Source organism: Lissotriton vulgaris, chromosome 8, assembly GCF_964263255.1.
Source record: "Lissotriton vulgaris chromosome 8, aLisVul1.2, whole genome shotgun sequence".
NCBI lineage: Eukaryota > Metazoa > Chordata > Amphibia > Caudata > Salamandridae > Lissotriton > Lissotriton vulgaris.
In genome coordinates this window covers 437,043,615-437,187,793 of record NC_141696.1, presented here as the reverse complement: position 1 = coordinate 437,187,793, position 144,179 = coordinate 437,043,615, and positions in this window count along the sequence as shown.

Sequence of the window (144,179 nt, the reverse complement as noted above, 5' to 3'; positions counted from 1 at the left end):
GTGAGTAAGGGGAGGAGAAACGTGCATATCCTCGTCCTGAAGAAGGAGTCACTGTACTCCGAAACATGTCAACGCTTTTCAGAGGTTGATATACCCTAATACGTATATTTGTCAACCTCACTTTGCACCCTTTTAATAATACCAGCCGAGGACATAATAAATAATTTTTTCCTACGAGCCAGGTATTTTTTAATTAACCTTCACTTTTTCACCTCACTACTCACACTCCTTCCCTACCACACACAAACACATAGTTCACTATCAAGTGCTCCTACGTATCCGTGAGTCGTAGCACGCCGCATCCCGTAGAGGGGTGCGAAGGCCCCGATGATGAAGCATGACACCAAGGGTCCTGTTGGTGTGTGAGGGGCATTTAAACAACACTGTGTGCTCCCCATCACTTTAGGGATCACTACCACTTTCTGAGTGGATTCTAATTTGTTTAAATAATTATCTCTTCGCCATGTGGGCACTCCCTGACAAATTCAGGCGGCCAGTCTTGTTCAGCTAGAAGAATGTCATAGCCCCTAGAGAGCTTCTCCCAAAAGAGTGCTCTTATTTTTCTAGTTATGACTCCCTCCATCCGAAGTGTTACTTCACATAACTTGTGGGGCACACTAACCCTGGTGTCTGCAGTTTCAACTTGAATGCATTCATTCAAGTCCACTGTCTCCAGATGATCCTTCAGGATCCTGCGAACTATGGTAACTTCTGCTGCGCTGTCTAGCATGGTTTGAGCCCTCTCCCCGTTCTTGAGTTGTGTTCTCAAGATCCTCTGCATGTCTGATATTTATGCTTGCTACCTTCTTTTTAGGAAATTTAGTTTTTTTGCTTTGGTGAACGGGTTCTTTGTCTTTGGACTTGACACGTTCCTCTTTCTGTTCTGACCGTCCTCCTCTTTCCGATTTCTGCAAGGAAGTCTGAAAATATCTAGAGGGACATGTATCATTATCTTCATATCTGTCAGGTTTTTTCAAATTATCCCTATTCCTAAGGTTATACCTTTTTTCAGAGGGCTCCCGTTGGGGAGACCTATCTCCCCTTTGGGGGGATGTATGACGGTACAACGCGTGGTATTACCACACGTACCGTTACCACGCAGGTTTTACAACGCAAGTCGTTACAACGACTTGCGTAGGGGGGCGCTGGATAGTGGAATCGTTTAATTTACTATTCCGACTCCAGTCCCCGTGGATAGTAGGGAATGTTTTGGATAGTAAATTAAACTATTTCCTATCCTACAGCGCCCTCAAGCGCAAGTCGTTGTTACGACTTTCGTTGTAAAACCTGCGTAGTAACTGTACCGCATTGTAAAAGTTCAGTTGTAAAGGATGTTCCCCCTTTGGGGAGATCTTACTCTGGACTGAGAATGTTTCTCTCTAGGAAGAGTCTGTTTAGTATTTCCCCACTTCTTTTTAGGAGTAGTGAGATTATTTTTAATAAACACCTTTTCAGGATTTTCTGTTAATTCAGGTTTTACTGGTTTCCCACCCAAACTATCTCTTCCTAATACTTCATAAGATTTTTCAATAATTCTAACCAGCTCATATGGTTGATCTGTTATATCTGTTTCTTTTAACTTTTGGCGGATTGCCACGGATGCTGCTTCACCTTTAATGTTAGCTAATAATATAGCTGAGACCTGTTTGAAATCTTTCAGTAATTTCATACCTAGATTTAAGGCCGGTTCTGGACCGTATTCATTTTGAATCTGCCTCAGAACATCCGGTATTACCGCCATGGACGGTACACTAAGTGTTTTTGTGTAGATTGAAGCAAAGACTGTACCCCAAGTGTCACAGTCGTCCACATGTGGTGCGATCCCCATTGGTAGACAGATTGTCAGAATTCTGTGTTTTTCATGAGGGATACTATCAGTGAATACTGCCTCTATCTGAGTAATTTTTTGGGCTAACCGGAACGGAATTCGTTCCCTCTTTGCGGATAATTTACCAATGACTGATTGTATAGTCAGTGGTATTATTTTATTTGTGTTCCCCTGGTGAGGGGTGTGCTGTGGAATCCTTATCGCAGGTTGGACTGTTAAAGTCATCATGACATATTGAACCAATTGTCTGTGTATTTTAATTAACTGTTTCAGCTGAGCTAACAGTTCTGGATCTGTCATTCAGTTAATGTCAGGATGTGGTGTATAGCTGGCTAGTACCGGCCATGTAGCTCCTGGTCTACCTAGTGGACCGAGCCTGGTAATCTGATTTTGATATTGTAGGGCGCTTTTAAACCAGAGCTGATGCTCTTGGTAAGTTAGTGGAATTTCAATGTCCTCGAAAGGAACGTATTCCGCTGGTGGTTCCTCTGCTTTGTAGTAGTGGAACTCCTGTGTTACTGGATTTGCTTGTGGAAAAGTATTCCATGAATAGAATACCTCTGTCTGTTGATATTCATGTGCCTCTATAACAAATATAACTTTACCACCTCTCGATGATACCCCATTTTCTATAAGTTTTATAGTTATGGTTTTCCTTATATTTGCCGGGATGATTATAGCATCATCGTCGTTTTCATTAAAACCTGTAACGTCTAAACCCGGTTGATTCTCATCTACTGCAGCTCCACCAGTTGCGTTGTTGTCGCCGTTAACCGACATTGTTTAATGAAAGTTTGCAGAACAAGTTTCAAGGAAACAAAGATTAGGTGCACAATATTTTGGAACACTGTATCCTTCAACGTTCAATAAACCAAAAAACTAATAAATAGGATTTTTGTCCTACTCAGTTTTGGCGGATATTATCCTTTTACCCACTCCAGACGTCTAGTGGATTATTTTATGGGAAAAAGGGGTCTGTGTGAAAAGCACGACTGAGTTACTCTAGTATCTTGCATTTAGTAGTTCTCTGCTAGGAATCTATTCCAAGAATTCTCTAAGAGGTCTAATCAGCTCCGTACCTTGGTTTTAGAATGAAGAAGGTCTTCTATCTCTCTCTCAGGACTCGATTTCCCAGATACCCGCAAGCGTAAGCCGGAAACACTGGAGCTGGATTTCTCGGCAAGAGTAGAGACAGCGTCTCCCTTAGTGTGTCAGTTGGAGGGTCGGCTTCCTTCGGCACTTGGTGCTGCAGGGAGTCGGGCAAGTAGCTAGTCGATCTGCTCCAAACCACCGTGTCTTTGATTGGGCAAACCTGGGCATATTTGTACTTTGAAGGTGCCAAGTTTGACGCATGTTTGGACCTAATATCGTCACGCAAAGGCTAAATACTTGGAAAACGCCAGGAGTTCTTATAGAACTTAATATTCAAGCAGGGGGAAGTTCCTAGCTGCTGAAGATGAGTTTTTCCAAGAAATCGTTGTTAATTCTCGGAACCTAGTGGAAGTAGCCAGGCTGTATTTGGGCTGTATGGCTTAGACCAAATAGAGTAGTGATTTCTATGCGTATATATAAAGATATGATAAAGTATACCTATATAAGGGCATGATTCAGGAAAATTACACTAGGGGCCTAGATTCAATTACAACAAGACTGTTTGCATGCATTTACGTAGCATGGAGCAGGCTAAGCAGAAAAAGAAATATAAAGACCTTACCTTAAATTCATAATTTCTATTTCAAGGTGAATGTCTTTTGGGTGTGACTTACACAGGGTGGAGTTTTCTTTGTTTCCTCAAAGTATTTGCAGGTGCTGTCACATTTAGTTTTGGGAGAACGAAGAAAGGTGTTTGTTTAGTTGGTATGAACAGAACGGTCTTAGCAGGTACCTGGGTGCGAAGCCATCTAATTATCTGTCCACCAGACAATATACTTTGAAGTTTAAACATTCCTTAATTGAAAGCCAGACTAGTTCCTTTTAGGCATGCCTGATATGGGTGTAATATAGTAAGATCTATTGAGGCTAAAGATAATTTTGTAGTCTCTGCAATTTACTGGTGGATCTGACAGGAAACCCTAGTCAGTCACGTCAACAATCAAGATCCGATTAAGAATTAGTATAATACACTGTAGTAAAGCAGGAATAGGAGAATAGCTCACAGGGTGCATTGGTGGCAGAATACATTCTAGGCAAAGTTTTTGACTTGGGAGATGTATTAAGCTGTACAGTTTGTGTACTCTGAGCTTGTGTGAGATAGTGTACCCCAATGTTGTTCACCGAACTCCAGACTTGTAGAAAAGTTAATTGGTCCAAATAGCATAATTGAGGCAGTTCCAATTGTAGTGCATTTGGAACTAGACTTTCAATAAACAGTCATCAATTTATTGGTGACTTCCAGTTCTGTTTTGCTGCTCGAAATAGACCTATGTGTCATCTGCAAATATATATACGGTATTCTAGGACCCCAATTCTGAGTTGGTTTGAGTTTTCTGACCCCTGTGCAACCACTGTATGTGCAGGGGTTGGAATTCTGAGTTGGGTGGTATTTACTGCACCTGGAAAGTACTCAGGAGTTTTGAATACTTCACCCTTCATTACGTTTCGGCAGGACAAATTGATGGGATGTAACAGTGGAAAACAATACAGCATTTAAAAAGGCATGTGGAGTTTGGTGCAGTAAGCTTGAAATAGGTGGCACTCATTGCACTCAATATATTTTATACCTCAGGTAGTCCGATTTCGTTGGATGTAATACATGGCATGTACTTCTCTCACCGACCCACAATCAGGGCCTATGATCTGGGAGTGTTTTTAAAATCCTTGCATTGAGAACCTCAGAATCAGGGCTTATGACTCTACAAGTCTTTCTAAAATACTTGCAGGCAGAACCAGGTAAGTATTGTAGAAAGTAAGCAATAGGATAGGGTTTGAAATACTACACACTGGAGTACTTCAAATCCCAAAATCAACAAGAGGTTGACCTGATAGGTGTAACCAGTCATGTCCTCTATCAATAGAAGTAAATTCCTCTCTGAATTTTAAGGGAATTATCTCGCTTACACAATGGGGAAAGATGCCTGTCTAGAAAGCACTAAGAGCACTTTGTTTCCAGGTATGAAGGAAGTTATGCAGTGACTACTCTTTTGCGGGCTTTTAAAGGCGATGGATCTGCTAAGTACTAAAAAATCTGTTCCGAGATTGTTTTTTTTCCAAAATGGGTGAAAATGCTTCATTAGAGCTGGTGAGGTAACGTTCAATTTTTAAGCAATACCTTTATGAACTCCATGGCAAGGATTTGGTGTCCCTTTTACCTAACTTTGATATTTGAAAAAACTTCACGAGGAGGTGGATTTAAAATAGTTGCAGATCTTGGATACAACAATCATGGACAATCAGTAGAATTTGTGTATGATTTCAGGGCTCCTGGATCCATTGAGGAATAACAGCAGGGTTGGTTAGGAAGAAGTGGTGGAGTTAGCATAGAGTGTGGCTGTCCTGTTATTGATGAATGCCATCAGATAATCACACAGGCCTGGAGTAGGGCCATGGAAGAGGCTTTCAGTATGACTGTAACTAGCTCCTGGAATATGTAGAAGAGTTATTTCAAGGAGCTGTCCTCTATGGTAGTCATGTCTAAGGCCCTGTTTTTGATATTGAAGCATAATTCAGAACTATATGCAAACATTACTCACCACAGGGATCAAACTCATGAGTTTTGCATTATTTATAACACCCTGATGTCTTGGACTGAAAGCTTTCAAGAGGAAAAACCTGATGAAATCTATCTGGGTAAAAGGCCCGGTGAAATGGCAAAAAAAAGGCTAAATTGGGTGGGTTGTTTTGCATGTACTACATTTCAAAATAACAAACTAGGAACAGGAGGAATTTACAACCTCCAGTAAAAATCTTATCCTTTGGGTGATGGTATTTACTGGGTATGGAAAATACCTCACCATTTTCCGATCTACTCTGCATGATGACCATAGTGTAAGCTCTTTACTACTGAGCTATTACCGATACTGAAGCTGAAAGTAAGAACAATATGGTCAACAGCATGGGGGTGCGTGTTTATTTTTAAGTCCTCATCACCAAACCCACTTGACCTTCTGATTGGTGATAGCCATCCATATGCTTCCTTGCCCACCAGGCTCAGGCAGCAAGGCCATTCCTTACACAGCAGATCTTGGAGTATTGCTCTGATCCACGCTGAAAGGATCGAGAGCACTCAAGTGGTGTTCTTAATCATAGGACCTCACCGTGCCTGTCTCAAAACCATTTTACTACTGGGGACTATAAATAAACTTTGTTCTCACGTTGACGATTTCATGAGTCCATCAAATGCACTTTCTTTATTAGCATTAACCAGTTTTTCAGCTTAGGCAGTCAGAATCCAGCCATTTGCTACAAATAGCATACCTCGCTATTATTATCAAACAAAAAATTAGGATCCTTATTTTCTGATTATTGGGCTCTTCCTTGGGCTCTTGAGGTAGCCAAACAATAGTAGATAAGCACTTACCTTGATACCTTTGTTAGTCATTACCACCATAGATGAACTTACTTTCTCCGAAGAGGACTTCAAACCTGGACACTCCACAAACAGGTGGAGATCATCCGCCCTAGCCTTGCCGCACTTCTTTCAGCACCTCTCAGGTGCGCCCGGAAATTTTGAACATTTCTGTGGAGGGAGGTGGTGTGTTTCAGACACTTCAAGTTAATGGTGTTCTTGAAGTGGGTTAAATACGCCAAGATTGTGCCAAACACATTGCCTCCTGTCAGCCATCTTTTCATCTTTTGCCAGACTGTCTATTTATAATTGTTGAGACCTTCATGACGAGTTGCTTGGTGTTTGATGCAATATTAATTGCACCTGATAAAATCCGACTCATTGGAGGTCGGAATTTATCAGGTCTAATAAAAACACCCGCTACAAGATTTCTCCCTGTAATCGCCAATATCATGAGGGTTTTTGTACCTATCGCACCAAAAGCTTGATGTTCCGGTTATTATTGAGTATTTTTCGGATTCCGTTTTTACGAGCCTGAAATTTAACTTGGGGCTGGTATCACATCTGGTAATTGGTAAATGTGATAAAGTCCACAGTATGTATAATTCTCATTGCAAAGGGGTTTGAACGTTACTAACCTTTTGTAATGGGATAAGTCAATGAGCTTTCCAAGCATTGATGCGGTTTCTGGAAAAATATTATACATGCTGGGTGTTGTTTCCGCATAATTGCAATTGTGTTGTCTTTGCAACAATTGCCCAATACATATTTTCCTGCTGTGTCAGCTATTCATTTTGTTTTGCTGCTATCTTTTCTTTTTATTAATGGCCTCTCTCCTGTTCAACAAGTTTATATGCCATCCTGCTTGTAACCGGCTGTTACCTGCTCCTCTTCCTAGCGTACTATTGATGCTATTGGACATTCCTTATGCTGCTCTTCACACTTTTGGCACACCACGTCTCCTGCACTAAATTACCTGTCTGCTCTTAATTGGCCAAAATGATCCCATTACCCTACACTGACATTGGCTTGTTTTTTTTATCAAGCACAACCTTTAGAGATCTAATAGTTATAGGTTACTAACTAACTGAAGACTTTTAGGCAAAGTTCAAGCTCAGTGAATATACCAATGAGGCATTTTTGCAATTGTTTCATTTGTTGTTATGTACTTAATGGGATTAATTGAAGTTAATCCTACTGTTGGCCGGATATTTTGCTTATGTACACTGTAAGACGTTGTAAGGAATGGTCTACAAAGGGCTCAAATGTTGATCTGTAACAGAATGTGCTATTTTCTTGAAAATGCTAGAATGTGCAGGTCGGTGATGCCCTGTAGCTTCGGGGTAGGAGAGCAATAAGTCACATACAGATGACTGGAAGATGAGTCAGTAAAAAGAGTATTAATTATATACAAATTATCCACAGCAATGTCGAGGCTGCTATGGCCAAAGGCAAAACACCAGCTTCTCCTCACCTAGCAACCTTCAACTCTCAAGATCCTGTAATAGGAACACATGTAAAAACATTCTACCTAATGACATCATATATATTAAAGATATACAGTAAGCATACTACATAATACCACACCACCAATAACAACAGTAGCTGAGATAATAATTCAATAGTTTTACCGGTAACATGATAGCTCTTATGTTACATACAAATTTCTATGGCGAAATCGAATTAAAGAAATTAGGTAGAACAGTCAAATTTCCAGTCATATTGTTAGTTTGTAAGTCATGATCAATATTTCCAGGAAGATTTTCTAGACCATTAGAGAAGGTCAAAGTGTGATAACCAGAAGATTGAGGTGCACCTGTGTTCTCTTTAGAAGTGTCAGTCTCATATAAAATGGAAGCTCCAGCAGGGCTGACCTGCGTACAAATGTAAATCTGAGCTGCCACATCTGTAATGGGAACAAACCTATTCTTGATCCCCCAACCCTTCTCATGTAGTAAAATGGAACTTTTAGAGACTCTATCAATCTTAACAGGTGGTACAAACGTTCACAGGTCTTCTAAAGAGAACCCATTCAATTCAATTCAATTCAAAAGAGTTTTATTCGAATTTCATAAAATTCATAAAAGTACATTTGATATAAACAGTCCCATTCTCTATGCAAATCTATTTACAGTAAATCTATTTACAGTAATCATAATCCTTAAAATTTATTACAGCTCTCATGAATCTAATTTTTCAGGGGTTTTCCATCATTTTGCGTACACGAGTCATCAGTCTCAAGAAAGTGCTAGTGTGAAAAGTTAATTCATCTGCATCCAGAGAAAGCAACATTAAATAAGACTCCCCTTAAGAAAGGGGTCTTCGTTTTCTAAAATATGGAGTTAAAAACCAGTTAATATACTTTAAATAAAATTTACAGAAAAATAGGAAGTGCAAATCATTCTGTGTGCTTATCCTATCACACGGGCATGGGTTGAAATGTGCTGTATGATGATAACCCAAAGGAAAGCCCAATAAAAATTTCACAGAGCCTGCCCTTAGGCAGAATAACAGTGATCTTTCCCAGTTGGTCATAGGGAGTGTAAGATAGGGTGGGAGCGGTTGCCTACACAGTTCATTCTCTATGTATGTCACAACGGTAGATTTGAGTGATTCCCTTCCCATTCTTTCTGAGTTATAAAGTGCATATAGTGCTTGTTTAACCTCATTCTTATCTTTAGGCTCGATCTTGGGTGGGTCGGAGAAAAGATCTCCCCTACCCACGGCACTCAGTGTCTTTAAAACTCCTGCAAGCCAGGGGATAGCTAAGCCCTTTTCACATTTAAGACAGTCGTTTATAATATCCTGTGTTAGGGCAGCTGAGTTATTCCTCCAGATCCTAAGCCAGAATAGAGCTGGCCTTGTCCTAATAAAATCACATGTATAGGGGAGGTTTAATTCCTTGTGACAAATAAACTCAGAGGATGAGATTGGGGCGCCCAGTATTTTTCTACAAAATCGGTTTTCTTCTCGTTGAATACTGGGACTTATCCCCAAACCCCAAACCTCTGCCCCATATGTGGCTACTGGTATGCACTGTAACCTACATTTTTTTTTAAATAGCTCTAGTGGCACCTTTTTTCTTTGGGCGTGGCAAGCTCAAGACAGAATTGGTGGCTTTCGAAAACTTGCACGTGGCGTGGGCCAAATGCCCACTCCACGAGCCGTTCGCAGCGAAAACCAACCTTAGATATGGGAATTTATTCACAGATTCTAATTTATCTGTCCCTATATAAATGGTATTGAGCTTTCGTTTCCCTGGGCCACATGTCATGATAAAAGATTTTTTTAAATTCACACGCAGATCTAGGGCCTCCATATATTGAACAAAAGTTTTAACAAGTAGGCGGAGGGCATTAGGCGTGCGGCCCATAAGGACTGCATCATCTGCGTATAAAAGAACCGGTAATGGTTGCCCCTGGATTATTGGCACATCTGGAGTCACCTGTTTTAAAGATTTAGCTAAACCATTGATGTAGATAATAAAAAGCAGGGGTGCTAGAACGCACCCCTGTCTAACCCCCCTACCTACTTTAATAGGTCCGGAAACTTCCCCGCCCATCCCAATCCTAACTTGTGCCTTGAGGCCAGTATGGAGATAGGCCAGAAAGTTAACAAGAGCCTCATCTAGTCCATAGTCCAAAAGAATGGACCAAAGTTTGGATCTGTTGACTAGATCACAGGCGGATGAAAGATCCATAAATGCAAGATAGATACGGGACGATTGAGCGATGTTATACTTGTCAATTACCAACTTCAAATTCAGATATTGCTCCACCGTGCCCAACCTGCTCCTAAATCCCATCTGACAGGGGTCCAATAATTCGCTATCTTCTGTCCACTCTAACACCCTATTGTAAAGGACTCGCCCCAGAATTTTTATGGAGTAAGATCGGTCGATAATTGGCCGGATCTGACCTATCGCCCTTTTTAAAGTGGACCAGGTATTGGGCATAGGCACTAAAGGCAAACTATTAAAAACGTTAATAAGGATCGGTGCCCATAAATCCGGACTGAACTTAATAACATCTATAGGGAGTCCATCAGGACCAGGAGCCTTGTTGTCAAGGCTCTGTCTGAAGGCTACTTCTACCTCATGGAGACCAATCTGTAAACAACACAGATGACCAGGAACAAAACTTGATGTTTCCTCGGTTGGTGTGGCATATATTTTAGAGAAATGGGCCTCCCAAACACTGCTGGTTATGTTACAGCTAGTCAAAGTTAATTGTTTGCCCATATCTTGCATTTTCCGGACGGCCATCCAGAAGGGGCCACTGCTCTTCTGGTTTGCACTTCCGACCAGTGACTCCCACTGCTCCGTCAGTAATGCAACTTTCCGTTCGGCAATTATAAATTTATAGTGTTTCCTAGCCGCCTGTACCTCTGCTGTGCATCTGGGTTTAGTAGGTAATGCCCTGCGCAGTGCCCTGTTTGCTAATGAACAGGCGGGGTCAAACCACCTTGGGTCTTTCTCTTTCTTTGGCAGCGGGACTGATAAGCAAGTTTTTATAACAAAACATAATTTGCCAAAGTCCGCGATTATCCTGAGACAATTCCCGTCATAGGATAAACAAGAGTTGATCAAGTGGGAATGTTCCTTTTTCACAGTTTCTAATATGGCTCCGCTATCAACTCCCCTCCATTTCAATCGCAGGCCATCTCTCGAGGGTGTGATATCTCTTGCACCATTTAAATTAGCATATACAGGGCTTGGCCCTAAATGTAGGGTGACTGTAAGAGGATTGTGGTCTCCAAATGATGTTTCCAACACTGTGGGCTTTGTTATGCGGTCTATTAAGTGGGGGGGACATAAAAATAAAATCAATGGTTGAAAAGCAGTCAATGCCTCTAAATGTGGGGGCGTAATGAGCACTAGACATGTTACCTGCTTCCAAGGCATTACTAAGAATGTGCTCAGTTAACAAGTTTTCTAGTTCAGTACCCCTTCATTCCGCTTGATCTAATTGAGTTTTTTCCTCAGACCGATGGTTCTTTGTAATTTTTGCGTTGAAATCCCCCCAATGAGGATCCCTGTCTCCTCATCTATATCTGAGTTTAGTTCCAGATTGCGTAAAATCTTAGAGAGCGCTATGAAATTCTTATTGGGGACAGAGTTAAAATCATTATTATAAAATTTTATTAAATAGTCTGTCTCTTGAATTTAAGGACCTGTACATTCGGATTCTCAGTTGGTAAGTCTCTAATAGTGCCGCCGGCCAATATTTTAATCCCAATGAGTAGTCCACCCACTGCGCGGCCAAAGTCAGGTTTTTGTGCTGCCACACTAAAGCAGTGGTAGCCCTCTATATGTAGGTTTTCTGTGGCCCATGTCTCCTGAAACATAATAATATCTTTGCCATCCAATAACTGTACCCATTGCGGGTCTGACAATCTTGATTTTAACCCAGCAACATTCCAGCTAAGGATTGTCAAGTCAAAATTACTAGTGGGGCTTGCTAACGTACTCCTAACACCTTTGTCTATGCTCAGCTTAGTTTTAATCGATGTTGGGTTTACGTCCTCTTGTGTGGCTGTAGGTGAGAGGATATGGTCATACACTGCTGTTCCCTTAGCTTTTTTGACTTTTGTAGATACTAAATGTTCCCTTTTATCATTTGCCTCCTGAAGTTTGGTATTACTTTTCTTGTTCCCCAGTCAATCTTGATCTTCCAGGTTTGAGAAGGCTTGTTCAAACCGGTTGTATGTTGGGATGTTATATATATGCCTCAACTCATTCCGGGCATATTTTGGTTGAACCTTAAATTGCGCCTCTCTCCTGGATTGTACTGAGGGAAATGGGAAAGCATGGGTGGGGCAATGGGTACATTGGGAATATAGCCTGATGACACGATGAGGGATTATTCCTAAGATTAAGATTTCTGTCCTGATGACACAATGAGGGATTATTCATAAAGTTAAAATTTGGGTCCATTAAGTGCCTATAAAAATAACCTAGGGGGAGGAGAGTTGTGTTAAATTCCCAGGTTGAGGGCAGTGGGGCATTGGCAAGTGTGTTCTGGGCCCATTGGGGGGATCTAAAATTTATAATTATACAGTCCCCCTCAAACTTTTTTCTCAACGGGCCCACACATCCCACTCTTTGAGTTAGTATTATCTCATTCAATTCTTCCATTGGAAAGTTACAATTTCCAGATAGCCATTGGAGGGTTCTATTTTTAAGGCTTGCGGGGGTTTCCTCTTGGTCCTTCCTCAATTTAGGGACATTAACTAGGACCACAACATAGGCCCCACATTCTGGGGGTATACTAATGCGGGCCGGGACCTGTCTCACATTAGTTACCAAAGTTTGGCCCAACTTGTCTGCTGGGAGGTTTTGAACATCCTTGTTAACTTGCCCAGCAGGTGCCCTTTTACTTTTGTCAGTGGATGGGATCGTACCTTCTGGACTAATTACCATTTGTCGCATTAGGATCGGGGACCCGTTTGGCTGGAGGTTGGGCACTTACTGAGTTTTTACTCGTGCTTGGTATTGGTATTGTGTGAGGAGCTTTGTTACGGACATCTGTTTTTGTGTTAGCTGCATTATTTTTGGCCTTAATTCCACTAATTGTCCCTAAATTGGTTTTATTTGTTGAATTAAGCCCTGTGCCCAGTTTTGTTACATGTTCATCTATCACTCTCAGCCTCTTTTCAATGGTAGAGATTTGTAGGCTGGTGGGCCCCAATAAAGTAGAAAACAGAGTCTCCATCCTCCCCCATAATCCTTCGTTCCCCAACACTATGCTGGCCTCTGAGGTTTGAGTATCTATGTCATTGGGCTGTCCCTCCCCCTTGTCCCCTCTCTGCCCTGCAGAGCCAAGTGCCCGCCATCGTTGCTTACCCCCACCCTTGCCTCTTTGCTTATTTGTCAGTGGCTCAATGACTATATGTTTCAATTTGCTCTTGGCCTTTTGCCCCCCAGTTAGTACTGGTGTGCTGACGCTCTTTTCCTTATCCGTGTTTGACATAACAATGGTCGGGCACACTTCTATGCCCTCTAGTTGTACCGAGTCATTTACTGAAAGCGGTAAAGAGTCTTGGCTCATGTTCATGTTTGACGTCAGCATGGTGGGAGTTGATGAAAGCCTACTTCCCATATAGAGGTGTTCTGATGGTACTGTGTCCTGAATTATACAGTTCTCATTAGGGTCAGCTCCGGGGAGCCCTGCATATGATGCAGCAAGCAGAGAATCAAATGAATTATCTTGATGCATAAATGGGGGCATGCTTGGTGGGAGTGAAAGGCGTCTTTCAGTGTTCTCTATGGCTATTGCCACGACGCCAATAGTCTTCTGTAACATTTTGTCTATGGCCCTTAGACTTGGCAATGGGGTAGTAGTAGTGGTTATGGCCATTTTCTGCCTGATCTTTGATCCAGGCACTACCGGTGTTCTTTTCCCCATGATGTGTGCTCCCTGCAGGCTACAGATCACAAATTACCGCTAGGATATTGAGTACGAAAACCAGTTTTTGTCACTAACCTGATATGCTGGCGACTATAGGATGTGTCCATAGAATATATACTGCCATGGGGGGGGGCCAGGCCCAGCCACGACCAACCCTGGACGGCCACAGACGGCCCGCCCTTTGCCCGGGCTTAGCCCGGCGCCGCCCGCGCGCGTCCCACGTCGCGAGGGCCCCTGCTGTTTTTAATCTCCTCCGGGTGCGGGCAGGGCATCGGCGGCTTCCTGACGCTTGGGCTTCTGGGACCTGTAGTCCCCCCCGCACAGCGGCCGCGCCAGGTGTCAGGAGGCTTGCGGCGGCGGGGAGGAACCAGGCCGAGTTCAGGAAGCGATGATCGGAGTAAGTGAGCGGTGTCCTCTGGCGTCCCCCACAGAAGAACGCTCCCAAAATATGCCGGGTCAGAGTCCGCAGGTGAGAGCTGCTGCAAAGTATTCCCCGCTCTGTCAAGGGCCCCCGCTGTTTTTAATCTCCTCCGGGCGCGGGCAGGGCATCGGCGGCTTCCTGCCGCTTGGGCTTCTGGAACCTGTAGCCCCCACGCACAGCGGCCGCGCCAGGTGTCAGGAGGCTTGCGGCGGCGGGGGAGAACCAGGCGGAGTGCAGGGAGCGATGGTCGGAGTAAGTGAGCGGTGTCCTCTGGCGTCCCCCACAGAAGAACGCTCCCAAAATATGCCGGGTCAGAGTCCGCAGGTGAGAGCTGCTGCAAAGTATTTCCTGCTCTGTCAAGGGCCCCCGCTGTTTTTAATCTCCTCCGGGCGCGGGCAGGGCGTTGGCGGTTTCCTGCCGCTTGGTCTTCTGGGACCTGTAGCCCCCCCACAGCGGCCGCGCCAGGTGTCAGGAGGCTTGCGGCGGCGGGGGAGGACCAGGCCGAGTGCAGGGAGCGATGGTCGGAGTAAGCGAGCGGTGTCCTCTGGCGTCCCCCACAGAAGAACGCTCCCAAAGTATGTCGGGTCAGAGTCCGCAGGTGAGAGTTGCTGCAAAGTATTCCCTGCTCTGTCAAAGGCCCCTGCTTTTTTTAATCTCCTCCGGGCGCGGGCAGGGCGTCTGTGGCTTCCTGCCGCTTGGGCTTCCGGGACCTGTAGTCCCCCCCACACAGCAGCCATGCCAGGTGTCAGGAGGCTTGCGGTGGCGGGGAGGGACCCGGCCGAGTGCAGAGAGCGATGGTCGGAGTAAGTGAGCGGTGTCCTTTGGCGTCCCCCACAGAAGAACGCTCCCAAAGTATGCCGGGTCAGAGTCCGCAGGTGAGAGCTGCTGCAAAGAGAACCCAAATTCCCACTGCAAAGTCTCTTTCTTTGGTGATTTGTTTATTATAAAAATATTGTTTCTGTTTAGCCTGTTTATCCTTTACTCTCTCCAGCAGAATCGGATACTTGCCTTTATTTTGAAGCTTTGAATCACTTACCGAGTCATCCAACCAATCTGGTAATATTCTAGATCTGCATTTTCTCCTCCTTAGCAATTCAAAGTGAGTTGTTCCCATAGTGGAATGTGGTACAGAATGATATGCTTTGACTTTGTTTTTTAGAAATTGTTTCACATCATCAACGCCTTATTTTAGGAAGTGATTTGCCTTTTCCACCCTGCCAATGGGCAAAAGATTGTACTAGGCAGTTTGAAGATGATTAAAGTTGTGCATAGTTAAAAAAAAGTAATCTCACTACATACAAAATGAGTTGCATTGTCCATTACAATCTATTTCAGAACCCCTTCCAAATAAAACACATCTTCAAGAAATTGTAGGACAACTTGTGTGGAAGCAAATACTTCTAAAGAAAAATAGATCAACTTTTGAGAAATACCATTAAGGGTAATAAAAGAAACGGACCTGAAAAATTGAGTGCAATTTTATACCATGGCTATTCTGCTAAAGGAACAGTATGAAGAGGTTTCTCTACTGTCTTGCAATGTTTATCAGAGACACTACATTGTAGGCATAGGTTGATAATAGATGAAACCTAATCATTCATGGAGGGCCACCAGTAATCTTCTCCTACCTATGTGCCCCTCATGAGCTAAATTTACTAAGTGTTCCCTCAAATTCATGGGTGGTATAAAGTGACCACTCTTAAGACACAAGTCCTTTTCAGATAATAATTTGGTGGAAATCTAAGCTAAATGTATCAATTCATTGGGAAGATTACGAAAAGTTGATCACCCTTTAAATATTTGAAAACCTCTTGAAAAACAGTATCCTGCATGGTAGCTACTAGCTGCAACAACACACTCATATTCTTCCTCTGTTCTATCAGAGGAAAATCTCTCAGACAGTGGCATTCGAGACAGACAGTCTGCACAGAAACTTATGCCACCCTGAACGTACTTAATGCACATGTCGTATTCCTGCACCTTGGAAAGCAACTGTACAAGGCTAGCAGAAGCTTTACCTAGACCATTTCCACTTAAAAGATGTACTAGGGGTTTGTAATTGGTAAAGACTTGAAAGGTTGTTCCCCATAAATATGTCTTGAATTTCTGGACAGCCCAGACACAGTCCTGAGCGTCCCTCTCAATAGTACCATAGTTGGTTTCTGCCTTTTACAGTGTTCTGCAAGCAAAGGCTTTGGTAATATTGTTGCCATACATTTTTTGGCCAAGTACACCACCAACACCCTTCACACTAACATTTACTTTGATGAAATATTTCTCACCAGACTCCTGAGAACCAAAATCTGAGTCATTGACCACCAAATCCTCGATGCTGGAGAAAGCCTCATTCTGTACTGTATCCCACTCAAACTTTGCACCTTTCTTTAGTAATGCTCACAATGGTATGAACAGAGTGTGGTATTCGCACAGGCCTAGGAAGGAACTTGGGGCATCTTTATCTTTGGGAGCATGAACTCTGAGGATGGCTTCAAATTTGCACAATGTAGGTATGTTTCCCTCAGCAAAAATAATATGCCCCAGGTAGTCAACTTGTTGAACTAAAAAGATGCATTTTTCTACATTAACAGTCATGCCTCCATCCTGTAAAATTTCCAGTAGCTTTTCAAGAACATTGAAATGTTCCTCTCTAGTGTTGGTGAAAATGAGAATGTCATCTTGAAAAGCCTGTACATTGCTAATATCTCTAAAAAAATATCCATTGATTTCTGAAACACGCTCACCGCAGTGGTGATACCAAATGGTAGTTCTAAATGCTTGAATGCCCCAAATGGCATTATGAATGTCATGGAATCTTGACAGTCTATAGTTAAAGCTATTTGATGGTAAGCTGAGTGAAGGTCTACAGCTGAAAAATACTTAGCTTCCCCAATATTGGCTACCATCTCCGGTATGTTTGGTAGAGGCTGAAAATCAAACTGGATGTTACTATTTAGTGATCACATATCTATACGCAAGTGGAGATCACCTGTTTTGTCTTGGCATGTATAATAGGCGAAACACATTCTGACTAATTAGTGTGAGTAATCATTCCCTCCTCAGAGAGTTTATCTAAAAGTGGTTTCAACTCCTTACGTATACTAATGGGTATAGGCCACACTTTGTGGATCACAGGTGTAGCATTTTGTAAAAACTGTTCCTACTTCATTTCTAAAGACCTTTGGGAATTTAGACACTATGGTAGGAATCCTACTGGAGTCTCACTCTATGGATAGAATGGACATTTCTCCTAGCACAATAGGAAACCATACGTCCTGGTTTCAACTGAATCCCCAGTTAGACTAAATCTTTCCTGGAAATTATGTTCCTGCCACTTATACCTTGATCCATGCACACCTCCCCAAGCATTATAAATAAGGAATTGAAATAACCAAGTAGATCAATATCTTGATCCCCAAATGTTTTGGGATCAATCTCAAGAGTTTCAAGTTTAAATGTTGGTGGCCAAAGAGAGAAACACATTGTATCTGCTAGTACTGTGATTGATGTCCCAGAATAAGCCATAACATTAAGGGACTTTCACCAATGACTGCTTGACAAATGATACCTTTAATCCTCACATTGTTCTGTTGTCAGAGATTGTGAGAAGTACCTTCTATCAGTGCAATCTTGAACATCTTTCTCATTCGCTCTTATGTTATTTGTGCATTCTTGAACCTCCACATTATTAATTCTCAAATGACTACCACCTGGTTTTTGTCCTCTACATACCAAATGAAAGTTCCCCACCCTGTTACACTTGACATTTTTTCCCCATGGCAGGGCAAGACACTCTGACGCAGCTGTGATTCCTATATCCGCATCTGTAGGAGACAGTCCGATTTCTTCTTTCTCTTTGACCATTATTGTTGATAGCAGATATTTTATTTTCTTCAGAAATATAAGACACTGGATGCTATGCTATGCTATGCTATGCTATGCTATGGGCACTTATAATGCGCACAGATGCTCCAGCAAAGGAGCGTCCCGGCGCACGACAAGGTAGAACACAGCACAGCCAATGCAGAGAGTTAGAAAAGAGGCACAACTAAGGGGCATTAAAATTGGAAAGTTTTTATGGCCTTACGAAACAGAAAAAGGTCCTCCAACAAACGGATCTCTACAGGGAGAGAATTCCAAATAGCCGCTGCTCTCACTCGAAAAGATCGCCCCCAGCTCGGCTAAGCTTGAACCGGGGGACCACCGCGAGAGCTTGGCCAAAGGATCTAAGAGAGCGGGTCGGAGTATAGAGGGACAAGAGGTTGGTAAGGATCTGGGAGCAGAACCTTTCAAAATTTTGAAGGCCAAACATAGGACCTTAAAATGAATTCTCATTTTGACCGGCAGCCAGTGCAAAGATCGTAGGGTGTTAGAAACAGAGCAGAACCTGGGCAAGCCAACTACCGCTCTGGCGGCAGCGTTTTGAACACGCTGCAGGCGAGTGATTTCTGCTTGGTTGGCCCCCAACAGAAGAGAGCTGGCGTAATCAAGCCGGGAAATGACAGTCGCCTGAATCACCAGCTGCCTGGTCGGGGCATCAAAAAATTTGAGGACTGGTCTTAACCCCCCGAAGAACACCAAAACAACCTGCCGCAGTTCCCTTTGTATGGCCAACAAAGCTGAGAGTGGAGTCCAGCCAAACTCCCAAGTTTCTTAATTCCGTGACCGGAGTCGGGGACGGCCCAAGTTCCGGAGGCCACCACCTGTCCCCCCAAAGATCCGCTTTCTTACCGACAATCATGATCTCAGTCTTTTTTGCGTTAAGTTGGAGACAGTTGGCGGTCATCCAACCAGCCACTGCCCTCAGTCCACTCTGAAACCTGGGGGCATCCCGCTCCGCATCCCCGCTGATAGTAACCGCTAGCTGAGTGTCGTCAGCTTATGAGACCATAGTCAAGCCCCACTGCTTGACGACGAATCACTGACAGAATTTCGACTTCAAAAATATCGACCTACAAGAATATCGAGTCAACAATATCGAGGGCAAAAATATCGACATCCTATCTACAACATGGTAAGTACAAAAATATCGAAAAAAAATATCGATGTTAAAAATATTGATGTTAAATATATCGTTTTTTTTTAATATATAAATGTAAAATTAAGTCTATAAGACTAATAAATAAAAGAAACATATTTAAAAGTATCTAATAATATTTAAAAGTAATAAATAAAACATATATTAAGAATACATTAATTAAATATATACAGTAAATATGTAATATATATATATTGAACAATAAGTATTAATAATTATTTTACGAATTTATAAATTAATGAAATATATTGTAATTTACTAACACATTTACAAACATAAAAAAGTAACAAATAAAATGTAAGTAATATAAAAAAATAAAATAAATATTTGATATATTAACAATTAATTAAATAAAACGTTGCATAGCGTAAGGGTAAAAATTTCTATTCCTACTCCAGAGAGTACAACAGTAGGGAAAACTGACCCTGAACTCAAAAAACACCCCTTTACCCAAGAACTGAAACTGACCCTGAACCCTAAAAATACCCCTTTACCCAAAAACTGAAAACTGACCCTGAACTCAAAAAATACCCCTTTACCCAAGAACTGAAAACTGACCCTGAACCCAAAAAATACCCCCTTACACAAAAACTGAAAACTGACCCTGAACCCTAAAAATACCCATTTACCCACGAACTGAAAACTGACACTGAACCAAAAAATACCCCCATACCCAAAAACTGGAAACTGACCCTGAACCCTAAAAATACCCCTTTACCCAAGAACTGAAAACTGACCCTAAACCCAAAAAATACCCCTTTACCCACGAACTGAAAACTGATACTGAACCCAAAAATACCCCCTTACCCATAAACTGAAAACTGGCCCTGAACCCTAAAAATACCCTTTTACCCATAAACTGAAAACTGACCCTGAATCCTAAAAATACCCCTTTACCCAAGAACTGAAAACTGACCCTGAACCCAAAAAATACCCCTTTACCCACGAACTGAAAACTGACACAACCAAAAAATACCCCCTTACCCATAAACTGAAAACTGACCCTGAACCCTAAAAATACCCCTTTACCCATAAACTGAAAACTGACCCTGAACCCTAAAAATACCCCTTTACCCAAGAACTGAAAACTGACCCTGAACCCAAAAAATACCCCTTTACCCACGAACTGAAAACTGACACTGAACCAAAAAATACCCCCTTACCCATAAACTGAAAACTGACCCTGAACACTAAAAATACCCCTTTACCCATAAACAGAAAACTGACCCTGAAACCAAAAAATACCCCTTTACCCAAGAACTGAAAACTGACCCTGAACCAAAAAATACCCCCTTACCCAAAAACTGAAAACTGACCCTAAACACTAAAAATACTCCTTTACCCAAAATTAATGATTATTATTTAATTAGCAATTAAATAATAATGAACAATAACATATAAAGTAAATATATTATCACATTAGCTGTAATTATTATAATGTAATAATTAATATTTTTCCCCAATTAATTAATTAACAGTAATTAAAAATTATATATCAATAAATACCTCTAATTAATGTAACTTATTAATATTATTTAATTACCAATTAATTAATAATGTTAAATATGTACAAAATAATAATAATTAATTAACTAATTAATAATAATTATTTTCCAATAAATTAAATATAAATTTATAAAAACATATATTAATTAATTAATTATTATTAATATACTCCCCACCCCATTCCCCTATAAACCCACATCCCGCTACAGAAAATATATATCAATTAATCAATTAATTTTTTTCCCAATTAATCAATATTAATTAGCAATTAATTATAATTAATTAATTAATCCTACTAATTATTAATCAACTTACCATAATTAAATTACTTCCCACCCTATTCCCCTATAAACCCACAACCCGCTACAGAACATATATATCAATTAATAAATTAATTAAAATTATTTTCCTATTATTTTCACATAATTACCAATTAATTATAATTTATTAATAAATCCTACTAATTACAAAACAATTTACCATAATTAAATTACTTCCCACCCTATTCCCCTATAAACCCACAACCCGCTCCGGTACAAAAATATAAAAGTTACTTATAAAATTATTTATTATTAAATAAAATGTATACACATATAATAGTAATTATTTTAAATAGTTAAATTAAACATATAACACATACATAATAAAAAACTATACAATAATACAAATATCGATATTAGTGTCATCGAAATTAGTAACATCGATATATATGCTATCGATATTACTTACTTCGATATTACTTACATCGATATTAAGTATTTCGATATTACTTACCTTGGGTCGATATTCTGTCCTACGATATTCTTGCCTTCGATATTATGCACCTTCGATATTTCAGACTCGATATTATGGTAGGTCGATATTTACAACTCGATATTTTGACTGTGTACCCTTGACGACATCAGCCAGCGGTCTCACGTATAGATTGAATAACGTGGGACTCAGCGAGGATCCCTGCGGAACCCCCATGGCCAGAGGATGGGATTTGGACTGGCAAGGAGGGATGGCCACGCAAAAAGAACGATTGTCGAGAAAGGAGCGGAACCACTGCAGAGCGAGCCCACCGATGCCAATCTCCTCCAGGCGACGCAGAAGAATACGGTATGAGACGGTGTCAAAGGCGGCGCTCAGATCTAATAGTACAAGCGCCGCCGTCTGACCTGCATCCAACACTGCACGCAAATGCTCCACCATGGCGAGAAGGGCTGTCTCCGTGCTGTGACCAGCATGGAAACTGTTCTGCGTGGGGTCCAGGACATTGACCCGAGTAAGATGGTCTGAAAGGGCCAGATTGACGTGTGCCTTCGCAACTTTCGCCGGCCAGGGGAGTAATGAAATAGGACGGTAGTTCTCCGGTTTTAATGGATCCAACGAAGGCTTCTTCAGGATTGGAGAGACCACCGCCTGCTTCCATTTGGCTGGAACCATGCCTGAGGTCAATGAGAGGTTAATCAGGGAACACATCGTAGAGCGTCCCAGAAAAGACTGGTCTCTAAAAAGGGCAGGTCTTAACGGATCCGAGGGAGAGCCGGACTTGATTTGCTGGGCCAGTTTGTTGAATCCCTCTGGGAGTAACGGGGGAAGAGAGTGCAGAATGATGTGGCCTTGAGTGCGTTCTGGGGCTTCTAGAGATGGTCCAATACTGGGGAAAGCCTGATAAATAGTCTGGACTTTCTCTAGGAAAAAGGATGCCAAGGCCTCAGAATGGGAGGTGGAACACGCTTCCGGAGAGGAAATCCTTTTCGCCAGAAGGTCTTTAAGGACTTTAAAGATGGTTTTAGACGGGTTCAGACTGTTGCGAAATTCCGAAGAATAGAAAGCTGCGCGAGCTCTACAAATGGCTCGATGGTAATGCCTAATAGTGGCCAGATACGCGGCTTTCTTGTCAGCCTCGTAAGTCTTTCGCCATTGTCTTTCCGCCCGTCTACAAGTACCTTTCAAAGCACGTAGGGTACTATTGTACCATGGGCTCGACTCTCTAGAGCTAAATTTGCTCAAGGTAATAGGAATCAGAGAGTCGAGCGCCTTGGTGATCCATCGGCAGAAATGGTCGTAGCCCGTTTCGGCGTTATCTAGTGGGCCAAACGGCTCTTCAGCCAGAATACGATGCAGGTCCTCCATTCTGAGTTTATTCCAATGCCGTCTAGGAATCAATCTGGCTGGTGGAATAGGAGGAGTCTCAGGTAGAGGATACCTAAAGGACACTAAAAAATGATCCGTCCACCCTAATGGGGAAATGGTCAATGTATAGGCTTCAACTAAATTTGTAAAAAAAGGATCCAGGACATGTCCCCCTACATGGGTGGGCTGGGCTACAAGTTGGACCAGCTGAAGGGCCTCCAGATCAGCTAGGATACTGCTAACAGTCGGGATGTTCTGATTGTCAAAATGGAGATTTAAATCTCCCAGGATGGAAAAATTAGCACAGCCCATAGCTAAGGAGCTGACAGCGTCAGGGAAAGCTTCCCTAAACGCAACATCGCTGCCCGGAGGTCGATAGACAACCATCCCAGAAAGCGAGTACTGAGGGCTGATAGAGATCTTAAAAGAAGCACTTTCGCACCCAGCGATGTTAAGTCCCTTCCAACTACAAGTGTAACTGGATCTGACTGCAAGGGCGATACCGCCGCCTCTGGTAGGCCGGTTCAAAGTGTACAAAGAGTACTCAGGGGGGCAGGCCAGATTGATAATAGCCGCATCCGCCTCTTGGAGCCAGGTTTCTGTGATGGCGAATATATCGGAAGACACGTCCATAATTAGATCATAAATAGATTGGTGGTGTTTCACCAAGGACCTGGCATTCAGATTCAACACCCGAAGCGTGCGCGCAGAGCAGTTGCTCCGCGGGGCAGATGTCATAGCCCCTTGACGGATGGTAGCGGGGGAATCAAACGACCATCTTTTGCAGGCACAATGATAAGGGCCGCATAAAGGTTGGAATGGTGCCAGGTCACACCTCGGGACTGTCTGCCCTATAGACCAAAGGGTCTCTCTAGAGTAGGAAATCATCACAGCGCCAGGAGGAGAACTTACCAAGAAGAGAAAAAGCTGCGTTGCCCCGCGCATCCTCAGCGCGGACGGGCGCAGACGGGCAGGACTCTGGCACGACTCCGGCAACGCGACGGCGCCCTTACTTCGCGTCCCCGCTGCGCTGGGGGAGCGATTTTAAGTAGGCGTCCCGCGATGCTGCCAGAGCGCTAGAACGCTCGCAATGGCGCTCGCCGATGGTCCACGTCCTGACCCAAGATGGCACCACAGAACACCAGCCCCGGGACCCGGATCCGCCCAAATGGCGGTGGAGACACAAAATTATGTGCGGTAAGAGGGCTCCCCTACTAAAAACAGGGTCAAAGCAGGAAATTAAGAAAACACAAATAGCAAAATCAGGAAATTTAAAATGAGCGCGAGCGCAGCGGTGATCAGCGCAGCCGCGTGGTACCTTGTCCAGGCTACCAGATGACCAGGGACCGCCTTAAGTAGGCGTCCCGCGATGCTGCCAGAGCGCTAGAACGCTCGCAATGGCGCTCGCCGATGGTCCACGTCCTGACCCAAGATGGCGGCCACAGAACACCAGCCCCGGGACCCAGATCCGCCCAAATGGCGGTGGAGACACAAAATTATGTGCGGTAAGAGGGCTCTCCTATTAAAAACAGGGTCAAAGCAGGAAATTAAGAAAACACAAATAGCAAAATCAGGAAATTTAAAATGAGCGCGAGCGCAGCGGCGATCAGCGCAGCCGCGTGGTACCTTGTCCAGGCTACCGGATGACCAGGGACCGCCTTAAGTAGGCGTCCCGCGATGCTGCCAGAGCGCTAGAACGCTCGCAATGGCGCTCGCCGATGGTCCACGTCCTGACCCAAGATGGCGCCCACAGAACACCAGCCCCGGGACCCGGATCCGCCCAAATGGCGGTGGAGACACAAAATTATGTGCGGTAAGAGGGCTCCCCTATTAAAAACAGGGTCAAAGCAGGAAATTAAGAAAACACAAATAGCAAAATCAGGAAATTTAAAATGAGCGCGAGCGCAGCGGCGATCAGCGCAGCCACATGGTACCTTGTCCAGGCTACCAGATGACCAGGGACCACCTTAAGTAGGCGTCCCGCGATGCTGCAAGAGTGCTAGAACGCTCGCAATGGCGCTCGCCGATGGTCCTTGTACTGACCCAAGATGGCGCCCACAGAACACCAGCCCCGGGACCCGGATCCACCCAAATGGCGGTGGAGACACAAAATTATGTGCGGTAAGAGGGCTCCCCTACTAAACACAGGGTCAAAGCAGGAAATTAAGAAAACACAAATAGCAAAATCAGGAAATTTAAAATGAGCGCGAGCGCAGCGGCGATCAGCGCAGCCGCGTGGTACCTTGTCCAGGCTACCAGATGACCAGGGACCGCCTTAAGTAGGCGTCCCACGATGCTGCCAGAGCGCTAGAACGCTCTAAATGGCGCTCGCCGATGGTCCATGTCCTGACCCAAGATGGCGCCCACAGAACACCAGCCCCGGGACCCGGATCCGCCCAAATGGCGGTGGAGACACAAAATTATGTGCGGTAAGAGGGCTCCCCTACTAAAAACAGGGTCAAAACCTTGGTTGGCTAATGCTTGTGTTAAGGCAATAGATCTTTTGATGCATTTTCACAATGCCTATTACCTCCACAAGGGTTGAGTTTCTGCAAGTCAACAACCTCTCTTGCATTTTATTTGAGAAGCATTTAAAGACAAATTGGTCCCTAATGTATGTGTCAACAGAGTTCTGAAATTCCCATGTGGTGGCCAAAACATGTAATGTTGCAATGAAATCCTCCACTGATTATTGCTACTCTGTTTGCGTTTGAAGAAAATGCGCCTTTCTAGGAGCACACAATCTTCCTCAGAGTATTGTTTCTCCCTCCTCTCTTTTACTTCTATATAAACATCCAAGTTTCCTTCTCCTCCTGGAGCCACAACTAGGGGAAGGTTGTTGAACACATTCTGCCCAGAACATCCTAGGTGATTTAACAATAGTGCTAGCTTTCTAGGTCATTTATACCTTTGAGCATCGATAGCTACTAAGTAGTTCTCGAAGAAGCACACCCACTGCTTCTATTTAATTTCTGGTCTGCCTGGTCCTTTGCAAAACTGGAGATGGTTGTACAACATTATGACTGGTGGTAATAATAAAGAATTAGACATAATTTAAGTAAAACATGAAAATGCAGACAAACAAAATTATAGCCCACCTTATGCTTTAAAGAAGTAAGCAGATAGTTCACAATGCAACTGGCAATTTTGAAAGAACGTTCTCTTGAATTGCAAAAGTGGCACCAGGAAGTAGGAGAATGCAGTGTAGAAGAGACAAAATGCACACAAACAAAATTATAGCACTGTATGCTTCTTGAAAGAGAGATTTCTTGAAATGCCAGAATGTCTCCAGGAAGTGGGAGAAAGCTCCGTAAAGGTGATTCTATGTCAGGACCGGAGGCTCTGATTATGCTTTCTCATTTCTTTATTAGAAATGCTCAGCAACCATTTAGAAATGAGTACTAGGGTATCACATGAAAACCATAGAGTAACCAGTATGAAATGCCCCACAGAGAATACCATATCCTCTTTCTTTGCTGCTCCGCAGCCAGTTAAGTGCTTCTTACCTTAACTGCATTGTGCTTCTTATTTGCTGCATTGCTGTGTTGTTTCATTGCACTGCCTGTTGCATTGTTTGCCCATTGCCTATCTGTGCGCTTGCTTCGCGCTGTGCATGCTGTTTTCTCCATTTGGTTCTGCCGAGCTCTGCACGCTGTGTGCGCCGTATCTGGGCATTTCTCCTTGCCGGCTGTGCTTCATATGCACGCAGCAGTGTTTCACGGTGTCTTTTGTTTCTGCTCGCTCTTCGTCTTGTGGGGAGCGCGCACCCGCCTCCCCGGTTCGGGGGCTGAAGCACCCGCGCCTATTTTAGTGGAGAGGGAGTTGGGGGACAGTGAAAGGCTACGCGATTGTATCACGTAGTCCTTTGTTTGTGTTCTCTTCGCCATGCGACCGTACCGCACATGCGCGGTGGCCATTTTATGTGTTTACTTCGGATTTTCACCGGAGTTGACAGAAAAAGCACCGCAACTTAGTGCATTTGCCCACAAGCCTGCCATAAGTCCCCAATTACGCCCATAAGCTTTAACATACACACTTTTGGGCTGCATCATTTTCATAGGCACTGCTTAGAGTGGCTGTTTGCAAGCAAGCCCTCCCTCCACTTTGTAAACAGCTCTGCTTCCCTCAGGTTTCTTTTCCTTGGTCATTTGGCTTGCTTTTGGGGCCTTTAGCCACTCCCCCTGATTTTTGCCCTTGGCAAACCCTGGTTCTTTCCTCTGGTGGGCATTATTTGATACACATTGTGTAACCATGGGAGACTATTTTGAGGAAGATGAATATTATGATGGGGATGCTTCTGGCTCCATGGAGCAGGATTGAGGTGACGCCCTGGACCAGGGCGTACAGCATTCTGTTAATAAAGCGCTTGTTCTCGCAATTACTCCTTTGAAGTGCCAACTCTCTAAATACGCCATGCAACAGGGTTGGTTGCCTTCCAAATCTGGGCGTGCTTCGTCATCAAAATCTCCCCACAATTTTCATAAATCGGATTTTCAAAAATTGACTAAAGCTTTGTCCACTGACCCTTCGGGTGGTAGCTCTTCCAAAGACACTTTGTCCTCGGAGGTTCCACTGACGGATACTGATACTGACGGATACTGATGACACTTCCTCGTCGTCTTCTTCTTCAGGGATTGATGGTCCTCCACCTTCTAAGAAATCTCGTAAGGAACATTTTGTTGATGCACCAACGCATCCACAGCTTCTCACTTTCGAACCATTGGATATTGTACATCCTAATTACTCCTCTTGGCTTCCGTCCTCAGCTATGGCTGAATATGTTCAGGCACATATTCGTCAGCCCTTTGAGAAGGATGTTCATGCTCGCCTTAGGTCAGAGTGTCCACGTCCTGACTTGGCCGACAAATTGGCCAACACTCCGCAAAGGACCCAAAGAAGGGTATTGACAGGGCATGGCGCTCCTGCCAAGATAAATTGTTGGACTTACTGGGTCCTCTTACAAAAATCTTGGACCTGGGGTTTCAGGCCAGGGAGTCAGCTGCTCTTGTGGACCCGGACGAGTCAGTTGAATGGCCCCAAAGAGCTATTTGTCAATTAGGGAATGCCAATTATGCTATGTCCTGCGAGCGTCGGCGCTTCATTCTCCTAAAATTGGATCCCAAGTTGGCGGAACTGTCTTCGTCCGAATCAGGTCCGTTGGCTCAAGGTTTGTTGTTTGGCCAGCCTTTCCTGAAAGAACTAACAAAGTTTGTTGCTACCTTTAGCGGGCTGGATAAGGCTCAAGCTTCTCTGCGGAGGGCTTTTCGCCCGGTTTTTGCAAGGGCCGGACAACACAGGGGACGATCGTTCGGCCACTGCCATTATCAGAATTACCAGCGAGGATTTCAGTCCCAAAGGGGTGGAGGCCAAGATTCCGGGTGCAATAATAGAGCCAACTTCTATCCCTCTCTTTAAGACAGAGGTCAATACAAGAAAGGATGCTATGGTGGTACCCAAGGAGGACATCATGATTCCAGCGCTTCAGGTGAGATTGATCCCAGCTTCAGAGGTTGTCTTAGGGGGCAGGATTCCATTTTTTCTTCCAAATTGGTGTCTGATCTCCAGCGATGCATGGGTGTTAGAGACTGTCCAGGGATACAAGATAGAGTTCTATAGTTCCCAGCGTCAATCGCACCCTCCTATTCCCATGGTTTTTCTCTTCAAGATCAAGAGTTCATTTTAGCGAAAATCGACTCTCTTCTTCGGAAAGGGGCCATTCTGAGGACTACTCGCCATCCTCAGGGTTTCGCAAGCAATGTTTTTCTGGGCCAGAAAAAAGGAGACGGGTCCCGGTTGGTTCTCAATCTCAAGGCTTTCAACGGAGGGGTGATTTATCTCCACTTCAAGATGGAAGGCATCCATCTTCTGCTAGATATTCTTCGGGAAGGGGACTGGATGGTCTGTCTCGATTTGAAGGATGCGTATCTATCGATTCCCATTTACGGTCCTCATCAGCGGTTTCTGCGGTTATTTGTATTAACCTCCAACTGTCATCCAGCTGGTTAACAGAACTGATGAGGGGTGAAAGTTGTTCCCAGAGCAGAGTCAAAGGCCTGGACATGGGAAGTTGTGTTATTCAAATTCACAAAAAATACTCCAATTACACTTTTTTGTTCGAGATCATTTCTCAATTAGTGTATTTCGTACGGACTGACATCTATTGTGGTATGAAATATGCACCTGACCACTCAGGGAATTGGGATCATGCTAATCATGTCCCTATTGTATAAGGGAAAAAAACTAGTTCTAGTTCTGGTTTCCCTTTATTATTGGGTCAGATAAGGGAAACCAGGGGTCAGATTTAGGTTTCTTATATTTAAGTCCCCCTACCTTCATCTAACAAGAGCTACCCAACACTGTGGTTGAGCCCACCTCGACTTTTAGGGGTCGGGGTGACCCGATGATGAAACATGACACCACTAGGGTGTGTGAGGGTAACTAAAAAAGAGCTCGTTTTTTTCCCTTATACAATAGGGACATGATTAGCATGATCCCAATTCCCTGAGTGGTCAGGTGCATATTCCATACCACAATAGATGTCAGTCCGTACGAAATACACTAATTGAGAAATGATCTCGAACAAAAAAGTGTAATTGGAGTATTTTTTGTGAATTTGATTTCTTGGGAGGACATACTCCAGTCTCCTTCCTCTCAAAACCCCCCTGACCACTGGTGAATTTACCAGCGGTGTTGGACAGGCCACATGAAAGGCTTGCTCCCTCCCCGCACGACCAGGCCCGAACCTGGCTCTTCAGGTGTTACACGCAACAACCATCCGTTTCCCGTCTCATATGAGACCCCTGCCCCTGGACATCTCCCCATCATGGGCCCGATTCCCTACCGGCCCTCTCTCGCCCGGCCTGGGCGCCATCTTGGACACAGCATCACAAGGCCGTGTGGCCTCCGATCGACCCTAACCCTGGGCCCGGCCAGGCCCCGACATCCCGGCACCACCATCCACCCAGGAGGTGAGCGGACTACTTGGCAGGTCAATGGGAGAAAGAGGTGTCGATGGCTCTCCCCCGCCAGGTGCCGATCACCCCAGCTTCCTGAGGCGCTGGCTCCACCCCCCTGCTGGGTGTCTGGACTCCCTCATCCTGGACCTCCCGACCTCCAAGTGCGAGGGTCCGGACATCAAAGGGCGCCAGACCTATAACTGGGGCAGCTCCAGAGCAGGAAGGCAGTTGTATCCTGGAGTCGAGAGACGCAGTGAAGAACTCATCCTTGACGGACTACTGGTGCTGCCGTAGCCCTGCCTTGCGAACTATCGACCTGCCTGCTGGCGCTGCCGCAACCTTCTGTAACCTTCATCGTCGTCGGGACCTGCTGGCGTGGCCGCGGACCGTTTGTAACCACCACCTTCATCGGGACCTGCTGGCTCCGCCGCGGACCGTCGCTACCTTCAACCATCCCGGGACCTGCTGGCTCCGCCGCGGCCCGACCATCTAGAACGCCGAGCTCGAGGATTGTGAGCTATTTCATCTACCAGATTGGTAACGAGACTGTCCCGCTACCCTTTTCCCAACCAAGAGACTAGCATAGAGGGGACCCCTGAGTCCAGACCTCCTTGTACCATTTCACCGTACTTGAAGAATTGCTTATAAAGTAACGTTGAAACCTTATCCTTGTGTGTTGTACATCTGTGGGGGGGAAGTTACTTCTCTTTACGATCGCTGGAGACGGCTCTCCCCGGAGACCTCTCCCCTTGTCCTCGGCCGACCCTCCCGGTCCGTCTAACATTGGTGGCCAGCGGCGCGATCCAAATCGACGCGTAATCATACAGAGAGTAGCTCACCCCACGACAAAACCACAATGCCAACCAAAGAAAGCGGATCCACCGAGAAATTCCAGATGGAGAAATTGGAAGAATACAGCCATCGTGAGTTGAAACAATTCTGCATTGAACTAGGTATCGCTACCACCGGTCTGAGTATTAAAGACGATTTCAAGCACGCCATTGAGTCATGGGCAGAAACCGGGGCCGTCAGACCCCCGGACCAAAATGTCGCAGCAGCAGAGAAAAACACCACGGCTCCCGAGGAGCAAAGAACGGATCTCTCGCAAGATGAGATCCAAGAACGAGAAAGAAACCGACTACACGAGCTAGAAATGGCCCGGCTCAAAATGGAGGGCGAACTCAAATTAGCCGAACAAAAACTGAACCTGGAACACCTGCGGCTCCGAGAAGAACGGGAAGAGAAACAGAGACAAAGAGAGCTCGAAGAGAAGAGACTGGCGTATGAACACGAGCGCAAACTAGCTGAGATAGACTTACGCAAGCAGAACAAAGAATTAGGGGTGCCCGAGCAACCGCGCACCCCGGGGGCAACAGAAAAGAAGGTACACATCCCCAAGGATGTCGTTCGAGAATATTTCCGAGATGACGACATACAGCAGTGCTTCAAGGCCTATGAGATCGCTATGACCTCCCACCGGATCGATCGCAGCAACTGGGGAGCCGGTCTATGGGGGAGGTTCGTCAATGAGGGCCGCGATGCCCTGCTGCAGCTTCCCGACCATCTGATGACCTCCTATGACCACATGAAAGCTACCCTCCACACCCGCTATGGGCTCACACCCGAAATGTACCGCCAGAGGTTCCGAGACTGCACCCGGATCCCGGGTACAACTTGGGTGGAATACGTGAACTATTTCAGCCGAGCCTTCGAGGGTTGGATCAAGGGAAGCAACGTAACGACCTATGAGCAACTATTCAATCTCATGGTATGGGAGCATCTATCAAACAACTGCTTCGTCGAGCTCAGGCAGCACCTCCTCGACAGTAAATTGACTGATCCGCGGCAGCTCGCCGCCGAGGCTGACCGGTGGGAAATTACCCGAGTGGGCCGAAATGGGTCACATGAACAGGTCCGGAACAACCACGGTCAGCACCGTCCCCGAGGAGGAGGAGGGGGCCAGGGACGAGGAAGAGACAACGCCCCGGCCGCTCCCACTACCAGCACCCCACCCCCGGCCAACCGGGGCAACACCCCGGCGCGGCCGGGATACAGAGCCAATGTCACATGTCACCGATGCCAGCGAGTCGGCCACTACGCAAACGACCCGAATTGTCCACAGAGCCAGACTCCGAGACCCCGCCAGATGGCTGCCGCCACCCTGGGGGAAGAACAAATCTCCGAAGAACACGAGGAATGTGAGCAAGAACACCAAGAATGGGAACCCGCCGCCATGGTTCTAGCGTGCCTAGGGGGAAAAGACATGGTCCCGCGGGTCCCCCTACCTGCCAACACCCGGAAGTACAGTCAGTGGGTGAACATTAATGGACGCAGGGCCGAAGCCCTACGTGACACAGGGGCCAGTGTGACAGCCGTCCGCTGTCATCTGGTGACCCCAGAACAGATCCTGCCGAACGTTCTCTGCCCTGTCCGTTCAGCCGACAATTCGGAGAGTCTATGTCGGATGGCCTGCGTCCCCTTCGAGTGGCGAGGAGTCTCCGGCATGTTGAAAGTGACGGTCCGAGATGATGCCCCCATAGACTGTCTCCTGGGAAATGATCTGGAGAGTTCCCCGTGGGCCGCCGTAGAGAGGAGGGAGCACCTGGGGATGTTGGGCATCCCGGACTGGGCGTGCGTAACCACCCGGTCCATGGCTGCCCGTGCCACCCCCGACCCGAAGAACATAAATGGCCGGCACCTCCTCCCCCGGTCGCGCCAGTAGAAGACACCGACCGTGCCGTCCCCCCAGAGCAAACTCCCGAGGGGCTCGTTCAGCCTCAGGACCTTCCCGGCCTGGCTCAGTGGCGTCAGGAGGGGGGGCCCACCAAGGAACAGTTTCGCCACGAGCAGAAGACCTGTCCCTCCCTCGAGGGACTCCGCCAGCCAGCCCTCGCCCAGAGTGCAGGGGATACCTCCGGAACCCATTGGGTCTATTGGGACAATGACCTGTTGTACAGCGAACAGAGAATCGCAGAGTTAGGGGCCAGTCGAGTGCTAGTGGTGCCCCTACGCTTTAGAGACTTCTTGCTAAACCTGGCCCACGATGTCCCCCTGGCTGGCCACCTGGGTCAGGACAAAACCTACAGCCGCCTGGTGACCCACTTTTTCTGGCCCAAGATGAGGAACGACGTACTCCAGCACTGCCGGTCCTGCCCCACGTGCAAGGCCAGCGGGAAGAGCGGCCGCAAGCTTAAAGCACCTCTGCAACCTTTCCCGGTGGTCACCACCCCGTTCGAGAGGGTGGGGATAGACATTGTGGGGCCCCTGGACCCCCGTACAGCACAAGGGCATCGGTTCATCCTGGTACTGGTGGACCACGCCACTCGCTACCCCGAGGCTGTTCCCCTACGAACTGTGACAGCCCCGGTAGTCGGCCGGGCCTTGATGGGGATCTTCTCCCGGGTGGGCTTCCCCCGAGAAGTCGTCAGCGACCGGGGCACAAACTTTATTTCAAAATACATGAAGTCCCTCTGGCAACAGTGTGGGGTCACCTACAGATTCACGACCCCCTACCACCCTCAAGGGAACGGACTGGTTGAGCGGTTCAACCGCACGCTCAAAGGGATGATTGGGGGGTTGGAAGAGCCCCTCCGTCGCCAGTGGGATGTGCTACTGCCGTGCCTCCTCTTTGCCTACCGAGAAGTCCCCCAGAAGTCCCTCGGCTTCAGCCCGTTCGAACTCTTGTATGGACACCCTGTGCGCGGGCCGCTCAGCCTAGTCAAAGAAGGCTGGGAAATGCCCCCTCTAAAGAACCCTCCAGATGTTTTCAAGTACCTCCTAACCCTCCGCAACCAGACCAGACGGTTCCGAGAGATGGCGAAAGCAAACTTGGAGGCCAGTCAGGAAGACATGAAACGGCGGTACGATCAAAATGCCTCCTCCATCGAATTTGAACCCGGCCAACAAGTGTGGGTAATGTCTCCCACCGAACCATGCGCCCTGCAAGACAAATGGACGGGGCCCTTCAAAGTAGTCGAGCGCAAGAGCCCTGTCACCTATCTCATCGATATGGAATCTTCGCGGAACCCTCTCCGGGTCCTTCACGCCAATAGACTGAAACCCCACTTTGTGCGCTCAGAGCTCAGCCTCCTGATGGCGACAGACAGCGGAGCCGAGGAGGACTCCGAACCACTTCCTGACCTCCTACGGACTCGGGAGAAGGACGGCTCCGTGGACGGGGTCCGACTCTCGGAGGCCCTCACCCCGGAACAGCGCCAAGGCTGCCGAGACCTTCTGCTGCAGTTCGCCACCCTGTTCTCCCTCACCCCAGGGGTCACCCCCTGGTGCTTACACGACGTGGACACCAGATCGGGTACGGGCCTGCATCCAAGAGGAGGTGGCCAAGATGCTCACGCTCGGGGTCATCGAGCCCTCAGACAGCCCCTGGGCCAGCCCAGTGGTACTGGTCCCCAAAGCAGCCGCCCCCGGCACCACGCCTGAGCTCCGGTTCTGCGTCGACTACCGGGGCTTGAATGCGGTCACCAGAACAGACGCACACCCCATTCCCCGAGCAGATGAACTAATCGACCGCCTGGGAGCTGCCCGCTACCTCAGCATCTTCGACCTGACAGCGGGCTACTGGCAGATCGGTCTCACACCCCGGGCCCAAGAACGATCTGCCTTCTCCACCCCTGATGGCCACTACCACTTCAAGGTCATGCCATTCGGCATGAAGAATGCCCCAGCAACATTTCAGCGGCTAGTAAACCAGGTCCTGGCGGGACTCGAAGAATTCAGCGCCGCCTACCTGGACGATATCGCTGTGTACAGCCGCCACTGGTCCGACCACCTCCACCACCTCCGAGAGGTGCTACAGGCCCTCCAACGAGCTGGCCTCACGATCAAGGCCAGCAAATGCCAAATTGGCCAGGGGTCCGTGACCTATCTCGGGCACCAGGTGGGAAGCGGTCTGGTGGCCCCTCTGCAACTCAAGATCGCTGCCATCCAGGCTTGGCAGCCCCCCATCACCCAGACCGAGGTCCGCACCTTCTTGGGACTCACAGGCTACTACCGGCGGTTCGTGAGGGACTATGGCAGCATTGTGGGGCCCCGCACGGAACTCACATCCAAAAACCAACCAAAGGAGGTCAACTGGACCCCCGACTGTCAAGCGGCCTTCGAGAAGCTGAAGGCCACCATGTGCTCCGCCCCTGTGCTCCAGGCCCCCGACTACAGTCAAGAATTTATCGTCCAAACGGACGCCTCCGACCATGGCATTGGGGCGGTCCTCTCCCAGCTGAACCCCGAAGGTCTTGACCAGCCGGTGGCTTTCATCAGCAGACGGCTCCTGGCCCGAGAACAACGCTGGAGCACCATCGAAAGGGAGGCCTTCGCCGTGGTGTGGGCCCTCAAAAAGCTCCGGCCTTATCACTTCGGCACCCACTTCCGGGTACAGACCGATCATCGGCCCCTGCAGTGGCTAATGCAGATGCGGGGGGAAAACCCGAAACTCTTGCGTTGGTCCATCTCCCTGCAGGGGATGGACTTCACTGTGGAACATCGACCCGGGCAAGACCACGCCAACGCAGATGGCCTGTCCCGGTTTTTCCGCCTCGACGAAGAGAGTCCCCAAGAGGATGGGTGACTCTCCCCGCCTTCAGCTGGGGGGGACGCATGTTGGACAGGCCACATGAAAGGCTTGCTCCCTCCCCGCACGACCAGGCCCGAACCTGGCTCTTCAGGTGTTACACGCAACAACCATCCATTTCCCGTCTCATATGAGACCCCTGCCCCTGGACATCTCCCCATCATGGGCCCGATTCCCTACCGGCCCTCTCTCGCCCGGCCTGGGCGCCATCTTGGACACAGCACCACGAGGCCGCGTGGCCTCCGATCGACCCTAACCCTCGGCCTGGCCAGGCCCCGACATCCCGGCACCACCATCCACCCAGGAGGTGAGCGGACTACTTGGCAGGTCAATGGGAGAAAGAGGTGTCGATGGCTCTCCCCCGCCAGGTGCCGATCACCCCAGCTTCCCGAGGCGCTGGCTCCACTCCCCTGCTGGGTGTCTGGACTCCCTCATCCTGGACCTCCCGACCTCCAAGTGCGAGGGTCCGGACATCAAAGGGCGCCAGACCTATAACTGGGGCAGCTCCAGAGCAGGAAGGCAGTTGTATCCTGGAGTCGAGAGACGCAGTGAAGAACTCATCCTTGACGGACTACTGGCGCTGCCGTAGCCCTGCCTTGCGAACTATCGACCTGCCTGCTGGCGCTGCCGCAACCTTCTGTAACCTTCATCGTCGTCGGGACCTGCTGGCGTGGCCGCGGACCGTTTGTAACCACCACCTTCATCGGGACCTGCTGGCTCCGCCGCAGACCGTCGCTACCTTCAACCATCCCGGGACCTGCTGGCTCCGCCGCGGCCCGACCATCTAGAACACCGAGCTCGAGGATTGTGAGCTATTTCATCTACCAGATTGGTAACAAGACTGTCCCGCTACCCTTTTCCCAACCAAGAGACTAGCATAGAGGGGACCCCTGAGTCCAGACCTCCTTGTACCATTTCACCGTACTTGAAGAATTGCTTATAAAGTAACGTTGAAACCTTATCCTTGTGTGGTGTACATCTGTGGGGGGGAAGTTACTTGTCTGTACGATCGCTGGAGACGGCTCTCCCCGGAGACCTCTCCCCTTGTCCTCGGCCGACCCCCCCGGTCCGTCTAACAAGCGGTCTTTTGTGTATTTGAAGATGTGTTATTCCTCTGGCAGGAAGAGCAGTTGGACACTGCCCAGGAACATAATTTACTACAAACAGGCCTCTCCTGTGACACACATATAGCTCACACCTGCACATACCCTCTCTTTTGTCCCTCCAGTATGGGGGGCTAGGAAACCAAGTAGGGTGCAAGCTGTCCCCAAAGCTAGTTTGGAGTGACTAAGGAAGAGGCCACTGCCCATTACCATGGTCACACATCTGGGTGGGCATGCTGGAGAAGTGTTTTTCCATCTTGGATTTAGAGAGAGAAGAAGCGCATTGTGGCATAATTTAAAGTGGAGATCACAGGAGCTACTGCAATGTGGGTAGGGTTACCCTAGGGAAGTTTTGGGACTTTTCCCTATTGACTTGAAAGAGGCCAGGAGTCACTCCCAACCATAAGCTAGTGTTGGGCATACATCTGGCATCCCCTGGTACTTTGCTCAGAACACCCTGGACTTGTGAAAGAACTGAAGAACTGCACCTGCTGTTTGAGACCTGTGAGAAGGCCTGAAGGGCTAGTGTGTGCTTCAACTTCAACCCAGGACAAAGAAGTGGACTCCAAGGGTCAGTTGGCTGTGTAAAAGTATACTACTTCGAAATTGCCTCAAATGAAAGACCTGGGGGCTTATTTATGATCCCTTGCGTCACTTTTTCAGTGCCAGTGCCTCACTGTTTGTGACGCACCAGCAGCGTAAAAAATGCACCATGTTGTGTCATATTTACAAAGTGACAGAGCTAGGTAGATGCGTCACTTTGTCAACCCCTGCGCCACATTAAACCTGCGCCCGGTATAATGTATGCAGGGTGGGGGTTCTGATGCAAAAAAGCCTTGTAGAAGTCACGCAGTGAAATCTATGAGATTTCACAGCGTCACTTTTAGGACGCAAATGCGTCAATATCTTACGCATGCCTCACAGCAGGCGTAAGACTGGCATTGGCACATTTGAAATGGGACTTGCCCATGTGAAAAGACTCATTGATGGAATTGCGTCACTTTTGTGACACACTCCCGCAATGTGTCATTTTTGCACCTATAGATACGTCAGAAATACTGACGTATACGTAACTCCTTGCGACATGATGCGTCATACTGTAAATATGACGCATTCAGCATGTCACAAGGAGGGTGCAATGAAAAGTGATGCATCGCCGTTTTCACGCAGCAATGTGTCACTTTTCATAAACGATGCCCCTGGGATTTAGAAAAAGTTTGGGCTAAAAGACCTCCAGGGGATCAGGACAAACCTGCCAAGGTGGTCTGCCTATGGAGAACTACCGCTGAGCTGATGAAACAGGTTTACTCCGCTCGGAGCTTCTCTACAGCGGCAAATCTAATTAGGTGGGAACTCACTGAAAAGATATCCGGCCTCATGGAGACCTCTTTGGATACAGCCTGCAGGCTTGCCCTACTGGAGGATTCCGAGCTCCAAATAAACAGACTAATGGTCAGATGTACAAAGGCATTTTGCATTGGCAAAAGATCTGATTCACAAAATTGGGCAATTTGTGCCTGCAAAAAATCCTTTTGGTAAGGAACAAACCCAATTTGCAATTCAGTAGCACATTACCAACTGTTTTTAGGACATTCCTTACAAATATAATTCAGAATGCAATGTATTCATGTTTTGCATCTGGAAACCCATCACAAAACATTCATATTTTACAGACTTCACAAATGCAGAGGTAACCCATTGGCAAACGTGAGGGGTCCACATTGTGTACTTATATAGCGCAGGAATCACTCCCGAAGGGGTACCTCCGCGCTTCGACCGCTGCAAAACCCTTCCTGGCTTCCCTGAGAGATGGTCCCTTAATGGGTATCTCCAGGGTGAGACCAGGCATCCCCGGCGGTCTGGTGGGGCCGTTAGTGAAGATGAGGCAAGCTAGTGCCCAGAGTTGCCGAGTGTGATCGCTGATCAGAGTGGGCACTGAGGCGAGAGAATTATCGAGTCCGCTGACCCTGATCCAGAAACCTGCCGCGTCGGGAATCGAACCCTGGTCCCAGGCCGTCCTCTGCTCTCGGGTCTGCCGCCTCTAACCAGTGAGCCACACTACTTCACATATATAGTAAATAGAAGGCAGTGACACCATGGGCCACTGCCAACTCTTGAAAAATGTTACTTAAACATGTCATTGTTTTTTGACCATGACACGCTGCATTAGAAAATGATTGCTTTATTTCAGAGCAATCATCGACATGGTAGACTGCTGACCCCGCCAGGCCACCATTCTTGTGATGGCTGCAAATCACAGTGGGTTGCAATTTGCTACCTACCTAATTAATATTCATGAAGTAGGATGAATTGCGACCCTCCACGATTCTGCATTTTGTGAACTGACCTATTAGTGCATAGGTCACTTTGCAAAATACCACACTTGTCGCAAAAATACTGGTTGCAAATTGCAACCTGTATTTTGTGACCAGTGCTGCGTACATCCGGTCCTTTGTCCAAAAGAAGAAATCTTGACCAGGCGAAGGTGCCAGAGAAACAGGATATGCTACCCGATCTATGCTGCCAGTACTCCTGCTGTTAGGTCATTTTGCAAGCACTGTTTCAAATGGTGGTTGGAAACCTAAGCATGTCCGTACTGGTGATTTCAAATTCATGATTAGATTAAGACCATCAACCTCCCGAGTCAACAGCACATGCAAAGTGAATGTTTCTTTCAAACTTCAAATTCATCTTTCCAGAGCCTACATAGCCTTTGCAGGAAACTGCAAACAAGCACTGGCAACGCCAATACATCTGGTTTGCATTTTGAGTTCTGGTTAAAATATTTTTTTAAGCCTGCTGCAGTGTAAAAAGCAAAACAAAAGTACACAGTTGTGTACTGTATACAATGCATCTATACAACAAATAATGTATTGTGTGAGAATTCAGCGCAGTTTGGAATGCAAATCAGCCCTTCGTCCATTGGAATCCAAGCACTTTATCGGAGGCATAATAATAAACCAAACAGCTAATAGCTGGGGCAGAGGGTAATACCCTTCTGTAGTGGGCGCAAAGCCCTCTCTGTGCATATGTTAAAGAACTTAAAAATCTAGGTCTTCTGACAGATGTGCTGTCGAGCCAGACCTAAAAAGAGGGATGGCCTAAATTGTGGTACTATGGAAGAAATCATTTTCTTCTGCTCTATCACTAGTCCCACCTCGACATTCTTTGGCAGTATTAGAGCCTATATCATAGGCAGCACTTTGGAAGATAGTTGCTAACAGGAGAACACGCCCTATCACAAAATGCGTGATTACAGCATGGAAAGGGCGCAAGTCAAGAGAGATAGGTATCTTCAGACTCTTATTCGAATGAGTCCAGATTTTCCTCCACCTCCCAGGTTTAAATAAGCTACAGTATCGTGTCGTGGAAATTGAAGATGACACTAAATGATGCCAGCAAGGCCTTGTGATTCAAGATGGCATTTTTGCTCCAATTGTCAAATGTTATGCAAATTGGTGTATCAGCAAAAGTGCCCTGCAACATCAATGGATAGTGCGTTTCCAATAGAATTAGGCATGGACAATGAGGTTGTTGTTCTTTGATGACCCACCACAATAAATAATATAGTGGTAGGGCATCTATCCACATTCATTCATCCTGGGCAGTGATTCTCAACACGTGGTTCCTGGACCCCTAAGGGTTCACAATTCCTACTCAGGGGGTGTGCGACTGTTTAGAAAATTAAATAATATTAGCAGATTAAGGAAGCGTATAGATACAAAAAACAACATTCAACATTTTAAAACGTTCTGTGTGTTTGGAATTCAAAATTAATTTGGTACCATTCTCTTGATTTGTATGAGTAGCGCAAGTACAGCAAAAGGAATCTGGGGGCATATTACCAAGGGCCTTATCGCCACTTTAGCGGGAATTTTTCCCGCTAAAGCAACGCTAATTTTATCGCCCTATTACCTAGCTGTCGCTAACACCAGTTAGCGACAGCTGGTAGGAGATAGCGATCATCCTGGGGACCACTTTGCATGTCAGCGATATTTATCGCTAATGACATGCAAAGTGGGCGTGCCAAGATGTAAACAGTCGCTAACATCGCTATCTCCTACTACCTACTTTTGGAAATATTCGCGCTAAACACGAATATCTCCAAAAGCTAACGCCTGCCCAGAGCAGTTCTTAGCCATGTTATTCAATGGTAGGTGGATAACATGGCTAAGAGCATTAGCTCCGTAATGCATGAATATCGCGGACTTTTCAGCGATATTCATGCATTTCGGCTGATTTTTATCGCTTAGGAGATAAACCTTGATAATAGCAAGGTTTCTAAGCGATAAAAATAGGAGAAGCACGGTGATAAAATTATAGCCGCTAACCAAGTTTAGCAATAATTATCGCTTATTCTTTGTAATATGCCCCCTAGTATGGACGATTTGCGACCCAATTAAAGCACTGGTAAACGCTGACAAAAGGAGAGCATGCATTTGGATCATAAAAGGCAAAATGATATGCTGGAGGTCCATCGTCTTTTAGAAATAAAACTACATTTTGAAACGCTTCAACCATCAGATTAAGATGACATTTTTGATTTTGGCATATATTTTGTGTGAATTAAATAAAATATTTCATAATTTTTGCATTTGATCTATGCTTGTTTGATGTGAATTGATTTGGGGTTTAAATCAGATAAAATGCTTAGGTGGGGGTCTCCGGCTTCCAGTGGTGATTCAGTGCGCGTCCCCAGAACTCAAGAAGTTAAGAATCGCTGATTTAAGTCCATGGGGCCAATATAAGGGTAATCCTGTAGTTGGCAAATTGTTGAATGTTTGCAGACACCGAATTCCGCAAAATGACTCAATTACAACCAGTTAATCAAATGAATTTTTTTGGTCATTCTTTTGACAGACAGAGTCAGAAATACCCTCAAAGAATACATATCATACCAACACATAAACACAATATTTAAATGGGAATGACATGGGTGAAAAAACATAAGACACACAAGTTCTGGGCAGATGCATCATATAACTGAGTACCCAATTATCATTTGCTGGATGAGACTTTGTCTATTCATTTATAACCCAACTTGTTTTCTGTGCAACCCTTTGGTAAACTTTGTTCATGGACGATTTCATTTGACATAACAGTAAGACATAATCTAATGGGGCTTACCCAGTTCTGTAGATACTCAGAACAAATGTCCATCATTGACTTGCGATGTGTGACAGTATGCCATCGGAAAACAACGGTGGTGGCCAAGCTTTTTGTTCTCCAGAGACTGTCGAACACATGTTTACAGTTTTAGAGCCAGGTGATGAGAATGCTAGATGTCATTTAATCAATCGTCATCTGACAAGTCATTGTTCTTTTTTGGAAATATATACTTGTCGCTTGTCACTTTTCAAACTGGGGTGTTACAATTCTCATGGGGTAATTGTGGGGTGATGTGATGCCATTATGGTAGAATGTCTAAAACTTTTCACATATTTCATTTTCCTACACTGGCCTTGTAAATATTAAAAATAGCACTATGTCAACGTAGCGTAAAAAAAGTGCCTCTCTGGTGGGGACAGGAGCTTGTAAATATGCGCCTAAGTTAGTAATATTGTGCTATCAAAATCCGAAATATTGTAGCTAGAATATCGACTACTAAACTACATGAAGGGAAGTATCACAGGTAAGTATACTATACTTAATGTGACAAATGTGTATCTATGATATACATATCTGTAAAGTATGTACAATGAAAGTTAAGATTATTCAATCTCTACTTATTTGTATTTACTAATCTCTACAATATTTTGATAGCATGATATTTTTGTGCCTGGTAATCTGACATACAGCCGAATTTTAATTATGAAAAGTAGAGGAGCAACAGGGGTGGGATCAATGGAGGTGGGGGGAGGCGGTATTCATTGCTGTGGCCACAATTAATTTTATATTCAGAGTTTACCTAAGTCATATTGCTGATTCCCTGGTAAATTGAGAATCAAGTTTTCTTTAAAGATATCCCTCAAAATACTACTTAAACATATATTTGTCTCTTACACTATTAATAACATTATTCAGTGCAATTTTGATAAAAGCCTTTATGAGGCATTTGGTTAAAGTGGTTTTGGCCAATATCCTTCTGCAGCAAAATACATACATTTATGCAAAATCTTTTATGTAGCTATAAGCGTGAATAAGCATGCACTATTCTGTTATAAATTCATGTTTGAAATATAAAGTGCTTTAAAATTGAGGAAGCAGGTTTATGATCATTTTCAACAATTTGTGATGAAGCAGAAATAAAACATGATATCCTTAAAAAATAAAAAAATAAAACAAAATTAAGGGAGTAAAAATATGGTGTGTGTAAAGTGGCCGTATGTCATTGGCTGTTAGGGGAAAAAAAACCTGTACGCTTGATGTCACATTAAAATGGAAATACTATATACCATGACTTTGTCGCTGGAATGGGGGCACTTTGAGAGTTTGGTGACACAGCTGCATTCAAATTCCAATATATAAATGTCACTTATCAGGTTTTGGTATCTACTGTGATAAGGTCTCTGTGAAAATCAGCTTTTGTAGATCAGTCTTGGCAGCACTGTGACATAAGCCATTTTGATCTAGGTAGTGAGAACCTAAATTGATACTTTGAAAGAGTGAAGTAATGTAGCAGATTTCATTCACTAAATAAAACATCCTGGAGAGGCCGTCAGGAACCAGCAGGAAGTGCCTTGCCCCAGAGCAAGGAGAGGAGCTCATTGAATGATAAGGAGGCAGGTGACGGTGCTACAGACGGAACCCGCGCAGATCAAGGAGCGCATCAATTCTCTGTTTTAAAGAGCCAAGCTTTGACACCCTGTAAGAAAAATACTCAAATCCGGCCCTGGAAACCTTGACAGAGATCTTTCTCAGGGGAATATCAACTCCAAATTTCATTCCTTAACATCAATAATTTTCTCTAATTATATTCAAAGTTCTTCATATAGTAGGCAGAGAGCTGCAGGTGCTAAAGCCTTTGGCAGGAATTCATGCTACTACTGCATCAGACATTATTAATAGATCCAAGGACAGTTGACATAATTTTTAAGGCTAGTGCAAGCAACACCATTTAATAGTTGGTTGTTTTTTCAGTCTCAATTTTATACAGCTTAAACCTGTAAATCAGAACTAGTAGGTGAAAAGTCTCACTGATGTGCTAGTTGGTCAGAACTAAAGCTCATTGGTGACCCGTAATGTGGTGAGTAGCGGGGCAGGTATGCACACACGCTCTCTTTCACCCATTCACTTAGAAAAGCACACACTCACATCCATCCACATGGACTCCCATCCATCCATTCAAAAAGGCACATACATATACCCACCATTCACAAGCACATACACCACGCACACATCCATTCACTGCATGCAGACACATATGCACATACATTCATACATACACATACAAACTCAACATTCAACAAGCACTTACTGGGATGCAGCTGTGACAGTGGGTGGCTGGAAAGAGAAGCAGAAAGGCATCAGTGGTTGCTGGAGGCTCTGGGGAGGGTAGGGACTGATAAAGCGCGATTTAAAAAATCACAATACACAACACATTTACTAATTGAATTCACGAAGAGCTGAAAGTTCACTTTGCACAGGTTGGAGACAGTGACACATGAAACTGAGACAAGTGTAGTAGAAGCACCTTAAAAGTGTGCTTGAAAATGTAAGATGAAGAAAACAAACATATAAAGTAATAATAATACATATAAATGAAGTTGCACTAATCAATTTCTTACGTACATGTTGCTTATTAACGGTATACTGATGAAATTGTGATGTTAAGTGAAGCGCCCTAGTGTTTGTAATGCTTTTTGTCAGAATGCACATTTCTAAAAGTTGGTGCAAAAAAGTGTAGTAATTAGATATCATCTTGACATTTCTCATAATAATTCTAGAGATTATATAGTTTATGAAAAGTAGAAAACACATTTTGTGATGTGAATTTAGAAAATTACATACTTATGTGATTGTTGAGACAAATTGTAGTAGTAGGGTATTTCTAACGTTAGCTATTTTCATGTAATAATGTCTGGTGAAAGTTCTATTAATTTTCTATTTGAACTGATTTAATTACATTATATTTGATGTTGATTTTCAGTTTATTTCATTTAAAATATGTAATGCAAATTTAAAGGCTCTTTTGAAAATGCTTTTTCTCTAATGCTGGCATTTCCCTTGACTTAATACAATACCCCCATTCCAACTACTGGAATGTTGCTCTATTTGTCCTGCACATGTACCAATCTTGCTGGATGAGACTTTGGCTATTCCTGAATATTTCATTGTTGTTCACCCTAAATATTCCTGAGGGGACAGGGCTTCAGCTATTTGCTGTTGAAGGTTACTTTGTATCTCTTTACACCGATGTTAGGCCTGTGTGGACTTCCAAATCTCTTTTTTCTAATGACCATCATAGGAAAGCATCTCACTGTTTCAAGTATTTTAGATGACATAATGTGAATCTGGACATACGATGGTCTTTTGATAGTGGTGTGATGCTACATCACTGGGACGTTTGAGAGACTTTATATAAGAAGAAACTCAGAAGGAGGGGAAGTGGCAAACGTTTTCTTTTCGCCTTGTAAGAGGATGCTATGCTGATCGATTTTTGTGAACTATCTTTTACTTGGACTGCTTTGCTGAGGCTACAGTCAGTAGTTGATGGGCGGAAACATTTGCAGAACCATTCCCAAAAGTCCTTTTTCTATTTATTCTCCCTTGTTCTATATTAATGGACTCACCCTTAAATGGACTTTAAATCTAAACCCTTTCCCCTTCTATGCAGGATTTGAGCTGTTAGACTACAAACGGTCCCTCTGCCTTAACGGTGGTGGGATTTTGTAAGTCTGTAAACTGATTTTCAATGACCATCTAACAGAGTATGCCTAAATATTTGATGCTTTTATACAAGCTGGATATTCTTAAGTCAAATGCTTAGAAGAGTACTTATTGCCACAAATTTTGAATCCTAAAATACAATAACCAAATTCATCTAATACCTGTCTGATCCCTTTATTGAATCCTTTTGGTTCTTCCATTTAAACAGTGCTGTTTATTAATGCCGTAATGTGCTGTAGAGAGACACAGCAAGCTCTGTCAGAATATCAGGTATTATGTTATGTTATGTTATTTACATTTACATTTACATTTACATTTACATTTACATGTTAGTGCTATTTGTATTGCGCACGGCTGCTCCAGCGAAGGAGCGTCCCGGCGCACCGACAAGGTGGCGAACACAACACAACTGGGGAACAGAAATAATTATTAAGAAATTGGGGAGTGAAGGATTTAACAAAGCTCAGAAAATAAATGAGTTTTAGCGGCCTTGCGGAAGGAGAGCAGGTCACCAAAGGTCCGGAGTTTTAAAGGGAGAGCGTTCCAGAGTGCGGCTGCCCGCACCTTAAAAGAGCGGCCCCCCACCCGACTGAGTTTGAACCGAGGGGCTACCGCTAATTCTTGGTCTAGCGAGCGCAGAGTGCGGCCCGGGATGTAAGGGCGCAAAAGTTGGTGCAGTAAGGGAGGTGATAGGCCCTTCAGAATTTTGAAGGAAAGGCACAAAACTTTAAAGTGGATCCGCTACCTAACGGGTAACCAATGCAAGGCTCGCAAAGATGGACCGGCCGAGCAAAACCTAGGAAGACCTACGATCGCTCTGGCCGCAGCGTTCTGCACTCTTTGAAGTCGAGTTAACTCAGCCTGGTTTAATCCTATAAAAAGGGAGCTGGCATAGTCCAACCGCGCCAAAACCGTTGCTTGCACCACCAATTGGCGAGTTGTGGCATCGAAGTATTTAAGGGCAGGGCGCAGATTGCGCAGGATGCCGAAGCAGCAAGCCGCCGTCCTTTTGGTGTGGCCAACGAAGTTGAGGGAAGGGTCCAGCCAAACACCAAGGTTTTTGATCTCCGCAACCGGAGTGGGGGTCGGCCCCAGCTCAGAGGGCCACCAAGTATCTCCCCATAGGTCCGTCCGCTTCCCAAAGATCATCACCTCCGTTTTTTTGGCGTTTAGTTGGAGACAGTTGGACGTCATCCAACCAGCCACCGCCCTGAGTCCTTCTCTGAATCTTGGGGGATCCACCCCAGAGTCCCCGCTGATCGTGACCGCTAGCTGGGTGTCATCTGCGTACGACACCATGGTCATACCACAGAGCTTCACAACCTCAGCCAGCGGCCTCACGTAGATGTTAAACAACGTGGGGCTCAGTGAGGAGCCCTGTGGGACCCCAAGAGACAGAGGATGACATTTGGACTGGTAGGGCGGGGACGCCACACAGAAGGAACGATCCCTGAGAAACGAACGGAACCACTGGTGTGCAGTGCCGATCACCCCTATCTCCTCAAGACGTTGCAGGAGAATGTCATGGGAGACCGTGTCAAAGGCGGCGCTAAGGTCTAACAAAACAAGCGCCGCCGTTTGACCTGCATCCAGAACTACCCGAAGGTGCTCGACCATAGATAACAGTGCTGTCTCCGTACTGTGGCCAGCCCGAAAACCATTCTGGGTGTCGTCCAGAATGTTGGCACGCGACAGATGACCAGTGAGGGCGGTGTTGACATGCGCCTCCGCGAGTTTGGCTGGCCACGGGAGAAGCGAAATCGGGCGGTAGTTCTCCGATTTTGTAGGGTCGAGAGATGGTTTTTTCAAGATGGGCATTACTACCGCATGCTTCCATTTCAAAGGCACCTGGCCTGATGCTAGCGACATGTTGATTAAGTCGCAAACCGGGCGAGCAAAAACCTGGTCTCTGAACATAGGTGGCTTGAGCGGGTCGTCCGGCGACCCCGACTTAACTCGGAGAGCCAAGGCCGTGTAAGACTTTAAAGAGAGAGAGGGGAGAGAGTCTAGCACCACCTGATCCAGCCGGATGGGAGGCCCCATACTGGTTTGAGCAGTGGAGGAGGGAAAGGCCCTATATATGGTCTGGACCTTCTCCAGGAAGAAAGCCGCCAGCGCTTCACAATGAATATTGGAGCTGATGGAGTTACCGGCCGGCTTCCTTGCCACAAGGTCTTTAAGGGCCTTAAAGATGGTTTTAACAGGATTCCCACTATTGCGAAACTCCAGAGCGTAGTATTCAGCCCGGGTTCTACAAACCGCGCGGTGATAAGACTTGACCGCAGCCATATACAGGGTTTTTTTGCTGCTGTCGTACCTCTTCCTCCAGTCTCTCTCTGCACGTCTGCAGACACTTTTCAGAGCCCTCAGATTGCCATCATACCAGGGACTGGGGGCGCGGGAGCCACACTTACTGGAAACCATCGGGATAAGGGAGTCGAGGGCCCTGGTTACCCATCCGCAGAAATGGTCATAACCAGACTCCACGTTCTCCACTGCACCCAGTGGGTCGTCAGTGAGAAGGCGGTGGAGATCTTCCGCCTTTAATTTGCTCCAGCGCCGTCTGGGCATGGCTCGCAGTGGCACCTTAAGTGGGGCTTCGTCAAGAGGACAGTGGATGGTCACAAGTGAGTGGTCTGACCAGGTCAGGGGGACGGGGGGGGGGGCACTGTAACCCCTTCTAAGTTAGAAAAAAAGGGGTCCAGAGTGTGGCCACCACTATGAGTGGGGTCCGAGACCAGCTGGAACAATTGAAGGGCCTCAAGGTCCGCCACCATCCCTCCCACAGAAGAAAGACACGGAGTGTCAAAATGGAGATTCAAGTCACCAATGATAGAAAAATTGGCAGACCCTACTGCTAGTGAACTAACCGCCTCAGGAAGAGCCTCTCGAAATGCCACTGAACTACCAGGTGGACGGTAAATCAGCAATCCTGACAAGGTAAAATGCGGAGTAACCGCGACTTTGAACAGGGCGCTTTCGCAGCCCGTGATGTTCTGCACACTCCAGGCGCAAGAATAGCACGATTTAACAGCAAGAGCGACGCCACCCCCTCTCGAAGAGCGGTTGAGCGTGTAGATGGAATACTCAACGGGGAACGCCAGATTCAATACCGTAGAATCGGTGTCTTGCAGCCATGTCTCTGTCAGACAAAAGATGTCAGGGGGGTCATTGTCCACAAGATCAGCAATATCCTGATAATGCTTGACCGCCGATCTGACGTTTAAATTCCAGATGGTGAGATGTCGCGGAGAGACCTTACTGCTTATGGCAGGCTGCACTATACAAGACCCCAAACAGGAAGGGGCTTCGAGTAGCCAGCCGCCACAAGCACAGCGATGGGGGCCACACAAAGGGTCAACGCGGGCTTCGGCGCAGGGAGGCAGACAGGTGTTAAATGCCAGGAGCCTATCCCTGGTATACATAAGCATGGTTAGAGATGCACCTGATGTAAGTATCGCCGCGAAGCCAGCGCAACCGAGCGCGGACGGGCGCAGACGGGCAGGACTCTGGCACGACTCCGGCCACGCGAGGACAGGCCCGCTGCGCGATCCCGCTGCGCTAGGGGAGGAGCCTTAAATAGGTGTTCCCAGGCGTCACATGCACATTCAAGTGCTGTCAGCTGGAAAAGCCTCACTCCACTCACCCCACTCCAAGATGTCCGCCAAAAACGAACCAGGCACCCACCCCAGGACCAGACCCGCCAAAACGGCGGTGAAGGGGCACAATTTATGGTGCAGGTAAGGGGCAATTTAAAAAAGGGTCAAAATGACCAAAACAAACAAAAAGAATATATAACGTTTTTAAAACAGCAGTTTTACTGCAAAAACGCGCAAGCGCTCTCGCAGCAGCAGCTACCTTGTCAGGGGCTGAAAGCAGGAGGGACTCGCCCTAAATAGGTGTTCCCAGGCGTCACATGCACATTCAAGCGCTGTCAGCTGGAAAAGCCTCACTCCACTCACCCCACTCCAAGATGTCCGCCAAAAACGAACCAGGCACCCACCCCAGGACCAGACCCGCCAAAACGGCGGTGAAGGGGCACAATTTATGGTGCAGGTAAGGGGCAATTTAAAAAAGGGTCAAAATGACCAAAACAAACAAAAAGAATATATAACGTTTTTAAAACAGCAGTTTTACTGCAAAAACGCGCCAGCGCTCTCGCAGCAGCAGCTACCTTGTCAGGGGCTGAAAGCAGGAGGGACTCGCCCTAAATAGGTGTTCCCAGGCGTCACATGCACATTCAAGCGCTGTCAGCTGGAAAAGCCTCACTCCACTCACCCCACTCCAAGATGTCCGCCAAAAACGAACCAGGCACCCACCCCAGGACCAGACCCGCCAAAACGGGTTGCATTATGTTTCTGTTGCAGGGTTTTTGGTCTGTGTAATTTTAAGTCGGCTTAACTTCTTCAGGAGGTTCAGTCTTCTTGTTGCCATATGTAATTTTTACATTAATTTACATGGAGTGGCCTATTTAAATATGGTCTCAAAATTGGGATTTGGCTGCCAATTAATGGTCCTCATTGGAGAGCTAAAACGGTTGTTGGCCACCCTAGTTTCCACCACTCTTATCAGCGCAATAAGATTTGTCAGAGGATCATTGCCTCTGTGGTAAATGTAAATGCTGTATTTTCTCTGTTTGTAAAGTGCCCAGTATGGTTGGAGTAGAAATGACAGTTCTGCTGCAACAAATCCTGGTTGCAAAGTTATAGTACTGCCAAATGGAGTGAGATTTTAGGGTACCAAATTAAATCAGTTGCCCACGTCTGAAGAGTCCCCAGTTTTTGGTTCCACAAAAAGTAGGTTTGATGGAGTGTTGCTCTGGATAATGTTGATGAATTGCAGCATAGGAGAGTGAGTATTGCTTTTGCTTAAGACTGAGGTTTTTGAAATGGCTGTGTGTTGTTGAGTGGAGCGAAGTGGTTATCGTCCACATGGTGAAAACCCATGTATGATTGTGGCGCTTATGTGCAAAGTTGAAGTTGTAAATGGGTCAGTAGCGGCCTAAGATCTCAAGATATTTACCTACCTGTTTTCTCAGTGTAGAAGAGTAAGTTGTCTGCTATTTGTGATGTTGGTTGTTAGACATTGTCAACAACATCTTGTTAAGGGTTCTCTTTGTATGTTAGGGATAAACGGTTGGTATGGTTGATCTCAGGTGCACAGGGAATAACTATATCAATTCAGTTGGAAATCCCACTTCTCGAGGTTCCATTTGAAGTGAATGAGTATAGAAAAGTTTAGTTACCTTTAGTGAAGCAGACAGTTTTATTTGTTGCCTGCATTGTATTTTCATTTTGCTTTGAGAACAATGTGCAGGACAAATTGTGAAGAAGGATGAGCTGCTGCGAGGAGCGAGATTGCTGTCTCAGTGTGCCACGCTGTGATTGGTCAGTTGGAGTAAAGCCGCTCTGGTTTGGTTGACTGAGTTATAAGAGTTGCTCTATGATTGGTTAAGAGTGCGGAACAGGTGAATTGTGAAAGAGTAACATTTCCTACATTTATGGAAACCATTTGTGACTACACAACTGATTAAAATTAAAATTCTTCAGTTCATTGCAGGAATTAATAAAGATGAGACCATATTTGTTAAAGCAAAGGAGCACCACCTGAGGGTACGCCAGGAAGCACTGTTAGTATGTACAAAAGATTACATCCATGTCTGTGGCCCGAGTTTTGGTCAAAAATTGCTGAGCAAGATGAGGCTTTACAGTTTCCTCAATATGGAACATTTATTTTGAGGATTTTAGAAATTTAAGGGAAAGGATGTATGAAAGTAAGGATCCTGTTAGAGACTAGAGGCCAGATGTATGAATTTTTTTTGCAAAAAAGGGTGGTGGTATGTACAAACATTATTTTGCGAGTTGATGAATCAGCAAAATAGTGTTTGGAAGTCTCTATTAGGAAGGGGCGTGCCAAGGGTTTCCCATACTAATAGCGAGTCAGAATTGTATGTACCATTGTTTTGCAACCGCATTTGCGGTCACAAAATACTCACAGCTTACTGTCTACTTCAAGTTAGTGGTAAGCCACTCGCAAACCGGAAGGGGTCTCCAGGAGACCCCTTTCCCTTCGTGAATGGATGTTGAAATCGTTTTTAAGAGCATGCAGTGGTCCCACGGACCACTGCCTAATCTTAAAAAATGAAACAGAAAGATTTCATTTTTCTTTTTTAAATGCATCCTGTTTTCCTTTAAAAAGAACTGCATTAAAAAACCTACTTTATTTAAAAAAACAATCATAGACATTGTGGTCTGCTGACCCCAGCAGTCCGCCATCTCTGCGAGTGCTGGCCACTCTCAATGGGTTACAAATTGCGACCCACCTCATGAAAAATGATGAGGCAGGTAATTTGCGACCCCATTAAGAATCACAAACAGTGTCTGAGACACTGTTTTACATTCCATTTTGTGAGTCGCAAATAGCAAGTTGCAAAAAACATTGCAATTTGCTACTCGCATAATGGAATGGTCATACATCTGGCCCACTGTGATTGAAGCTTTAAATACATGGGAGCATATTGCTCATCAGAAAGACAAGGAGAAATACCAAGGGAGGTATAGAGGAACTATGTATCATTACTCAGAAGCTAGATGGGAGCACAACAGATAACGTGGAAAGCAAGTTTAATGCACTGAACAAGATTGTATTCAGTGTAAGAGGCTGAGGAAGATGCAAAGGGCAAGAAAAGTGAGAAAAAGAAGCATTTAAATATGGACAAAACTAATTCAGAGAAAGAGAGAGAGAGAGAGTCACTTAGATGACAAACTTTTGAATTATTTATTGATGAATCGTCAACCACCTTATAATGAGACACAGACTGGAGACCTGATAAATGCTATCCCGGCTAAAAACCTAATGCTCCTATAAAGCCTGAAGTGCTGAAGGAATCTATTCTTATTCCACCAGTAAGTGGGAGGACAGAATTGTCAGCTCCTATGAACCTGATTGATTCAAGTACTCCAGGTGCTTTGACTGTACCCATTACTATTGGAACTGTTGTGCTCCTTTACAAGTCTGGGCTACAAGTAAATATGTTCACAATTTGACTGTACCCAATGGAGTAAATATAGTAGGTGGAACTTCTTCAGACTTGATAACAAGATTACTACTTCATACACATGTGGTTATGATTCAAACTAATATTGGTTGCAGCTGTGAATCTTGTTCCAAACCAGACACAATTTGATCAGACACCAGGAATGGTGCAGAGGTTTCCACCTTTTAATTGCCTAAAACCGAGTGGATCTTCTGAAATGAATTACCATGCATCTGACATGACTGCACCAATGGGTATTTCAGTTCCAGATTCATTCCCACAAAATGCACAATTAGAGTGTAAAATGATATTAACTGTGAAAACCAAAGCCTGTCTACTAATTGTAAAAACATCTATTAATAGACAACTGTTAAGTCATCTACCTTCCAACCCCATTATAGCAGGTCATCTCGGTGGAGTCAACCAGCCAGCTCCGGGGAGTCTCCCTAAGGGTGGTGTTTCTTCGGGGGTATACTCTATGTCCTCTGCCCTACAAGAGTTCGCACAAGATAAAATGGTCAAGAGCCAAACTGACACTGAAAATGTATCAGAAGACTTTTGTAAGACAAACTATTCTTTTACACAGAGTCCAAGCAGAACAAGGGTACATGAACCTTCCCCCTGCAGCTTGCCCCTATGTTTGAATCCTAGTGAATGTACCCTTACTATGGCAAGATCTAAATGAATCTCCACTTCAGTTACTGGATAAAGCCCAACATTGGATAAAGCAAAAGTCAAACATCAGCCACTTGGCTCAAACCCACCTGATAATTGCCAGAAGAATCCAGTGGATAGGGAAGGACAAAAAGACTGTCAATAATGACTGTGTTATTTTACATTTTGATAATGTAAGGTTAGTAAGAGACCTTCTTGGTAGCTCACCAGTTGCTCCAACTAGACAGTCTAAGATTGTAGCTGTTCCTTTGGGTTTCTTCTATAGGCCTATATCTGTTTTTAGTTCTCATGCTAATCCCCAGGGTGATCCTCTGACGGCTTCCTGCTATAAGCCTATGCTGGGGGTCACTAATTCCCTTGTTCTATCAAATAGGTATTCAGTGTTGGATGAGATGGAATCATGCGATTGACTGACCTCTAAACAAAGGGTCACAGTGCTGGCACCTGTGGAGAGGGTCCTGTTGGCCGATCCAGCCTTAGACACTGTTGCTACACCGTTGTTAATCAAACCTATTGCATCCCTCCCACCAGCACTGGAGGGCACCCTCCACAGGAGCACAACATTGACCTTCTTATCCTGGAATATAGCGGGATACGAAAATAAAAAAGAAATTCATAATTGGTACAAAATGGTTATGAACATGGACAGTATGTTCTTCCAGGAAACCTGGTCAGAGTCTACTGTATATGTCAACAGGTTCCGATCCTTTGTTCCCCCAGCAGTTCCCTCGTCGGTGGGTAGACCTCCGGGTGGACTAATTACATTTATTGCAAACACAATGTCCCTAGGTAAGGTGAAATTTATTAACAACTCCCCCCACTTCCATGACAATATTGCTGAATGCTTTGGAAAAACTGGTACTGATTAATTTTGATAATAATAATTTTATGAAACCTACACAGGTAATGGAGGAGCTGGGGCAAAAAATGGAAGCCCTCTTGATAGACAAATCACAACCAGTTTTTTTACTCTGGCTGGGGACTTTAATGTACACTGTTGCCATATAAAGGATCAGCTTATTTGTGGGGTAACCAATTCCGATGATCAGTCGCTTGTTCATTTTATACATCACAACTATGGGTCCCTTTTAAATAGTTTACTGCTAACATGGGACCTAGTAACAATTAATCCTTGTGACACTATGACAGGCCAATTCCTCCCAACTTTCCAACGTACTGATGCTACCTCAACAATTGACTTTACTATCATCCAGGCCAACTATAGAAGCTATATAAAGTTGTCAGGAGTGGAGTGGAGCTAACAGAGTTTAGTGATCATGCTTTCCTCCATTTTAGCTTTGCTCGGCTGCTATGAAATAAGCTAGGTTCTATATACAGCCCTAATCAGATACTGAGTAGTAAAAATGGCTTCACCCTCAAGTGGGAGAAAATAGATCCAATGTTATTCCTCCCAAAGGTTGTTAAGGAGGTATTCCTAGAGATAGAGTCCTGTTCAGGCAGTAACGCCAATAGTCATCAGGTAGTAACAGCCTTTAACAAAATTTCATTTTTGATTAATTCAAATCTAAAGTGCCCAGTCAGAAGTAAGACTTCTTTTAAGACAAGGTGGTTTGATGCCAACTGTTCGAAAGCTTCTAGAGAATTACACACAGCCATTAAAAAAAAAAACAGGAATAAAGTATCAATAAAGAAACTTCGGGCTGATTATAAGCCAGCCAGAATGGCAAGAAAGAAAGAGCTTTGAGAAGAAGCATGGGCCGAACTGGGCGAGGCTTCGAGGAGGAAAGACAGTAAGGCTTTCTGGAGAGTGGTGAACGCTCCCTTTCTGCAGGAGAAGAGGGGTGCTTCTCTCGACTCTCATTTAGACGAAACTGTATGGCTTTAGCACTTCCAGAGCATTTTTAATGTTGCAAAGGACAATGATTCAAATAGAATGGATGACGTATTAATACCCCAACAAGAGATGGAGTTCTCGCTGGAGGAAATCCAGCTCACACTCTTTCAGACACCCATCCTAAAGGCAGCAGGGCTGGATGGCGTTCCCTTAGATATCTTCCTAGGATGTAAGAATCTATGGCCCCCCTCCTGATGCAAATTTTTAATGCCATCTCAAAAGTGGGCCCTACAGCTCATGGAAACAATCAGTGATCATATCAATTTACAAGAAAGGAGACCTTCTGAACCCAGCAAATTATCGCCCAATCTGCCTGCTGGACAACACAGCGAAAATAATGGGGAGAGTGCTTTTAAACAGATTGAATCCAAGGCTAAAATGTTCTAGCAAGTCCCAATATGGGTACAGAAAAGGGAGGGGTACAATAGACCAAGGAATCAACTTGGCTCTGCTTGCTGCAAAGTATGTGTGCTCAAAGAAGGGTCAATTTTATATGGGATTTATGGATTTGTCCGCTGCCTTTGACTGTGTAGTCCACACTAAACGGTGGGCTCTCTCGGAGTCGATGGGCATGGACAAATCCATATTTCTTTTTACCAGGGAGCTCTATCATGAGGCAGGGGCTGCAGTATGGTATGTTAAACAAGGGGAATGCACTGAAAGTTTTAAAATAGAAAAGGGGGTATGCCATGGGTGTGTTCTGGCCCCCTTCCTGTTCTCCATGTATACCAACAATTGCAATGAAGTTTTAACCCCACAATGCATAGATGTTCCATTGGCGGGCGGCTTATCACTGCCCGCTATCTTCTATGCAGATGATGCGGTTTTGATGACCAGGACACCCCTGGCCCTAAAACAGGTGATGGGCTCTTATTCTACTTTTATGGCCGATCTGGGTTTGATAGTCAACAGATCGAAAACTTTCATCATGATAGCAAGGAAGAGAAAGAAAAAGTCTATATCCTTTCACCTAGATGGGGGCTCGCTGGAACGAGTTGAGTCATTTATGTATCTTGGACTTCTTTTTTAATCGAAACTTAGTTGGGGAATTATGGTAGCAAATAGAAATGATATGCTGCAAAGAAGCATACACGCTTTGTGGAAGTTTGCATCCAAATTGGGGGAAAAAATCAATTATTGAAGTGCTTGAAATATACAAAGCAAAATCAAAAGCTATTGCAGCCTATGGAGCTGAAATATGGGGCATAGCTGAAGTGGATGCCATGCAGAAAACCGAGGACAAATTTGCCAAAAAACTGTTATCAGTTAAACCGGCTTGTTCGAACCTGATTGCTCATAAGGAACTTGCCCTCCCCTTTATTTCTGACACTATTAAATTGGCCCCACTTCTCCTATGGTTGCGTATCTGGAAAAGGGACACAGTTGGATTAAACCAGACCATACTAAAAGATGTTATAAATCTAAATCAAGCCAACAATATCCCTTGGCTGGGATATGTTACATTTTTTTTACAGATTTGGGTCTAGCTGATCTGTATACAACACCAACCAAATGTTTGGCCTTTTCCAAGAAAAAGTTGAAAGAAGACTTCCTCCAAAAATGTGAGCTAGAAAGGTGACAACGCAACCAAAATAAAACTACGGTTATCCATTAGCTTAACATGCCTAAAATATTCAAGGGCCAAGATTCATACCTCTCCTTTGTTACTAACAGCACCCACAAATATCTTCTAACAAGGTTGAGGCTGAATTTCTTCCCCTTGATGGTAGGATACCCCGCGCATGTTTGTTCATTGAGAAATTTGTCGCAATGTCCCTGTAATGACTTGTCCTCCCAATCCATGTCCCACATTTAAATTTTTTGCTCTTTCTACAAAAAGGAAAGGAAATAGTAGATCCTTCTCCTGATAACTAAATTGAGTTTATTCTCGCATACTATGGCCCTCACAGTTATTAACTCTCTGGAAACACCATTTATTTGTTTAACGGTCGTAAACTTTTTATACTCAGTGGTTCGTTCATGGAGAAACTCAACAGACAGGGGTGTTGTTTTAATTGCTCAAACAGACAAAACTCTTATGCCTCGATAATGTTACACTGTGTGGTCTAAATGTGTTATTCGGATAGGTTTTATGGGAGTTGTATTTATATAGCTTACTACATGCTGTGACAAACTTTACTCACAATGAACTGACATGGTTATATGTAATGAGGCGATCTGTACATATTGATATTTTAAAGGCTACATCGTAATATTTAAATTCATTTTAGAATTCTTGGTGTTCAAATGTTTTTATTAAACAACTCTTTTTTATTCTGTACTTTTATGCATATTTTAAATGTAAATAAAGACTTTGATTGATTGAGTGTAAATTTCAATGATGGAATAACATTTTCTAATAATACATGAGAGCAATCAGAGTGTACCCATGAAGAATTTGAAGAATCGTTTAAAGGATATAGTACTCCGAAAACTCTGCATTCAGTACCACCGTAAACTTCAGTTTCTAGTTCAGTCCTAACTTCAGATTTAGTTACAGGTTCAAGTTCAGTCAAAAATTCAGTTCAGCAAAATAGAGGACACATGGATGTGAGTTGATAAAAAGTTAAATTCGAAGTGATGATTCAGGAACACTTAGCCGTTCAAGATTAAAGGTTTACCAGGAGGATGAACTAGTGTTTCTCTGTAAAAATGTTTCACGACAAGCACATTTGACCTATAAGAGATTGATCGAATTGGCTCATAAATATGGTATATTTAAAATTCATGTAAACATCTTACAAGTTAAAATTTACTGACAAAGCCAGAGAACATGAGAGCCCCAGGAAAGAAATTACAGATAAAAGAGCTAATGATATTAATCAGTAAATGGGAGGAAAGAGAAAAGTAGGATGGCAGATGGTCGAAATGGAAGAAACAAAGCGATTGAGAGTGCAGTCACCACCTGACGTTTTGGGTGGCAGTGTAGGAGAAGTACCGATGCTCCCTAGGAGAGAAGTACCTGGAGGAGATTATGTTCATGTACCATGCACAAGACAAGACATGCTGCCATTTACAAACATTTTCCCTAAACTGAGAGAAAATTCTATAGAATTTTACAGATAAGTTGAACAATTTGGGGATTGATTTGAATAATTTATTTGATATTGTGGTCCCCGGAGATATGTGGGCCGAGTGCAAGGTTACTGTGGAATGGCCTGAGTTAGAGCCAGAAAGGGATCCTAGAATAGGAGCATCATCTCCGGTGGTAATGAGAAAATACCAGTAGGTAATAAATCACCTGAAGACTAAAACTTCCCCTAAAGAGATTGATTGGTTACAGAGTGACAGGCTGGCTCAAGAGCTGAAAGAATCAGTACATGCTTTTATGAGAGGTTAGTGCAGGATTACAAACAGTATAGTGGATCAGACACTATTGCAGACAAGGCTGTGGAACATTTTGTTTACAGGTTTGTATTTGGCTTGAGACCTGAGAATTCTAACATGATTTCACAGTTATTACTTTGCTGGCAGAATAAGCCCTTGGATGAATTTTTACGTCCTGCAAAATATTGTGGCGACAAAATTGAAACAAGGCATAAGATGCTCAAGGAGAAATTGATGATTGTTCAGATAAAAGTGACGCAGAAAGGTCAAAATCAGATCTGGTTCGATAACTCAGTACAGGGACACGGCGGCTATAATCAAGCTCTGACAATGCAAGGTGTTAATGGTTTTCAGCATGAGAATTTTCCGTTCCAATGTAGAGGTCATGGTAATCCTGTCGATCCTAGAATTGCGGTTGATGTGTCGCTTTTGAAAAGGACAAATCCATGTCATGCTTGCAGAAAATTTGGACATAGGAGACGCGAGTGGAGGTCTGTTATGTATAATGTAGGGAATTAGATGCAGAGTGTGGAGTAGGCACATTCTCAAGGGAATAAAACGGGACAGACTCAACAGGCGCAAGGACAGAGAATGCAGAATTCTAATGCATCACAGCAAATGAAAATGCCTCAAGCTCCCATTCCACAACAGAATGTTAAGGTACAAATATATAATGTAAATCAAAATCAGCAGATGAATAGAAATTCTTTGCAGATTCAGAATGCAAAACAGAATTATTTGATTCAATTGGATGACAGTGACCAGGATCCGTTAGCATGACAGTGTCTGAGAGAGGAGGAAGACTGTGTGCTTGGCAAGCCTAAGAGGCAATCCACAGTGGTCCCTATGTGGATGGGAAAGTGGATGGGAATCAGGTCTCATTCCTTGTTGACACTGGTGCAACCTGGTATACAGTAAGTACAGCAGAGGTTCCTGACCTACCCATCTCAAGAGAAAGTATCCAAGTTGTAGGAGTTACCAATAAAAAGTTGTCTCCCCTAATATCATAACTAGTTACAATTAAAATAGGATCATTCGAGGATCAACATCAATTTTTGGTGTGTGACACAAGTCCACTGAATCTGCTTGGACATCATTTACAATGTAAACTAAATTGTTCGATCTATTGCACACCAAAAGGAATTGAATTCCATACAAATGATGACGATGTTTTTAAACTTACCCAGCAGAAATCCAATGTGCGGTTGTATCCTCTCCTGATGTGTGAGGAGTTGCCAGAAGAATTGAGAAACAGTGCTACCTGAAGTCTGGGACTTTACAGATAAAGATATCAGACTAATCGAAGGTGTTGACCCAGTCCAAATTACAATTAAACCAAAGTTAGAGTTCCCAAGAATCCCACAATACAACTTGTCTCCTGATAATATTGCTGGAATTACTCCAGTGATTGACTCAAGGATTGAGCAAGGAATCCCGAAGGAAATAAGGGGAAGCCCATGTACCTCTCCTCTTATAGGTTTGCAGAAGCCGAATGGCAAATATAACATTGTGCAGGATTTGTGCAAAATGAATGCCATTGTTGTTCCATGTTATCCTGTGGTACCAAATCCAACTGTGATTTTATTTCAAATTCCACGCGAGGCCGAATGGTTTTCAGACATTGACTTGTGCCAGGCCTTATTTTCAATCCTATTGCACGTAGATAGTCAATTTTCATTCACTTTATGTTTCAGTAAACATGTGTTGCCATGGTGGCGAGTCCCACAGGAGAAAGCAGAAAGCCCATCAATCTTTAATCAGATACTCAAAAAGAATTTTGAATCTCTGAAAATGCTGAATCATTCAGTGTTAGTCCAGTACATTGACAACATATTGGTGGCATCAACTATGAAGGAAGCTTGCAAAATTGGCACTAAGGCTTTGTTGAACCATCTGCCAGAGAATTGACATAAAGTATCCCCGACCAAGTTACAGTTTTGCAAAACTGAAGTCCTGTACTTAGGAGTATGATTGTGGAGACCTTACTGTATAATGAAATTACATCAAGTAAATGAACTTTTTAAATTTTTTTGCCAACATGTGTGAGCAATAATGTCTGTTAAATACCATCCTTGCAGTTATGACTATGAGCCACAACCAAGGGAGACCAATAAGGGAGCGCAATTAAAAACTATTATTGCCCTGCAAGTAAGGATATAAGGCTGTTAACATTCCCTCCCCCCTCAAAAAATAGGGATCTCTGTCAGTGCAGGAGCTGTCTCTTACCTGAAAGTGGTGAAAAAGATGGTTCTGTGCTAGTTCATATCTCCCCCAAACTCTTCAGAAGCAACTGCTGGTTCATTGAAAGTTGTCCTGCTCCTCTCTTTCATTTTGTAAAAATTGAAAACATGCAAACAAAAGGTAGAAAACATTTCTCTACATTTCATCCAGAGTGCTAACATGTTAACAGTTTAGATAGCATTTGTATTAAACTGATTTTAATGTCCATTTCTTATAGATACGTAGTCCACTAATGTGGATAAATACATCTTTAGATTGTCAGTAATATCATTTCTTCCTTGGTCGAAATTAGACAAATTGTGCTCTGATTTTCTGTGTGCCACTTTGATTTTCTGTACTGACGTATATATTAATAGGTTAGTTTGTAAAATGGGAGGGCCACAGAACAATCTGCTCAATTAAAAACCATTATGTAGGTCACATTTAGCGAACCCCCTGCAATTGTCTACAATAAAGGGGAAGGTGGCCTGGAAAGGAGCGCAGACCTCTGTCCCTGTCACTGCATTTCAAGATGGAAAACATTTCTTAAACAGCCCAATTTCCTTAAAAAAGTTTCTATTTTGAAAAGGCTTCAATGACAGCTGTGAATGATCCCCTAGACCAATGCCTACCGCTTCCAAAGCGGACACCCTGTTTCCCAAAGGGGACGGATCTAAAGTGGACCCCTTTCCCTTTGCAAATCAATTTACCACCCCAACTTAAAAGTTAGTAACTGATCAATTGTTTGCAACCGGAATTGCAGTTGCAAACCTTCAATATATACCTAACTAATTTATAATTAGGATGGAACGGGACCAACATATTGGAAAAAAAATTCTCATCATCAAAGCTGTTTATTTCGGAAGCAACAATCCATAAAACACAATTCCATCATAATACACAACATTTAAAAATACAACACCTACTACAATTATTTAAAAAATAAAGAGCCAACGGTCATGTACAAATTGTCAGTGCCAATGTACATGGAAATAAAATCTTGGTTACTATAGCACAAAACAATGCAGAGTGCAATGAAATTATCTAAGGGTACCTTCTAACATACTGAAGAAATAGCATCAAAAAGATCAACATTTCTTTGATATGATAAAAAGAGACAGTGGTGTTGTGAAAACGATCAGATAAAAGAAACTAAGGGGCATATTTTGAAGGTAATGGTGGAGTGTGGAGCTGCGGCCAATTGTGCATTGCCACGCTCAGCCATTTCCAAAATGCAGGGATGCACAGTATTTACAATATGGTGCACCACTGTGTTTTCTATAGCGCTGGCTCTAAAAATAGCTGCCTAGCACCAACGCAGTTACACTTGTGTCATAATGTAAGGGTGCCAGCGTTACAGAGAATGATTGCTCATGTGAAGGAAGGTGTACCTTATTGCACATAAACAATAATGGAGATTTGCTAGTTCTATGTCTGCTGCATTTTACAGCACACATTGAAGCCTACCTCTATGTTGCTGCATTCTGCAGCACACATAGAAGAAGCAAATCACCATAATTTAATGATTGTTTATTTGTAGGAAGGGACACATTCCTGCTCATAAACACTTTTTGATGGTGTTTTGCTCTTTCTATGTGTGTTGAAGAATACAACACAGATAGAAAAAGCAAAAACGAGTAAAAAGAAAAAGTATTTCTCCACGTTGTGCCATTCTAATGCCTACTATTGATTGGCTGTAGTTTTTGGCGCTGCCTCAGATTTACACATCCTTGTAAATCTGGCGCAGCATCAAAAAGCATTGGGTGTTGTGGTGGAATGCCCACAGCAACACCCATTGCACACCTCTTTCACACAGATACCTGCATTAGAGGGTACCATATTTACAAAGCAGAATGAAGCCACAAAAAGTTCCTTAACAGCACTTTGTAAAAATGGTGCAGGGCATTGCGCCACCGGAATGTCAGTAAAAATGACGTTCTGGTTGCACAATACCCTTGTAAATATGCCCCTAAATTGCGAGTGCAATACAATTACTTTTTTGTGTTTGAAAAGCTTTATATGAATAATAATGATAACAAATGACATCAGGAAGGAGAATACAAAGAATACAGCCCAAAGAAATAATCAAACAATCCTAATGATAATCTAGAGAACTAAAACCATTTTATAATATTTTGAAGGGGAAAAGTAGGGGGAGGAAAGGGGAGGGAGAAAGTAAATAAATAAATAAATAAATAAAATAAATTAAAAAGTAAGAATTCAACAAGAGAGAATAACAGCATATATAGAACAATACAAGCAATCCTTAAAAAGTATATAACACATGTAAAACATTGCAATAAGTAAAGGCAGTAAAACAGTATTGAAGTAAACATAAAGGAGAGAGTAAAATAATTCAAGGGGGTTTAACATTTTCAGAGTTGACAGGGAGTGGTTTCTTTTGAGCTAAATGATCTAGGTATGTAGTGAGAGGTAACCAATAGAGGTCAACATTACGAGGTGGTTTACAGGAAGAAGCGAAGGAGACATCCAGTCTATGAAAATGACATAAAGAGTTCCACCAGTGTTGCATGGAGACATTTGAAAGAGATTTCCAATTGGAAGACATATGTTGAAAAACGAGTGCAAGCATAAGATCAAAGAGACCCTGAGAGTATGGGGGTAAAGTAAGTGTGTCTGAGAGACTACCAAGAAAAAGAAGAGGAAGTGAGTATGGAACAGAAAGTGAGAAAACATGGGAGATACAAGACCAAACTTGTCTCCAAAGAATAGAAACCGAAGGACAGTGAAAGAACATATGTAAAAGATCAGCATTAGGTAATTTACAAGTCCAACAGGCAGAATCAAAGGAGGAGGAAAAGCGAGAAAGGGAAAGAGGAGAAAGTTAAAGTCTGTGATATAGAAAAAAGAGAGATTGGGTGAGAGATGCAGAACGAGAAACCTTCAAGGATTTGGACCAGAGTTTGTCCCAAAGGGAAATAGGCCAAACACATCCCAGATCAGTTTCCCAGACAAGTTCCACTTTGGATTTGAGACGGTTCGGATTAGTAGAAGAGAAGAATTTATAAATAAGAGATGCTTTAGGAATAGTAGACAGTAATACCAAAAGATGAGAAGGGGGAGCAATGGAAGTTGAGAAAGGAAGAGAATAATAACGATCAAGAATGATTTCTGAATAAAATAGTGTAATTATGCATAAAAGAACGAGGACAGTGGAATTGAAGCCGAAAACGGGGGAAAGAGCAAGGAATTATACCATAAAAAAGCTGACGGATCCATATGATACCCTTCAATCTCCAAGAAGTCCAACATATAGGTCTATTGTTTACAACAATAAGTGAGTTATACCAATGGGTAACTGAAGAAAGGCTTCACGTGACATTATTGAGGAGGAGAATAAAGGTTTAAGCAGAGTGGAAGTATATTTAAAAAAGGGAAGTGAATCAAAAGGGGATTTAGAGGAAAAAAACACTACCTCCTCAAAGGAAAAGGGCGATAAAAAGGAGTGCTCAATAGAAATCCAGAGAGGAGAGAGGGGGGAAGATTCCATTGAGAGCCAACGTGAAGCTTGACGGAAAGAAAAGGATTTATGATAAAGATGAAAGTCTGGGAAATTAACACCACCATTTGATTTAGATCTGCGAAGAGAGATTCTAGACTTTTTATTTTTCCAGAGAAATTTTTGAGATAGAGGAATCAAGACATTTGAAATACAGAGCAGGAATAGGTACAGGCAGCATGGAAAGCATATAAATAAGTATAGGAGCGATCATCATCTTAATGGAATCTAGTCAACCCCACCAAGAAAGAAAAAGAGGATTCCAAGAAGAAAATAATTGATCAATTCGGGAGAGGACAGCAGACATATTTAATTTAACAGAGGAAGAAATAGAATTGGAGAACCAAATCCCAAGATATTTAATCTTGGTACTATTCCAGGAAAAACCAGTGGAGGAAAAGAAATGAGGGAGACAAAACCTATTCAAAGGAAGAATTTCCATTTTATCTGAATTGATTTTATACCCCGATACAAGAGAGAACGCTTCGAATTCAGACAATAAAGGGGAGATGGACGACTCCAGATTTGAAATGAACAAGAGAATGTCATCGGCATACCCCGAAAGTTTTAGCTGATGATTACCATAGGGAAAACCTGAAATGGAAGTATTCTGGAGAATTGAGGATAAAAACGGTTCAAGAGCCAAAACAAAAAGAAGTGGAGAGAGAGGGCAACCTTGACGGACTCCTCTTTGAAGAGTAAAAGAAGGGGAGAGTTGGCCATTCACAAGAACGGAAGCTTTGGGTGAAGAGTAGAGTAAAGAAATGAGAGAGATAAATTTGGATCCAAAGCCATGCCACTGAAGTGAAGCAAATAAAAAAGACCAATCTTCTCTGTCAAAATCTTTCTCAGCATCGACAGAGATAGCAGCTAAAGGCATTGATAAAGAGGGGGCCTAATTGAAAACATTCAGAAAAATTTGAGAGTTATCAGAAGTAAACCTCCCTTTAATAAAACCGCATTGTTCCTTACCGACAAGATGTGGAATGAAAGAATCTAGAAGCAAAGCAAGTAATTTGGCAAAAAGTTTATAATCAACATTAACTAATGAAATTGGGCCGGAATTTTTACAAAGCGTAGGGTCACGACCTTCTTTTGGAATGAGAGAGATGGTGGCATCTTGAGGGGTACTTGCAGCTGTACCAGAGGAAGAAAAGGATTGAAAAAGTAATAAGAGTTTAGGTAATAAAAGGTCAGAAAAATGTAAATAAAATTCCACCGGGAAACCATCAGGACCAGGAGTCTTACCCTTAGTGAGAGAAGACAGAGCCACAGAAAGTTCATGAAGGGAAAGGTCAAGATCAAGGGATGAAAAGTTGAGATGAGATGTAGATGGTTTGGGTAGTTTTTCAAAGTAAGAGTGGAGCATAGAAGAAGTAGGAGGGGATTCCGGAGTGTTAAGCGGTTGATAGAAAAGTTGGAATTGTTCAAGAATTTGTTCATTCGTATGAAGAAGAATATTGTCAGAGGAAAAGATAGATTCAATGAAAGTGCGCTCTTTCCGAGATTTGAGATAATTAGCTAAAAGCTTACCAGATTTGTTATGACCTCCGTAATAACGCACACTACTACAAAGAAGAATTGAGGAGGCATTATCTGTAGTAAGTTTATTAAACCAGATTTGCGCATGCAGAAGTTCTGGGGACATACATTTATCAGAAGAGGTATAAAATTGATGTTCTAACATTTTAATATATGCGAGAAAGGACTTCCGTTTTTGGAGTAATTGTTTCTTTTTCCTAGAAACAAAATCAATAATAAATCCTCTTGCAGTAGCTTTAAAAGAATCCCAAAGAGTATGGGTAGGAATGTCAGGAATAGAGTTAGTTAGAAAGAAATCATTAGTGAAAGTACGGAATGAAGAAGAAAAATTAGGGTCAGTGAGAAGTGTAGAATTAAAGCGACAATGAGAGGGTTTGGGGTGAGGAGGAAGTAAATCAATATCTGTTATAATGGGAGCATGGTCTGAAATAACAATAGGTTCAATAGAGGAAGATAAGAGATTCTGAGTAAGAGTTTGAGAGAGAAAAGTATAATACAACCTAGAAAAAGAAGCATGGGGATGTGAGAAAAAAGAGTAATCAAGAGTGTCTGGATGCATGAGTCTCCAAGAATCTGAAAGATTTGTTTGAAATATAGTGTCTAGGAATTGCTTATGTGGCTTGTGGGGAACAAAGCGAACAGTGGATTTGCGATCAAGAAACGGATCAATAATTTGATTACAATCACCTCCTAAAAGAAGAAAATCATCTTTGTGTTGTATAAATTTGCTTGTAATTAAAGGCCAAAACAAACAATCAGGTTGAGTAGGACCATAAATATTGAAAACAGTGAGAGAGATAGAGTTAATCATCAACTTAACCAAAATCCATCTCCCTTCTGAGTCTTTCTCCTCTAATCATACTTTACATTTAAATTTTTTATGAATTAAAATAGCAACCCCATCTTTTTATTAGGAGAGGGAGAAAATAAAACAGTACCCACCCAATTTCTTTTTAACTTAAGGGAGTCAAGGTCATTAAGGTGAGTCTCCTGTAAAAGAACAATATCAGGAGTATAGGAGGATAAATGCAAAAATACTCTCTGCCGCTTAATGAGGTGAACAAAACCTTTTACATTCCATGAACTAACTCTAAATTTGCAAACAGAATAAATATGATAACATCAAACTTTGCACAAAAGCATATAAACAACACAGAGCCGAAAGGCGAAATATAGACGAAAGCAGAAAAAGAGTAATGGTAAGTGAGAGAAAGGGATACAGAGAGGAAGTCTGAAGGAAACATATCTGAAGGAAAAATACAAAAGGAAAAAGAGGTAATGGCGGTACTCAAAAGAGGAGGAATGCAAGCAACATTAGAAGAGAAGTAAGGCAAGGGGAAAGCGAAGGAAGGGGAAAGAACAAGGGAGAAAAAGATACAGGAAACGAAGAGACAGTACATATCCAAACAGACGACTGAAGTAAACATACCTGAAAGGGAGAACAAAAGGAGAAACGGGGTAATGGCAACTCTCAACAAGACAAGCCACCTGAAGAACAGGAATCCAACCGCACCAGGACACAAAAAAGGGAGCCAATGAACAGGAATCATACACAGTGAGGGACCAAGGAATACGAATCTATGTCTGTAAGTCTGAAGACAAATAAGAAAAAACAAACATAAGATTAGGTAAAACAGCGGAAACAACAAGTAATAAATAGTAAACATATAACAGAATGTTCAAAAATTACACGTTAAATCAGAGAAGAAACACCAACAGGAGACCTCTAAGAAAGATAAACAGGAAATAAACAAATGCAAATGCTGAGTTAATTAACCAGTAGAAGGAGTAGAGGTATCCATGTGGTTGTTGGACTGAATATGAATGAAGTTCTTAAGTTCATTAGGATCCAAAAAGGTCCAAGTACGATTTTGATGAGTGACCTTGAAGGTGCAGGGATGGAATAAACCGTATCTGGCACCAAGAGATCTCAAAGGAGCGTGAAGATTTAGGAATTCCTTCTGTCGATTTGTAGTGACATTGGAGACGTTTTGAGAAATAAACACTCTTTGACCAAGCCAAGAGACTTGACGTTTGGCACGTGCTGCAGATAGGACCGAAAGTAAGTCTGTCAATTTCAAGAAGAGGATAAAGAGCCCACATGGCTTGGTTGATGTCAATGAGCGAGGACCAAGTCTGTGTGCTCTCTGAATAGAGAGAAGTAGTAGAAGGCATATCTAGTAATTTCGGAAGAAAAGAAGTGACAAAAGTCACAGGGTCATCAGACTCTAGAGATTCAGGTAATCCGTCAATGCGAAGGTTGTTCCTCCTCTTTCTGTTTTCCAAATCCTCTGTATGTTGCTGAAGAGACTGTACAGACTTTTCCAAAGCAGAGATACGTTGAGTATTGGTTTGAATTTCCGTAACTTGTTGTTCTACAGAGGTAAGTCTGCAGTCCATTGAAGACCACTTTTCTTTCAGGAGCTGCATATCACTACTAGTTTCTTCTACAAATGGTGGTAAAGCGCAAATTTCCTCCAAAATTAACTCCATAGAAATAGCAGTGGTTGGTTTGTCCGGAGATGGAGGATCCTGTTTCAAACGTTTAGTCGAGGTAGGAGGAGAAGCTTTAGTGGATGTAGAGTGAGTAGATGAAGCGCGATTAGAGGATACGCCAGCCTTTTGTACGTCAATAGTTGGAGAGCCTGGAACTGAAGCTTTGGAGATTTGGGTAGAACTGGAAGGCACGAAGACAAATTTGGGTTTGCACAGTTTACCCATAGACATAAAGTGTGGAGAATATGGGCCAAAAATAAAACTAGCTAAGAAGAAAAATGAAAAATTAGACTGTAACGAATTGTCAAAAGCAAATCAATTATCTGTAGAGCAGTACACAGAAGGAAGATGACCACTGAGGATAGATAATAGGCGCCAGCGATGATGAATCAAAAATGAGTCAAAGAAACACACATGAATCTACTGAGGCAGTAAGTGGAGAACAGCAGGTGTCCAGATAATACAGTGACACTAATGATGAAGAGAACTTGATAGCATGACCAAAAATAGATAACGCACTCCGGTAATCATTAGAAGTAGCACAGAGAATACTGAGGACGTTGAGAAAATCAGCCTGAGCAGAAAGGTCAGCATACGCAGGGTCTATTCTGAAACTGCGCTAATTTCATCACAATTGAAAAGTACAGTGGTGGTAGGAAGAGTTCAAAAAAGCAGATAATGTCACTGAGGAGATACAAGTGAAATCACATAATGCGCAGCGCGCTGGAAAGTCAAAACGGTCTCCTTCTATGTTTCAAGTTTTCCACATTAAAGGAAGAATGAAAAAATTGTTGAGCAAAAGATCGATGTGATAAACTATTTCTTCAAGCAGCATGCATAAATAGCGCTGAGGTAACTCCATTCATCACCATGTATTGTAAAAGCACAGCATTTACCAGCTGGGGTGCACAACATATTGCCCTGGTGTGTTCATCGCAGCTAGGTGTCTCCTCAGGTGTATTCCTCACATAAATTAAATTAAATAAGTACCTGCGGATTCACTAGGCTACACACATTTCATTGAATTTAATCCATAAGAAGCCTGGGCATACCACTGGCAAAACTGTCGACATACATCAAATTACAGGACCAGAAAAGAATTCAAACAGGACAACCTGTTCATATGTCCTGGGAAAAGAGTCATTTAGAAGCGCTCCTCATTACCTAGTTTTAGAACAGAGCCACCCAATAATCCCACCGGGACTGGGTAATATCAATAATATAAGCTAAATGTCCAGGCAGGAATCATTAACAATATCTACTTCACAATTATCTGTGTCACATCTATGACCACTCAATTAGATATAGCAACCAGAGGGCTTCAGAAGGAACAATCAAAATTTGTATCAAAAATATATTATATTTATTTTTTTATTTTCAATGCATGAATAGCTTATTTTTTGATAATAAAGATCTGGCAACGAAAAACTACCAAAGCATATGTAACAAATAATATGGTAGTCCACAAACACCTTCAGCATATATAATGTGGATACAATGAAGGAACCACATGCAAGTCAATATATACGCAGTCAAATTCACAAATCATATTTTAAAGTGAATTGTACAGTGTATTGCATAAAAGGTGTTAGGCGTCAACGTTTCGGTCCTTGCTGGTCATATGTGGATATATAGAAGACTTTGCATTCTTCACTTAGTAATTTTCACTGGGTATTTGGCTTCTTGCACGTTTTTGATCATGCTTGCATCACTTGTTTAGTGTCACTTTATTGACTCTTTGTGTTGAGCTGTATATTGGTCTCCTTGTACCTTAGGGTTTCATGTACATTTATGTTATTATGTTTGTATTAGATACTTCTGCGCAACTTTTCTTTCCTGAAGATGGTCCTACGGATCTGTCTGACCAGCAAGGACCGAAACGTCGACGCCTAACACCTTTTATGCAATACACTGTACAATTGTGCATGCACACATGTGCATGCATACCTGGATTCGGTATTTTAACACCCAATCCAATTGGGTTTTAAAATACCGAATCTGAAGGGCCTGTGGGACTGAAAGTAGTCCCACCTACATCCCAAATTTAAAAAATCGGTAAAATTACCGATTCGGTATTTTTGCGATTCGGTAATTTTATCGAATCGGTAAAATACCGAATCGGACAAAAAAAGGTCCCCTACATCTCAGTAGGCCAAATACCGGTCAGAAACGGCCGAAATCGGCCGTTTCCGACCGGTATTTGGTACCTACATCTGGCCCTTAGCTTATATTATTCCTCATTACCTAGAGCGTTAATGCTGCGCGCGCCATAACTGCCACATTCGGTGAAGGAGACTCGCACTGAGGAGAATTGTGAAATGGCGGCAGCAGCGTTGAGGGAGACGCGAAGAATAAACTTGAAGCGTGAAGCGCCGGCAACACGAAAACGGCCTCACCCTTTGCACCAGGGACTCCACTGCATGGCACTAGTAGCTGGAGCCCACAAAGATGAGAATTGGCCGGTAAATTACTTGTTGAAAAGGTCGGCACGGCGGAGACGGTCCCTCAGGCAGCCATCCTGATCGGCGCCGAGACCACACCCCCGCGAGTGCAGCAATACAATTACTAATAAAAGATCATGTCAAATAACAGCTACTATCCAAACATATTTGAAGTTCAGCAGCAGACAGTTCCGTTATGTATAAGCCAAACAGCATGCAAGAATTTTGTCATGCAATTACAATCACTTCTCTCATGTCAGAACGTAAAATACATAGTGTAAGTACATATTGACAGAAACCCAGGAGCTTACTCACAGGTTTTAGCAATTTTTTCATGGGCGGGCATAGGCAGGGCAAACAAACAGCAAAATGATGTAAAGTTTCATCAGCTGGGCTCCATAAATGACACTTTTTAGAACTACAATATTTTTTACTCCCTTTTAGATAACATCATAGTGGGGTACATCCTCACAGAGTGTCAAAAACCAGTTTATACGTGGAGATGATCTTAAAATCTAAAAACAAGTCTGTCAAACTCCCAGCCTTAACATATTCCAATTCTCGCAGACACAAATGCTCCTTTCAATGATCTTTGACCAGGGAGTGAGGACTGACTTTACTGCATTCAGGGTATCCCAAAGAGACCGCAATCCAATCTCATAAATCACAGATTTGATGTGTGCAAGCCAATGAATCTTTTCACAACCCAGAGCTTCTAGGGCTTTAAAGATTAAGGGGCTCATTACTATGTCGGGTGGAAAGCCTCCATCTGACACTGTCTCAGATTTGGGACTGACCGACTTGCAGTCGGTGGTTCTGACCGCTGAATTACAATGCGACTGAACACATTGTTTCCTATGGGAGCTCATGTTATGCCCGAGAACTGAACATAACACAGGCTCCTATGGGAAAATAGGATGAGTGTGGAAACCCTGCACCCTGTGGCAGGCTCCTCAGTGCAGGTTTTCACAGAGGGGTTCCTTAGGTCCCCCCTCAGCCACCAACTATAGACCACGGAGGTAAGGGGGCCCTGCCAGTGCCAATGTGTCTAGCCCCCAAAGTCACTTTCTAACAGCCTTTCCGTTGGCTAGGGCGACACAGAAAACCTGTTGGAAACCGACATTGTAATCCTGGCGGAGTAAATGGCGCCCATAGGGGGTTATGGTGCGGTCCAGACCGACAGGCATATTCCGCTAGTTGGTCTGGACTGATTCGGAATGATCGGCCGGTTTACGTTCTGACCACAAACACTGTAATCAGACGGTTGGTCTGTAAACCGGCTGAGTCAGCCAGAAGGTCTCTGACGCGGTCGGGAAGATTCTGACTGCCGGGCAGAGGCTTTCCACCTGACATCGTAATGAGACCCTAAGAGCCTGTCATCCGAAAAAAGCAACCAAACTCTTTAATGTGGGCCCAGTTTAGGTGAAACATTGCCTGTAAAATCAGGAAATTTTACAAGATCAATGTTGTAAAGTGTAAACTATATCAGCGCCAACAAACACTTCTGACAGACACTAGTCTCAATCTTAAAAGGGTCTGTAAGCTCACCTTTGTTACCATATTTAATGCAGGCAGAATTTCAAGCATGCAGAATAATTAAGTGAGACTGGAGGTTGGCAGAGATACCCATCTCTACAAGACTATCCACAGCTTAGCTCTAGGGATGAAGTCAAACGCTGATCCTTAATCAACAAACACCACATACAGGTGGTCTTTGTCTAGCGTTACTTTTTCCAATACCGGGTACAAAAGCGTAGGATTTGGTCCACCATGCTGAACCTATTTCTAAATCCTGCCTGCATATCTAAAAATAACTGCGTTCTCCTGGACCCAGTTCATCTGCTTCTCGAGAATAAGATGGGAAACAATTTCTGACTGACTGACTGACTGAGAGTATTTATAAAGCGCACTACTGCTGAGGCGTCTTAGTTTCTGAGATTAGTAAGTAAGGCTATTGGGCCTATAATTCCCTGGGTCATCTTTGCTGCTGTTTTTAAATATTGGGACAATTTCAGAAGTCTGCCAAGACCATGGAAATGGGCTGCTTTCCAAAATGGAATGGAAAGAAAAGTAGATATAGGAGGCCCAGATGAAGATTTCTGATTATAACAAATCCTCAAGAATAGATTTGGGACCAGGTGCTTTATGGATGGGGATCACCTTAATCACCGCCAAAATATATATATATATTTTTTAAATAATTTTTATTTTCATTTCATCAATTATAAAAATAGAGAACAATCAAGTACAGTGTCCTCCAATTACATTAATCGATTATAAACAGTCCGGCATCATTTACGCAGCAATGTTCAAGAACATCACATCAACTTTAACTATCCTGCTAAGCATCTTCACCCGCCTCCCCCCACCCACCTCAACATTGTGAATTCCCAACTTCTACTCCGGGGACCTCCCTTTTCAGGGGCTGATTTCAGGTGTCACCTCTGTATATGGTGGTTCACACAAAGTCACCTCGGGATTCATTCCATTGCTCCCATACTCGCGTCCACTTTTTTGGGCAACCCCTGTGCGTGTAAACCGCTTTTTCCTCCACTATCGCGATGTCCATATCTTTTTCCAATTGTGATTGTGTGGGTGGCACCCCGAAGCCCCAGTTCCGTGCGACATTTCGTTTTGCAATGGCCATTCCCAATGTAGCCCACGCTTTCTGCGCCACATTAAGGTCTGATGGTGGCCATATGTTTAGAATACAACATCTAGGGTCCGCCAGGACTTCCACCCCGCTCACCTCCGAGATCTGTCCCAGCACTTGTTCCCAATACGATTGTATTTTGGAGCAATCCCATAATATATGGTAGTATGTACCGGTTTGTCCGCAACCCCGTAGGCAAAATAGGTCAGGCCCGCGCCCCAGTCTGTGTACCATGGTGCGAGAGTAATATACCAGATGCAGGACTTTGAGCTGTACTAACTTCAAGCGGGATGGGATCGCTGCCTCTCTGACCGACGCTAGCGCCTCCATCCAGTCCGAGTCATCTATGTCCCCCAGTTCCACCTCCCATTTGCTGCGCAGAACTACAGTGGGGTCAGGGAGATTGTTGACCAATTTTCGGTGCGTTTGTGAGATGGCTTTTTTGTCTAGGTGGTCTGTGAGGAGCCTATCCTCAAGAGGCAAGTTGTCTGTCAATGTGGTTCCTGGGGGAATAGCGCATTGGAGTGAATGTCGAATTTGGGTGTATCAGTATAATTCCATGTCTGCCATTCCGTATTTTTCTTTGAGCGCGGCGAATGACATGATTTCTCCCCTCACCCATAAGTCCCCAATATTTGTAATACCTATTAGGTCCCAGTGCCTGAACCCTCTAGTGTTTGCTAATGTGCCCAACCGTCTTGTATCCCAGAGTGGGGTAGCCAGCGTGAGCACTATTTCCCAACCTAGCGCTTTCTGGGCTGTGTGCCATATTATTCTGTGGGCTGTGAGGCCTGTCAGTGTGTGCCACCTCTTGGTTGTATACAAGGCTCTCATTAGTCGATCAGCCGGTAATACCTCCCTGTCTAGTCGGTTAGCTGGGTCGTCGTGTGGTGCGTGTAACCACTGATTAACAATCACTAGCTGCGCCGCCCAGTAGTACAATTTGACGCTTGGTAGCGCAAAGCCACCATCATACCAGCTTCGTGTCAATTTAGAGTGTGCTATACGGGCCGGCCTCCCATCCCATAGCAAAGCAGCTACTTCGGCATTAACTGCCTGAAAATAGGAGAGGGGGACCGGGAAAGGGGTTTTCTGCAGTGCGTAAAGGAACCTAGGGAGTGCCGCCATTTTGAAGAGTGCTGCCCTACCTAGCAGAGTGGTACAAAAGGGGGTGGTGGTGATAGACGGAGCATCTGAATCAATCAAACACTTACACCCAGTCAAAAGATCTGGGTTTAATCCATCACCGTTCTTTAGCCCACTCTGCCACCCCAGTTCAGACATGGCTATATGCAAATCAGTCTGACCCTGTGCCTCATGGGAACAATCCAGCCCGAACTGCCAAGCCATGTCTTCCCTGGACCGGAAACAAGCTTCAGAGGACCGGTTTCTGGGATTCCAGCCGTCTTCAGCCCGGCTTGATTGAATCCAGTGGCAAAGTGAGCAAGGGACTCACGTCTGAGCATACCCTGCCACACTTATGGCGGTCAAAAGTGGCACAAAAGGGGGTGGTGATGGACGGAGCATCTGAATCAATCAAACAGTCACACCCAGTCAAAAGATCTGGGTTTAATCCATCACCGTCCTTTAGCCCACTCTGCCACACCAGTTCAGACATGGCTATATGCAAATCAGTCTGACCCTGTGCCTCATGGGAACAGTCCAGCCCGAACTGCCAAGCCATGTCTTCCCTGGACCAGAAAGAAGCTTCCATGGACCGGTTTCTGGCATTCCAGCCGTCTTCAGCCCGGCTTGCTTGAATCCAGTGGCAAAGTGAGCAAGGGACTCACGTCTGAGCATACCCTGCCACACTTATGGCGGCCAAAAGCAGTACGAAAGGGGGTGGTGATGGACGGAGCATCTGAATAAAACACTCACACCCAGTCAAAAGATCTGGGTTTAATCCATCACCGTTCTTTAGCCTACTCTGCCACCCCAGTTCAGACATGGCTATATGCAAATCAGTCTGACACTGTGCCTCAGGGGAACAGTCCGGCCCGAACTGCCAAGTCATGTCTTCTCTGGACTGGAAACAAGCTTCAGAGGACAGGTTTCTGGCATTTCAGCCGTCTTCAGCCCGGCTTGCTTGAATCCAGTGGCAAAGTGAGCAAGGGACTCACGTCTGAGCATACCCTGCCACACTTATGGCGGCCAAAAGCTGTACAAAAGGGGGTGGTGATGGACGGAGCATCTGAATCAATCAAACACTCACACCCAGTCAAAAGATCTGGGTTTAATCCATCACCGTTCTTTAGCCCACTCTGCCACCCCAGTTCAGACATGGCTATATGCAAATCAGTCTGACCCTGTGCCTCATGGGAACAGTCCAGCCCGAACTGCCAAGCCATGTCTTCCCTGGACCGGAAACAAGCTTCAGAGGACTGGTTTCTGGCATTCCAGCCGTCTTCAGCCCGGTTTGCTTGAATCCAGTGGGAAAGTGAGCAAGGGACTCACGTCTGAGCATACCCTGCCACACTTATGGTGACCAAAAGCGGTACAAAATGGGGTGGTAATGGACGGAGCATCTGAATCAATCAAACACTAACACCCAGTCAAAAGATCTGGGTTTAATCCATCACCGTTCTTTAGCCCACTCTGCCACCCCAGTTCAGACATGGCTACATGCAAATCAGTCTGACCCTGTGCCTCATGGGAACAGTCCAGCCCAAACTGCCAAGCCATGTCTTCCCTGGACCGGAAACAAGCTTCCGAGGACCGGTTTCTGGCATTTCAGCCGTCTTCAGCCCGGCTTGCTTGAATCCAGTGGCAAAGTGAGCAAGGGACTCACGTTTGAGCCTACCCTGCCACACTTATGGCGGCCAAAAGTGGTACAAAAGGGGGTGGTGATGGACGGAGCATCTGAATCAATCAAACACTCACACCCAGTCAAAAGATCTGGGTTTAATCCATCACTGTTCTTTAGCCCACTCTGCCACCCCAGTTCAGACATGGATATATGCAAATCAGTCTGTGCCTGTGCCTCATGGGAACAGTCCAGCGGGAACTGCCAAGCCATGTCTTCCCTGGACCGGAAACAAGCTTCCGAGGACCAGTTTCTGGCATTCCAGCCGTCTTCAGCCCGGCTTGCTTGAATCCAGTTGCAAAGTGAGCAAGGTACTCACGTCTTAGCATACCCTGCGACACTTATGGCGCCCAAAAGGGGTACAAAAGGGGGTGGTGATGGACGGAGCATCTGAATCAATGAAACACTCACACCCAGTCAAAAGATCTGGGTTCAATCCATCACCGTTCTTTAGCCCACTCTGCCACCCCAGTTCAGACATGGCTATATGCAAATCAGTCTGACCCTGTGCATCATGGGAACAGTCCAGCCCGAACTGCCAAGCCATATCTTCCCTGGACCGGAAACAAGCTTCCGAGGACCGGTTACTGGCATTCCAGCCGCCTTCAGCCTAGCTTCCTTGAATCCCGTGGCAAAGTGAGCAAGGGACTCACGTCTAAGCATACCCTGCCAACCTTATGGCGGCCAAAAGTGGTACAAAAGGGGGTGGTGATGGACAGAGCATCTGAATCAATCAAACACTCACACCCAGTCAAAAGATCTGGGTTTAATCCATCACCGTTCTTTAGCCCACTCTGCCACCCCAGTTCAGACATGGCTATATGCAAATCAGTCTGACCCTGTGCCTCATGGGAACAGTCCAGCCCGAACAGCCAAGCCATGTCTTCCCTGGACCGGAAACAAGCTTCCGATGACCTAGCAGAGTGAGCGGGAGGGACCGCCAGTGGGAAACGTCTGATTTTAGTCTATGTAATGACTTCAGTAGGTTTTCCTCCATAAAGGTGGTAGCCTGAGGTGTGATATAGATTCCCAGGTATTTGAATCCTCTGGTCACTACTTGTACTGGACAATCTGGGGGCAAGGTCGGCGCCAGGCCGTGTAGTAAGTAGAGTAGTGATTTGGACCAGTTGATTGTGTAGCCGGATTTCTCCCCATACACTGTGAGGATGTCCAGGAGGGCCTGCAGGGAGTCTGTCGTTGAAGTCATGTAGATCAGCACATTATCGGCATATAAGGAGATGTGGTCCACCCAGCCCGACTCCCATGTTATCCCCCGAAATAGCAGTGTTGTGAGTGTCCAGGCTGCCAAGGTTTCTAAGATTAAGGCAAAGAGGAGTGGCGAGAGTTGGCAGCCCTGTCGCGTCCCTCTGCCCAGCGCAATCTCCCTCAAGATATGACCATTTGCAACCACATGTGTCAGGGGTGCTGCGTACAGTAGCCGAATCCAGCCACAGAACTTTGGGCCAAAACCCATCCGTCGTAAGGCGGCAAACAGAAATGGCCATTCCACCTGATCGAAAGCCATTGTTGCGTCCAAGGAGAGGTTGGCCGGATCATGTTTAAGTAGGTGCGTGCGAGCCAGCACCCCGTGTAGGTGCCGCAGATTGAGGGAGGTGTTGTGGCCGGGCATGAAGCACGACTGGTCTGGGTGGACCAGCGTCGCCAAATGGGGCTGTAGATGTATCGCCAGTGTTTTGGCCAATAACTTTGCTTCCACATTGATTAGTGATATTGGCCAGTAAGACGAGGGTTGTTCCGGGGGCTTACCCGGTTTGTGTATCGTTGCAATGGTCGCTAACCTCTGGTCCTCAGGCAGAGTTCCATGCGTTAGGCTGTCGTTGAACATGTGTATCAAATGTGGGGTGATCTTGCTTGCCACCTTTTTATATAATTCCACCGGCAAACTGTTGGGTCCAATAGCTTTGCCCGTGTGTAGTACCCCTAGTGCTTTCCCCACCTCCTCTGCCGATAGGTCGGCCTCTAAAGTTTCCATATCCTCCTCCTGTAGTGTTATATTGTCTAAAAACTGCCCACAGTCTTCCTCTGTTGCCTGCACTCGAGGCGTGTAAACCCTTTCATAATATGTTGTCAGCTCCTCGACAATTAGCTGAGGGTCCGGTGTCAGTGTGCCATCCGCAAGTGTCAGTTGTGCTATCCACCTACTCGGCCTTTCCTTTTCTAGCCATGCAAGCATTTTCCCTGTTTTGTCACCCAATTTGTATACTTTGTGCATTGTTTCCGTGTGTCTCGCTTTAGCCACATCTTCGGCATATGCCCGAAACTCCTGCCACGCTAGTGTCAATGTCTGCGCTGTGGTTGCATTGGGGTCGAGTGCGTGCGCCTTTTCCCCTTGTAGTGCCGTTGCTTCTAGTGAATCCATGATTAGTTTTTGTTCCCGCTTGTGTAGTGTGACAGTTGAGATTGCGTGCCCCCTAATGACCAATTTATATGCCTCCCAGAGTGTGCATGGGGAATTTACTGACCCAGCATTGTCAGCAAAGTAAAGGTCTGTGGCCGTCACTAGGGCCTTTGCGATCTTACGGTTGTGGAGGAAACCGGGGTATAAAGGGTAGATGCGCTGTCGCCTTGGGCGGTGAGTAGTGTAAGTCAGCTGTACTGGGGAGTGATCTGAAATCCCTCTAGCTAGGTGGCCAATCACTGTGATGTTCTCGGGGGATAGCACCAATGTAAGTATGTAATCTATGCGGGAGAGACTATTGTGTGCCCCCGAGTAGTACGTGTATTGTAGTTCCGTGGGATGATTAAGTCTCCACATGTCGGTCAGATCCATGGCCCCAAGAAAATCTCTAAGGAGTTGACTGGGTTTATTACTGTCTCTGGGTGGGCTACCGTCAACAGTGTCACATACTGCATTTAGATCTCCACCTAGGATTAATTCGCCTTCAGGTAAGCCCAGTAGAAGTTTACCAAGATCATGGAGTGTTGCCTGCCTGGTGAAGTGTCGAGGGAATGTATACTGAGCCCATGTTGTAAATTCGCCCCTCCCATTGACAGGTGAGTGCTGCGAACCTCCCATGATAATCCGTCCACGTTCTTGTGACCACAAGTGGGGAGCTCTTGTGTATCAATACGCCCACCCCCTGGATCCGGAGGAGAACTCCGAATGCGCGGCCATTTTAAACCCCCATCGATTGAGTGCCTTACACGCCGGTCCAGTCAAGTGTGTTTCTTGAAGTAGAACCACTGTGGGGGCCTTCCGCTTTAAATATTGTAGGACTAGGCCTCTTTTAATTATGTGGCCCAAACCATTTAAATTCCATGATATCACTGTCAAGGGGGGGGGTGACCATTCGAGGTGCCTGGGGATCACTTCCCGTCAGTCCGTTGCTCTGCATGGTATGTGTGGAGAAGAGTGTCATGAACGATGCCGCTGTCAGTGTACCTGTTTCTTATACCTGCCCCCTGTGTCCCCTGTCATTGAATCGGTCTGAGGAGAGACTGTGTAACCAGAACCTGCGAACAAATGCACGTAAACCTTGCATAACGTAGAACGCTAGCCCCCCACCCTGACTCCCTGCCCGGCGGAACCAAAACTGTTCACCTTCCCAACTGAGCAGAGTGCTTACATTCCCCTGTAACCTGCATAACCTGGGAGGGTGAGACCTCGTCGACCCTAGGAAGTCACCCATTTGGAATTAGTCCCATTATTGCTTATTAGATCCAATATCTCCTACCTCATGCCGTCTTCACAAAGTGGTCGGCTGTGTCCTCCCTGGTCTGCGGCAGACGTCAGGTGTGCATTTAACCCCCTCCACCCCCGTTAGTGCCTGCCCATTAGTCGCAGTTTGCATGTTTAACAATGTAGCTCGGATCACCAGTTCAGTTGCAGCCTCTGAGTCATGCTGCAGTCCTTCAGGGCGATTTCTCTCAGTGTCCATCCATCGTACGTTGTCTGCCGTCCTCCGGTTCACCGCGGGCTGTTCCTCGGTTTTTAGGGCCTCTTGCCGGTCGCCAACCTTCTAGCAAGTCCCTCGCCTCTACCGGACTCAAAGAACCACGTCTTCCCTTCTGATTCTACTCGGAGCCGCGCTGCAAATATCATTGAGTACTTGAGTTCCCTGCTCCGCAATTCTTTCTTCACTTCCACAAAGCCCCTCCGTTGTTGCGCCACCTCCGCTGTGTAGACCAGATAGAAGGTGACTTCCGAGTTCTCGATCTTAATCGGAGGGGCAACTCGCACCGCCTGTAAAATGGCGTACCGGTCACAGAAGTTGAAAATGCGCACCAAAATGGGCCGAGGTGGTTTCCCTGGGCGCGGCTTCCCTCCTGGCACTCGATGGGCCCGTTCCACTGAGAAATATTTGAGAAGGAGTCGTGGTTTTAGCTGGTTTTGAATAAGGTCCTCCACGAATAGGTCAAGGGCCGGGTCCCTGGCCGTCTCCAGCACGCCAACCAGGCGTACATTATTGTGTCTGGATCTACCTTCCTGTTCGTCCAGTTTAGCTTTCAGCGTTGTGTTATCTTGCTCTAGCTTGCGCATTCTGATCTGTAGATCCGCTGAATCCGCCGATTTTCCCGTCGTTTTTTCCACTTGTCCCAGGCGGTCCGTTATTTTGGCGAGGTCTGCTCACATGAAGGAAATGTCTGTGGAGATTGTGCCCATAGAGGTTTGCATCGACTGTAGTGTCGCCATGACATCTTTAAGGGTGATTTCACCAGTGCCCCCGGGCTAGGCGGCAGTTGTGCAGATGATTGCGCGCATTCCCTTTCGCTGTTTTGCCGCCATCTTTGTGGTAGGCATATTTGTAAAGTCTTGGGGCCTGTGTTTGCGCCCTTGCCCCCCTGCCGCTCATAATGACCCCCTCCTGGGGCCGAAGCCTGGTGGTCTTCCCTCTTGCCCCTTCTCACTGACCTCTGGTAACCTCTTACTGTTCGTTGTTCCTGGGGGGGGGGGGACCCCCTGCCTTTTCCCGTGCACTTTTGGCATTGTTTCCTGGCCAGGGGCTTGAGTTGTAGGTCGCAGTGCCTGTGGGGTCACACGCCACGCGGCCCCCTCAATACCGCGACCGTGCCAGGTAATATTGCGGTGCTGGACCTCCCTGTCAAGCGGCCTGTGTGCTGCTGCTTGCTGAGTGCTCCTCCGGGGGGGGGGAAATGCCGATCTCAGTGGGCTCTTAACCGGCCCGTCGCCCGCGGCCTCCGGCGTTTGCGGTCCTATCTTCTGACCACTCGGTGCATGCAGTATAGCTGTCACTGGGGCGTAGTCTGCGGGGGTTCCCGATGCATGCCTCGGGCCCTGCTGTTGTCACCTGGAGCGGCCTCCCCCTCTGCCGCGCTGTTCCCCGGCCTCGGTTCTAATTGAGTCCCCGGCTTCGGCGGGAAGAGCAGGCTGCAGGTTGCACTGTGGCGGATCTCCATTTGTGCTGGGTCCTCGATGACGCAAGTGGGCTCCTTTTGGAGCGGACGTACCCTAATTAAATAATCTGCGCGGTAGGAGCCAGTGCAGGGCAGGATTAGTATACGGATTTCGGCGGTGGGCTTCTCGGGTCCCGGAGCTCTCCTAGGCTGCGGCCATCTTGCTAGGTCGCTAGCCACACCCCTCCAACAAAATATTTTTGAGAAGGGGTGGCTTCCCTTACAAGGGGGTGGAATAACTTCTTCTACATCTCAGTTCACAGAGCTTGGCTTGACTACATAGATTGTCTGGAAATGGTCCACCCAGGTCTGTGATTGGAGATTGTAATCAATGCAAGCAGCAGTATTGCAACAGGAATGGGGCTTGGAAGCCTGGCAGCCATTCTTGCTTAAAAGCATTTGAAGACAAGAAATCAGCTTTTCATGAGATTTAGTTACAGACACAGAATCAGGGCCTCACAGTCCGCTAAGGATCAATAGCTGCAGGGTGTCAGCAACCTGGTCATCGACGCTGGGTGGAACACAATTCAAGCACTAACCAATCCTAGTTGAATGCTAATGGGATTGAAACATCTATTAGGAGGTCTTTAGAATCTGTTTTGAATGTGTACTTGTATTTGACATGGGGTCATGTCATACTGTTGTTTTGTCTCTTATTTTTATGCTGGCCATAATTAGAAATTGTTAAATCAATCATTGTACAAAAAAAATTAAAAAAATTTGAGTCACAATAGGAATAGTTGTGGGAAGGAAAATTGTGTTTTTATAAGTTGTGTAATAGGAAATGTTTTTAATTGTGTATAAAATGGATTTATAAAGGAAAAACCTTTTTTAACTTTTGAATAAATGCAAACATAGGGGCTCTTTAGGATTGCGGATAATCCGCATCCTCCGGGCCGGCGGAAGCCACCGCCAGCCCGTAGGATGCGGATTATCCGCTGCAGACTGGAAAAAGACCCCCTGCCAGATTAGGATGTCTGGGGGATCTGTTTTTCATTCGCCGCTTTTCCGCCGCGGTCGCTCTTACATGGCTGGCGGTGTCTATCAGGAGGGACCGCTGCTGCCCATGCGGATGGTCCCTCCTCCTCTGGACTGATGGACGGATGCAGGTCCGTCCGCCATCCTAATAGGCCCCTTAATGTTAATACATTGAAAGAAAGAATTGATTTTTTGGTGTTTGTTTGACTATTGTTTTTTCGATTTCACTTGGGTCAAGGGAATTGTGTTTAGCATCAGTTTAGAGTTAAGGCCAGCAGTGTTTCATGAAAATATGTTCCAGACTTCAGATATTAAACCTGGAATGAGGATCAATGGACATCATTACACTGGGGGAGATGGCTGTCATACCTCTGATGGATTAGTACCTCTGTGCTGAGATGAAACCCGGATATTCTCGACTACAGTCCTTAGCGCATAAAGTTTCAAACGGGTCTTGGTTGGTACAGGCGTTATGAAAGCGAACCTCAAGGGCAATAAGGTTGTATGTTATGCTACGGGAGACCAGAGTGAGTCCGACGATGTTAAATCCACCCAAAGAGGATGGAATACGATTCACCCCAGCAATGTCCTGGTGAATAACAGACAGACATTTCCTTACATTATGCAACCAAAAGATTACTTTGTTGGTCAGAGAATCTTGATCTTCCCTCGCCCCTTCAGCAACCTTGGAACATTGAACATGAAGATGGTACTAGGACACTCCAGTTTGTTTACTCTTCGGAGGAATTGCAGTGAGTTGGCAGCTGGAAGACCATAAAAACGAGTAGGTACTGTTGTAAATAAAACAGCGATAATGTTAAGCAGTCGCTGAAGACATGCTATTCTGTCTTCATTCTAGTTTTCCCGCTCATACTTAAAAATATGGCCGGACTCAATTTTGTTCTCTGGCGTCCATCTTATATGCTACACCCCACCATGTGCTCGCCACGAGGCAAGTCCTACTTCACTGACCGTCACCCTTGGAGTTTGCCCAGCAACAGGCTATAAATAGTTCCAGCTTATCTAGCGCATGCTCAGTACATGTAACATCTGTTTCTGCTTAGAGGGTATTGGAATGTGCATTCGGTGGGCTTTGTGAACTGTTAAACTCCACCCATGTATCGATTATGTTTGCGAAATGTCGATATATGGTTGTAAATCATGCATTTGAGCTGTGACCGCCCACTTATGAGCCCCTTCTTTGTGTATAAAAGGGGACCGCATGTCCGAGTTCCTTGTGCTACCTTGTACAATACTGTAGAGTGTTGTGTGGGCTGTAGTACCACCTTTAAAGGTTTATTAAACTATGTTTTTGTATTTCCAGTTTCTGTGCCAATTTCTTATGTAGTCTGAGGACTTTACGTACAGAAGGGCGAACCCTTTCGCACTCACGGGCCTTGCTGAGGCCTGTACTCATCAATTGGCGCCCGTCACGTGGGGCTCGACGACTCGGATGCTCGAAGGACTGGTCGTGACGAAGGATTGGAACCTTGCCGGGGACGTGATCACTGCCAGCGGCACCTTTAGTCCTGGCATCCAGCGGTATTCTTCCTTCCCTTCTGATCTGACCATCTGGGTGGCGCCGGTCATCGACTGAGACCTCTTCTGTCGGTTTGCCGCATAGTGGCTGTTTGGGCGAATTCGGAACTTGGCAGTTGGAATCTGGACGCTCTTGATTGGTAAGAATCGTTGTACGATACTTGCTCCGAGCCTTTGATAGTCTTGTTTGGCAGGAAAATTGAGTATGTGGAGCAGTGTATGTGTAAGCGCCGAGTGAGGCAAGATACGTTTGAATGTATACGAATGTGGGTGAAAGAAGTGCGAGAGCGTGAGAAGCGTGAGCAAGCACTGATTGAGAAAGAGCAGCGAAAGAGTGAGCGTGAGAAGGCGCATGAGGCGAAAAAACGCGAAGCAAAAGAATTAGAAGAGAAGCAGGAGAAAGAACGTCGGTTGCAAATATCTGGCCAGTACCGTGTTCGACAGCCTGTTTATCCTGTCCTTAATAAATCGGATGATGATTTTTCGTTATTAGATTGTTCACCGCCCCCGTACGTTGGTCCGTCTGCCCCGAGAGGAGGAGATCAAGATTCTAGGCCGCCCTGACAGAAGGTGGACACGTGGTCTATGTTATCGGCCGACCGTATGGCTGATCTTCGTAAGATTGCTTATCGGGTTACAAAGATACTATGCCCCTTACCGATCTATTGCAAGAGCTTGAGGCATGGGAAGATAGGGAGAAATTATATTTCATTGATTTTCTCTCTCATGAAATAGTGTCAGCCTTTCGGAAATATTCCGATGTTCTTGAACCAACGGATGTGATAGCTGATGCAAAGGAACTGCGTAAAGGTCTTTTTCTTTTTTCCCAGGTACCCGATGCAATCCGACGGCTATTTGCGTTACGGGATGAAACGTTTCGGCTACGGGATGAGGCACGGAAACAGAAAGCTGGTGAGGAGCAATTGAATCTGACTGACGGCGGGAAGCAGTCATCCATCTTTTACTCAGATAAGATCGATGCAGTGCATGCTAAACCAATGCGGGAGGCGGCGCCTTTGTATGTTCCTCCTAAAGGAGCGGGTACTAGTTCCGATAGAGGGTCCCCGGATGCTCAAGGGTATTTTATCTACAATTGGGTTTATACTCCTTGGAATAGGGCAGACGTTATGGCATTGAAGGCAGCATTACCTGACCCTCGAAAGAATCCTGCAGCCTTTTATGAGGAAGTTGAGGGGGCTTTGAATTCTTGTTCTATGACTTTGGCCGATATCGACTTATTCTTTGGGCTTATATTACCCCCAGATATGTGGAGATCAATACGTAAGGTTGATGATCTTCAGGCATTTAAAGCTCAATGGGGGGATCTTGAGGATGAGGACAGGGAGAGAAAACCTGCACAGAAGCCGCCCCAGTCGATTTTAGACCTTCCTGCTGCTATTGTAGCTAAATTGAAAACGCTTATCCCCCCTAAAAAAATTGATTGGACTATGCTAGTGTCATGTAAGCAGAAGGTAGATTAATTGGTTTCAGATTTCTTTACACGATTTGAGGAAACTTTTCATGATTTTAGCGGTCAGTCGCTCATGGACGACACGGGCCGGCACCTTTTTGTTGATAAATATGTTTTAAATTTATTACCAAGTATAGCAGCTCGATTAAAAGCGAGTGAAAGTTCTTGGACGACTTCGACACCAGCATCCCTCCTGACAATGGCTCAGTATTACGAGCGTCAGGAACTAGAAGCGAAGGGTAGTGAGGAAAAGAAATCTAAAGATCTGAAAACAAAGGTTATGTTAGCACAAGTATATGGGCCGCCTCGTAGAGGTAATGATCGGGGTGGCAGGAATTTTTTCAGTTCTCCTTCAGGCCGTACTGATTTGGCCTAGGATCAATGTGCGTATTGTAGACAGAAAGGCCATTGGGTGAACAAATGTCCGTTGTTGCGTGCACAGCGACAGGAGCGTGGGCAGGGGTCCATGAGGGGTAGAGGACACTTTTCAGGCCCTAGAGGCAACATGAATGATCGAGCTAGGTTTGAGTCTAATGTGCGACCCCGAGAGGGGTCCAATGTTTTTGATCGACAAAAGCAGTATCAAATGTCTGATTATGCACCTCCTGAGCAGCATGGTTCACAGTATGCATAGGATTGCATAGGATGGGGTAAGGAACCAGTTGAAGTGCCAGTAAATCAGAGGGGTCCTTATGTTACAGCACATGTTTTGGGCTCTACTGATCGGTTCCTGGTTGATACAGGAGCTACTTGTAGCGCTTTGTCTAAAAAATTGATTCCGAGGGCTCCCCTGTCTGGCTCAACAATTACGTCAATAGGGTTCGATGGAACGCCTTCTGTTAGCCCACTATCACAAACTCTTGCACTTTAAGTAGATCAGTTTGCTGCACCATGTCCATTCCTACTCTCTTCCTCAAAACTCCCGATAATATTGTGGGCCTAGATATGCTCAAATATTTTCGGGCCACGATACAGTGCTCCCCTGAGGGAGTACGTGTTATTTTGAATGATAATTATCCACCAATGGAGAGGGTGTACATGATTACCGTAGAGGATGCACTGGCCTCTTTGCCTGAATCTTTGTGGGCCACGTTCGATACCGACGTGGGACAGATGATTGTCCCTCCGCTGCACATTAGTGTAAAGGAGGGAGCTGTGCTGTCACACCTGCCTCAGTATCGGATTTCACAGGAGGGGGAGGAGGCGCTCATACAGATAGTGCAGGACTTGATTAAAGTAGGGGTGGTTGAAGAAGTTCCATATAACGTGTGCAACAGTCCTATCCTACCGATATTGAAGAAAGACACTGACACCAGGATTTATCGATTCATTATCGATTTAAGGGAGGTTAACAAGATAGTGATACCTCAATACCCAGTGGTCTCTGATATTACGACACTCCTCACTCTGGTCCCGCCAACTGCAACAACGTTCTCTGTTATAGACTTGAAAAATGCCTTCTTTTTGATCCCTATTCACCCTGACAGCCGATATCTTTTCGGTTTCACGTTGAATAATAGATCGTACAGATTCTGTAGGGTTCCTCAAGGCTATACTGAGAGCCCCAGCATTTACAGTCAGGCATTGAAATGACAATTGGATTCTTTTGTTTTACCCGACGGTATGGCGCTAATACAATATGTCGATGACATCTTGTTGGCCGCTGTGACCCCTGACCAATGTGAAGAGTGCACTTTGTCTTTACTTACCTTCTTGGCATCCCACAATCACAAAGTATCGAAAAAGAAACTGCAATATTGTAGACCAAAGATGACCTATTTCGGTCACCTTTTGTCTAAGGAGGGGCGTGCACTCACACCAGATCGTATTCAAGCCATTTTAGACACATCAGCACCCTCCACGCAGAAAGCAGTTCGAGCCTTTCTGGGTCTCACCTCCTTTTGTAGACAGTGGATATTAGGGTTCTCATACATAGTTAAACCACTGTTAGCGCTTTTGACAAAGGATACCCCAGTTCCCCTTCCATGGACAGATGAATGTGAGAATGCTTTTCACCAATTACGTCAGGCCCTTTGTTCAGCACCAGTGTTAGGCACCCCTGATTACACAAAGCCTTTTACATTGTATGTGCATGAGAGAGATGGATGCGCGCTATCAGTGTTAGTGCAGATGCACGGCATTAAGCACCGCCCTTGTGCATACTTCTCTGCAGTACTTGATCCTGTTACTCGAGCACTGCCTGGGTGTTTTCGCTCAGTTGCAGCGACAGCTGTGTCAATACATCAGAGTGAAGGGATAGTCTTATCTCATAAGCTGTTGTTGTTGGTCCCCCATGCTGTCGATGCCCTTTTGAATCAGACAAAGACGCAGCATTTAACCAGTGCTCGTCTGACCGGATACGAGCTGACGTTGTTGGCCCCTCATATAACTTTGAAGAGATGTGCAACGTTGAATCCAGCTACGTTGTTGCCCTTCCCAGCGACCCAGCCGGAGTCGCAAGAGACGCATGACTGTGTCTTTGTGACCGAGGAACAGACAAAGGGTCGTATTGATTTACAAGATACGCCCTCTACAGATGTGGATGGAGAACTGTGGGTGGATGGGTCCTGTTTAAAGTTACCAGATGGAACCACTTCTGCAGCATATGCAATTGCTACATTACACACGATAGTGGAGACAGCACGCATACCACAGAAATCAGCTCAGGCAGTAGAACTGATAGCGTTGACACGAGCTTGTGAGCTTAGTGCAGGATTATGTGTGAATGTAGTGCACACAAGAAAGTGACAGATAAAGTGGGACAAGGAAACGCTTTTGTAGATCGAGTGGCGTGTGAAACTGCAATGCAGCCTGGCTCCACTTCGATGTATGTTGTGAAGTCACAAGCTGACCGGTGGCACGATGCTAGGGAAAAAGTACGAGAGATGCAAAAGACTGTGACTGAGAAAGAGCGAGACCAATGGTCCAAAGATGGAGAGTTGTACGATGAGGGTTGTTGGAGGAATAAGCAGATGGATAGGTGGAAATTACCCACAGCCTTCGTACAACCTATGGTTCACATTGTACATGGGCTAGCACATGTTGGAGCTTCGGAAATTGTGAAATTGCTTACGCAAGTTTGGGAGCATCCAGAAATTGCTAGCACGGCTAAGAGAGTGGTACAGACCTGCATGATTTGCCTTAAATATAATCCAGGAAAAGGGACACGAACTCCAGCAGGAGGATTTGCAACACCCACTGCACCCTTTGAAGTATTGCAAATGGATTATATCCAGCTGGAACGCTGTAATAATCTAAAGTATGTCCTGGTTGTGGTTTGTGCATTCAGCAAATGGATTGAAGCATACCCTACTAAGGACAATACCGCAATGACTACTGCTAAGGTGCTTCTGAAGGAATTCTTTCCTCGTTTTGGTGTTTGCAGATTGTTGTGGAGAAATAATGGGCCCCATTTTGTGGCGGACGTTATTAAGTATGTCCTGAAGGGATTAGGCATTGTGCAGAAGTTCCACGCAGTATTCCATCCTCAATCAGCAGGGCTGGTGGAAAAGTACAGCGGCACGCTTAAATTAAAGATTGTAAAAATACAGGCTTCTACTTCTCTGACTTGGCCAGATGCTCTGCCTTTGGCGTTGTTGTCTATCAGATCGGTACCACATTCTCGGACGGGCTTAACGCCCTATGAAATAGTTTTCGGGCGCCCCATGAATATATGGGGGGTGCCCAAACCAAGTTCAGTGTATGATGTACCTTGTGTTTTAATGAATGACTATTTGGCACAATTAACTGATAGCTTGGTTTCCATTCATCAACAAGTTCGAGAAGCACTCCCCGATCGGTCCACAAGAGAAGGTCATAATCTCCGGCCTGGTGACTTCATCCTCGTGAAGTCGAGTAGTCTAGAGCCGAGGTGGTGCGGCCCTGAACAGGTTCTCCTAGCCACGAGAACAGCAGTACAAGTGACGAATCGCAGGAACTGGATCCATTCTATCCACTGCCGGAAAGTGCAACCTGATCTGCTGGAACCTGCTCTGCTAACTGATCATCGAGATATCTTGACTACGGAGAGAGGCCGTGGTGTGGTACCTGACAATTCTGAGGAGTTCTTCCCGGACCAGACAACGCCTGCATCGAGAAGATACAATCTACGACCAAGGAAAGAATCTGCAATTGTATGAGAAGTTGTCAGAACGGTCCCTAGGTTTGTGAAACGGAGAGCCAATGAGGCAAGGGGGGGGATCAGCCATGCATTAGAGTAGTGACACCCGTCTTGGCCCGATGGTGAAGAAAACAACGGCTACCTACGGGGTAAGAGTTCTGACAACATTTTAGTTTCAGGAAGATACTGTGTATGTTTGCTCGAGATGGATAAAAGAAAGATTTTTGGTTTTGTAGGGATCATTTTCGTTATAGCAGTTATTGCTACAGTTATGTGGTTTGTTGAGGAGAAAGCTCCTGTCCGTGAACTGTATGTTGTTTCTACTCCAGTCCCTGATGAGCACTTTTTTTATACACTCCCGTATCAAGAGTTGAAACATCGACAGTCATATTTGAATAACACCTTTATTCAGATGTTTCATCATACCCACGTTGCTACAAACGCCACAGATTGCTGGATATGTGGGATGATGCCAGCTCACCAAAAGAATGGGGGGACACCGTTCATACCACTTCCCTTTTCTCACAATGGCTCTTGTAGAGCGTGGTACACTTTGCTTTTTGCTACAAGGAAGCCTACAGTAGGACGATTGATTTTCAAACTGAACAAGGAATGCCATCAAGATAAAGACGGCTATCCACAAGCCAACGGAACTTTATGGGAGTGGGAAGAATATTGACCGGACAATGAATTGACCGTATTGACCGACAATATTGACCGGACTTATGTCTTCACAAACACTAGAGACACTGTTGGGCAAGAGAAGTTTGTGATTTTGGTGGCCCAAGCACAAGCTGATGTGTACAGAGCGTGGGCCACATTCCTGTAGGTGTTAGCACCCGATTGTTGTATTGAACATTGATGGCCTGAATAACAGTACTTTCCTTGCTTCACATAACATCTATTTTGTATGTGGGAATAAGGGCTATTATCGATTACCAGCCGGATGGTCTGGAGTATGTTATGTATCGTTTCTATTGCCACCTGTATTCTTGGCACCTGCATCATATCATAAAGACTTGAAGCTGTTGAATAATGTAACTGTGAACAGATTCAAACGGACTTTATCCATAGACGATGTTGATCAGACGGACACTAGTCTGCAACAATATATAGATTTCAACTTAGGATTGTTTGTCTTTGTGGGAGCTGCACTGAATAGCAGAAAGATACGGCGATTAACAAGAATAGTGGAAGCTGTTACCAATCAAACTGCTGCGGCTCTTGGGAACCTTACGGAAGAGCTACAAATTACTAGGATTGTTGCGTTGCAGAACCGGATGGTTCTCCACGTTATGTTAGCAGATAGAGGTGGAGCTTGTAGAATTATCGGAAGTAGCTGTTGTGTGTTTATCCCCGACCATACTCCTTCTGTGTACAAAGCTATTAACAAGTTACACAAGATTGCAGCTGATATACATCAAGAAAACAGGTCTTGGACTTTTTCTGGGTGGTTCTGGACCTTGATTTCTACATGGGGTTGCAAGGTCCTCACTGGAATATGTATAATTGTAGTCATATTATTCACCTGCTGTGTATGAATTCAATGTAGCCCTATAATATGCTCGTTGTGTGTCTCGCTTTATCTGCCTAATAAACAAGCTGTTGCGGATGCTGCTCATAAGAAAACTATAACTAGAGCGATAGCAGATATGATGAGCATCGATATAAACGATGAGTATTTAGATTATCCAACAAAACCGAATGTCTTCAGCAAATGCTGAAAGGGTCGTCTGTTGTAAATAAAACAGCGATAATGTTAAGCATTCGCTGAAGGCATGCTATTCTGTCTTCATTCTAGTTTTACCGCTCATACTTGAAAATATGGCTGGACTCCATTTTGTTCTCTGGCGTCCATCTTATATGCTACACTCCGCCATGTGCTCGCCACGTGGCAAGTCCTACTTCACTGACCGTCACCCCTGGAGTTTGCCCAGCAACAGGCTATAAATAGTTCCAGCTTATCTAGCACATGCTCAGTACATGTAACATCTGTTTCTGCTTAGAGGGTATTGGAATGTGCATTCGGTGGACTTCGTGAACTGTTAAACTCCACACATGTATCGATTATTTTTGCGAAATGTGCATATATAGTTGTAAATCATGCATTTGAGCTGTGACCGCCCACTTATGAGCCCCTTCTTTGTATATAAAAGGGGACCGCATGTCCGAGTTCTTTGTGCTACCTTGTACAATAATGTAGAGTGTTGTGTGGGCTGTAGTACCACCTTTAAAGGTTTATTAAACTATGTTTTTGTATTTCCAGTTTCCGTGCCAATTTCTTATGTAGTCTGAGGACTTTACGTACAGAAGGGCACACCCTTTGGCACTCACGGGCCTTGCTGAGGCCTGTACTTATCAGTACCAGCTCCATTTACCCAGCCCCCATGCTCGGTACAGTTTGAAGACAACCAAGCCCTGTAATCAAACGCATATCTCACAGATTGTTGGAAAACTGGGAGAACATAGTATGAGGAATGTCTACCATAACGAGGCCTACCATCCTTTACTCTAGTCTGCCAGGCATATTGAGGATACTGGGAGTCTGAGGTATACAAGTGGTCTGCCCTGGAAGGGCTGTATTGAATTCTTTTACAGCCAAATACTTCCTGGCAATTGCAAGAGGGCCATATGCGACCTGTTGATGGAATAGAAGCCAGACATGTTTTGTGAGCCAGTTAATAGCTTCATCTGTGCTTTCAGGTCATTCACCTCAGAGTTGAGGTCTGCAGCAGAATTAACTAAGGTTTGAACCAATTCAATCAGAGAGTCTGCTTGCCTCCCTCTAGGTCTGAGTTCATCAAAGGAACTAGTTTAACAGAATCAATATGTTCTAAAATTGCCCCAGGAGTATAGCGATTACTGCAAGGCAGTAACGGCTTGTAGTGGGAGTGCTGCGGGGTGGTGAGGCAGGGCAGGGGAGAGGCAGGTTGGGGGTAGTGAACCATGCCATTTGGTGTTGCAGCTTGCGCAATGTAATTTGTTTTATTTATTTATTAATGTACTTACCTCCTTTCAGCTGTATTCCGTGGTTTACTACCCCCCACCCTGCCCCTCCCCTGCCCCACAGCACTCCTACTAGGAGCCACTACTGCTGCGGGATGTTTGGAATAAAAAGAGGCTGGGGTGGAGAGATCTCTTGGACAGGAACAATGATCGAAGAGCGTCATTGCAATAGAACCATTCCTTCTATTCGAGGGATTATACAACTGTGAGTGACGCACTTGGACTCTCTGCCCATGATTATTTGTGAAAAGCCCATTGATAGGTTTTCCAGACTGCTTGTCAGCATGAGGAGAAGTACAATTCATGTGAGGTGGATGGTTAACCAAAGACAGTCAGAAAGTAACATTGTTTTCACTTCCTCTATGAGATGTGTTTTTGTGGCTGATGGGGTGGACATTTTGTTTGAGGTAGAAGCCTTCATAGATGTCTCCAAAAGCTTCCTTTGAAAATCAGCCAACATAGTGATAAATCCAAGGAGCATGGGTAGAGATAGCCCTTTTGCTGTCCAATCCTAAACAATTTGAAAAGAACTCACCATTGAGTGTTGCAGATGTTAGAGGGGTGGTCTATTCCACCCTCCTCTGGGTGATGATGGGTGTAAAACAAAAACGATGATTGGTGCAAAATGACACGCCCTTGGCCAGGGCGTGGCCTGCATTGTGGGAAAGGAATTTGCGCTATATAGCGCTCAGGAGCAGCATGTGCTGGCAAACGAAAGGGCCTCCTGCTGGGGCGGACTAGGAGATGTAGGCCCTGCAGCAACTGTGATTTTGGGAGTCCTGTGCTGCAGAAATGGAATCCACGCTGTACAGTGATCATGGTTTTCAAAACACAGGGGCAACCCTAGAGCAAGAGCCAGGGGCTTTAACCAAACAGAGAATTGGGGTCGTTTTCGGCAAAACACAGCTATTAATTTTTTTGAGTCCTCTGCTTCTTCTGGCGATGAAAATGAGAACAGTACCAGTTCAGCACAGGGTCCTTCCACTCCCACCTCTAATGTTTTTTTAGGGCAGCGTGGACAGGGCAGGGGGAGGGGATGGGGATAACCCGTCCTCCACCATCCCAACATTGGAACTTCCAAGCGGGAGATCGACAAACCCCCTGCAAATTTTATCAGTGGGGCCCCCCCGCAATAGTTGACACCGTGGATGAGACTCATTCGTTGAATACCATATCAACTTTAAACCTTTCAGAACATATGCTATCTTCTGTTGAAACTTATTTGTTGAGTAAGGGTTTAAGTTTTGTGTTGACTGAGAAAACTTGCTTGAACTATTACAGTTCTTTTGGAGATTAAGGTTAAAGTATTTCTTTATGGACAAAACGGACAATGTAATTTTTAATCCTTCGAATTTACATCTTCCATCGACATTTAATCCTCCCACTGTGCATATGCCTGCAGAACTGCTGGCATTTGAATCGATGGTAATGCGGGATGTGACTGCTCTGAATACCGTATTCGAGTACATACCTTATAACATCAGTCTCCAAGAGAGACAGGCCCTTAATTCTTTGAAAATGAACAAAGAATTAATTATAAAACCTGCTGATAAGGGCAGTGGGATTGTGATACAACCATTGGAGTTGTATGAATTGCAAATCCATCGCCAATTGGCAAATACTGATCATTAAACCATCCTCCGCAAGAATCCCCTCTCTGATTTACAAAAACAGATTCGGCTTGTTACCTCTGAGGGCAAACTGGCTGTTTTTCTCAGTGCTAAAGAATTTTAACACAACAGTACCCCATACACCGGTGCTGTATACTTTGCCAAAAGTTCACAAAGATGTTCTTAAGCCACTGGGCCGACCCATAGTCTCTGGCTGTGGGTCGGTCCTTGAACCATTGTGCAAATATAAATATGTTTTTTTTAAAGAGTTAGCACCTGCAACTCGTAGCTATGTGCGCGACAGTGGTGACATCATTTGCCAATTGGCCCAAATGCACTTCGACCCTTTGACTGAGTTACTCGTATGTTTGGATATCGAATCCTTATATACGAAAATACCTCAGAGGGAAGGGATTGAAGTCATTAGACAAGCCTTAGATAACCGCTTGGGCCCTGTCACTGTCCCTACTGATTTCATTATTCAACTACTGACTATTTCATTCACAGAAAACTATTTTGAATTTGATGGGGTTTTTAATTTACAGACGAAGGGCACTTCTATGGGGGCTTCTTATGCCCCCAATTTTGCTATTCTTTTAGTAGATAATTTTGAACAGACATACATTTATAACCCAAACTTGAATCCATACGTCAATAATGTGCACCATTGGCGTTGATATATTGATGATATTGTTATCGTTTGGACTGGGGACACTTCCAGCTTACAAGATTTTTTGGTGTGGCTTAATTCCTGCTCGCCTGATTTGAAATTCACTTCTAACGCTAGCAACCAGAGTGTTGATTTTTTGGATTCAACCATCTTCCCCTACGAGGGGAAACTGGCCACTAAGGTTTTTACTAAACCAAGGGCCAGAAATACACTCTTGGAATATACCAGTCACCACCCTCGAGGTATGAAGGACGGACTCCCCTTTGGTCAGTTCCTGCGGCTTCTCAGGAACTGCCAATTCAGGGACGACTACTTCCGAGAGGCTGAAATACTGGCCAAAAAGCTTGAACATCGAGGCTACCCGAGGCGACTTGTCAAACGCTCTTTAAAAAGGGCATGGTACAATCATCGGGAATTCCTTCTGACTCCCTGTGCCCCCAAAATATCTACACGAATACCATGTGTCACTACTTTTGGAACAAAAAGTAATCAAATTGCCAAAATAGTGTAACGACACTGGCCTTTGATACAGGCTGTGGGTATCTCCAATGAGTTACCTCTCTTTTCCTTTAAGAGAGGTAAAAACATACGTGACCATCTTGTTCGAGCTGCTTTACCCACCAAGGTATCTCCTGATCTAACAACGTTATGGGGTCTTAACAAAATCATAGGCCATTTTCGCTGTGGAAATTGTTTAATGTGTGAGTCAACTGTTAACACCAAACAATTCATACATGGCAATGTCAAATATGATTTACGTGACCACACAAATTGCAATTCACAAAATGTGATCTATGCTGTTTGGTGCCCGTGTGGCCTGATCTAGGTTGGTCAGACCACGCAACGCATCAAGGGCGCAACTGTCTCAACATACAAGTCGAATTCATTGTCTGAATGAACACGCTCCTTTAGTGACACATTTTCGGAAGTATGGCCATACTCCGTCTGAATTGCGCTAGCAGGTCATTGAATTGATAAAAAGTCCCCCTCGAGGTGTTGACATCGCTCGAAGACTTGATCAAGCAGAATGTCGGTGGGTGTTCCGCTGTGTTAGCATAAACAAGGGACTTAACAGTCTTGAAGAATGTACAGGGGTACTCTTCAGTTAAGGGTTGTTTCTGAATATTTCATCTGGTTTTCCTCTCTTTATATATGCTGTCACTCTTTGATTGTTACATCTTAGTGGCACTGGCCTGGACATGTGTTCTTCTTTGGGAAATGGTTCGACATTCCCTATCTGTAATTCGGTCAATCCTTAAATAATGTTCTACATCTGCCAATGGGGCCTCTCCCCTTTCTCCTGTCTAGCGATTTAAATGATATAACAACCTTTTTGCTATGACTGTAATTAATGATGTATTGGATACGTTTTTTTCTGTTGATTTAGTTTTGTAATGCGAGGACTTAGTAATTTGTATTGTAAATGGTATTTAGAAATGTTTTGTACATCTTTAAAATGAATTATTGCTTATACATACTGTCTTCTAATGTGGGTGTATATTATTTGAAAGACTGTGTACCTTTAGTGGGCCTACATTGTGTGCATTAATGATGTAAGCCTCTGTCCACTGAGTGAACATCTTTAAATCTTTAGTCCCTAGCGTTAAAATGACTGTATGTTGACAACTGATCATCTGTAATGAACATAAGTTGCGCTTTGCCCTATTTGTTATATGAGTTGAAATGACTACACGTTCGAAATGTTGAAACTCTGTAGTCTTTAGCGTTAAAATGATTGTATGTTGACAACTGGTTAATTTTGACGAACACAAGTTTCGCTTTACTATATTTGGTATATGAGTTGAAATTATTACATGTTCGAAATGTTGAAATATGGAATGATTTATTGTTTAAATTGTTGCATTCAGTGATGGGTTCTTTATTAGCCTTTATTCTTGAAACTGTTCCAATATGGCGGCCAGAGTTCCTTTTGACCGTACTAATACTTCTTCTGTATTTTGTGGTCTCTGTGCACATTTATTTTTCCCTTGTAAAGGTTTTTCGTATTACATAATTTTGATTTGGCCCCCATTCCATCGATATTGGGCCTTTTTTACACTTATTGTTGTGAAACTTTAATTTTGCGGTTCTTTGCGGCGATCAGTCCTCTTTCCATGTTGATGATCGCACGATTTAAAAGGCGCGAGCTAGTTTTGATGACCCTGATATTTCTTTTGGCACGAGTGTATCTTTGACTGATTCCTTCGATGAGTGCCCCTCTCAGTTTGTCTTTAGCCCATATATGAGGCAAGATTTCCCAACCGCTTGTCGATACTATTTGGTTTAATGGTTCCCTGAACCAACCGTGATTTCTGTAATTTTTGATTTTGGCCTGATTTATTTTTTCTACCTGGGTTTCCTGCGTTTTGTTACAGCATTAGTTTCGGGTCATTCCTAATGTTATGAACAATGCCCTACTGCAGAAACAAAATGCTTTTTCCTGTTACTGCTAAACATCAATATATGTTTTCAAACTTCTTTTTTCGATTTTGCTTACACAAATTGTAATTCCTTGCGTGTGTAAGATTTGCTCCCTTTTTTATTATGGAAATGTTTCAAATTTTTTCCTTATGTAATTTCATGCCTAAGGAATCTGTCTGGGATGGATTCTTTTTACCTTATTTGCATATATGTTTGTCTTGATTTATTAGGGAATGTCTTTCTGCCAAGCTAGGTTATCTTTAGGATTTGCGTTCCTACTTATTTTTGTTTTCAGTAAATTTCTTATGGAAAGCTCGGATGTTGCATTGAGCAAAAAATGCTCATTGGATACAAGGAGGAGTCTGATGCTGAACAGCTTTTTAAAGGTTTTTTCCCTTCTTGTTTTTTAGGCTTTCTTGATAATTCACTTTTTCATATAACTAATCACACTCGGTTCCATTGCTTGGATGATGGCCAATTCCATTATCTTCGAGCACATAATAAGCAAGATTGCCGAAAAATTGGTTAATAAAAAACTGTCTCAGTTCCTGGAAGACAATAACAAATTAAAAAACTCTCAGACAGGTTTCCGGCCAGGGCAGGGCACTGACATCGCCCTCCTGGCGGCGGTAGAGGAGGCCAGGACACTCTTAGACGAGGGAGGATCAGTGGCAGTGATCCTCCTCGACCTGAGTGCGGCCTTCGATACCGTCAATCACCAACTCCTCATTAAACGGCTCGAAAGAGTCGGTGTGGTAGGTTCTGCCCTATCCTGGCTCTCATCCTTCTTGGACCAGCGTACTTTTCAGATTTGGGAAAACAACACCTGCTCCTCCGAAACTCCCCTCCAATGTGGTGTGCCTCAGGGCTCCTCCCTGAGCCCCACATTATTTAACATCTACATGTCCCCATTGGAGGAGGTTATCACCCCGTTCGGAGTGAGCGTCGTCAGCTATGCTGACGACACACAATTAGTGGTATCACTATCTCATCCCAATCGAAAACCAGCAGATCTACTTAACTGCCTTACGCAGGTTCAAAACTGGATGAACAGCTCAGCCTTGAAACTAAACGGAGCAAAGACAGATGTCCTTCTTCTTGGTCAGAAAGGAATCATTCTCCCCCCAAATATCTGGCCTGACTGTTTGGGTCCCATTCCAGAACCAAAACAAGAAGTAAAAAGCTTGGGTGTGTGGCTAGATACTACCTTGTCATTTTCCACACAAGCAAAAAAAGTAGCCGGGACATGCTTCGGCCTGCTGAAATCACTGAGAAAGATCCTGCCCCTCCTGCCACCCAACTCCCAAAAACTGCTTATACAAGGCCTGATAATTTCTAGGCTTGATTTCAGCAACGTGATATATCTGGGCGCCCCGGAAGCAACACTGAACAAACTTCAGAGAATCCAAAACATAGCCGCCCGGATTCTCACTAAGACCCCTGCCAGAGACTCGGCCAAACCAGCATTGAAACTCCTCCACTGGCTTCCTATAAGGGAGAGAGTTAAATTTAAGGCCTTGTGCCTAGCTCACAAATTATTACAAAATCAAGGCCCTCCCATTCTGAGAAAATTTATCAAACCCTATAAATCCTGCAGATCCCTCAGATCGGACACGGAGAATTTCATCAGCGCCCCTAGAATCAGGAAGGCACGCACAGGGGGAAGGCGGTTCACAGTCCATACCGCAAGCCTCTGGAATGCACTCCCCCGCGACCTGAGAATTGAACCACACTACCTCCGCTTCAGAAAGCGGTTGAAAACTTTTCTTTTTCCCCAATGATCCCTTCCCATCCGAACCACTGTATCCCCGCCCCATCCCTCACTCCCCCTCCTTCTGGCCCCCTTGTCAGGTTTAGGGTAGGGTTCTTAGCGCTGGGATACCTTCAGGTGACTACGCGCTCTACAAGAGTTTTTAATAATAATAATAATAATAATAATAATAATAATAACATATCTTTGGTGTTTTTTTGAGGTCTGACCAGGTCTGATTTGTATTATCCTTTATCAATACCATGTACATGTCTTTATTTGTTTAGAATTTGTGTTAAGTGGTCGCTTCCCACTCCTGAAGCTTCTAGTCCTGATGATGACCCTGAAAATCACCTGGAGTTGAAACGCAGTCAACGCTTCCAACATGGCCTAAATCACTGAGGACAGTAATGTTTTGATTGTATTCTGTGTTGATTGTCATACAAGTATTTTCCTCTGCAATTGTGTATGTTTTTTGATTTTTCACATGTCTTGTGATTTCCATTGTGTAGGAGTGTGATTGTTTTAATGTATTTTGTGTATGATTAAATGTATTTATACATTGTACATGGCTTTCTTTGATATCATGTAATTTTCAAGCCTCTCTTTATCTTTTTCTTTTTTTTAATTTTTCTTGTATGTATGATGCACATTTATGGGTATTCAATCACGGTGTGTATGAGCATTGCTCACGAGCCACTGTATAGTGATCATGAGTAGCAGGAGCTGCTCCTTTTGGGTTCCAGGGTAGGCTGGGACACATAGACCCTGCAGCAACAGCGATGTCTGGAGTCCCCAAAGGAATTTAGCATTTGCGAACCAAGTGATTTTGTAAATGACACAGTTTGTGACCATAAAATGCCTTAGTTCTCTAGAACGAAAAGGAGTAACCCAGTAACCCAGGAACCCGGGCTGGACAGTAAATATGTAAAATATAGTCCTCATGGGAGAAGTGTAGCCCGTGACTTTCACTACAATAGAATCAAAACAGAGCTAGAGTAAACCCCTTTCAAGAGTTGGTTTTCAATAACACGTTTAGTTATTTTTTTTATATATCTTCTCAGTTATCAAAATTTATATATATATATATATATTCACTGAAAAAACCATAGGTTTCACACCAGTTATAGTTAGGAATTAGCATTTAAAAAACCTATTAAATTCACTGAAAAAACCATAGGTTTCACACCAGTTATAGTTAGCTGGAAATTTTACTGATATAAAACCATTGAAATTCCCACGTTATAGTTAGATGGACTCACTATAACTTGCGCGTGCAATGCACTGCTGATGATGTCACATATTACATCACTCATGACATGGTGAGTGACATCACTCATGACATCACTGATGACACCATCCAGTGAATGTGTGTCTTTCTGAAAAATAAATATATTTTATATATGTATATGTAAAAGTTGATGGAAGAATAAATGTTTAAATAAGTGTCTAAATGGATGGTTTTTAAAAATTGATTGGTTAACTGGCTTAATAAGACATCATCAGCAGTGCATTGCACGCGCAAGTTATAGTGAGTCCATCTAACTATAACGTGGGAATTTCAATGGTTTTATATCAGTAAAATTTCCAGCTAACTATAACTGGTGTGAAACCTATGGTTTTTTCAGTGAATTTAATAGGTTTTTTAAATGCTAATTCCTAACTATAACTGGTGTGAAACCTATGGTTTTTTCAGTGAATTTCATAGGTTTTTTAAATGCTAATTCCTAACTATAACTGGTGTGAAACCTATGGTTTTTTCAGTGAATTTCATAGGTTTTTTAAATGCTAATTCCTTTGTATATCGAGTTTCTAACCTTTTTTTTTTAAGTATTCATTTTTTTTATATAATTTTTTTCTTTTGCGCTCTGGGTGCGCGCTCCGGGAAGCTTTCAGCTAAGCTCTCCTGTAAGCTTCTCCGAGAGCTCATCTGAAAGCGCACCCAGAGCGCAACTGTCGTTCGTGAAAAAAAAATATGAATGAAAAGTTAATAATAATGCAAAACATTTCGTACCATACAAATAAAATTTGTTTTTTTTAATATGGAAAATGATTATGCATTTCTATAAAAGATTGATGACGTCACTTCGGCGCGCAACGTAAGTGCCCTCGGAAGCGCCTACGTGCGCGGCGCCTAAACGCACGCAAAAGCGCCTACGATCGCGCCACGTTTGCGCCCCGGAAGCGCCTACGATCGCGCTGCGTAAACGCACCGGAAGTGCTCCGGAGCGCGCAGCGTAAACGCGTCGGGTCATGTGACCCTAAAATAACACTTTTCATTGGTTGCTAACAGTTTTTTTTTACAATGAATGAAATCCCCACCCATTTCCTTCACTTCTTCTTTCACTTTTGTGACTGAAAGACCTGCCTTTTTTGCTGCTCCATATTCCTGGATTCATCATGGCTGCCAGACCATCCAGCAGTGAAGATGACTCCAATGATTTCATTGATGAAGAGCCTCCTCAGCCGAAGGTCAAAGAACATTTCATCTGGAAATTTTTTAAGTTTCCAGCAGACCAGAAGAAGGTGAATGCACCAAAAGTAGAGTGCAGGATCTGCAAACAGGTCCTGTCACGGGGTAACCCCCCAAAAAAATACTCTTTTGGCAACTTCACCATGATTCGCCATGTGGAGAGGAGGCACCCCCAGAATTTTGCCCGGGAAAGTGTCAGGGCTCTGGCACAAGAGGTTCCCAGAGATGGGGCCTCTACATCAACAGGAGGAGCAACTTCTTCTGGAAGAGAACAATCACAGGGGCAGGTAGCAAACATTCAACCTGCATTCAACCATGGGGTCGTCAGATGCAGATACTGCAATCAACTCCTCACCTATGGGGAGCAAAGTGTCCTGCTCATGATTCGGGCATTGGAGAACCATCACTGCCCTTCCCACCCCTAATTTTTTTCTTTTCTTTTTGCTCCTGTTGAGCAGTTTCTATTCCCTGTTTTTGTTCCTGTTCAGTTAAAAGAAGAAAACCAAAAGTTCTTTTCAGAACTACCTCCAATTCTCATCAAAGAGCTATAATCTTAAAAAATGAAGAGTAAGTGAAATATAGTGCATTGATAATTGAAAGGAGAATGAGTAAGAAAGAACAGAAAGGTATGAGAGGTGAAAGGAAGTGAAGTAGGAGGAATGAAAGAAGGTGAGTGTTAGAAAAGAAAGTTATGACACAGTGAATAAACTGGAGGCCTCATTTCTGAAAAGTGACGCATCGCTACGTGAAAACAGCGATGCGTCACTTTTCTGGACGCACTCCTTATGACATTCCAGATATGTCATATTTAATATATGACTAATCAATTCGCAAGGAGTTACAGATATGTCAGTATTTCTGACATATCTGTAAACACAAAAGTAACGCATTGCAGGAGTGCGTCACAAAAGTGACGCAACTCCAGTAATGTGTCCTTTCACATGGAAAAAGCACCATGTGAAAGGTTTGCTGTGAAGCAGGCGCAAGATTTTGGCGCAACTGCATCCTAAAAGTGACGCACTGCGTCATTATTACCAAGCTTTTTGCAAGGAACACCCCCTCTGCATGCATTATACCTGACACTATTTTTTAAAAAGTGACGCATCTAGGTACATGGGTCACTTTTTAAAACTCTGCGCCATATTGTATCTGCATCAGGTATAATGTATGCAGAGGGGGCAATCCCTCGCAAAAAGCTTGGTAATAACGACGTACTGAAATCTATGAGATTTCTCTGCGTCACTTTTAGGATGCTGTTGCGTCAAAATCTTGCGCCGGCCTCGCATCACTTTTATGTTTACAGATATGTCAGAAATACTGACGTATCTGTAACTCCTTGCAACATGATTCGTCATACATTAAATATGACACATCTGGAATGTCATAAGGACTGTGGACAGAAAAGTGACGCATCACACCAGCAGTGTAATAAAATGTGCCTCGTTGCACTATATTTAAAGGATGCAACAGCATCCTAAAAGTGACGCAGTGAAATCTCAAACATTTCACTGCGTCGCTATTACAAAGCTTTTAGTGGGGGAACACCCCCTCTGCATGCATTATACCTCACGCAGATATAATGTGGCGCTTGATTTTAAAAAGTGACCCATCTACCTAGATACCTCACTTTTTAAATATAACGCAACGAGGCACATTTTTTTACACTACTGGTGCGATGCGTCACTTTTCTGTGCGCACTCCTTATGACATTCCAAGTAACGCATTGCTGGAGTGCGTCACAAAAGTGACGCAACTCCAGTAATGTGTCCTTTCAAATGTGGAAAGCAGCATGTGAAAGGTCTTGCCTCAGTCTAATACCTGCTGTAAAGCAGGCACAAGATTTTGACGCAACAGCATCCTAAAACTGACGCAGTGAAATCTCAAAGATTTCACTGCGTCGCTATTACAAAGCTTTTTGCGGGAGAACACCCCCTCTGCATGCATTATACCTGACGCTATTTTTAAAAAGTGACGCATCTAGGTACATGGGTCACTTTTTAAAACTCTGCGCCACATTATATCTGCGTCAGGTATAATGTATGCAAAGGGGGCATTCCCCCGCAAAAAGCTTGGTAATAACGACGTACTGAAATCTATAAGATTTCTCTGCGTCACTTTTAGGATGCTGTTGCGTCAAAATCTTGCACCTGCCTCGCATCACTTTTATGTTTACAGATATGTCAGAAATACTGACGTATCTGTAACTCCTTGCAACATGATTCGTCATACATTAAATATGACACATCTGGAATGTCATAAGGAGTGCGCACAGAAAAGTGACGCATAACACCAGCAGTGTAATAAAATGTACCTCGTTGCACTATATTTAAAAAGTGACGCATCTAGATAGATGCGTCACTTTTTAAATATTGCATAACAATGCGCATTTTTTTACACCGCTGGTGCGTCACAAAAATTGACGCACAAGAAGCGCAAAACTAACAGCGCAAGGCCTTCATAAATATGGTCCTGGATTTTCCCCGTGCTTCGCCGGTGCGCGTACCATGCGCTTCCCCCGCGCAAAACGAAAAAATTTTTTTAATGCCCTGCAGGACCCTATTTTAGTCCCTACATCAAACCTAGGGGGTCAGAGGGGGTCTACTCTTCCCCCTTATGGTCATTTGCCCCTTTTTTTTTCAAACCCCTTGTGTCTCGATTTTACCGAGACACAAGATGGCGGCCGCTCCGGACTGTTTAGAATGTTTACAGACAACTGAGAGCCAATCAGCTTCCTGCGCGCAAGTCGCGTGTCGCGCCTGGAGCGCACTCCGGTGCGCGCACGGGAGAGCGCCTATAGATATATATATTTTTTTGAACCTAAATTACTCAAAATCCACTGGAACACATATCTTGAGACATAGCAAAGGCACATCGGGCTACCAGTCCCTACAATTTTGCCAAGTTTCGTGGAAATCCATTCAGCCGTTCGGGCTAAAAGTGAAATCGACCGCCCTATGGAAATTAACATGGGGAAAACGCGTTTTGGGACCCCCCTTTTATCTCGGCCCCCGCTTGACGTATCCCCCCCAAACTTTCAGGGAATGACCGGAACCCCGGGAGGCCATTTTCAGGAAATTTTCAGGCAGATTCGTCAACCGGCGCCAAAGTTATTCCAAATAGAATTTTGAGATTTAACATTGAAAAAAATCCTAACTATAACTACCTACTGGCAACCGCCAGTAGGTAATATATATATATATATATATATATATATATATATATATATATATATATATATATATATATATATATATATATATTACCTACTGGCGTGTCGCCAGTAGGTATATATAGTTAGGATTATTTGTCTATGGAACTTTTGAAAATTCTATGTCTAATAACGTTGGCGTTTGTGGACGGAATCGGCTGAAATTTTCAGGAAAATGGCACATTTTGTTTCTGAGCAGCCCCCGAAAATTTGGGGGGGGTTTTGTCAAGGGGGGGCCGAGAAAAAAGGGGGGTCCCAAAACGCGTTTTTCCCATGTTAATTTCCATAGGGCCTTTGGCCTCACTTTTAGCTCGAACGGCTGAATGGATTTGCACGAAACTTGGCAAAATTGTAGGGACTGTTAGCCCGATGTGCCTTTGCTAGGTCTCAATATATGTGCTCCAGTGGATTTTGAGAAATTAACGTTCAAAACAAGATATATATCTGTAACAGCGCTCCGGGCTGCGCTCCGGTCCGCTTACTTTTCGCGAAACGGAACTTTGCGATGCGAAGCTGATTGGCTCCCCGGTGTCTGTCAACATTCTAAACAGTCCGGAGCGGCCGCCATGTTATCTCTCGGTAGGATCGAGAGAGAAGAAGAGGTGAAAAACGAAGGGGGAATTTAATGAAAGGGGGCAAGGTATACCCCTCTTGACCCCCTAGGAATGTTGTTGGGGTTATTAAAGGGTCCCGTGGGGAAAATAAAAAAAAAATTATTTTTCACGGTAGAAGCGCTTCCCGGGCCGCGAACTGGGCCGCAAACTGGTAGCGAAACGGGAATTCGCCATTTTGTGCTTCGTTTTAATTAAATTACTAGGTATAAGGGGGTGCGGGAGACCATTTTGTGCTTCGTTTTAATTAAATTACTAGGTATAAGAGGGTGCGGGAGACGTATCCTAATCCCTTATGTTTTCTGAGGGTGGCTGAGGAGGCTCATATATGTTGATACATGTCTTCCAGCGGCTGTGCGTGAGCTTTTTTTTTTTTTTGCTGCGTGACGTCTGTTAACATTCGATTCGATGGAAATCAGGAAGTGTTGACCACCAATTTGTCAGTGCGATAAAATATTTTGTTATAAATGAATCCTTATTGATAAACATTGTCTGCGCCATCTTGCCTTTTTTCCAATGCCACAATTTTGTCGTGCACGGCAGCCATTTTAGATGCCAGGCCGGTCCCAGGCTATCACCTAGCCCTGCGGATGTAGTTTATGGCCCCAGCTGTAGAGAATCCAGACATGCCAACCCTCCCGATTCAGGCGTGAGACTACTGATTTCAGTGCTAGTCTCCCGCCTCCCGATTCCTGCAAGCAAAAACCCGGGGGCATATTACTAACAACTAGCGATAATTTTTGTCTCTAACTTGTTTAGAGACAAAAATTATCGCCGCACATCGGCGATTTCTATCGCAGATAAACCTTGCTATTAGCAAGGTTTATCGCAAATGCGATAAAAACGGCCGCAATGCATGAATATCGCTGAAAAGTCAGCGATATTCATGCATTATCCAGCAAATGCTCTTAGCCATGTTATCCACCTCCCATTGGATAACATGGCTAAAAACTGCTCAGGGCAGGTGTTAGCTTTTGGAGATATTCGCGCTTAGCGCGAATATCTCCAAAATTTGGTAATAGGAGATAGCGATGTTAGGGACTGTTTCCAGTCGCTAACATCTTGGCACGCCCACTTAGCATGTCATTAGTGATAGATATCACTGACATGCAAAGCGGGGCCCAAGATGGTCGCTATCTCCTTTTAGCTGTCACTAACTGGTGTTAGCGACAGCTTGGTAATAGGGAGATAATTTTATCTCCGCTTTCTTGGCTTTTAAAGCCAAAAAAGCGGAAATAAACCCCCTTGATAATATGCCCCAAGATTCCTCGGGGGTTTCGGCTGACAGGGCTTGGTATTGTGTTACGTGCTAATTCTTCCAGGAAACGTCAGAGGGTCGATGCAGGGGTTCTAGAAGGGGTGATAAACCATTTAAGCCTCATGAACAAGCACATGGTCTTTTAAAGATCTGTGAAGTACTCGGGGCGGCGGTGTGTGTGTGCCCTCTTTCAGGAGCGGGCGGGGGGGGGCACTGCCAGCAACTTGCCAGGCCAGGCAGTGTTCAACACTTGCATCACCCTTTCTCTGCCTGCTATTGCGCTCCATGCTTCGGAAAGGTAAGAAAAAGAACGTGCATTTGAGTTTGAAATGTCCGATCTTGTAGCAGTACACTTGCAAAGCCCACACATGACAATAACCCGATTCAAGGCCCCATTCACCCGATTTTTTAATAATATATAGTACTCCAAAAAAGTAGGATTATAAAACTTTATTAACTTTTAAATATAACGAACGCAACAAAAACTGTAAATATATTTAAACATTTTTTGACAAAAAAAAACAACAATGGTCCGAAGCTGTCTTTTGTGCGAATAGTCCCAAGGCAGCACAACGTGCTGAGTTGTGGACGGCACCCAGGTGAAGAACCATCCCTTCTTTAAACCCCATGGTGACCAACTAAGTGCAGGTTTTACATAAAGTAGTGTTTACCTAGAGTGGTGCTGTGTAGGACACTCTGAATGGAAATTAACCAGAACTATAACGATAACAACAACAACAACAATAATATAACTTTTATGCCCAAATTACGCAAACATTTAGCTAATCTGCTAAAGGGGGGAGTCGCCATTTCTTTTGATAATTTATTCACCCATCCGTAGCCTCTCTATTCTCCATTACAATGTGTTTCTTGCTGAAATTAACCAGAACTATAACCATAACAACAACAACAACAATAATATAACTTTAATGTCCAAATTACGCAAAGATTTAGCTAATCTGCTAAAGGGGGGAGTTGCCATTTCTTTTGATAATTTATTTATCCATCCGTAGCCTCTCTAATCTCCATTACAATGTGTTTCTTGCTGTCGCTAGCTGATGAAAAAACTAAAGTGATAACTTCCTCATCCTTATTTTGTCTTTCTTTGTTCCTTAAGATGTTATCTGTGTCAACCTCTTCCGAGAATGCTGATGCGTTAGGGATTTCCTTGTGTTTCTTAATAGCATTGGTGTCTGCACACTTCTTTGTCAATTCTGTGAACATGATAACTGCTTCATAAACAGACGATATCTTTGTTTAGTCAATAGTGTTAAGTGTGTCATGAATGATGTAATATGTGACATCATCAGCAGTGGATTGCGGGTGCGCGATATATAGTTAGCGCATCTAACTATATATGGAATTTCAATGGTTTTATGCGAGTAAAATAAGGTTTTGTAAATGCAAATTCCTAACTATATATGGTCTATAACCTATGGTTTTTTCAGTGAATATATATATATATATATATATATATATATATATATATATATATATATATATATATATATATATATTCAACACAAAGCTGCTCCTGCTGCAACGTGGTGACCCATGGACAAGTGGCGTACACTCCGGCGAAGCAACCGGAAATTAAATATCCAATAACAAGAATCCAGTGAAGTACGCTCTCAGGAATCAAAACTCAGTCCAGAAGTATATTGCAACCTTGGTTTTAATCACACAACGCGTTTCGGCGACCTGCCTTGATCACGTGTGACACGTGATCAAGGCAGGACAAGGCTTCTGGACTGAGTTTTGATTCCTGAGAGCGTACTTCACTGGATTCTTGTTATTGGATATATATATATATATATATATATATATATATGTATATATCAAATTTTTGCGTTTATTGTACATTACTTATATCATACAAAAGATAAGGTGCTCCTATAAGGTGACGGTACAAAAGGGGGTGGTGATGGACGGAGCATCTGAATCAATCAAACACTCACACCCAGTCAAAAGATCTGGGGGTTAATCCATCACCGTTCTTTAGCCCACTCTGCCACCCCAGTTCAGACATAGCTATATGCAAATCAGTCTGACCCTGTGCCTCATGGGAACAGTCCAGCCCGAACTGCCAAGCCATGTCTTCCCTGGACCGGAAACAAGCTTCCGAGGACCGGTTTCTGGCATTCCAGCCGTCTTCAGCCCGGCTTGCTGAATCCAGTGGCAATGTAGGCAAGGGACTCATGTCTGAGCATACCCTGCCACACTTATGGCAGCCAAAAGCGGTGCAAAAGGGGGTGGTGATGGACAGAGCATCTGAATCAATCAAACACTCACACCCAGTCAAAAGATTTTTAACATTATGATCGCGGACGGATTTGAGTCCGTCCGCGATCACTGAGTAGGAGGGAACCTCCGCATGGCCTGCAGAGTTCCCTCCTGTGCAATTAGGATGTGACCGCCACCATGGCGGTCACATCCTCTATTTTTAACATTGCGGCGGGTACGGCTGCAAGCTGCACCCGCCGCAATGTTAAAAATGCATGCAATGCATTTGTATGCAGAAAGCGGCAGGCACCGAGCGGTGCCTTCCGATTTCTGCATACAAATGCAGGGGGGTAACATAGGTACCCCCAATGTGCACCCTCTCACCCCCCCCCCATCCTAATGCGGCGGTGGGTCTTTGGTGGGTCCGCTGCGGTTTTTCCGCATCCTCTGGGCCGGCGGTGGCTTCTGCCGGCCCGAAGGATGCGGAAAATCCGCAATCCTAATGTGCCCCTAAGTGCTGGCTTTTAGGGAATATTGTGACTAAGTGATGGAATAGCCATACACCTTGGAGTATCCAGCGTGGCACTGTTTGGTTGTTTGGCTCAACATGTAAGGGCTCTAATGTACTTTACAAAAATATGCTTTCTTGCTGCTGGGCAAATAATCTTCCTGCTGCCTCTTGCCACCATTACCTGGATACCCTGATGGGGCTTCCTGTCCCAGGGTACAACCGATGCCTGTGCTGCCATCACCGAGAGGCGTGATCAACGCTTAAAGCACTGCCTCTCCCCCCACGGCGCAGGGAGCTTTCTTGCTGCTGAGACCATAATATTCCTGCTGGCTCTTGCTGCCATTACCTGGGTACCCCTATGGGACTGCCCCAGGGTACAACCTGTGCCTGTGCTGCCATCACGGGAGAGGTGTGACCAATGTGCTTAAAGCGCTACCTCTCCCCCTGCAGTGCAGCGGGAAGCTTTCTTGATGGTGGGGCCATAATCTTCCTGCTGCCTTTTACCGCCATTACCTGCATACCTTGGTGGGACTTCTTGTCTCAGGGTACAACCGGTGCCTGTGCTGCCGTCACTGGGGAGGTGTGACCAAAGCGCTTAAAGCGCTGCCTTATCCACCACGGCATAGGACACGCATGCGCCCGGGCAAAACCCGGCCCAAGGGCGGGCCCATCCGTGTCCTTCAGGGACTGTAGGAGGCTGGGTTGGGCCACCCCTCATGGTTCTTCATTGTTCCGTGGTTCTTCGTGTTCAGATGTACCTCGTATTTATTGCTTTCTGGTGAAGAGTTGGAAATGGATCAAACCTTGCCTGGAGGATTTTTGGGGAAGCAATTGACTGCACCGGATTGCACTGGATTGCAGGTACTTTTCTTCAAGTTGTATCCTTCCTGCTATCTGGTAGCCAGGAAATGACTGTAGCTTGACTAAGGCGGTTTTGTTTGGACTGGATTGGTAATTAAACTTGATATCTTTGACAATTCAAAACTAATATAAGTGTTATAATGCAAATTGTTTTGCACAGCATCAGGACAGTACCGTAGAGTACATCTGAGGCAAGAAAAGAAATTGTGGTGGCTAATAGAAAGAGAGTAAAGGTGGAACTTTGAGCAATTAAAAGCATTCTCAGTTATTTGAGAATTTACCAATTGCCGAACTGTTATAGGCCTCTAGCTCGGTGTAGCTGAGTTGCCAGGTTGTCTGACCCGTTTTATAATAATTTTCTTATTTTATTTATTTTAACTCTATCCTCATCATACTTTTTGATTTGAATGTAAAAGGAAAAACAAAGTTTTTAGCAATTATTTTCCCTACAGATTGTATATATTATACTTTGTGAATTACTATGTTGCCTCGTTGATTATCATTTGGATTACGTATGGGATAAAGGAAACTGTTAGGTGAACAAGGAAGGTCTAAATCCCCAGAAAAGCCACAAACACATACACTTACCTCGCTAATAAAGTTCATATCCGGAGCTATGGGGGCTATTGAGAAACAGATTACCAATGTTGAGGAGTCACTGTTTGTCTGCAGAGATAAAATTACAGCCCCCATAATTGCATTACAAAGCTCAGCTGATAAGGAAGAAAATCTTAAAACATGTGATAGAGATGGGTCTGTGGTGACCAACAAGGGAACGAATGGGTGCATACAGAATATATTTGAAACTATTAATTCATCTAGATCAGATACCCCATTGCCTTCTAAATGGGTAGAAAAAACACATATGTGTACCACAACTAGCTCCTTGAATAAGGAGGCATCCCGTAGCAAAATAACTAAACCCCAAAGCAAGGCACAGAGTAGGCCAATGATGGTAACTGCTGAACCTATCCAACAGCTCAGTGACTTTAAATAATCAAAACTAGATACACTATGTTCAGCAGTTAAATCCCTTGAGCAATTTTTGGGAAATAGCTTAGAATCAATTAATATCCGCCTAAAAGAAATAGAAACTAAATGTACGCCTGTTTGGACCAACTGAATACTCGACTTACAACTGAGTCTATTTGGAATGCACTAGTTGGTAGTAATCCGCACATGACAAACATAGCGAGGCAAGTAAAACAACCATGCGCTCAGAGCTCACGGGTCTCAACATCTTATTCCCACACTGGTGTAGGTTCAAACAAAGGGACTACGCTAGATAACGTTTTGCTTCCATCTCTTAACACTACACCCATAGAAGCTCTGCAAATACAACTAACCAAGTTCTTATATCTCCCTCCAGCAGCCACCCCTATGTAATTGTTGTGTCAAATGTTCCACCTCTACAGCACCAAGGTTCGGAATCTTGGACCTTCCTAAGGAACAAGGCAATAAATTGGCTTGGGGTAAGATCAGGTCTGACCGAACACTTGTTCAACAACATAAAGATGGTATGAGTGATTAAATGGGTGGGTAGGGCCCAGAAATTTCCACCAGGAGACTGCGTAGTTCTCTCTTTCAAAACCCCTAGATTGATGGAGACTGTCCTAAGTAGAACTAGGCCCACTCTTGTTACTCCAAGCACGATTTCTGCCTTCCCACTAGGTTATTTTTTATCAACAAGGCTCTCTGGGGGCCTCTAATCGGTCTATGTCTTCAAGTATTCCCCCATCATTTACCGACCAACTTTGTAATTTCCAACTTTTAATAGACATCAGGAACTAGAAAACCTTCATGAAATAGTTGACAAGTTGTGATGAACCGGGAGGGAAGCGAGGGGGAGTCAGGAGGGGACAAATGCATTATATTACCCAGAAAGAGGGGAACAGACATTAGAAACATCTGGTTTAGGTACTTTACCTGGCGTTGATTTTTTACAGCATTCCACCAGGCATATCAAAGACTTAACGTCAATTAGCAGTGTGGGGAACTCGATCCATTCTTCCGCTGAAAATATTGTTTTTTTTTGTTCTAGAACGTGGCAGAACTCAGGAACAAACTCAAAAATCCAGAGTGGTAAGTCTTAGTCAAGGACTTTAACTTTATTTGTCTTCAGGAGAACTGGCTGGAGGAAGCTGTTCATATGAATGGGCTTAGAACGTTCCATGTCCCTGCCATTTTTTCAACTACTTATGGAAGATCAAAAGGTTGTCTATGCACTTTTGTTTCTAATAAATTACAACCTGTAAGATCAGTCAAAGAACTAATTAACCCTTACTACCAAGTGATTGTATGTGCAGGTTCTGGCTCGGCCAGGTTGGTAGTGATTAATCTGTATAACAATGCCTCAAGTAGTGAAAATACAATACATTTGCATAAATTGTATGATTACTTGAAAACATTGGATAATAGTAGCAAGAAAAAGCTATCTATTGTGTGAGGAGTGCATTTTAACACTCAAATGTGTAGTTCACTCACTGAGAAAGCTTGTGGTATGAACAACCAGAAGGTTTGGGCAAAACACATTTTATTCATAACTGCTATGGAAATAAATTAAATGAATTTACCTATTCATTAGATTTATCATTTTCGTAAGAAATTTCATCTCCATATTCCCCATTTAGGTGCACTTTTAATGGGAGAAACAGTTGATTATGTCTTAATATCAAATAATCTGAACACTCATGTTTTTAAATGTAAAACTCATTCAATGCCATTAAGTGATCACTACCCACAATCTGTACGAATCTCAAAAGCTTTATTAACCAGCAAACAGAATGGGAATGGCCCAGCCCTCATTGGAGAACTTGAGTTAGCCACCTTAAAGGGTTATTCATTGTGGTGGCATCAGATCGCCCAGGAGAGTTTTTTGGGGAAATTAATTTCTAATACAGGAGGAGCATTTGAGACTCGTCTAGACAACCTCACAACCAAAGGAGATCATTAATGCTTTTTTAGCTATCAGTCAGCAGAGCTTACAAATGACAAAGAAAACCTACAAACCTAGAAACGGTTGGTTTAATACACAATCCACTGAGGCTAACAAGAGGCTACCTATAAAAACCTTAGTTGCAGTGCTGAGGTTTATCATTTTAGATCCCTGTACAGCCAGACTCTGAAACATAGGAAAACTCAGCTAATAGAAGAGGCTTGAGATGTCTTATGTGAAGCAAGCATTAACCCCTTCGATGCTCATGACGAGCTCAGTTGGATAGTAGAAGAGTGCTCAGAAGAATTATTATGGTAAATTGATCCGTTTTGTACATGGAAAACATCGACTTATCGTTTTCTACATGTAATTCTAACTACATAAATTAAAGTAAGAGAGTGGAAATAGGATCATATGGCTGACCCAGATTTGAGGTTTTTACCCTCCTGTATTTTCCACCTCTGATTACATGTATAGAATTTTAACGGGCATTAACAAATATGAGGTATAGATGATTTTGTTTAGATTGGTAGGAATGAATTTTTTTTATCTTAATAATGTAATTAGATTTTATAATTGATTGTCTTATTATATATGTGCATTTATGTGATAATGAAATGAGACTTTATAATGTATCATATATGTGTATTTATCTTTGATGTGCTTTTATGGTCTAATATATTTTGACTGAATAAGGATGATGATTGATTGACTAAATGATGGAATAGCCATACACCTTGGAGTATCCAGTGTGGCACTGTTTGGTTGCTTGGCCCAACATGTAAGGGCTCTAATGTACTTTACAAAAATATAAGCTCCTGTAGGGCAGTTGATTCCAGAACTGGGTTATATTTGCATTATTAATTTTCACAAAATGTGTATGTTTTTTTTAAATGTGTTTTTCTGTCATGATGTTTGTGGGTGATATATATATCTAAAAGTATGTTCATGAAATGTCCTGTTTCTTCTGTGAATTACCATTTGAAACAAAAAACAGAAAATAAGTGGTTTGACTAACAAATACAAGGAATTAATTATCACATTTATTGATTAGTTTGACCATGGAGGTAACTAGGAGTATTTGAAAGCATTGTCAGTATTGGCATTTCTTTGTTGCTGCACTTTTAGAAAGATGGCATTTTCCTGCCCTAAATATTTGATAGCTGCAGCATGCTCCTGGGTCACAAGACTGTGTGTAACTGATAGTTGGATTTTGCCTATTCCTCCCAGACAGCCACGCAATAGAAGTATTAGGTGTGCCTGGATGCGCCATCATTGGAAAGATGTGGCAAACCTATTCACAGCCCCACTTGTAACTGAATGGGCTGTTCTCTGCCTTCACACAAAGGACTTGTCAACCCTGCATTGTTATGAAGCCAACTTTGAGCCAGTGGAGGAGAAACAGTCAACTCCAAACACTTCAAGGGGAATTCTCTAGAAAAATAGGATCCCTTGATCTACTCTTCAGTTCACTTTCTGGACCCGCGAAAAGAGACCGTGTGATTCAAAAAGAACAAAAGAAATGTCTTAGTGACGATTGGGACAAATTCAATAGTTTTCGATGACAGTGATTGCAGACAACCTAAAAAATATTGCACTCATACTATATTTCTAACAAACTCTAACACCTATACTATCTTACTTGCCTGTTTTGCTATTTTTTCCTAATTAAATTGGCATGTTTTTAATATTTTTTTAATTAAAGGAATGTTGGGTTTCTTACCTTAAGCAGTCTTTTTTCTTCAACTCTTGGTAATTTGTAAACAACCCCCCTTCACCGTAAGTCTCCAGCACTTCAATAATCCAAAGTCTCAAATCCATATTCCATGAGGGTACCCAACTTCCACTGTAAACTATCAAAAAAGACACAGATTTGCATAGCCATATTGCCCAACAAAACAACTGTTGGAAAAATTACTGTGTAGTCTAAAGAAAAAATGCAAACCCCCAAGACTAATAACGAAAAAAAATTATTTTTTTTGGATAAAAACATAACAACAAATCCATTTATCCAGTCCACTGTCTAGACAATATAAATGCATCCTTATCGTTTGAAGAGATGTCCCAAAATCTAAAAATCCAAAGGTGCACATACTCAAAATATCGTGCATAAACCAAAGATCCAGGTAAAAAAAATTGAAAATGTTGATAAAATCCAATTGCAGATCCTGGGCATCCATTTTGTTCCTTCTTCCACGTTTACAGTGTTGTGATTCCGCTATACTAAGTTTTAAAAAGCATGTCACCAAAAATGTGAAAAAAAATATTGCTTTTTTGTCACTTTGATTTAAAAGAAAGCTTTTTTTTTTACGTGTTTTGATTAACCAAATTTGTTTCAAAAAACAAATCAAACAAACGTGGGCCTACAACCGCTAGCTGCATAGGAATGAAAATGTGGTTAAAACATTCAAAACATACATCTTACTACTGACATACATCTAACTACCTCGCTCCTCTCTCCTTACAATAAAATATTCCACTCATAATCTCTGTTTATTAGATGACATTTATTTTACCTGACCGCAGCTAATCCTTGCTTCCGATCGTGACCACCGACTGTAGAAACAAACGCACCAGTGCATACATTAACCCTGAATGTAAAAAGGAGAAAAAGGAAATTTTTCCAAATGAATTCTATGGAAAAGAGTGGGAAAGCATTTTAAAAAATGGTTTTAAATATGTTATTAACTTTCATTTGGAAGGTATTTATTTAAAACAAAACATTATACTCTGAAATATTTTTTGAAGTTTTTTCAGATTTTTAAAGCACTAATAAATATAATTTTTTATATATAAAGTTCCATGTATTTGTTTTGTATGTTTTTAAAAATGATATCAATAAATGTTTTTTTTAGTTCTAAATGTGTTTAATTATTAATTGTTTTACAATTAATACAAAGGTATTCAAATTAATACCAGTGTATTAATTCACTCCCCCACCCAAAACCCCTATTTCCCTCACATCCCATGAAAGAGTGTGGGTGTTACACCTACAAAAGTATAAAATTGATAATATTAATAATATGAATTAAAATAAATTAATACCCAAGCATTAGTATTAATACACTCCCCAACCATGCCCCATATTTCCCTCACATCCCATGTCCCCCCGGAGGATTTTTGTAATTTGTATAAAATTAATAAAAATAATAGTAAAAATGTAAATAAATGAACTTCTTTTTTTCATATGACTCTGCCAATTTGGGACAATCCTGGGCTCCCTGATATTTTAAGAGATAGAACAGGGCGAGACTGGGCAAACTATGGCATTAAGACACTTGGGGATCTTTTTAGTACGGGCAGGCTTTTACAATTTGAAACTTTGAAACTTTTGTACAAATTACCTGAAATTATGTATTTTAAATACTTGCAAATAAGCGACTTCTTAACGCACAGGTTGAGGATGAAAGTGCAGAGGGAATCTGTTATTTGGACTTGCTTTTACTCAGCAAACAAGAAATCTCTAATTAGCCTGGGATACAAGTGTCTTAGCCAAAACAAAATATATGATTACCCCAAACTGACAATGAAATGGACAGACAGATTAGGCTTTAATGTAACCACCCAGAATATCTCAGCTGCCTTAGGGAACATTAACAAAAGGGTCCATTCCTCAAGTTTAATGCTCCAGTCCTACCAGACAATATGGCATTTGTACTATACACCACTAAGAATTTCGAAATGGTCACAAAATTGCTTAGGTAATGATCGCACTAAATGTCCTAAGTGCGCTCTGGTGGCAGCGGACCTAATACACATGATTTACTCCTGTCCTTCACTAACTAAGTACTGGTCAGCCATAGAAAATATTCTTATACAAAAACAATTGATTAACTCTGCATTATCGGCTGCCGCAGTTTTATTGGCTATATATAATTTCAATTGTACTAACAATGACCTGGTGAATAATTCTTTTGTCTTGTGCCAGACTGGTTATAGCGAGAGCTTGGATTTCTCAAAATCCTCCTCATACGATTGAGTGGTGTGCTCTGGTTAAGGAAATACATACTATGGAAGGCTCACTGGCCAAGATTAGAGGAACAAAAGCAATGGCGAAGTTTGTGAAGATTTGGGGTAACTTTATTTGAAACATGCTCTTCTGTAATATATGCTGGTAGGAGGGAACAAATTTGTTAATGCAATGCAGGCTTTCATTCAGGGGCGGGAAAGCCCCCAGCTTAATCTATTGTTTTTTTTCTTCTCCTCTTTTCTTTGGTTTCCCTTTTTTTATATAAGATGTACACGAAAAATTGTATGCAATGTTCTGACTACGATTTACTCTACATAGGAATGTATTGACATTATAATATTTTGTAATTTGTTTTTGCTAAATTACCTTGGCTTGTTTGTCAATAAAAAAAGTTTAAATTTTTTTTTAAATAAATGAATACCCTGGTATTAAAATGAAAAACCTGAGTATTAATACACCCCCCCACACAAAATCCCTACTTCCCTCACATTTCCTCAATATTATAGTTTTAAAACTAATTTTAAAAATCACAAAACGTATTCATTAAAAAATTAAACATCAAATTTTAATATCAATATTCAAATAGAACAACATACCAATTAAACTTCCCTAAAAATGTGTTGTAGTGGAATGCGCTGTAATGGCATCTGCATTGTAATGGCATGCATTTTAATAGCATACGTTGTAATGGCATCTGTGATGTAAAAGTTACAATGTAAAGGCATTATGTTGTAATGCCTGCATTGTAATGGTAGTTTACCCATTCAGGGGGAAGAACTTACTAGAACAAAATCTATGATTGCAAAGTTACAACTAGTTTTGACCAGTACACAGAGACCGCTGCAGAGGTCTCACTATGGGAAAGTAGTATGCAAATGTAAAACATGTATTTAACTTAGAAAAAGCATAATAAAATATGTCTATGTAAAATTATAATGTAAAGTAAATTGTACTATATTAACTTTAAGTGTAGAATTGATAACATGACATGTTAGAGCACATTAGCTTAAAATCATATTAGATGTTATTTAATTAATTTATCAAAAGTGTTTTAAACCAATATTTTAAACAAATCCCTAATTCAGTAAAATTATTTTTATTCCATAAGTACTAAGAATAATTACAACTTATGTACAGAATTAATTTAAATATTTTTCATTTTTTAGGCAAAATATAAAAGTTAATATTATTTCAAATAAAAAAGAAGTTTTTATTACATTTCATAAAAATATAAAAATGATTAATTATATGAAATTGTTTAAAATTTAACTAGACATCACATCAGGTCAAACAGTTTTCTTCAGAGAAAGTCCACAAGATACCAGCACACAGGAATTTCGGTACAATCATTTTTTAAATCATGATGCTATGACATGGTGGCAGGTAATGGACTTATTCCAAGTCTGAGCTGAAAAATATTTACCACTGCTTTGGGACTTTTGTGGCCTCAGTAACTTTAGAAGTTCAGTTTGTGAATAGCAGTGGGCTTACTCTTTTGTGGGTGGGTGTTTGTCCCTCCCTTACCCCTTTATTGGCATTCCCTAAATCCCTCCATACTTCCTCCTAATCCCTCCTGTTTAAAAGTATTCCCTATTTTCCAGCCACTCCCCAAGTCTAACCCACATTTACTACTAAAAAGTATACCTAGATGTGCGAAGATTTCTGCACATGTGGCGAAGATCTCTCACATAAAAGATAGGAGAGCAAAGGTCTCCGCATTACATATGTACTAAAAATGATTACACCACATGTAAAGAATTACTTTACATCATTTTTTTAATCAAAATTTAAAAGTTAATATCATTTCAAATAAAAAATAAGTTTATTGTTAAATTTTATAAAAAAATAAAATGTATGAATTTTATAAAATTGTTGAACATTAAACTAAACTTCACATCAGGTCAAACAGCTTTCTTCAGAGAAAGTCCACAAGACACTGACACACAAGAATTTCGGTACAATAATTTTTTTATTCATGATGCTGTGATGTGGTGACTTGGCGGCAGGTAATGGACTTCCTCCAAGTCTGAGCTGAAATACATACTGCTTTGGCACCTTTGTGGCCTCAGGAACTTTAGAAGTACAGTTTGTGAGTAGCAGTGGGCTTACTCTTTTGTGGATGGGTGTTTGTCACTCGCTAAACCCTTCATTAGCCTTCCCTAATTCCCTCCTAACTTCCCCTAACCCCTCCCACTTAGGAGTAAGTATTCTCTACATTCCTACCACTTCCCTAAGATCGACCCACATTTATTACTAAAACGTATACCTACATGTCCTAAGATTTTTGCAGATGTGGAGGAGATCTCACACAGAAAAGACTGAAGAGCCAGAGGTCTCTGTAGTTAGGTTTGTGAATAGCATTTTATAGTATACTAGCTTACCGTCGTGCGTTGCTGCGATCTCAGAAGAAAGGACATTTAAGGAAACTTGTTATGATAACATTCAATTTACATTGTTTCATTTTTATTGAAACTTATGCATTTTAATATGGAAAGCATTTTAAAGTGTTGTTTTAATTCTGTTTATTTATTCGAGTGCTTGTGGATACACAGTATTTTTTGTTTTTCCGTCTGGTGTGTACACGAATAAATCAGAAGGTTTTCCAACGCGTGAGCTGGCCACATACAGTTGTCCATGTGAGAAGCACGGATTCTCCAAATCTAGTACACACACTTGCAGCGATTGTCCTTGTGCTCTGTTGATGGTCATTGCAAAAGCGAGTTGCACCGTAAAATGTAAACGTTCAGTATTGGAAAGATTATGAGGGCCCTGCGGGCCAGGGGGCCGATATTTAACACATTTTTTTGCCAGAAACCTTCGCAGGAGTGTACTCAACAACTTCCCAAATGTCCATGCCGATCGGATGAATGGTGTAGTAATGCATAAAGGACAAACAGGCATACTTTCGTTTTTATATATATATATATATAGACGAGTAGTACTTTTGTAGTGCTACAAAACATACTACAAAGTACAGTTTTCTAATAGCCCCCTAAACATTGCACCAGATAAACTGATCTGTACATTTAATATTTTGTAAAAATCCTACAACTTTAGAAACGTTGAAGTTTAATCTTCTGTAAGGATGTTAACGATTTGTTAAATCATTGCAGCTCACAAGTCACAGACTCCTGATAATGTAACCCGTTGTAATGGGATGTGCTCTCTTGGATGGTACATGATTGTAAAGGTATCCCACTGTCAGAGCTGTATGCAGAATAATATGCATTAGATGCGTGTGCCAGGCATCCTCACAGGTGCAGCCTCTGGCAGGAAGCAGCAGCTGCTCTCATTCTTTGATGCGTGGAACAGAATCAACAGGTCCGAATTGGTACCCCTTTCATGTCTGATAGTTTCAATCTTCTGGTGCCAGATCGGATTTTCAGCAAATGTTTTATCCAGGCAAAAGTGAAAGAAACGCAGAAAACGAAATGGTCAGAACAAATGAAAAGAGGAAAGGAGGCGAGGTGGGATGGGCCCTACCTTGGGATTCTTGCAAAAAAGGCCCTGCGGCTACTGTAACTGAATGACCTCAGGCACCGTCCATCGACCAGACCAGCATACAGGATGCATGACCACCAGGGATCTTTTGCTAGAGGATAAAATCCGCTCAAACCGGGATGCAGTCCTCTGCTCCAGCACGCGTTTATAATGATTGCTCATTTCTAGTACATTAGCAATATCACAACATGGTGAGAATACAGTGAGCCAACATTAATCTAAAATTCACTTAATAAAATAAATAAACAAACACAGTGTGCATGAATCTGTATTGAGCAAAGGTATGAAGTGGTCAAATTAAAAACTTTCATATTACCAGTCAGGAACTCCTACAAAATCATGGTTCTCGTCAATTTATGTAGAAACCCCTCACTCCTGAGCCAGAACACTTGCATTACGGACAACATTTTACCTCATACAAGGACACCGGTTGTACCATACATTATTGATATATTTCAGCAAATGTCGGAACATAGCACGGACATTTAAAGAAAGAGGAAAGAAGCTGCTTCTTGCAAAGTTCGTGGAGAAATGAAACATTGGAAGCAGATGCAAAGGCCAAGGGGACCGGAAGTTCCAGGTTGCGCAGGCTGCAGCAGAAATGGGTCAACAATTGTTTAATAAAATAGTCTGAACAGCAGAGCGTCTTAATTCTGCATGATGCATATTATTGTAGTTATGAAACAACGCTCTGTACTTGAAGACCTTTATTAAGAAAGATCATAACATGGCATCCATAACCCTGCCAGTCAAGAACTGACAGGAGTGCGATTTAGAACGTTGGCATGAAGGGGAAGGGTCAGCCCAACAGGGGCAAAACAGAGGGGGTCGGACTGAACCAACTATACTTTTATAGCTAAATACAACACATCTCCTACCCCATAATACACAGCTTACCAGGGTAACAACACGAGAAGAAATTTTGGTCTGAGGACCACATTGGAACATTTCAGTGACACAGATATAGGTAACCAAATTCTGCCTGTAGGCATGCTCCCTAATTCCTTCCCCCGACACAGATGGGCTAGCATAAAAATGCCCCAACTAACCTTCCTTAATGTTTCTTGTGTTTTCCCGTGTCCTCCATGTCCTCCTCCTTGTCCTAGGGGTTGGAATACCTATGCTAGTGCCTGGTCAATTTAACACCATGATGAATTATATGATTCTGGATGATTAGCTTGATAAGTATTTGGTGACCACGTCATTCTGGGAGGATTTATGGTAATGAGTCAAAGCAGCTAGTAGCCAAAGCAGCCAGGAAGCTTTTTTCTACACTAGTTGCAAGCTTCGGATCAAATTATGGGATGTATTCTCATAAGGAATACTTCAAAAGCGTACAGTTCTTAAGATAAAAGCTGTGCACGAGTAATTACGAGTCAAGAACCAAGAAAAATGTTACAAGTCCACTGAAGGCTCATGCATGCTGAGATGAACACATCTTGAGATGGCACTTCCCAAATAAAATCAGTAGGGAACAGCACTCTAGTGTTGGGTACTTATGAGACAGGCCTTTCTTTCCCTTGTTTCAGTTGGGTTGAAACACAGACTGACACAGACTAAGCCATTTCTCTGAACCATCACTTAATAGTCGTTTCTGGGTTCATTTGATGCCAGTCCGGCCCCTCACGGAAACCAACCTGCTCCAGGTGCTCAGATAGGATTAGTTACCCTGTGTTTGATTTGTGGCTTGAAAGCTATCCGCATAAAGATATCAGCATACTGGTAGGCCAGAAGACCCTGCCTGCGAATGACTTTCCGGCGAAATCAAAATGCAGTCTGATTGGTCATTCTAAGGTTTTACTAGTTTTAAGTGAGACTATTAAGCCTTTTTTTATAAACACTCTCCATGATGAACTCCGTGCACTCAGGGGCACCCACGGACACCTGTCCCCACCAGATCTTCAACCTTGGAAGCAAGATGATTGGCGACGAGCTCAAGAAAGACTTGAACACCTCCATCAGGTAATATCTTCAGGGACGGAATCTTTGAAAAGATAAACGCTATTTTGCTTCCTCCCCATCGCTCATATCTGTAATGAGAAATCCCAATTTGATTTACTTCAATAAACCTGCTCATTTGGCTTGATAAGGTCCACCGAGGCTAAAGGCTCGATTGGCAGAAGAAGAGGATATATCAACAGTTTTATGTTTGCTTAGGGATAGCATTCACCAAGCCATGTCACGGTTTTCGAATGTGCTTGCATAAATATATAAAAAATATTGTTCTCTGGGCAAGCTCAATACAAAACTATTCTTTTCGCATACTAGTTCGTTAGTTAAAAAAACCTAGGTAATTCCAAACATGACCGTCTAATGGGAGCAACATTTTGAGTCTATAGTTCTTCTACATGAAATCTCTTTTTAAAACATTACTAGTGCAACTGAAACATCGTTGAGAACTCTAGCATAATCTTTAGGTATGATTGGTTACTTTAACCCTCTAAAAAAGTCAAGGGGGAGGAGCCTAAATTAGGATAATTTCTTAAGTGGTCCCGGAATGAAGGCAAACCTATGGTGGTACTCCTTGGAAACAAATGTAGGTGTGGATATGGGCAAATAGGGTAACTCACCTATAGATCAATTAAAGCAGGTCCCACTATATTATATATTCTAACCTAGAAACAGAATCCCTAACGTAAAGCTAAGTCAAGAGCAATTCACCCCTTCCTGAAGATGGTGAATGTTTGAAAAAGAGTAATAGGATCATACTACAGCAAACAAAAGTATTGCCACAGCTAATTTCAAGAACAGAACACAAAGAAAAGCAAATCATGCTTGACCTAATCAATTGAGGCCTTTCAATTGAGGAAGGATTTAAGAGCGCAGTGCATATTGCAATAGATCTAAGCTAGCTAAGCCACTTGTATGTGATTGTAAATGGTGTAAGAGAAAGTAAGCAAATGTGGCATTGAAAATCAGATTGGTCACAAGAGAATAGATCCAAAATTATAGAGTATAGCGAGAGAGTGGGTGAAACACCATCCTGTGTTTACGTATACCTTTATGTCATAGGATATATCTAATGTTTTTTTATTAAACAAAGCTAACACACTATGGGGGACATTCAGAGTTTGCTGGAGCAGGATCAATGTCATAAACTTGAGATACTTTGGCCCCAACAACACTGAAGATCCAGCTCCCCATTTAGAGATGCTGTGTTTTCATTAGCAGAGTTTCAACCTGCTCCGCCTGCAGAAAAACCTTGACCTGACAGCCCGTCCACCATTGGGATGCCAGATCACAGTGATGGTTTCCCTGCCCAGTTTAGGGAAGGCAACCATCACTGCTTTATCTTTCCCAAGAATGCCATGTAAAGTTTAATGATATCTACAATAACAGATTCATGTCCTAAATTATGACAAGGGGAAGAGTGTGCCAACATTATATGTTGCATCCCGCTCTTAAGTTAAGATTTGTTTTCCAGAGCTGAAGCTTTTGGGAGTCGGCCAGAACATCAAGCACACATATATTATACTGCAAATAATACTAGGTCTATACTTACCAATATTTGTTTGCCATCAAAATATTTTGCTGGTCAGTATAATTGTTTCTGTGGTGATTCATAAAGCTAGTGACAATGGGAATATATTTTTGTGGTTGTTTGATAATTGGGGCTTTACACTACTGAATCGCTGAAAGTAATAAGACTTTGCAGCAGTTTCTACCTGCCATAGAAATGTTGGTACAAAAAGCAAATGGGGCTACATTCTTCACACAAGCTAGAGAAAAGATTTAAAAATTATTCTTCACTGGCGTTGCTAATTGAGCCATGACTAGAAGAAGCACTGGCAAAGCCAACAGGTCTGGGTTTAATATGACAATGCATTCAAAAATAGGCCTTCACAAATGATGTTCCCATGTGAAAGATCGTTAAAAGATAATATTTGCTTTGCCAGTGCGTAGTAGTGGTGCTAGTTGGGGGGGAAGAGGGGCATTAGTGATATGGCATTGATGGTGATGGTATTTATGTTATTGGTGGTGGTAGTGTTAGTGGTGAGGGTATTGATGATGATGGTACTATATTGGTACTGATTTCAACGTTGAATTAAGTGGTGGTTAGGTATTGGTGGTGTGGTTGGTTTTGCTGTGGTATTAGTAGTTTTTTTTAAATTGGGAGCATATGGGTGATTAAAGTGATACTGGTTGTATTAGTGGTGGTATTGATAGTGGTGGTAATGGTGGTGGTGGTAATATTGGTGCTTCTTTATTGGTGGTAGTATTGTGGTAGTATTATTGGTGGTGGTGGTACTGTTGCTAGTATTTCTGTTGGTAAAATTAGTAATTGTGGTGGTAATTATATTGGTGATGTTGGCACTGGTGGTGGTATTGGCAGTGGTTTTGAAGCTGGCATTATTAGTAATGGAGGTAGTATTGATACCACCCCAGTAATGGAGCATCTCAACTTCCAACTTCACACAGACGGAAAAAGCACAATCCGAGGTACCATTGCCTACAGTAGAAAATACACAAAAGAGTAGACCAGGTCTAGAGGTGGTGTGTGTCTGGACATGTGACTGCGAAACAATAGGATACAGGTGCAGATAAAGCAAAAGACTGATTAGTCACAAAGGTTTGAATAAACCCCATCAGACCACCCAGTTGGTGGAGTTTCATCATGTGGGGGTTGATAATTATTCAAAACCACTCCTGACCATATTAGTGTCAGGATAACATAGAAAGTCTATGTCAATTGTTCCTCTACATTAGTAGTGTTCATCAAGTGCAGTGCTCAAAATAATAGTAATGACTAAAATTGATTACTGAGACTCCGAGAATGTTCAAATAGAGATCTAGGTATCACAAGTTTAAAAACACGCCGAGTAGTTGCAACAGATACTACCCTGATGGCGCTAAGTGAGGTGGTCGACATGTTTCAGCCTGTGGGGATATTACCCCGGCTTTCTTCAGGACCTATCATACAGAGATACTACTACAACTGACCAGAAACTTTTGCTCTCCATTCTTCGCTGTAGGGAGGGAGGCAAGACGTCTTCCCAGCTTTGTGTGGGTGATGACCTCACCTCACCCGGCAACCGCTCGGGAGAATGAGGCCCCGCTCTGTCCGTCGGTACCTCTTGTGTTCCCCTCCACTTCCGCTCGTTGAACACAAGAGGTACCGACGGACAGAGCTGGGCCTCATTCTCCCGAGCGGTTGCCGGGTGAGGTGAGGTCATCACCCACACAAAGCTGGGAAGACGTCTTGCCTCCCTCCCTCCAGCGAAGAATGGAGAGCAAAAGTTTCTGGTAGATATGGGGCTTCTCATGAGCGCAATCTCCTTACTGTTCCTCACATTCAAATAATGTCAGTTGTAGTAGTATCTCTGTATGATAGGTCCTGAAGAAAGCCGGGGTAATATCCCCACAGGCTGAAACATGTCGACCACCTCACTTAGCGCCATCAGGGTAGTATCTGTTGCAACTACTCGGCGTGTTTTTAAACTTGTGATACCTAGATCTCTATTTGAACATTCTCGGAGTCTCAGTAATCAATTTTAGTCATTACTATTATTTTGAGCACTGCACTTGATGAACACTACTAATGTAGAGGAACAATTGACATAGACTTTCTATGTTATCCTGACACTAATATGGTCAGGAGTGGTTTTGAATAATTATCAACCCCCACATGATGAAACTCCACCAACTGGGTGGTCTGATGGGGTTTATTCAAACCTTTGTGACTAATCATTCTTTTGCTTTATCTGCACCTGTATCCTATTGTTTCGCAGTCACATGGCCAGACACACACCACCTCTAGACCTGGTCTACTCTTTTGTGTATTTTCTACTGTATATGGGGAGTGAGTAGACAGGTCGTTAAACATTCCCCTCGACCCTCCACACCATTGTTTTTTGACCATTGCCTACAGACCACCAGGACCATGCCCCAGCTTCTGTAATGCCACCCCTTACCTCATCGCCTCAATCGCCATCGATTCAGAGTATTACATCTTTCTAGGCGATTTTAACTTGAACGACGATGACCCCAGCAATACCAACACTACTGATCTCCTGGAAAGCATGAGCAACATCGGGCTCAAGCTATTTGTCACCAACCCTACTCACATCGCAGGACACAAGCTCAACCCCATTTTCACATACTGCTAAAGAGCCAAGTACAACAATGTCTCACAGCTCACCTGGTCAGACGACCAAAGCATCCACCTCACCATTTCAGGACCTACTAACACTGGCCCCATGCCCCCCAGCTCCACGTGCAGAAACTGGAAAAAGATATCAGATGACCAGTGGAACAACCCTTTCTACTCCCACCTCCCAGACGCAACACTCAACCCAGATCAGGCTGCACAGAACTTCTCACAGTGCATTACAGAGTGCGCCAACACAATTACCCCCAACAAGCCAGCCAAATCCAAAAGACCTGCCAGAAGAGTGAGTTGGTTAAGCACTGAGCTAATATCCACCTAATGCAACTGCTAGCAACTAGAAAGGAAATGGCTAACCAGCAAAGAGATAGGAGACATACCACTGTCCAAAAGAGGACTCAACCAGTACCACTGCTTCCTGAAAAAAACAAAGAAGAACGCCCTAGCAGACAGCATAAAAGCCAGCACAAACTGCAACAAGGAGCGCTTTGCCATCATAAATGAGTTCTACAACCCCACCTCCACCGAGAATGAAATCACCCCTACCAAGAACTGTGTGACATCCTTGCAGACTTCTTCCATCACAAGATCTTAGCCATCTACGAATACTTCAAACCCCAACATCCTGCGGCCGACAGCATCAGCCTGCTCACATTCACAAACACAAACCCCAAAAACCTGCTCACCCATTGGGAACCTCACACAACTCAAGCCACAATCTCCATCATGAACTCCATGCACTCAGGACCACCCACAGACCCTGTCCCCTCCACATTCAACCTTGGAAGCAAGACAATAAGCCACGAGCTCAAGAAAGTCCTGAACACCTACATCACCTCGGCCTCCTTCCTTGTGGGATGGAAACATGCTGAAGAAAGGCCCCTCCTGAAGAAACCATCCACTGAGCCAGTAGAAGAACCGAAGAACTACTGGACTACTTCCTTGCTCCCCTTTCCAGCGAAGGTTCCCAAAAAGGCAATCAACCAGCAACTCATCGAACACCTGGAACACAACAGCATCCGAGACCCCTCTCATATCAGGTTCTGAGCCAACCACAGCACCGAGACAACCCTGATCGAAGCCACTGACGACATCAGGGCCATGCTGGACTGCAACAAAATGGCAGTCCTCACTCTCCTGCATCAGTCAGCCACCTTCAACCCTGTCTCCTATCACATCTTGATCAACAGACTCCACTACATTGGAATCCAGGGAGATGCCCTCAAATGGATCACCTCATACCTCACCGGAAGAACCCAGAGAATCAGTCTCCCACCATTCATCTCAGAACCCAAGAAGATCATCAGCAGCATCCTCCAAGGATAATCCCTCAGCCCCACCCTCATCAACCCATTCAGGTCTCCCCTGTCTAACACTGTTAGATCGCACAGACTCAACATCATCTCCTATGCTGATGACACCCAGTTTATCCTCTCGCCAGAAGACCCCTCCACCACGCGAGCCAACTTCCGCAGATGTATAAAGGACAACTGCCTCAGGCTCAATTTAGACACGGAGGAAGTCCTCATCTTTGGGAACAACACCTCGCCATGGAACGATGCATGATGGCCTGCTGAACTGGGCCCATCCACAGCCCGACAGATCATGCTCGCAACCTTGGCATCATCTTGGAAATCAAGCTATCTATGAAGAAACAGGTAAATCTAGTTTCGTCCGTCTGCTTCTACACCCTGTGCATGCACCGAAAGATCTTGAGATGGCTCCAAGGCAACACCAGAAGGACCATCACGCAGGTCCTCATCACGAGCAGGCTGGACTATGGGAACACTCTCTATGTAGGAATCACCACACGATTCTAGAAGAGACTGCAGATGATACAAAACTCACCAGCAAGCATCATCCTTGACCTCCCCAAATGGGCCCAAATCACACTGCACCTCAAGAAGCTACATTGGCTCCAAATCCAGAAGAGATGCCAGTTCAAGATGATGACCCACGCATGCAAAGCCCTGCACAATGAAGTAAAAGCATACATCAACAAATGCATGCAAGACCTTCAACCAACCAACCAACCAGACACCTACAATCAGCCTCCCTCTTCCTCGCAAACACCCCGCCGGATACACCGAGGCAACAGCAGAGGACTTCCCTTCTCAGACCTGGCAGCCAAAGCTTGAAACCACATTCCTCTGCTCCTCTGGACAGCCACATCGCTCTAGGAATTCATCATCATCATCAAAGCTTTATTTCGATATGTGTGATATCATAAAAGCACATTTACAATTAAAAACACAGTTCATTAACAGTACATTTAAAAAAGATTACTTATAAAATCCTTTTATATTACAATAAATAATTAGAAATATATTAAACTTTAACAGCTTTGTTGATATATAAGTATGTAAAAAATATTCAGCTTGGACTTAACTCATCAAATAGCCTTCAGCCTAATCAGCCAAACCCAACTAAGAAATTTAGCCACCCCACACACTAAGGTTGTACTAGGATCAGCCTTAAGTATTCTAAGTGCAACGGAGTGGTCCCTAGTTCCAAGCAACAGGCACACGGGTTTGAGCCATTTCTGTCTAGGTTTTATATAGGCTGGGCATGCAAAGAAGACGTGAGCAATGTTTTCAATGACACCTTCACAATTTGGGCAATCAGCAGAAGTTTGATGCGGTGTCTTCCACTTACTGGTACGATCACGAAGAGGAAGAGTGCCCATCCTGAACTGGATAAAGAGGGATCTATCTCTAGGTTTCTTAATAAAGTCTAAATAGGGCTCCAGGCGAGACTTAGGCTTGTGTTTACGGAATACCTTAGTCAGCTTACCTTGGTTTGGGTCCCTCTGCTCCTGATCATCAACCCATGCCCAATAGGCTCGCTTAATTTCAGCCTTAGATAGCGATACCCCATGCTCCTAAGCAGTTATAAGGCCTGTTGCCAATAAGAGCTTCTTAATATAGCTATCCAGCTAATTTTATGGGCTCCTTGAAGGTTCATGACCTCTCTTAGACCATCGGCGTACCTTGAAAGCTCCGGGGTGCGCCATAGCCGGACCCAATACAGAAGATGGCGCAGGGAGGCTAGGTCCTTGATGGAACGGCGACCCAGATCACTCAAGAGTGGCTTAGTAGGCGTACCCCTCGAGAGCGATACAAGCTCCCTAAAGAACTTGTTCTCTGCGATAACTAGGGCATCAACACAATCAAAGCCCCAAAGCTCTGCGCCATAGAGGGCACAGCCTACAGCTTTTGCAGTATATATATCCAAAGCAGGGGCAATGGGCTTAGAAGTGGATGCACAGTGTTCTATCCCTAGTACTCCAACTACCCTCTTATGGCTTAGCGCTATTTTATCAATATGTGGCTGCCATTTAAGTTTATCCGAAATTCTAATCCCCAAGCAGTCGAACTCTTTCACACGTTCCAGAGACACCCCATCAAGAGACAAGGTAGATCTAGACGATCTACTGGGGTTAAAATAGAGAAGCTTTGTTTTAGATGTATTTATGGCAAGGCCCCTCAGCTTACAAAACAAACAGAAGCGGTCCAACAGCTTCTGCAATCCTGTGGGAGTTTTTGATACTAACAGTGTATCATCCGCGAAGAGTAGTGCAGGGACTTTATCACCCACCAAGACCGGGGCATCAGCATTAATTTCGAGCAGAAAGGAAATTACACCATTCACAAATAGCGTAAAGAGTGTCGTGGCCAGTACGCAACCCTGGCGTACCCCTCTGTTCACAGGGATTTTATCAGTTTTTTGCTCCTGTGATCCCCATCTAATACAGGCATAGTTTCCGTCATGCACATGAGCCAGGAGATTCAGAATGGGCAAGGGAATCTCCATCTCCTCCAGGACCAGCCATAGGCGGTCTCGGGGAACTAAGTCAAAGGCGGTCTTCAGGTCAATAAATACCAGATAAAGACAGCCTTTGCCAATGGTAACCACCTTCCAGTGTAAGAGTACCAACCTAAATGCCTGGTCTATCGTGCTAGTACAAGCCCTAAAGCCCGCGTGAAAGGGTGATATAATACTGTTCTCATCTGCCCACAAAAGAATACTCTCCAGGAGTACCCTGCCAACCAATTTCTGCCCAGCATCTAAAAGACTTATTGGGCGGTAGTTGGCAGGGTCCCCCCTGGGGCCCTTCTTGTATATAGGGATCACTTCAGCCCCCTTCCAAGAGTTCGGGACCGATGAGCCTTCCAACAAGGCATTCGTAAGGATTACAAAGTAAGAGGCCCAACCTTCAGTGTTAGCTTTAAAGAGGTCACCCGGTACACCATCCTGCCCCGGGGCCTTAGCAGGTACAATCTTAGTTAATGCAGCCAGGACCTCTTTCTTGTCTACTCTAGTGAATGGAGCCTGAGCAGAATCAATAGCCATGGCACCACAAAAGGGCCCTGGAGTACCGGACTGCTCATCACCCCCGTACAGTTTCCTAAAATGCTCAAATCATTCCCTATCTGTTATATGGTTGGGGGGTTGATCCCGGTCACAGCCATTGGATCTTCTAACTAAAGCCCAAAATAGCTCACCATTTTTAGTTTTGCTTGCAGCTCAAAGACTATCCCAATGTGATTCTTCCCACTCCCTCTTAGCTATTGTAATGGCTTGTCTATAATGTAATCTGGCCAACCGAACAGCAACTGGATTACTGGATTTAATAGCAAGAATCAGACTATTTTTCCTCATTCTGCAATTTCTATCAAACGACTTCTGCACTGGCTTGACAATCGTCGGGCTCTTTTTACTGGGAACTACGAACAGTTTACCGATCTGACCTATAGTATCAGTATAATTAGTTTCTGCCGCCGCAGACCCAGCCGCATCCTTACATGCTGCAGAAAGCCTTAAAGTCTGCTCACTAAGGATTTCTTCCAATGCACTTAATCTTTCTTCATCCATTATAAACTTTGGCCACTTGAGAAACCTATTACAATTGGATGGTACAACTGTCTTAGTTATTAGTGTCACTCTAGTCGAGGGGGTGTGCTCCTTCCTCTGCCACAAATCCACCATTGTGAGGGACAAGGGGTTATGGTCACTATCTACTGATGGTATAATAACCATATCCTCCACTGACTTCCATGCCCTCCTATTCACCAATATGTAGTCAATTCTACTTTCACACGATACCCTGTTATATGAATTTGCCCCCCGAGCATCGGAGACAGTACGCCCATTTACAGCTCTAAGCCCTGTTTCAATCATTAAGGCATTCAGTTGAATGACAACCGGTGACCATCTCTTCACGGGCATAAGCGACAGAGACGGGATGCCCCATCTGGCATCTTCCTCATAAACTCCAAGAATGTCATCTGCTGCCAGGGGCTCAAACGAACAATTTAGGTCCCCAGCAACCAGAACAAAAGAATCAGGGGGACACAACTTGAGCAAATCAGATAGAGCAGAAATAGTGGAGGATTTCGCCCCCCCTTGGGTGCCTCTGGCATATACATTACAAAATTCCCAGGTGGTAATACCATTCATACCCTTGATGGAAAGTCTCATAACATCCAATGTTGAGCAGGTGTGGTGAATAATCTTAAGGTTGAGGTCGACCCTTACACATGCCATAAGCCCTCCAGAGGGACGGCTTCGATCAACCGAGATAGCAGGGACATGAAAACATGAAAACCCCGGCTTGTACAGAGGCTCGAGGGACCAAGTTTCCTGAAATAAACATATATCATACCCATCAATAAAATTGTTCCAATTCGGTAATGAAAGCTTATTTCGCAGACCCGCCACATTCCACGAGACAAGTTTGAAATTATTGGTATGAACATTACAGGAAATTGGGGCACATGTAGTCTGGCATAAATCCTGAGTAGTGATATTAGTAACCCTCAGAGGTTCTGAAACCAAAATTGTGGTAGTACAGAAGGAAGGTGGGAGCAGCTACCCAGGGGGGAAGAGGAACTAGTCATTACACCCACTCCATCCTGGAGTCAATCAATAGCCTCCAGACAGTTGAAACGATTTTGGGGAGTGATAGGGTCCAAGGATAGAAAAGGCCTAGGCCAACCCCCCGGTGGTTGCCCACTCCTATTCCGCTGCACCGTTGTCCAGCCATCTGCCAATGGAGTGAAATGACCTGGGGGATAAAAATAGGTCAGTGGAAGGGATAGTCACACCTGGGCTGGGGTATCTCCAATTACAGATATACTCGACAGTCCTGGGGTTGTTCAAATTAATCGGGATGCAATCCCCCCTTATATTTTTGGCCAAATGGCCAACCCATGGTACCTTCCGAACCATAAGTATTTTACTCACATTGTGTAAGGGCAGTGGTCTGTTTATATTTAACCAGTGGACAACCCTGTTCCGCAGTGTTGTAGGGGACTCCACCTCATGCTTACCCAATTCTGGCACCCCTGCTAGAATTACCACAAATGAACAAACCTCCGGGGGTAGATTTAAAATATTTTTCCCCTTGGGAGTCTGTGCTATGGGAACCTTTTCACCCTCGCTGTCCTGAGGTGTATTAAGCTGACATGGTCTGCTTATATTGGCAGCTGCTAAGTCCTTGTTAAGGGGTGCAGCTGGAGCCCCATGAACAGTGTTCAGTGCAACCGCGTTGACTAGTGATTGAGTAGCCATAGGAGAAAAATCCCTAAACAAGGAATCTGCGATTCCCTTAAAATTGCGCTCAATCCTTTTTAGGTGTAGTTCAAGCTTGCTCAATCTATCCTCCAATGGGCGTAGGAGAAGTCTAAGTGTATCATATATGACAGTAGACTTAGGGTCCGTCACCCCTTCCCTGTTGCCTTGGCTTAACATCCCACCTGCGGCCTGATGCACCGTTCTAGTCAATGCAGGATCTACTGTGCCCGGAACTAGGCTTGCAGAGTCGCCCACAACGGGCTGCTCCAGAGTAGCTGGAATTACTCTAATATTTTTGGGGGCTTTCTTTTTCCTTCCACCATTGTTAGTTGCCAGCCCTTGTTTATACTTCGGAAATGCCCCAGGGTCTCTACCACGCAATTGTCTAGTGTTGTAAACCTTAACTACATTGGGCACAATGGGCAACTTTTGGGGGGATAGCAATAGTGATTCTGAAACCGTGGACTGTCCATCAGAGGAGACATGAGATATATCACAGGATGGTAACTGCGGAATGGGGAATTCTATGATTGGTGAAGCACCAGTACCACTATTAACACCTTGATGGACAGGATTCCGCGCATTTGCAATATGTCCCATTGAGGACCTTCTTGTAATGGCGAGGTCCTGGGAAACTCGTTGCTCCATTATCGTGATCCCCTCATCAATGACACAGTTCATCCTCGTTATAAACTGGTCCATGGTTCCCGTGAGGTTGGCAGTGTCCGCTCTCCCCTTGACCTCCTTAGGGGGCATGGATATGAATCCAGGGAGTCAGCAGCAAAAGTAAAATACAAAGTACTCACAAGACAAGGCCGCATATAAGCTGGAAAGGGGGTGGCCCGTCCCATCCTTATCCGGTCTTGAATGGGCTTAAACGGGCCCGCCCTTGGCCCGGGCTTAGCCCGGCGCGTCCTGCGTGTGTCCCGCGACGCGGATGGTTGGGCGACTTTATGCGCCTCTTGGTGCTCCAACCGCGTCAGTGATGCTCGCCTCCGCTGATGCTGCGGGATTCGTAGTCCCGGGGCGGCGGCGCTGTTGGCTGTGGCGTCCGGCAATGGTATGTAGCGCTTCAGCGCTTCCAGTCAGGGCAGCGTGACTCTTGGCGGTAGAATCGGCAAGCAACAGGTTCTCCCGCACACCAGGTTGGCCTCCCCCGCTCCACCGAGGGTTGGGCGACTTTATGCGCCTCCTGGCGCTCCAACCGTGTCAGTGATGCGCGCCGCCGCTGAGGCTGCCGGGATTCGTAGTCCTGGGGCGGCGGCGCTGTTGGCGGTGGTGTCCGGCAATGGTATGTAGCACTTCAGCGCTTCCAGTCAGGGCAGCGTGACTCTTGGCGGTGGAATCGGCAAGCAAGAGGTTCTCCCACTCACCAGGTTGGTCTAGGAATTCAGGAAAGGACTCAATGCCTGGCTGTTTGAATGAACAGATCACCATGAAGCAGCTAGCAACTCCAGTGCCTTGAGACCCTCACAGGTGATTTGTCACAATTTATTAAATCACGATTGATTGATATTGGTGGTGGTGGTATTGAGATCATAGCATTAATATAGGTGGTTTGGTAATGGTGGTTTTGGTGATGTCTAGTGGTGGTGTTGGTGGTGGGATTGTAGTACTGGTATTGATGTTATTGATAGTGGTGGCAGTGGTATTGGTGGCATTAGTGGTGTTTTATTGGTAGCATTGGTATTGATGAACTTGGTTTTGATCATGATATTGATGGTATGGGTGGCATTAGTGGTGATACTGGAGGTGGTAGTATTGCTCGTGTGTCATTATAGTGGTGAAATTTGTTGTGTGTGGTATTGTGGGTGTTGTGGTATTGGTGGTGTGATATTGGTGTGGTGGTGCTGGTATTGGTGGTCTTGGTGTGTACTGGAGATGGTATTTGTGGTGTTTCGCAGATTTGGTGGTTGTATTAGGGATGTATGACGTTACCACGCATACATTTACAACGACCTACCATTACAACGGAACTTTTACAAAGCAAAAACTTTTACAACGCATGTATTTACAACGCATTTGTTTACAACGCAGGTACCTTTACAACGCATACCATTACAACGTAAGTATTGGTAAGTATATATTAATTTTATATTCGTAAATTAATTGAAAAAAATATAATTTAATTTAATTTAATTTCATTTAATTAATTTAATTTAAATTTAATTTTACTTTATTTTTACCCTGTACCCCTGTACCCCAAAAACCCAAAACTGACCCTCAACCCCAAAAATACCCCTTTACCCAAAAACTAAAAACTGACCCTGAACCCTAAAAATACCCCTTTACCCAAAAACTAAAAACTGAACCTGAACCCTAAAAATACCCCATTACCCAAAAACTAAAAACTGACCCTGAACCCTAAAAATACCCCTTTACCCAAAAACTAAAAACTGACCCTGAACCCTAAAAATACCCCATTACCCAAAAACTAAAAACTGACCCTTAACCCTAAAAATACCCCTTTACCCAAAAACTAAAAACTGACCCTGAACCCTAAAAATACCCCTTTACCCAAAAACTAAAAACTGACCCTGAACCCCAAAAATACCCCTTTACCCAAAAACTAAAAACTGACCCTGAACCCTAAAAATACCCCTTTACCCAAAAACTAAAAACTGACCCTGAACCCCAAAAATACCCCTTTACCCAAAAACTAAAAACTGACCCTGAACCCTAAAAATACCCCTTTACCCAAAAACTAAAAACTGACCCTGAACCCTAAAAATACCCCTTTACCCAAAAACTAAAAACTGACCCTGAACCCTAAAAATACCCCTTTACCCAAAAACTAAAAACTGACCCTGAACCCTAAAAATACCCCTTTACCCAAAAACTAAAAACTGACCCTGAACCCTAAAAATACCCCTTTACCCCAAACATATAACATTTAAAATATAATTATATACTTACCAATACTTACGTTGTAATGGTATGCGTTGTAAAGGTACCTGCGTTGTAAAAAAATGCGTTGTAAATACATGCGTTGTAAAAGTTTTTGCGTTGTAAAAGTTCCGTTGTAATGGTAGGTCGTTGTAAAAGTTGCGTGGTAACAGTTGTACACCTTGTATTAGTGATATTGGTGATGGTCTAAGTGAAATTGGTGAAAGTACTGTGGTACTGGTGGTGGCAAAGTGATATTGATGAACATATTGGTAGTTCTATTGGTATTGTGTTGGTAGTTTCTGTGGTACTAGTACTGGTAGTGGTTGTGTGGTTTTCGCAATAATAATATTGATGGTAGAGTTAATATCGGTGGTGGTAGCATTTGTGGTGGTATTTGTGTCAGCTGTGGTATTACTAGTATTGGTGATGGTGATGGTAGTATTGGGGGTGGAGGTGGTATTGCTAGTGGTGGTATTGGTGGCAGTAACGGTGGTGGTATTGGTGGTGCCTCTGGTGGTGCCACGTTTGTGCCCAGAACTAAGAGAAAGATGAGAGCTTGTCTGAGTTTATGCAGTTTTTAAAGCAGTCCCATGCACTCTGGTGTTCAGCACATTGCTGCACACCATAACCCCATTGAAACCACGAGAGGCCCTGATTAGCACAGAGTTCAAGTACAGGCCGCAGGCCTCCAGAAAACAACATGGCATGCAGAATGTCAAACTTCCTAGAATCACGGATGCCATGTGTTTTCACACAAGGGCGGAATTTGACTTTATAAAGTGACTGATGCAAAGTGGAGTTCTCTCATTTTGGAGTGATTACAACTTCCCAAACTAGTACACTTAAACTTTATTATATTGATGTGCAGCCAATTTTAATCCTTAACTAATTAGAATGCATAATTCGAAAATTAATCGTTTCCCAAAGTATTACTTCGCAGACAAAGGATCCCGAAGCCATACACTTATTCAGGTCCTTAGCTTGCTACATTTCCAGCGTGTGATGAGCAACAGGCAGCTAGGGGTGTTTTTTCAGCCATCGCATGATGCAGTTCCAGCTTTTCCTTCATGGTATGGTAAATACAATACCCTTAGTTTAGATAGCTATTTATAGACAGTATCAGATAAGCAGATACATTTTATGGCCCTCCACAATTGGTTTGGAGGCCTTGGATTAACAGATGGTCTAGGACACACCTAAAAAAATGTAGGCCATCCCAAATCTTGCATCCAGAGAATTTAGTTCTAGAAGGTGGTACAGGTATACAATTCTTATGTCAATAGGCTTGGACCCTGGGAGGCGGTTCAGGACTTCAGCTGTGAATGATTTGCAGTATGCAGAGGATGATAAGCACCAGGAAACTCACATTTTGCAAAGCAGAGGGGTGACGTATTGGTGAACAGGGAAAGATATTGTGTTTGTATGGTGTTCATACAGCCTAGCATTTACATGTTCAATAATGGTCCTCTCTTTATTCATAGCCCATGGTTTGGGAGTAACTACTGACAAGATATGTCACAATAGACTTTTAGTATATTTATGTTCTATTGCATTCTAAAATCATTTAAGTTAATAATGTAAAATAGAAAGTAAAGACAAAACAGATCTTACATAATCCCATCAAACCTGCTCCACTTCAAACAGTAAACATTTCAGTAATGGATCCATGTCTATTTTGTTCTTATCCTGCAGACAAAATCCATAAATGCTAATTGTATAGTAAGATTCATTGCCATACGATTAAAATGGAAGAATTGGAATTCAGTAGGAAATAATGAACTATTATCAGAGAAGTAACCGTATTAGTCTTATAAAAAGGCCAAATAAATGAAAGAATAGATTTTCAAATTCATACAGTAGTGTCTATCATCCAAAGAAGCTTTAAATAGATAGTTAAGATTCCTGCAATTGCTGGAGGTCTGGGCACATAATAAACAGCTAGGCCGTGTACTAGGTGACAAGTTGCAGCACCCTGCCAAAGAAGACGGAAAGAGATCCAGCAAATTTTAAGCTTATTGTGTACCTGGCAGATCCAACTAAACCTCTTTGAACAGGTGGTAATTGAGTGGATTTAGCCCTTCATTGAAGGCAATTGTAGGGTTCTTGCAAACAATAGCAAAGTCGTCAGTATTTTAAAGATTTATTGTAACATAAGAAGCCCGCAACACACTGCCGTCTCTCCCCGGTCTGCCTCGCAACTCTTTATACCTAGAACACTCCCACCTATACATCACTTGCGGGCGGCATGAGTTTTGGACACAACAGTGGCACTTTTAACCTTGTTGTTGTCTGTCTCCACACCGCCGTCCTCCCCCGCTCTTACCTACGGCCTTCACGAGGGGGGCGGGGCAAACACAGGGACCACTACGGACGGCAAAAGGTCTAGCTATGCCACTAAAATGAGGTGCAGTGCAGCACCTGTAACAATACAATAATAATACAGACACATCAATATAAATATATACAAACTTAACCTAACCTATAACAGCAATACTCTACTGTATTCTGTGCAGGCAGAGTTCAGGGGCCAGATGTACAAAGCTTTTTTCAGCTCACAAAGGGTCTGATTTGCAGAAGCAGGCCAGTTGCGACCGGAAAAAAGTACCAAACCCTATTTTGCGGTTCCGTAACCGATCACCAAATCAGCAATGTAAGGGCCATATGTAGGTGGCCAAATACCGGTCGGTAACGGCCGATTTCGGCCGTTACCGACCGGTATTTTGAGTTTCAGATGTAGGTGGCCAAAATATTACCGAATCTGTAAATTTACCGATTCTGTAAATTAAATCGGTAAATTTACAGAATCGGTAATATGGGATATAGGTGGCACTGAAAACAGTGCCACAGGCCCTTAGGAATTCGTTATTTACCATGAAATACAATTGCATGGTAAATAACGAATTCCTGTGTACATGCACATCTGTGCATGTACACCTGTGCCATGTGGCACAGTGTGTCACATGGCACACAAGCCAGAATCAGGGGTGCAACAGGGTTCAAAGTGACACCCTGTCCCCCTTGACAAAGCGGTAATTTTACCGAATCGGTATTTACCGATTCGGTAATTGACATTGATTCCTATGGGCCTCGAGGCCCTTAGGAATCAATGGCAATTACCGAATCGGTAAATACCGATTCAGTAATTACCGAATCTTACCGATTCGGTAATTGTTACCGAATAATTACCGACATGGCATTTACCGATTTGTAAATACCGAATCGGTAAAATTCGGTATTTACGATTCGGTAAATGCCATTTACTTACATATGGCCCTGGTGGCCAAATACTGGTCGGTAACGGCCGATTTCGGCCGTTACCGACCAGTATTTTGAGTTTCAGATGTAGGTGGCCAAAATATTACAGATTGTGTAAATTTATAGATTCTGTAAATTAAATCGGTAAATTTATAGAATCGGTAATATGGGATGTAGGTGGCACTGAAAACAGTGCCACAGGCCCTTAGGAATTTGTTATTTACCATGAAATACAATTGCATGGTAAATAACGAATTCCTGTGTACATGCACATCTGTGCATGTACACCTGTGCCATGTGGCACACAAGCCAGAATCAGGGGTGCAACAGGGTGTCAAAGTGACACCCTGTCCCCCTTGACAAATCGGTAATTTTACCGAATCGGTATTTACCGATTCAGTAATTGACATTGATTCCTATGGGCCTCAAGGCCCATAGGAATCAATGGCAATTACCGAATCGTTAAATACCGATTCGGTAATTACCGAATATTACCGACATGGCATTTACCGATTTGTAAATACCGAATCGGTAAAATTCGGTATTTACGATTCGGTAAATGCCATTTACCTACAATGGCCCCAAATGGATTAATGATTCGGTATTAGCAAGGAGCGTGTTAAGGGTGTCCCTTCCTAATACCGACTCACAGTGGAATGTATGAATGTTTTTCAACTGTCTGAAATACGTTCTCAAAACATTTGCATTCTATCAACAACTTCAAGTTGGAGGTAACCCATTCGCAAATGGGAAGGGGTCTCCAAGGGCCCCTTCCTCTTTGTGAACTGGCAAGGGGTTTATATTGCCAGTCGAATTGGCAGGTTAAACCTGCATACGAGCTGAAATGTCAAGCCAGCTCACTTTAGCTGCTGTGTTGAAAGTTCTGGGGTGCTTTGTCAAGCGGGGACTGAGAAAAAGGGGGTTCCCAAAACACTTTTTCCCCATGCAATTTCCCATTAGGGATTTAGGCACTACTACAGCCTGAAACTCAGGACGGAATGACACCAACTACGGCAGAAAGTTTGATCTTGATCCAGAAAAATTCCATTTGTGATTTGGTGTAAATTAGTTCCGTAGTTTTGGAGATATTAAAGAAAAAAGAAATATAGATATCTAGGTATGTGAATCGTATGCAGATCCAGAGATCTCATGCTGAGATCTGAATGACTGCCAACACTTCAACAAGGGAGTGTTGGCAGCCATTTTGGGACTCGGTCTCAGCCATTTCCCAAAACGAAAGTAAAAATAAAGAAAAGGGGGCAGGATAGAAATACCTTGACCACCCTAGGCATGGTGGTGCGTTCCAGAGGGCAGAGGGACCCCTCAGGGGGTCAAAATATTTTTTTTCAATTTCACCTCAAATTTGAAGGTGGATCCATGATTGTGTGGCAAAATAGAAAAATAAAGAAGAACAGTCTCCTATGCTTGTTTGTATTTCAGCCCCCGGGTGGGACAGGTCCCTGGGGTATATTAAATATTTATCTGATGGGGAAAGGGGTGCATGTGGCCACCTTATCATGGCTGACAGGGTGATATGAACGCTGGTCACTGCCACCTCCCCAGGGCCAGACCTATTGATAGTAAAGGGGAGGGGGCTATGTGGCCCCCCTCTTGGGCCATTTATGGCCCCTGGGACCACCACCTCCCTGGGGCTTGGCAACATTTCAAAGGGGGGCTCTGGGGACCACCACCTCCCCGGGGCAGGCCCTGTTATAACAAAGGAGAGCAGCCATGTGCCCCCCCTCCTGGGCCCTGGGGACCGCCACACTCCAGGGTGCCCACTCCCAGGACATAGTAGTTTGTTGTTGATTGGCAGGAGCTTCGATAGCTCCTGCCATGTGAGAGCAAACAGTAAGTTTGCTTCCAGCAGGCAGGAGAAGGAAAACTGCTCCCACCCACTTAGGAGCAGGCTTTTCATCTGTTTTCCTGCCTGCTGTCATGCGAGCAGGAAAACAGATTAAATAATTGTTCCTGCAGGTAGTGAGCAGTGCTTTTGCTGCTCCCTGCATGCAGGTGCAATGCTGGTTCCTGCTGGAGGCAGTGAGCTGGCAGAGACCACTGAGGTATTGGGACTCCCCTCAAGGTCCCTAACAGTGCACACCGGGTGCCTTGGGTGGGCTCCAGGGCACCCTGCATCTAGTGGCTGGGTCAAGGGGGATGGGGTCCCTTGGGGTCAAAATCTGCCTGAGGAGGTGGGCTGCATAGCACCCATCCCCTTTTGTCGCCACACAGTCAGTAGTGACTATGATGAGAGGGTTATTTCTTGGCCTATTCTGGTGAGAGCAGAGTCATTGTTTCTCCCTTTAAATAACTGCTAGTATTCAAATGTGTAATATCACCTGGCAGCCTCACCCATTTGGCACTGCCTCGTCTACCTTAGTAGTATGCAAAAGTCTGTGTTTTGCCATGATGATGGACAGCCTACCAAAAGACCCCCAAGCATGTTTCCTATATATCAATAGCAACTCCTTCGTGCCCTGGGCTGCAAGCCTTGCTACCACTGGCCTACATAGCGTACAGACCGCAGTCGCTCACTTCGAACAGGTCACTACTGAGGCCCTGAATCAACTAGCCCCAGAACAATCCCGACGCCGCGCTAGAAAGAGACCGTCCGCCCCCTGGTACTCCGAATCTCTTAGGCTTCTTAGGCAAGAAGTGAGGAGAAAGGAGAGGTTATGGCACGCTAGTTGGGACTTCAAAAACAAGGATGCTCATCAACTTCTTGTTAAAAAATACAAGGCTGAAATTTTGCAGGCCAAACAAGAATACTTTGTGACTGCGACTTCCTCGCTCTCCTCCCCGAAGGAACTTTTTAAAACTGTAGACTCCCTGGTCAGATTGCAAGTCCCTGACCCTGTCATTCCTTCGCAGGATCTCTGTAATAAGATCGCCTCCTTTTTCCATTCTAAAATACAGAACATTCACCTAGCCCTTGAGGAACAAAGAGTTGTCCTTAGTGCATCTATACCCAGTGTGGAGACGAGTTCGACCGTCAATGAACTCTCCCCTTCTTGCACTCTGGACACCTTTCCCCCGCTGGACTTGCAAGACCTTGAGCTTTTGTTAGCCAAGACTAAATCTGGTTCACCTTTGGATACCTGCCCACTGAAGGTCATCAAACTGTGTAGGGAGACCCTTTTACCACCGCTGCTAGAGATAATGAATCTAGCTATTAGAGATGGCGTTTTCCCTGCAGAGTGGAAGAAGGCGGTAGTGAAACCCCTGCTGAAAAAGGCCTCTTTGGATCCGGGGGTCCTAAAAAACTTATGGCCTATTTCCCTGCTCCCTGCTCCTGCTAAGATGCTTGAAACACATCTTAACAAGCATCTTGCTGCCTTTGTCGAAAGTTCGGGATGCTTAGACTCCTCCTAGCATGGATTCAGAAAAGAATTTAGCACCGAGTCAGCCCTCACCATCGTGCTTGACAAGATCCGCACTTCAGTAGATGAGGGCCAGACCTCTCTCCTGGTCCTGCTAGATCTAACTGCGGCTTTCGACACCCTCTCCCCCTCAGTACTTACATCTCGGCTGAGGGAGGTGGGGGTGAAGAACGCAGCTCTGGATCTCTTGACCTCCTTCCTCACGGGGAGGGAACAAAGAGTCAAGCTTGGGGAGTTTCTATCTCCATCCCATCCTTTGCTATGTGGGGTTCCTCAAGGGTCGGCACTTAGCCCGACCCTCTTTAATATCTATGTTACCCCACTAGCCAAATTAATAAGATCATTCGGGATGGAGGTAGTCTCGTACGCAGACGACACTCAAATCCTCGTCTCTCTTCCCCGTTCAGATGACCTAATCGCCTCCAAGTTTAGATCCTGCATGGAGGCGGTTGGTCAATGGATGATCCGTAACTCTCTGAAACTGAATGGGGAGAAGACAGAGGTGATGGTGTTTGGGGGGAAAAAAAACATCTGGTCAGCCAATTGGTGGCCTGACTCCCTTGGAACTTGCCCTTCCCCCACATCCTCTGCTAAAAATCTCGGGGTGTTAATAGATCCCGCCCTTGACTTAGGCAACCAGGTGAGCAGAGCTGTTTCCACCTGTTGGGGCTTGATCCACACTCTGCGCAGGGTCAGGAAATATCTCTCTCTCCAGGCAAGAAAACAAATAGCTGTTGCTCTTATCGGCTCGCGTTTGGACTATTGTAATGCGCTGTATGCTGGACTTAATAAAGGTCAGCTGCAGCGCTTACAGGTAGTCCAAAACGCCATAGCTAGATTTGTCCTGGACTTACCCAGACGCTCTTCGGCCACTGCAGCCAGGAAAACATTGCACTGGCTGCCGATGGAATATCGAATCCGGTTCAAGGTCCTTTGTATGACCTATAGAGTCATTGCTAAAAAGAGTGACACTGGAATAGGATCCATCATCTTCCATTATGTCCCCCGAAGGAACTTGCGCTCCTCTGGTAAACTGCTTCTGACAGTCCCCCGTGTACGAAGAGCCAAGTGGGGAGGCAGAGCCTTCTCCACCCTTGCTCCTAAATGGTGGAACGAACTCCCTTTGGACTTGAGATCTCTCCCGTCCCTTCAGAACTTCCGCACTGCCTTAAAAACCCTTCTCTTCAAGCAAGCCTATTTCTAGGGTCCTAAGCTTTCTTGATCATTCTCTGATCTTCTGTTAGGCGCCTTGATACCTGCGGGTTATTGTTCTGCGCATTATAAATTATTTTTCAATTCAATTCAATTCAATTTCCTGCCAAATTTGGTGATGCGTTCTTGATGCCGAAGAATATGAGGACATCTCCACCTAACAAAGAAGCACTTACTTTATATAGTTAAGAAGAAGTACCCTTGTTTGGTAGAGATTCCCCTCTTTGTAGACTTGTTGTCTTCTCTGTAGGAGGATTCACGTTATCACAGGTTTCTGGAAGATGAGTCTTGAAGAAAAATCAAATTGCCGAAATTAAATGCACACAAGGCCACTGGAGACAACACCTCTTTATCCATTACCCAGCTGTAGTGTGGACTATGCACTAAAAATGTAGCCAGTGA